The sequence below is a fragment of the Saimiri boliviensis genome, chromosome 15 (assembly GCF_048565385.1).
Source record: "Saimiri boliviensis isolate mSaiBol1 chromosome 15, mSaiBol1.pri, whole genome shotgun sequence".
Classification (NCBI taxonomy): Eukaryota; Metazoa; Chordata; class Mammalia; order Primates; family Cebidae; genus Saimiri; species Saimiri boliviensis.
In genome coordinates, this window is record NC_133463.1 from 31,114,312 (window position 1) to 31,258,490 (window position 144,179).

Here is a 144,179-nt window from a genome sequence, read left to right on the forward strand (position 1 = left end):
TTTGGGGTACATGTGATGAACATGCAAGATTGTTGCATAGGTACATTACTGGGTATATATCCAAAGGATTATAAATCATTCTACTACAAGGACACGTGCACACGAATGTTCATTGCAGCACAGTTTACAATAGCAAAGACCTGGAACCAACCCAAATGCCCAACGATGATAGACTGGATAGGGAAAATGTGGTACATATAAATCATGGAATATTACGCAGCCATCAAAAACGATGAGTTCACGTCCTTTGTAGGGACATGGATGAACCTGGAATAATTTCTAATATTTAATTAGGACCTACATCCTGATTCAGATTCCACGTTTGTAGCATCAATGGTGACTCTCTGCTTGGATTTTCAGAAACAGAAAAATCACAATGCATTTTAACAGCCCCTGCAGAATCTAAACGTTTTCCAGAATTTGACACAGAGTAGGAATATCAGTTACTGGATTCATGTACTTTTCAACAAAGCTGTTGGTGGAAGTTGGATTGCTTTTAGGTACCGGGGGCTCTTAAATAGTGCTACTTTTTCAAAGTAAATCCTTGTTCATTCTTTGAACTTGTGATTCCAATCCAACAAAGACTATAATTTGCTTCTGGAATTGATGAAAATTCTGTTTTCATCAATACTTTTTTAATCCTTCAAAATTTTTATTGCATGATGATTGCCTTCTTCAAAAGATATCCATCCAGTTTGAACACAGACAGCTGTACTTCTGAAATCATCAGTGACGATCTGCACTTTGTTTTTCTCTTGAAATTTTGAATTCAGTGTATTTCAATGTTTTGTCACAACTAAGCATCATCATGTGAACAAAAAGCACTGCAACAATGTGGGATTCTCAGTCCTTCATCCCCAAAGTTCCTGATCTGAGGGGGCAGCTCACTGAATCTCATCAGGTTTCCCCATCTGAGGGCTTAAAAATAAACAGCATCTGCCTACACTGATTTAACTGCTTCAAAATATCTAATAAACTGATGATGGGTGTGAGGACTGGCTTGAAGAACAGTCACAGTTGGAATTATTTGCTGCATTGCATCACACGTGGACCTGCTTTCAGAGATCACAGTCCCAACTTTTGCAGGATGAGGCAATGGAAGCCTGAATGCAACCTGTGCTACTGACTGCAGTCACCTGTCAAAGCCACCTTGTCCTCTCTCAAACCAAGGTGACCCACTGGCAAGTGAAGTTATCTTTTCCATGTTTAGACCGAACTTCTCAAATTCCTTATTGGCATGAGTTAGGACTTCCCAGCTCATGTATGCTGGGTAATTTCACATGTATATGTAAAGAATTGTGTAAGAATCTATGACTATGCTCTTGAAAAGCATCTATTGCTCCCTATATACAGTGCAGTCCAGAAGACTGTCCTACAACCTAAACTTCTAGGCTCTATCTTTTCATTAATTCAACAAATATTTGATAAAAACATACTATACCCAAATGCCTAAATTTACATCTTACTTGTTGAGCTTTTAATGGTCAATTCTGGTCTTTTTCCAGAAATAGTACAAAAAAGACAGAGGGGTTTATTTTCAAATGTTGTTGGCAGAAACTGATGTAGCAATTCACCTCTCTAGAAGAATCCCCTGCTATTTCATCAGCTTACTAACTTCTGTGCACTGGAATTGAGAGAGCTGCCAAGTGCAGCATTCTTTTTGGGAAAAAAAAAATAGTAAATCCTAGTTTAAAATCCTAGAGGATAGGATTAATATCATATTCTGCTTCACTTGGCAAAACTCTTAACTCCTTTGATTGAGACATCATCTGTGCTTTTTTTTCAACTCTCAAATAGTAAATCTTGTACATTTCTAAATCCTTCCTGAAATATTATATTTACTATATATGTTCTACCATGGGTAGTATTTTCATAATCCTTTATCAAAAGGCTTTGCAACCTGCCTGCATTTAGCTATCTGCAAACTATCTTTTAGACCACATCTGCTTACTGCTAAATAGCTTGCCTTTGCTGTAACTCTGTGTTAAACATGACAAGTTATTATTGCATTTGCTATTTGCTGCCATTTGCAATTGTCATCTTTTAAGACATGCTGTCTCCCTAGACCACTTTTGATCATTTGCATGACATGAAAAGAAATGACTGCAAATAAAAATTGCTCAAATGCTTGCCTGGTTGTGGTTTTAAGTGAAACATCTGGGCTCATTCAAATCACCCTTCCTTCTGATGTGACCTTCTTTGCCATGACTCACAAAGGCAGGTGGCTTTTCCCAGGGGTTACTGGGAAAACAGCGAATTCTTCCTTCAGAGAGTATGTTTCTGGGCTCTTCAAAGCTTTCAGGAAGAAACAGGGGCACTTCTTGTTATTCTCTTCAACCTCTTCTGGGCTACTGATAGCTTTGACAACCAAACTCTCCCTAACTTCTTTTGACAAGGGAGTCCAGAGGATGGTCACCCAGCGGCTGAGGTAGTGTAGACAGAAATGTGGAAGCCTGGGAAAGACCTGGCTGCCATCTTTGAAACTGTGCAAGGGAAACAGGCTTGGTCTGGCCGGCTGCAGAGTGTGGAATAGAGGGTATCAGAACGAAGGAGGAGAATTCACTGCAGCAAAGTTTATGAACTGTCCCTAATTCAGGTCTCAGCTCAAAGGCCACTTCCTTGGAGAGACTTTCTCTACTGCCCAAACTAAAGTAGATCTCCTTCCCTTGATTTGCTTAATCATGTTACTCTGCTTATTTCCTCAAAACAGTTCTGAGACAATGAGGTTTCTTGTTTATTTATCTTTGTTGTTTTCCCCAGTGGAAAGTAAGCTCCATGGTGACAGAGATTCTGTCTGCTTTGTTCACCTGCTCATCTCTAGGTCAGGGCTGGCTACACAATTTGTGGGGCCCAATGCAAAATTAAAATGTAGGATGCCCTGTTCAAAAAAAAGAAAAGGGAAAAGTGCTGCTAAAGGCACTAGGTGTGATATTTTCCTTTCTTGAATGGTCTCTCTCTCTCTCAACTTGCCATTGTGTTTATTTGCCATTTAATGATATTTTTAGTTAAAAAATGTAAATTTAAAATTATTAGCATGATTTACTGTTAATCTTTATAATGTATAATGTCAGTTTTAAATGCAAATATAGCAGCGTTTAACTCTTACATAAAAATCATTAAAATTTATCTGCCACTTCACCAACATCTGTTGCTTTTTGACTTTTTAATAGTAGCTATTCTCACTGGTGTGTGATGGTATCTTATTGTGGTTTTGATTTACATTTCTCTAATGATTAGTGATGGTGAGCATTTTTTCATGTATTTCTTGGCCACATGTATGTCTTCTTTTGAGAAGTTTCTGTTTATGTCCTTTGCCCATTTTTAAAATTGGCTTCTGGAGAAGAGGGAACACTTACACATTGCTCGTGGGAATCTAAATTACTTCAGCCACTGTGGAAGGCAGTGTGGAGATTCCTTGAAGAACTTAAAAAACTACCATTTGACTCAGCAATCCAACTACTGGGTATATACCCAAAGGAAAATAAATTGTTCTACCAAAATCACACATGAACTCATATGCTCATTGCAACAATACTCACAATAGCAAAGAATCAACCTAGATGCCCATCAATGGTGGACTGGATAAAGAAAATATGGTTCACATACACCATGGAATGCTACACAGCCATAAAAAGGCATGAAATTATGTCCTTTGCAGCAACATAGATGCATCAGGAGGCCATTATCCTCAGAGAACTAATGTAGAAACAGAAAACCAAGCACAGTATGTTCTCTTGTAAGTGGGAGCTGAACATTATCTATCAGGTCCTGTGCTGTCTGCCTGGGTAATGGGATCATTCATACACCAAACCTCAGCGACATTCAATTTATCCACATAACAAACCTGCACATGTACTCCCTGAATCTAAAAAATGTTGAAAGAAAAAAAATAAAACAAAACAAAAAAATTACCAAAATTACAGAATCCATATATGTAGCTCATAAATGCATATATATTTCACTCTTATCAGAACAGTGGAAATACTACATGAAACTCAATGGTTTTTAATCACATCCTGAGACCTTCCACCAACACTCTTTACCTTCACCTTACTGAAAGGTAAGGAAGGATTGAAAGGGAGAGAAACTATTGTCCTAACATTCTCTCTCCTTCTAGCATTTCAGTGTTAAAGTGGTTGGCTAATACAGAGAAATAATGTGAATAAGAAAAGAAAAAATGCAATAAGGTCCCTTGGTTTTTGTTCTGGTTCAAACAAAAAAGCATGGCCTCTAGGATGTCAGCACCTGCCTCCTCCCCACCTTTCTCAGGAGTAGCCCTAACACAATTGCCTTGTACTTGCTTTTAGTCTCACTGAATGATTGAATATTGTGGGCCACCAAATTCTGTGCTCATGGGGTATCATCACAAACGCTATATGTGAATGGGAAGGCACTGCAACATTTCCTTTGCTCATGTGCATGCTCCCTCATCCCATTAGACTTCCTTTTATAAAACACAAGTTCCATGAAATTATTCATAATTGCAAGATAGTGATAGCAGGGCAATAAACCAAACGTGGGACCATTTGACTGTGGAAGTCTGTTCCCATGAAGCCAGCCCTAATCCATCTTCCACCACAACGTAGTTAATAAAGAGCACACCCAGCACAGAGGATGGGCACATCCATTCTTGTTGGATAGGTGAGTGACTGAGCAATTCAGAACTATCAGCCAATGAACTGAGATGCAGTGATAAATGACCTCATGGCCCAGAAAGGAAGAAAAAGACAAAGGTAGAGAGGCTGGCTCCAGCCTCAGTTTCCAACACTATTCCTGTTCCTCAGCCTACTTGTATCTCTTAGCCTTGAGTTCAATGAAATATTATTATTCCCTATAACAAATCTCCCCTGATTTATCTGTGTAGGTTTTTATAGCTTCTTGACAAAGAAATTCATTTTGTGCTGTGGCTCACCCATGACCCTCTCCAGACATACCCAGCTATACAATCTTATGAATGTGTCATGATTTTCACACTGCCATGCCTTTGACCAACAGAGTCATTGTTCTTTCAATGACCATGCGCTCTCTCTTCTCTATTCTCTTCTCTCCTCTCTTCTCCTCACCCCTTCCCTTCCCTCCCCTCCCTCTCCTCTCCTCCCCTCTCCTCCCCTCCCCTCCCCTCCCCTCTCCTCCCCTCTCTTTCCCTTCTCTTCTCTTCTTTCCTTTCCTTTTCTTTCTTTCTTTTTTTTTTTTTTTTTGACGTGGAGTTTCACTTTTGTCACCCAGGCTGGGGCGCAATGGTGCGATTTCAGCTCACTGCAACCTCCACCCCACAGTAGCTGGGATTACAGTCACCTGTGACCAGGCTCTTTTCTAATAGGCTAACTCCTCTTCTTTCTTCAAGATCAGCTCTCCTGTGATAACTTCTTCAGTTTTCACTTGAGACAGTCACTCAGATGTCATTGCACTGAAGTAGACTGACATTTCTGTTGCTAAAATTTCCTTGGGAGTGGGGTAAAGCAGTGTTCTCTTTTGTATTTCTATTGCCCAGAACCTTATCTAGTGCTTGATATTTAGATTATCACTGTTGCATGAGAGTTCATTGTTGATTTACCACATTACCATATATGGCTAGGCCTGGTGGACATTATTAGGACTAATTTCAGAATACCTCAGTTTTAAGTTGGTTACCACTTCCCAGTTCTTATTTCTCATGTTCAAAGATGATTTTTCACTGAAAACTCTTCTAGCTGATTATAAGGATTATTTAAGTTAGTGGTAGTAGAAAGAAATGTGGATAATAAAAAGAGGCATATTGAAACGGGCTTGGATATAAGCCATCTAAGGGACTATGTGTGCTCAGCTGTGTCTAGGGTACTTTTGGAACTATCTATTTATGAAATGACAGACCACAGATCACTGACAATGACACCCACATTCATTCTTGAAAAATATGACTCAGTTGTACGTTGCACACATACACGGGAGCAGGAATAGATCACAGATCACTCACTGTGACACCCACATTCATTCTTGAAAAGTATGACTCAGCTGTAAGTCGTGCACATACACAGGAGCAGGAATCTGAGGGGAAGAAATATCTATCCAGTGCAGATGCCATTCACAGAGATCCCCAGATAGTCTCCTAAGCAGCCTGAATTGTTCCTCTCGTCTGGTCTGCATCCCACTGGGAAACAGTCCAAGGTGTTAAATATTTTCACTGAACAGGGTGGTCTACCTCCTTTGGCATGATGTTTTAGAGAGGTCTCTTCCAGTGGGACATTGTTTATCATTTATTTCTCCTCTCAACTGAAAATTACAGAATGAATCCTGCTTTCATTCAGGTTACAGATTTGTTAAAATTATATATGAAATATAACAGATAATGTCATGATTTTGCCAAAACAAAACAAAAACAAAAAAAGTCTTACAAGATAGAAATGCTTAATGAATACATACCACATTTATCAGAACTTGTTTTCTCATTGTTATCAAGAGTTGGCCATGAGGAATAGGATATTAGGTCATATTAGACTAGGAAGCAGAAAAGGCAAAAGATAAAAACTCCACAGAAGATAGAGCAAGACCTGACACATCTATCTTCTTTGCTTGCCTCACCATTGTACACAGGAAGTGATCCCCTGCTGAGTGGAAAGACAGGCAGGTGAGACTGGCTTTCATTCAAATGATGGGTGGAAATGCCCCTGCCATGTTTGAAGGTTTAAAAAGTTCTAATGTTCAGAAGAAGAAGGAAGACAAAATAATATTCTCCTCCCCTCATATGCAATGCAGTGGGGAAATCGGTCCTACTCTTTTATTTGTGTGGTCAAAATGTAAGTATAAAAATGATTATCCAGATTGTGAGTCAATCTAATCGCTGAATCATCTTTCTTTAGCTCTGGACATTTAGCTAGCTCTCTGTGATACAACTGTGTCTCTCTGACCAAATAAGTCTGTGTCAAATAATGGTTAAAATTTCCACTGATCCCCAAAAGTCTGAGCACCAGCTGGATGTAGATGTTTGCCAACACCAGCAGTCATGTGGAACTCACTAATTGGGTATATGCGTCCTGGGTGTACAGAGATGCAATGCCAAAGGGGTGGCCGTACATCACGATGCCTTCAGAACATGCAATAATTTAATTGCTTTACAAAAAAAATGGAAAATAAAAGACTTGGCTGAAAGCAAGATTGCTTTTCGGAAGGGAAACTCTTTTCCCAGGGTGCACTGTGCAGACAAAACTTACTGCATCCCTTCTGAAAATGTGTCTGGAGAAGTCTTCCAAGATGATTAATAGAGCAAGTATTTCTCACAAGGGTCTGACCTTTGAAAGCACAGACAGACAAAAAGCTTAAATGATCAGAGAGGAATGGAGAGCATCAGGCTCACGAGACACCCATGCCCACAGACTCACCTCTCATCAGGGCCTGGAACACACTGTGCTGTCCCTTGGGGAAAGCCCTTTAGGACCATGATACCTTTGGAATCTTTTTGTTTCATTGTAAATGTCTTCTTTACCTTGAAGATTTTCTTTCAAATAATAGAACTTCCAGTTGGTATATTGTAGGTGGAGAGACTGCAAAGACAAAACAAATGTTTATGTTCGCATGTGGCAGACAGATGAACTAGAAAACTTGGTAAGGTCATACAAGTAGAAAGTAGTGGCAATATGGGGATTCAGGTCCAGTTAGGCCTAATTCTAAATCTCATTCTTGTTTTACTATCCCAAGCTATCTACAGCTTGCAGCGGGAGGGTTAAGTCATCTGCCTAAAAATAAAGCACGTTTCTGAGTTCTCCAGCATGGCATGCTGAGGGCCCTTGCTAAGTTGGTAAGTTTAAGCAATGATGAATTTTATTGTACCAAATGTGGAAATGCTTTTTAAATATCCTACTTCTGTTTTTACCCTTGGTTTTGCAGTAATTTTCATTCATTTATACTTGACTGACTTGTTGACTTAAAAATGTTATTGAATCACTACTCTACGCCAGGTGCTGCGCTAGGCAGTTGGTGTGCAGTGTTGTCTTAGCCTGAGTTTCCCCTAAAACTGAGCCTAAGGCTAAGGTTTGCATGCAGATGGTTTATTTGGGAAGTAAACTTGGAGGAAAGAAGTGAGGGGCCAGGGAGAGTGAAAGAGGAAGGGAGAAAGCAATACAAGGATACATTATAGAGGTGGCCACCAGTGTGGTTGGCTGGTGCTCAGTCCTGTTGGTACCTTTCAAAAGGTACATAAAAGGGACTGGAAGAAGAAGCATTTATTCACTGGCTCCTGACCTGATTTTATTAGAAGTTACCCTACATAGCATTAACATTTGGACACTTCCAGGTTGCACATGTATGAATGTCAAGCAGGCGCCTGCAGGTGCTCCCCCCACCAGGGGAGTCGGAGAAGTCTCTGGGCAGAAAGCAAAAGTATGTGGTGCAAGCTTCAGGTGTTCTCTTTCCATGCAGAGCAGTTTGAAGCTTCTTGGAAGTCCCTCCCAGGACCACAAGCTGAGGCTGAGAAGATATGAGGTAGTGCACAAGATGTCCAATGTAGTGAGCTAAATGGATACAGTCCTTATTCTCAAGGAAAAGCCTAAGTTTAGTCAGAGAGATGCTTATTAAATATATTAACTACATAATTACAAACCTCAAAAGGCATCGTGAAGGAAAATGACAGGTACCAGGAGAGACATTCACAGGCAATTCTACCTTAAATTGGGATGATGAGGGTGCCTTCTCTGGGGGAGTGACATTTAGAATGAGACCTGCAGAATGAGCAAGAGATGGTCTGGAGAAGGTGGTAGGGAAGGATATCACAGAGGGAACAGCCTGTGCAAAAACTGGAGGCAGAGTAGGTCTTGGTGAGCTATAGAAACAGAAAGACACCGACATGACTCAGCAGAGAGAGGAAGCTGGGGAGGGAGGAGTGAGACATCCCTAGAGAAGTAGGTGGTTGGGTTCTGGATTTTAAAGCCAGTAGAGGTATTTTAATATTTTTGAAAACCCTCTATGGTTTTTACAAACAATAACAAACAAATTGTGTTGTGCAGTAGGGAGAGCAGAGAAGCTTTTCCGAAATAGTTGCAGTTGTCTAGGGAAGGAATGTTGGTGGCTTGGACTAGTGACTGGTGTGAGGATAAAGAAAATTGGGCAGATTAAAAAGCTATTTTTTCCTCAAGAAAATGTGGCAGCAGGTCAGATATAAGGACAAGGACAATGGGGGGATCACATCTTGAGTGTTTACTCACCCACTCAACAAATATGTATGAAGTGCTTACTATGAGGAAGACGGTCTGCTACCCGGAAGAATCCCAAGATTGATAAGACTCCAGCTTGGCCTTTGAGTGACTCACAGTCTAGAAAGGAAGATGGAGATGTAGACAGATAATTCCAGGAGAGTTGCTATGATGGCTGCACATTCCAGATCCATTAAAAGCTAGCACAATCAAGGTTACTTCCACCAACACAGATAATCAAAAATGGATTCTACTTGGTGGCTCTAAAAGACCACTTACCAGTTGCTCAGAATAGTTCAGGAAATTGATTCAGAATGGTATCAATTGCCCGTGGCAACAATTAGCCTCTCTCCACCATCTGAACTATGATGTTTCAGCCATCCGGACTATGAAGTTTAGTCCAGAGCATTCACTCCTGGGAATGGGAATGCTAAATGGATCATAGTTAGCCAGGAATATAAAGCAGAGTTAGTCCCCATGAAGAGGTGTCCCTGGCATAATATCTTTGTAGTTTCTCTTCTGTCTTCTTTAAAGCTCCAGAAGCCATGATATACCACTAACAATGCCATCCTGCCATCTGGTATTCTTATAGTTATTGGCCAATCTTTCCAGATTGCATTATGAAGAAAAGGGCTTCCCTTCAAACCCTGCTGGGTTTGAGTCTTTATGTCATAACTATTTCCTGGAAGATACCTCAACCTGCTGCAGAATTTGCATTTTAGCTTGATAAGATATCATCTAGCACCTTCAAAACCATTGCCTGCATGCCTTTTGTCAGCCACTATGGGCTAAAATACAGAAATAATTTCCCCCAGATGAATAATGAACAGATTTTTCACTACCATTAAGAATGAGGAAAGGCTGGGCATGGTGGCTCACACCTGTAATCTCAGCACATTGGGAGGCTGAGGCAGGCAGGTCACTTGAGGTCAGGAATTTAAGACCAGCATGTCCAACATGGTGAAATTCCATGTCTACTAAAAATACAAAAATTAGCTGGGTGTGGTGGCACGTGCCTGTAAGCCCAGCTACTTGGTATGCTAAGCTAGGGGAATCCCTTGAACCTGGGAGACAGAGGTTTCAATGAGGCAAGATCACTCCACTGCACTCCAACCTAAAAAAAAAAAAAAAGAAGAAGAAGAAGAGAAAGAATGGGCACTGCATGGTGCTCCAATAGCTGAGAGCCCAAGACTGTGCATTGTCTCTCATTCTGGCTGGTAAGCCAGGGGGAAAAACTGTGTATTAATTGCTCTTTCTGAGAAGAATAACACTTTAGTGAATCAGGGATGATGGTGGCAACACTAAGTAAACTGTGCCTGTAATTCTAAGTGTTGACTCTCCTTCAAAGTTATTGTTATTAACTTCCATTCAATATCCTAAAATTAAGCTATACTTACTTAATACCTATCAGATTGAATGATAGTTGAATCTTAATGACAGTCTGACAGTTTCAAAATGCAAGATAAATGATTTTCTCATGATTTCTAGAATTAATTTTTCTTCTGTGTTCCAACAAAAAAAAATTGGTGATTTTTAGTCCACTGTTCACAAATGTATTTAGTACATTTATCTAAAGATATCACATGAGAGGTAAGACTTGACTCACACTGTTCAACTGGTGCTGATGCTTAGTAAGGACAAATTTTAAGAAAAAGAAAGAAAAACAGTAGAGAGAGGATGAAGATGTAGGCTTTCCCCCTATTGACCTTGCCTGGGGCCAATCCCATGCAATTGACTCCTGTATATAATGCTGATGTGGTCCAAGCATGACCAATCAGAGCACCCCATCATCCAGGGGCAGAATTTGGTTGAGAAATGAGCATGTGACCCTTGTAAGGACAATTAAATATTATCTCCATAGGTCTTGCTGGGGCCATTAAGAAAAGTGCTTTCTCTGTTTCTGTGTTAGTTTGTTAAGGATAATGGTCTTCAGGTTTGTCCATGTTCCTGCAAAGAACATGAACTCATCCTTTTTTATGTCTGCATAGTATTCCATGGTGTATATTACCACATTTTGTTTATCCAGTCTATCCTTGATGGGCATTTAGGTTGATTCCATGTCTTTATTATTGTGAATAGTGCTGCAATGAACATACATATGCATGTGTCTATCTTGATAATAAAATGATTTATATTTCTTTGGTTATACATGAGGTAATGGGATTACTGGGCCGAATGGTATTTCTGTATTCAAATCCTTGAGGAATTGCATACTTGCGCTTACAAGTGCAAGCTAAATGATAAGAACACATGGACAAATAGAGGGAAACAACACACACTAGGGTCTTTTGGAGGGTGAAGGGTCAGAGGAGGGAGAGGACCATGAAAAATAACTGATGTGTACTATGTACTAGGCTTAATATCTGGGTGATTAAATAATCTGTACAACAAATCTCCGTGACACAAGTTTACCTGTGTAACAAACCTGCACTTGTACCCCTGAACTTAAAATAAAAGTTAAATAAAAAATAGAGTGGAAAAAAAAGTAAAAGCATTTTCTCAATGTGGTACATACACACCATGGAATATTACGCAGCCATCAAAAATGATGAGTTCGTGTCCTTTATAGGGACATGGATGAACCTGGAAATCATCACTCTCAGCAAACTGACACAAGAGCAGAAAATCAAACACCGCATGTTCTCACTCATAGGCAGGTGTTGAACAATGAGAACACATGGACACAGGGAGGGGAGCACTACACACTGGGGTCCGTTGGGGGGAAATGGGGGAGGGATGAGGGGTGCGGAGGTGGGAAGAGATAGCATGGGGAGAAATGACAGATACAGGTGAGGGGAAGGAAGGCAGCAAACCACACTGCCATGTGTGTGTGTACCTATGCAACAATCTTGCATGTTCTTCACATGTACCCCAAAACCTAAAATGCAATAATAAAAAATAAAAAAATAAAAAAAGAAGAAGAAATAAGGGGGGGAAAAAGCATTTTCTCTCTTTCTCTTTGATCTCAATCTGTGAGGAAGGTAGGCTTAGATATGTCAGTACTCTTTTGATGAGAGGGAGGAGAGAAGAGATTTTGAGACCTGAAGCCAATAGCTGAAACTCTGGAAACAGAGTAGATATCTACTGAGGAGTCCTGACAACAATATGGTGTTCTTTGTTGCATTTCAGCAAGAATGCACTTTTAGTTCAAATGGTTAATGAAGATAGTAACTTCCGCATGGAGCAAGAGTCACACTTATTTGTGTTGGTGTCTTTTGCAACTGAGGAGTTCTAGCAACTATATGGTGTTCTTTGTTCACTGCATTTCAGCAAGAATGCAGGCTACTCTTGATGCCATGGGAAATAAACCTTTGCAACCACAAAAAATATCATGTTTTTGGCATATGCTTAACAACATATGAAAACGCTCATGATGAAACAGTTAACTGTTTATAGCGCAAGATCTAGTTTTCATATAATTCAACAAATGTAGACTGGAAAGAAATATACCAGAATTTTGGAAGTTGTTATCTATGTAGGTAGGATTAAAAATTTTACTTTTAATTTTCTTCTTTATACTTTTGTTTCCCAGATTTTCTATATGACACATAAACTGTATGTATAATCTTGAATAAACAGTATATTATTAAAGTCTGAAAATTCATAATTATGAGTTAATTCAAGATATCTTCCTTTGGCCCACAATGCACCTCCAAACATATCAAAGGTTATGTTTCAAAACACCTGAACAATTGAGTATTTAACTTCCGAATGCAATCCTTCTGGTGTTTATGTATTTCATTACAATGGATCCTTACCTACTGGATCTAGCCCTGTTGCACATTTAGTTCAAACTGGTAATGAAAACAGTATCTTCCACATGGAGCAAGAGTCCAGTTATTACTACAGATATTAAGATAAGGGGCAAGTTCATGAACCCTGTATTGATAGGGCAGTTGTGTCATCTGGAGGACATTTCTTCTCAATTTCATCTGACAAAAAGGCTGGATGTCAAATTCTTAAATAAACAATACGAAGTTCCTGTGGGGGAAGAACAAGTCAAATAGGAGATACTTGTTCTTGGCATAAAAGTCTATATTTAAGAATTAACTTATCACATTTCACAGCTCACTGTAAACTAAGAGGGGTAGGGAAGACAGGGTCAAAGGCTGCTCTAATTACTCTCATTTTAGCAAGCAGAATGAAATGAGGTTTCCTGGGGTAATTAATCAAGTCGTGATGAAAAGCGAACACACACTGGATACTTTTTGGGTCAGGGATTTGCTGGAAATTGCCACTGCCTCATGAAGGACACTGTCATTGGTCTGGCAGAAGGTTCTCACTTAGGAAAGAATGTATAGTAAAGCAAGGTCCAGTATTCAAAATAAAGGCTTAAGGAAAACAGCAGCAATTATCTGGCATTGCTCTTGCTGAGTTTTGGCTTCAGTTCTTGCTGGTAACAGGAGGCTTGCGAGTTTCTACGGGGTGTTGGGTGGAAACAGTCTATGCCTGGTGATTTTCACAAACAGATGAATATACTCCTATTTCCAAGCATGCAATTCAGCCACTTGGACTCCAGCAATAACTACCACTCGTTTCAAAGGAACTGGTGTAATGCAGTCCTTACTATCTGAGCTCATATCTATTACGAAAATCAAGCTGCATGTTTTTCCAGGTGCTACCATCTTGGAAATAAGGCACAAGGGGACCAAAAAATGTGTGTCAGACCCTAATGTGAAAGCCTCCAATTAGGCTTTTAAAAAAATCTAGTTATTGCAAGCTGTTTTGGCTAAAACCCGAATGTACTTAAATGTCTTCCAACTGTGGATATTTGCTGCTGTTATGACTGATATGTTATTTAAAAATATCCAAAAAATGCCATCAAATTAAATGTATATTTTATATTGTAATCTACTTTGGTCTTTTTTATTCATTTGAGTGTCAAATTAGGCAATGCCTGTTGATTGTCAGTAAAATGAGTACAGTAGAATGACTAAATAGCAAATAGTCCAACTGTCAGGATTTCTGAAACCATACCAGGAAAAACAGCAACGTGGAAATTAAATGCCATTTAGGGTCTTTGATTCTCTATCTGTCTCATTACAATGTTTCATGTTTCAGGCCAATCCTATTCTGTCCCTTTCCTAAGCCCCCCAAATAACATGGAAAGCAAAAAACAAATGTCCTACTGAACACCGTTATTCTAAATTTTATTTTTAAATGTTTTGCTCAGTTAGTCATATGTCTGAAAATGCATAGACTATCCTCTTAAGCAAGAGCGTGACTCAACTCTCACTACATACTTGCGAAAGGACTTTGGCATGCCCCATCTCTGAGGAGGCTGGTGGAGTTGAGGCTGAACCGAATAGTGGCAGAATGCCTTCGTGAACATGGAGGTCACTCCTGAGATCAAGGCTGGGTGGATCTGAAGGGTGGGGCAGCCCACTGGGCACCACATAAAGTCGGAGGGGCTGGAATGTTGGGGAAAAATTGAACAGACACTGAAGGAGTCAATCTATGGTTGCTGCCAAGTGTCTCCTCCTCTTCTACCATAAAGTTGGAATCTGCCTTTATCTCTTTCACCACCCCCATCCCAGTCTTTACCAGAGTCTCTATTTGTTCTCTGTTTGCAATCACATTTCATTCCATCTCCCAGACTTTAAGCCAGTGTCTTTATCATAAATTTGGCAACTTCGATCACACTATAAACCTTCCAGCATGTACAGTACCCCTTATAATCCTACGGTAATTTCCAATCACCTTCTCAAATGTTTCATGAAGCTTCCCTGTAAGGTTTTCTCTTGTATTTTCAAACTTGGATACCTTACCTAGTCTTTCCACAATACTCATCAAAATTATCAATCCCAAATAAACAGACCATCCGTAGGTTTGCTGTGATTAAATAACAGGATTAGATCCTTTAAAAAAGACTAAAAATTATTATAAGATGCAAAAGCAGTGGAGCTGATAGCACTGGGGGAAAAAACCAATGTAATAGCTGTCACTATAGAATGATTGAAAGTTAACTAATAGATTCGTCTCAGTGGCTGTTCAAAATGGTACTTTTAAAATTTTACTTTTGATGTTTAATGGTTTATAGGAAATATATGATCACTGTAGAGAAGTTAGAAGACATAAATAAAAAAGAATAAGAAATTATCTACGACTCCATCATGAGACTATTGATGTTTCTGATGTATATCCTTCAAGACAATAGTCTCGCTCTTCCCAAATACCTGTTTGTTCCACATGATCTACATGGAGCCTGGAGGAGTCTTATGGGAAAGGAATTCAAAACATGTTCAAATTTGAGGTTCAGGCATATGTAGTTATGTCTGGAAAACTTGGTGTGTGTGTTTGGAGTGATGTTCACTCCATAGAAGCCAATACCAAAGAGGACCTATGAAGTTCCTAAGAAAGAATTCATCCTAAAAGTCAAGATAATTGGGGCAAACTCAGAAAGATGGACTGAAAGACAAAGTCATGATTCTGGATTCAGGGTGTAGCTATAACGTCAGCCCCTATGCACCGCACTCCCAATGCCCCAGCTTTTTAGGTTAGTGCACTCTGGAGATAAAGACACAGTGGGCAAAAGTGAGAGCTAAAATCTAGGATTCCAAACAACCTTGCAGTAGTTCCCCTTTACCTCAGCATAAAAAGAGAGTTAAGAACCTGCTAAAACTCAGGCACCAATGATAGTTATCCTTAATGGGAACTTCATAGACTGTTCACTTGCTCTACCTAACGTACACATACAAATGCTATGTCACACTATATAACCTGCTTTTAAAATCAAATATATTATGATCTTCTGTTGACACCAGTAAATATATTTCTGTAACAGCATTTAAAGTTGTTTTAGCATATAAATTTTCTCACAATGTATTTATAAACAGTGGGTCAGTGAAGATCCTTATAGCTAAATCTTTGGATAAATGCTAAATCATTTAATTCAGATGAATTCTTAGAAGTGGGATTGTGGGTCACATGGTATGCATATGTTTAAGACCTCTGACATATACCAAACACACATATGTTATGTATCCTTTAGGGATACTGAACCAACTTACTCCTATCAGCCCTGAATGAAAGTGACAGATATAACATTATCCTTTTAATTCCTTTAATCTCTAGCTAACAGATAGAACATCCCTTCCCTTTCTAAAGCCACCACCCACTGTAGATAATATGGAGGTATTAAACCAAATGGATTTGTCCACAGTTTGCAGAACCCAGTCCCATCTTAGGCCAATATGGCAGGCATGGCCCATGCTCAAATCCTTAATCTTGGCTTATCTCAGTTCTCTTCACTCTGCAAGTGTGTAACTAATCTGGCCACTCCCCAGTATATTTTGTTGAATACTGCATTTTTCTCCTACTTAATATCATGTTGTTGGAATAATTTTCTTCCCTGATGTATTATTTTACATTTTCCAAGATCTTCTCTTACTTGGTATTCCTATACTGCTTTACCGATCTCCCTGAGCATGGTGACTTACAGTGTGAATTCACTCACATCATAGCCACTTTAAATTAATGTGCCAGACAAAAACCCATGAGGCATCACTATTATCAACTGTGCCTCGATATACTGCATCTGTTCCTCCTTGCTCTCTGTTTCTTTTTGAGAGCTCATTTCCAGTGTCATCAATAGTCCTGTGGTCTCTTTTCTATTCAACATTAGATACACATTTTTAAGCTACCCAATTGTTTAAAGGGGAACTACAAAAACATAAAATCGGCCGAAGAATATACTGTAAATGCAAACTTTTTTATTACTTGGCAAAGGTTGTAAAAAATGGTGGTTATATGAAAATAAAAAAAATAGCACTCATACACTGGTGGGTATAAACTGGTATAGTGTTTCTGGAAGGTAATTTGGGAATATATATCAAAAGCCTTAAAAAGTATTTAATCCATGCAATTCTATCTCTATGCATTTATATGGAGAAAATAACTGAACAAGTATAAAAAGATTAATTTAAAAGTGTGTTTCATGCAGCATTCTTTATAAGTAGAAATGCAAACAAACAGAAAGTTACATAATAGAGAATTCTTTAAATAAAAAAGAGTTCTATGTGCATATGGAAATATATGCAGCTATTAAAAATGATGACGAGTTTGTATTTACAGTAATGGAAGAAGCTCGATGATATAATGATAAATAAAAACAGCAGGTTGCAGAGTAATTGGTATGGTATGATCCCATCTCAGTAATAAAGGCATTTGCATTTATGTAACCAGAGTAGAAAAGCTGGATCCCATTTCTATTGGCATGCATGCTAAGCATGGGAGAAAGGACACCAGAGTGAAGTGTTAGAGACACTTGTGCCCAGGGGAAGAAAAGAAGAAAGCAGGAGGGAAGGTCATGGCCAGTATAAGTAGAGGCTTGATCCCTACACAGATGGGGGCGTTCTCTCCAGTTTCAACCCAAAGTAACACATGGCTCTGGAACCCTGAGAATGCTGAGTGGAGGTGCTATGTTCAACTTAGGAGAGATCACTCTGGGAGCACCAAGATAGAGCATCTTTGACAGAAACCTGGCTTCCAAGAGCAGTGGCAGCACATTGCAGAAACATAAAAGGCCTCTTAAGAAATTGGCATATAAGCACTTCTTCCTAAAGCAAGTCACATGGCCATTGCAACCTCAGGAGGAGAGGAAATACACTCTACCTCTTTAGCAGCAGTGGGACATGCAGTTATATGGCAAAAGGCATGGATTTAGGAAAGGGTAGAGAATTGAGATCAGTATTGCAATCTATCCTACTTGCATTTTCTCATATTTTGGACAATAATCCCATAACATTTATGTATTTATGTCCATTAAAATAGGTGATAAGTTAGATCATTACACTAATGGCTCCCAAAGAACCATGTCACCCAGTGTTGGGGCCTGCATTGGTTTCCTAGGGCTGCTGTAACTAAACACCACAAACTAGGTGGCTTCAAACAAAAATGTATTCTCTCACAGTTCTGGAGCCCAGAAGTCTGAAATCAAGGTGTTGGTAGGGCCATGCTCCCTTTGAAGCCTCTAGGGGAGGATTCTTCCTTGCCTCTTCCAGCTGTTGGTAATTCCATGAGTTTCTCGGCTTGTGGCAGTATAACTCCTATCTCTGCCACCTTCACTTGGCTATCTTCCTTCTGTGTCTGTGAGTCTTTCCCTGTTCTTATAAGGACACCTGTCATTTTGATTTAGGGACCCAATTTACTCCAGTACAATGTCATCTTAACTTTATTATATCTGCAAATACCCTAGTTCTACCTTATAGGGTCACATTCTGAGGGACTGGGGGTTAGAACTTCAACTTCTGATTTTGAAGGATGCAATTTGGCTCATCACATTGGCCTGTGTCATTCCCTCCCTCATTGATTCTGGGTCATATGACTTGCTTTTGTCAACAAGACAGCAATAAATTTGACATAGAAAGACTGCGCTGGGTTGGGCATGGTGGTTCATGCCTGTAATCTCAGCACTTTGGGAGGCCAAGGTGGGCGGATGGCTTGAGTTCAGGAGTTTGAGACCAGAATAGGCAGCATAGCAAAAGCCTGTCTCTAGCAAAAATACAAAAAAAAAAAAAAAAAAAAAAAAGAGTTGAGCATGGTGGCTCACACGTGTGGTCCCAGCTACTCAGGAGGTTAAGGTGGGAAGATGAAGATCGCTTGAGCCTGGGAGGTGGAGGTTGCAGTGAGCCAAAATTATACCACTGCACTCCAGCCTGGGTAACAGAGTGGGACCCCCTTAAAAAAAGAAAGAAAAGGAAGGAAGAAAGAGAGGAAGGAAGGAAGGAAGGAAGGAAGGAAGGAAGGAAGGGAGGGAGGGAGGGAGGGAGGGGAAGGAGAGAGGGAGGGAAGGAGGGAGGGAGGGGAAGGAAGGAAGAAACAAAGGAGGGGAGGAAGGAAGGAAGGGAGAGGGAGGGAGGGAGGGATGGAAGGAGGGAAGGAAGGAGGAAAAAGAAAAAAGGAAGGAAGGGTTGATGGGCACTTGAGCACTGAGGCTTGCCCTCTTGGAGTGCTGCCCCACTACATGAGGAAGCCTGGTGTCACCTCTTTGAGGATGAAAGGACCACAGGCCAGCAAGGCCCTGCTATCTCACATGTCCTAGATAAGCTCATTGCCCAGTCCAACTTCAGCTTGAGGATGGGCTGGGCATTGAGGTGAAGCCCTAGAATTGGCCAAGCAAGTCACAAAATTGTAAGAATTCATAAATTATCATTTCATAGAAGTCACTGAGTCTTGGGGTGGCAGTAATAGAAAACTGAAACAAATACTTGTTGGTTTTCCTAAACTCTAAGCCCCCAAGAAGATTTGATGTTCCCCAGCCCACCAATTCTAAAACCATTGGTTTTATTGGAATTGAAAAGAACTTTAGAGATAATCTGGTCCGACTTCCTCATCTCACAGATAAGATAATTGAGACTCAGGAGCTACAAGCATGCCCCTCTCAAGACAGGAATCAGTCTGCTGACTTTTGGTTCTGTGCTTCTTCGACATTACCAAGCGGTCACATGCTCTAACATGAAACTACTACTCTGAGGGTGGGATTGGCTCATGGTCACATGGCTATTTAGTGTCAATATCAGGTCCAGAAATCAGATTTTCTAAGTCCTCATCTAGAATTCTCTTCCTTTTGGGGGAGAATGAGGAGTATACAGAGTATCTTTTGCTCATACATTTAGCTGAGTATTATCCTGCCAAGTGTTATCTTTGTCCCAGAGTGGGGTTCAAGGGGAAAGGGATACCATTGCTTATCTTTCCTACCTCAGAAATGTCTTTCTCTTCCTTTTTAATTCTCCCTTCCTAAATCCCCCAGTCCTGGAAATATGAGTAAGAATTCCTACCCCTCCCCATCAGCCACCACTTCATGCAGGATGGATTAATGAGGTTATGTCTCCAAAGAACTTTGAGTTCCTTGGAAGAAAGGCATCAACATGCAAAGTGGCGGTTGTTATTGCGATTACTTCACTGAGTAGGGTTTCACAGCTGTCCTGATGGAAAAGGGGCCAACAAAACAGAATGCCAGTTTCCCCCAGCAGAGGAGCAGCTGGAATGGATTATAAATGAGACCTGTGTGCCCGGTTCTCTTTTTCGTCAAAGTCCATCAGCCTCTCTCAATGCCCAGCTCTCCCCTTGACAGCCCAGCAGGGTCTCTGAGCCAGACAGGTGTGGGCAAAGGCACCATCTAAGCCCCACGTGCATAAGCCTGCTTGGCAGGGGCAGCAAAACCCTATATTCTGAACCGGGGCCAACCCATTACCAGTGTTCAGTAATGCAATGGATTTCTCTAGTGGTGATTCGGGGTAAGTAAAATATTCTCATTGCTCAAACTTCCCTCCACTTTATAGGGCAGGAGGGATAGGGGAGGGAGAGAAAAGGCTGTGCAGACTCAGACAAATGTCCCATTGCCAGGACCAGAGCACCTCTACCCACCCTTCCTGCCTTCTCTCTCTTTTTCTCTCTTCCTCCCTTTCTCTCTTTCTCCCTCCCTCCCTCCCTTCCTTCCTTCTTTCCTTCCTTTCTTCCTTCCTTCCCTCCTTCCTTCCTTCCTTCATTCATTCCTTCCTTCCTTCCAAGAAACATATATGTATTTAATATTATGTCAGGCATCATGTTAGGTCCTGAAGAAATAACAAAAACACAAGATGCAGCCCTTCCTTGTCCTTTGGAGGCAGGAATGGTGGTAGTGAGTGAGGCAGAAACAGACAAATGAATAGAAAATCCATAACATCATCCATAACACATTCCAAAAGCCACATTGCTACAGCAAAACTACATATACGGTACCCCAGAGACACACAGAAGAGCCACTTACCCTGGCTTTGAAGGGATCTTGGAAGAACCATTGGGAATAGTCAGGTCAAGTGGATGGCAAAGGGAAGGGGTATTCCAAGCAGACACAGTTCCACTGGTTCTGGAATAATATAAAAGTTGTCAGTGTTTTGTATATATGGAAAAAAGATTATGAACATTATAATAGTATTACTTAGGTTATAATCACAATATTATTCCTTCATTTATTGAATATTTTCTATCTGCCAAGCACTATTAAAAACTTTAAATACAATGCCTTATTTAATCCTCATGGCAATTTTATAAAGCAGATTCCATTACTATGCTTACTTTGCTGAAGATGAAACTGAGGCCCAGAGAGATTAAGTGAATTGCTCAGTCACAGAATAAGTGAGTAGAAGCATCACACTCTCTCTCACACAGTCTCACTGCACAGGCAGGCAGTGTCTGGACCAGACACAACAGCCCCTTCATATAGAGACCTACCACTTTCACATGTGAATTAGCTCTGTCCCTATTGGACTTAAAACAAAACAAAACAAAAAACAGGTCTGTAATATTAAGGTGCAATACACATAGTGGATTCTCAATACCTATTTGCTAAATAAAATAAAATAATTCCTTAAGTACAGGGCATAGAAGTTTTCTGGTGCTTTGAGAAGAATGGGTATGAAAAATTCTGATCCAATAATTCATGCATGAAATAACTTTTTGGGTTTTTTTCAGAATAAAATCTTCCTGTATCTAGTTGTTCCCAGCTTTATTGAGGTATCATTGACAAATAAAATTGTATATATTTAAAGGGTTCAATGTGATGTTTTGATATAGATATTACAAAATGATTACTACAATCAAGCTAATTGACATAGCCATGACCTCACATAGTCACCTTACACGTGTGGTGAATGAAATAGCTTTTTTTGTTTTTGTTTTTGTTTTTGTTTTTTGAGAGGAAGTTTCACTCTTATTGCCCACGCTGGAGTGCAATGGTGTGATCTCAGCTCACTGCAACCTCCGCCTCCCGGGTTTAAGTGATTCTCCTGCCACACCTGGCTAATTTGTTTTTTTTTTTTTTTTGTATTATTAGTAGAGAAAAGGTTTCTCCATGTTGGTCAGGCTGGTCTGGAACTCCTGACCTCAGGTGATCCACCCACCTTGGCCTCCCAAAGGCGTGATTACAGGCGTGAGCCACCATGCCCGGCCTGAAATAGCATTTTTAATCAACACAAAATTATATGCAAAAACATGTTCCTAGGGACAACTTGGCCCCTTTTAGGTACAACTTGTCTTTAAGTTGTCAGTCCTTTCCTAACCCTTTTGTCTTATCTCTCTAGCCAGACCCTAAGTCCCTAGAGATCAGAGATTTGTCTGTCATCTTTTCCCATCCTCGTCAGTACCCAATTCTACCCCTCCATTATGCTCCGAGGGTGATCTTGCTGGGTCTTCATTAAACAGTTTATCACAGCATTCCTCACAGTTGAGTTAGTTGTGTGCAAGTTCAATGAATTCTTTAAGGCATTTATTGGGGCACATAACACATTTCCAGTAAGTACTTTTGATCTGAAAACAGAAGACACTTGCTCAGGGCTGGTAGATAAACCAAACCCAGCCAAAAACTTTCAACCAGCTCATGGACTTTCTTCAACATCCTGTGCTTTTCAATCCTTTCAGTTCGCAATATCTTTTTCTTTACTCCCCCTCTCTGTGCAGCATTCCTCAGCTATATATCAGAACCAAGTTTTTACTTTCTTGATATCACGCTCAGTTATATATTTTGACTGGGAAATCACCCAATTTGAGGATTTTTTTTTTCTTAATATGACCATTTCAAATACCAATGAAAATGTTTCATTTTTTAGATTTTGTGTATGTCTGTGTGTATGTTTATTAATGCCAAATGTTCTATTTAATGCATTCTATTAATCTGGCTTGTGGTGCTTCCTACTTAAACAACAGTTCTTTGCTGATACAGAGAAAAAATGATGACATTTAATCAAAAAAAGTAAATAATTACTAATTTCTTATTTCTAGAATCCCACTGGGCTTCGTATTTTTAATGCATTGTCTTATTTGAATTTGACAACACCCTTCACAGATGGACATTATCATGATGTCCATACTACAGATGAAGAACCAGTGGGTTCAAGGTTATAAGCAATTTGCCAATGAAACACTGGAATTCAAATGGATCTGATTCCCTGGTGTTCCTAAAGACTCAACTCTAATGCCTCCCCTTATTTACCTAGAATCAAGAATTTCTCAAAGCACCCCAGGGTTGATCACATTTGCCTCCCACATAAAGAAGGAAACTGAGGGGCACATGTAGGTGATATAGCTGAGATCCCAGAGGCTGCTACTCATTAACTGTAGTTTGTGGGTGACACTCCACTATTTCTGCCTGTTTTGTATAATGAGACCTAAGAGGGTAGGTATCAAATTGTTCCTGCTCGCTTTGTGCAGACAAAACGGTTACGTTTGAGTGACAGAAGTAAACAGATATGTAAGTGTGTCTGGGCTCTGTAAAAATTAGCTGCAAAAACAGCTTCTGCCTTTCTCAGCTCACCAGGACAGCCATAGTGAGAGCGAGGCAGGGCGAGAGTCACAGAGCTCCACATCGTTCTGTGGTTACTTTACATTGTCCCCCAGGCATATGTAACCAAATTGTCAATTCCCAAACCTTTCTTCCATGTGTGGCATTTCCTCTGAAGCAAGTTGAGCTAGAAGAGGACAGGGACCTGGCAGGCTGCCTGCAGGCTAATCAACCCCACAAAAATAAAGAAACACAGAGCTAGGACCTGGCATCTGGTTGGATCCCATCCATCATAAACTAAAATTATTGCAGAAGGAATCTTCCTTTTTCATTTGTTGTCCCCATTGTTTACCTAAAATCTGATAGGGGCTCTGTGGGATAATTTGGCATCTCTCTGCACTCCACACTGTGTGCAGGTAGCATGCAGTGGTGGAAATGGGGCAGGCTATAGAGTGACACTTGGGAAGGATGCTCAAACCACCACTCCCAGGTACCCTCTTGGCAGCAACCTCACTATTTCATGCAGACCCAGGCTGTAGGGAGTATTCAGTGTGGCAAACACTCTAAAGCAATGGCCCCCAGCCTTTTTGACACCAGGGACCGTTTCATGGAAGACAGTTTTTCCATGGATGGGGTGTGGCGGGGGTGGAAGGGGATGGTTTCCGGATGAAACTTTTCCACCTCAGATCATCAGGCATTAGTCAGATTCTTATAAGGAGCACTTAACCTAGATCCCTGGCATGCACAATTCACAGTAGGGCTCTCACTCCTATGGGAATCTACTGCTCCCACTGATCTTACTGGAGGTAGAGCTCAGGCTATAATGCTCTCTGGCTGACCACTTACCTCCTGCTGTGTGGCTCGGTTCCTAACAGGCCACTGATCAGTACCAGTCCATGGCCTGGAGGTTGGGGACCCCTGGTCTAAAGCATCTAGCATAGGCCTCAGTTCATGGAAGTCACTTAACAAATGTTAACTTTAATTCCCTCTTTGTTCATAATATTTTTGATGACTTGGATAAATTATTTTGTCCCGGATTCAATATAGATGATAGAAAGAGAAAGAGAAAGAGAGAGAGAGAGAGAGAGAGAGAGAGAGAGAGAGAGAGAGAGATATTGATTGAGACATAGGATTTTTCTTCCTCATGACAACCCAGCTCTGTGGTCATGGACATATCCCTAGCCTAAGTGGCTCACGGTAATGTGGACGCTGGAGCAGCCTGCCTACATTTGAATGCCTGCCTTGTCATTACCTAGCTGTGTGAATTTGAAAGAGTCACTTAAAGTTTCTGTGACTCAGTTTCTTCATCTGTAAAATGGGTATAATAACAATAATACCCATCTCACAAAATTATCTTGAGAATTTGAAGAGTTAATCTACATAACTGCTAAGAACATTGCCTGGTACATAGAAGTGATTAATAATCATTAGCTTTTTCTCTTCTGTAACTAGTCCTTCCTTGCCCTCTGCCTTCACATGTTATATCTGTTAAAACAGGAAAATTGATAGTTGCTGCATTTATTTTGTTTAGTCGTTGTGAAGGAAATAAGCAGTGCAGAGGACCTACTATGTGCAGGCACTAGCAGTTTATGAGGATCAAAAGTGAAAGAAATGTAAAATGAAGAGCAAAATTGGGTAAATTTTTAAAAAGTCATATGATTTACATTGATATTTTAAATGATTGGGGAAATTTCCATAGCACTAGAAACTGTTGCCTGTCACTCCAGGAAGATGGTTTTGTTGAAATTTCTGATACTGGAGATACGGAATTGGTGATATAACAAAAGGAACAGGTTCCACTGGCAGATTTTTCCAAATTATGAATACCAGATCGTCCACAAGAAGAGTACCAGTTCTCCCTCCTCTCCAGCCCTTTGTATGTAGCCTTCCTTTGAAGTGCTTATTAGTGATTGACTTTATGAGCTGATGGGTTTTATGGGATTGTATTAGTTCATTTTTATACTGCTGATAAAGACATACTCAAAACTGGGAATAAAAAGAGGTTTAATTAGACTTCAGTTCCACATGCCTGGGGAGGCCTCAGAATCATGGCAGGAGGCAAAAGGCACTTCTCATATGGTGGTGGCAAGAGAAAAATGAACAAGAAACAAAAGTGGAAACTGCTGATAAACCCATCAGATCTCATGAGACTTATTCACTATCACGAGGCTGGCACAGGAAAGGCTGGCCCCCATGATTCAGTTACCTCCCCCTGGGTCCCTCCCACAACATGTGGGAAATCTGGGAGCTACAATTCAAGTTGAGATTTGGGTGGGGACACAGTCACACCATATCATTCCACCCCTGATCCCTCCAAATCTCATGTCTTCACATTTCAAAACCAACCATGGCTTCCCAACAGTACCCCAAAGTCTTAACTCATTTCAATATTAACCCAAAAGCCCACAGTCCAAAGTCTCATCTGAGACAAGGCAAGTCCCTTCTATCTATGAGCTTGTAAAATCAAAAGCAAGCTAGTTACTTCCTAGATACAATGGGGTTACAGGTATTGGGAAAATACAGCCATTACAAATAGGAGAAATTGGCCAAAACAAGGGGGTTACAGGGCCCATGCAAACTCAAAATCCAGCAGGACAGTCAAACCTAAAGCTACAAAATGACCTTCTTTGACTCCAGGTCTCACATCCAGGTCATGCTGATGCAAAAGGTGGGTTCCCATGGTCTTGGGAATCTCCACCCCTGTGGCTATGCAGGTTACAGCCTGCTTCCTGGCTGCTTTCATGGGCTGGCATTGAGTGTCTGTAGCTTTTCCAGATGCACAGAGAATGCTATTGGTGGACCTACATTCTGGAGTCTGAAGGATGGTAGCCTTCTTCTCACAGCTCCTCTTGGCAGTGTCCCAGCAAGGATTCTGTGTGGGGGCTCCAACCCCATACTTCCCTTCTGCACTGCTCTAGCAGAGGTTCTCCATGAGGGCCCCACCCCTGCAGCAAATATTTGCCCAGGTATCCAGGCATTTCTATACATCTTCTGAAATCTAGGCAGACGGTTCTGAACCTCAATTCTTGACTTCTGTGCATCTGCAGGCTCAACACCATGTAAAAGTTGCCAAGGCTTGGGGCTTCTACCTTCATAGCCTGAGCTGTACGTTGGCCCCTTTCAGTCAGGCTGGAGCAGCTGGGACACAGGGCACCAAGTCCCTAGACTACACACTGGGTTTCTGACATGGCCTGGGGACACTTTTCCATGGTCTTAGGAATTAACATTAAGCTCCTTGCTACTTACGCAAATTTCTGCAGCCAGCTTGAATTTCTCCTCCAAAAATGGACTTTTCTTTTCTACTGTATTGTCAGGCTACAAAGTTTCTAAACGTTTATGCTCTGTGTCCCTTTTAAAATGGAATGCTTTTAACAGCACCCAAGTCACCTTTTGAATACTTTGCTGCTTAGAAATTTATTCCACTAGATACTCTAAATCATCTCTCTCAAGTTCAAAGTTCCATAAATCTCTGGGGCAAAAGAAAATGCCACCTGTCTCTTCGCTAAAAACATAACAAGAGTTAACTTTTACTCCAGTTCCCAACAAATTCCTTATCTCCATCTGAGACCATGTCATCCTGGATTTCATAGTCCACATCATTATCAGCATTTTAGTCAAAGCCATTCAAGAAGTCTTTAGGAGGTTCAAAACTTTCCCACATTTTCCTCTTTTTCTGAGCCCTCCAAACTGTTTCAACCTCTCCCTGCTATCCACTTCCAAAGTTGCTTCCACGTTTTCATGCATGTTTTCAACAATGGCCCAGTCTACTGATACCAATTTACTGTATTAGTTCATTTTTACACTGCTGATAAAGACATACTCGAGACTGGGACAAAAAGGGGTTTAATTGAAGTTACAGTTCTACAGCACTAAGGAGGCCTCAGAATAATGGAAGGAGGAACAAGGCACTTTTTTTTTTAGACAGAATTTTCCTCTTGTTGCCTTGGCTGGAGTGCAGTGGTGTGATCTTGCTCACCACAACCCTCCCAGGTGATTCTCCTGCCTCAGCCTCCTGAGTAGCTGGGATTACAGGCGTGAACCACCACGCCTGGCTAATTTTTGTATTTTTTAGCAGAGACAGGGTTTCTCCATGTTGGTCAGGGTGGTGTGGAACTCCCGACTTCAGGTGCTCCGCCCACCTCAGCCTCCCAAAGTGCTGGGATTATAGGCATGAGCCACTGCGCTCACTAAAAGGCACTTCTTAAATGGTGATGACAAGAGAAAAATGAAGCAGCAGCAAAAGCAGAAACCCCTGATAAACCCACTAGATCTTGTAAGACTTATTCACTACCACGAGACTAGCATGGGAAAGACCAGCCTCCATGATTCAATTACCTCCCCAGGTCCCTCCCACAGCATGTGGGAATTCTGGGAGCTACAATTCAAGTTGAGATTTGGGTGGGGGCACTGCCAAACAATATCAGGGGTATGATGTGAAAAGAACTGGAAAAGTTTCCACCCAGAAATGGCCCCTGTTCCCATTGTCTGGCACGTGCATCAGGAACTGGTCTCCACCTCTTTCTGGCCCCTGGTTTCTTCTATACTCATTCCATCTGCTTATAGCTTCCTGGACAGCTTATGCACTGATCATCTTCAGGCTTTTGCTCTTGCTCTTCGCTCTGCATAGAAATCTTTCCTTGCTTATACAAGAACAAATAGAAAAAGAATACACAGTGAATATTGGAAGTCTCAATTAAGTGATCCTCTTTTTCATTTAGCCTTCCCAAGTACCTTCTCCTTCAACCAAAAGTGATTGGCCATGCCTTTCCTGGTGCTCATTGTAGGTGGTTTAATGAACCTATGCATGGTGCACAAACAAAGGGTAAAGGGAACAGCTGTAACACTGCATTACTCTTGCCAGTGAAATGTCCATATTCCTTATGAACTAGAACTTTTTGAGTAAGAACATATATCTTAATCATCTCAGCTTCCCCAAAACCTAGCAAAGTGCCTAACATATAATGAATAATCAATAAGCATTCCTTGAAAGGATTGATGAATAAATGAATAAATGAAGAGGCTTAAATAACTCTTGGCATTCAGAAAGCCAGGGAGAGGCAACTGAAATCAACTACTTTCACCACTTCGAGCTGCTTTGGATAAATGGTACCAGAAGAGAGGCTCAAATCCTTAGCTAAAAATAATTTCTGGCAGATTTATTTTATCTCATATTCTTCATTTCAGTGCACTTTGATCAGTGTATATGACCTAGTAGGTGTTTGAGTAATGTTTGATGAATGGATAGAATATCAAAATTATTGCATTTCAGTCACAGGACCTTGGCAGCATCCTATAAGAAGGTGGCCCCCATAGTCTAGAGGGTGGAGAAACAGTGACAGACACTTTCTAGGAGATGAAATAGGAGCTGCTACCCTGAAAACCCCAGCACCAGTCAGATGCATTAGCCATTGTGAGGCATAACCCACTGAGGGCGGAGCCCAGGGAGGACATCTCTTCCTTTCTGCTATCCCCCTACTGGTGGTTCAATTTCTTTTTCAGAACACATATGTTAACATACTATTTTGAATATTTTGAATGATGTTAATGTTATTTCTCTTTTCTTTTTAATATTATTTCTCTTTTCTTCTCCCATGATCAACTTCCTAATCAATACAAAATAATGTTGTTGAAAAGTAATGAAAAAATAAAGAAAAATTATTATTGGAATTTCAACATTCAAAGTACAATTTTACAGCAAGATAATAATCTCAAAGGCAAATATTATTGAGTGATAATATTCTAAATTACTCTAGTGCCTTTTAATGTAACAATACGAGTCCTGGTGGAATGCTTTATACTGTTTATGTAAGGGTGAAAAGAAGGGAACATAAAAGAAAAGTTTGCCTCTTCTAGATCTAAGGGATTGTGGAGAGGAAAAGATGGGGTGAAGAGCCCAGAGAGGAGGGAAAGAATGCAGTCAGCTGAATATCTCCTCTCTGGGTTTTCAAACCCCACAGGGTGAGGAGGGCAGTGGATTCTTGACCCACCCCTTGTTTGAATGGAAACAGCTATGACGGGAGCCACCTGTAGTTCAGAATGTGGACTGAGACATGCAGATTGAGAAAGGGACAAATCTGTGCACCTGAGTTTCCCCTTGTTCTCCCACAGTATGAATGCCAATCTGAGAAGCCACAGATCTGCCACAGACTGCTGGGATGGTGGCTGAGGTGACCTGTAGCCTCAGTTTCAGGGTTGTCAGCTGGCTTCATAAGTTGCAGATATGGCAGAGACTCAAAAGGGTCTTCACCAGCAAGAGTGGGGTGGGGAATGAGGCAAGTCTTCATGGAGGAGCCCCCATACTCTAAGCAAACAAAGCAGAAATAGACCACAAGTCCATCGGCCACAGATGTCAGCTGTGGGCGCCAGCTGGAGACACCAGCCATAGGTTGGTGCCAGTCATTCCTCAGCAGACACCAGGCACCTCACACCCAAGCACAAGTGCAAATCCACAGTCTCCCATCCCCCAGAGCCATGACCCATGGGACCCAGAGAGAAGCATGCAAGAAAGAAGACAGCTGTGAAGAACTGAGCAGAAAAACTAGTTAATACAGAGTTTCTGCAAAAATAATTGGGCCAAACTAACTTTAAATTGGACTAAATATAGTTTTTTTTTCCCTTGCTACCCAAATAGGTAGAAGGCTCGTTAAAAATTATATTAAGTATAAAGAAATAAAGTAGCCAATTTCCTTTGCATACCTGAATGTTGTATGAGTAATCTGGGGACTCTGCTGCTCAGAGGCAATCTTGATCCCTGTCATGGGCTCAGGAAGGATATGATTTGCAAGGCAAAGCCAGGAGCAATTCTATTCAATATCATACCAGGAGGAGTTCCAGAGTGTGGGATACTCTGATTGCCTGTCCTATCCCCATGTCTTCCCTTCTCACCTCTGAGCCTTCTCCTTTCCTCTATCCTCACCTCTTTCATCTCTTGATCCTTTCTCTTCAGAGAAGATGCACACAGGTGGGCAAGCTGTCTCAGAATGGTTCCTTTGTGAGCTGTTCAGACATTCAGAAGTCAAGCTAAACTACGTAAGCCCTGAGATAGCATCTCTCTGCCAAAGTTACAGGTATCCCCAAAGAACATGACAGTGCTATTATTAATCAAGCATATATTTTCACCTCAGAGACAAGGGAGGAATATGAAAAGGAAGGATAAAACTCTGTAGAGGATTTCACATTTAGCTGATGAATATGTTAGTGAATTGAAGAAATCCTCAAAAACCTTAGCAAGTGGAACATTCCTGATGTAGTGCGTTAACTGGAGTAACCTAATATAATAACCATAAGGAAAAAACAAGTCATGTTCCCCAGAGACTATCTATAGTCATAGAAAGAAGATGTGGAACTTTAAGTAAATAACTAATTGGTGTGATCCAAAGTGTTGTTTTGACTACTAATGGGGTCTCTATTTGGAAATACGAACTGTTCTTGCTTTGAGGTTTTTCACACACAAAATAATCCTACTCCAGTGAAATTTCTGAGTGTTTAGTAAATGACAAAGTCTTGGAAATTGGGATTAGAACCAAGCAATTTCAAGGCCCATCTGCAGGACAAAGACAAGCAGGTAATAAAACGCCCTGCTCTGTTTCCTCTTTGGCCTCTTTTAGTTTGTGTGAACTTTTCACCCAAGAACATTAAGTTCAAAATCAAATTCAATTTGAAGCAATTTTGAGCCACACAACTGGGTGAGGATGAATGGCTCTATATTAAAATGTGCTCTTCCGTTAGAAATGACTTCTTGGATATGTTTTGGTCTCCATTGGCGATGACAGGAAAGTAGCATCAGTTGAGTTCCAACTATTGTCAGTCATACCACTGGTTACTCTATATGGCTTGTTTTGTTTAATCCTCACCCTAGTCCTAGGATTTGAAATGTTATCCTCATTTCACAGATAAAGGATCATTTGGTCCAGCCCCTTGGGTGAATTCCTGAACTACCAGGGTATATGTTTGTCCTTTCTTCTCCCCAGGCCTCCAGAAAGAGAAGCCCCTCAACCTCTCAATATGGCCCCTTTCTGAAGATTTCAAACATAAATTGTCATTTGAAATCCAAGTCTTCCTTAGCTGTTGATTTCCTTAGAGATTAGACCACTTCACAACAATGCATGGGTAGATAAGACAGCATCCCAAAAAGGAAGGTCAATAGACAGGAAAGAAAATGAGTAAACTTCAAGGCACTGAACTTTGCTCTGTAACTATGAAATACAAGTTATGCTCTTATATTACAAAAGAACTATCTTTTATTTTTAAAAGTAAAATGTTGTGCAGTATTTGATAAAGAGAGTGAAATTCCTCTGAAATTCCACCCTTGGCATGTTACCATTAGCTGTTGGTCTTTAATAAAGAACTGTCTCAGGAGGGAGTGTGGCTAGGTTCTTGGTCTTTGCTGCTGCAAGTCAAAAACAGGTTCTTTCGTCAGTTAAAAAACAGTGAAAAGTGCACACTGGTTTTGAAGCCAGGCAGACCTGGACTTGAATCTCAGCTCTGACCTTGGGCAAGTTACTTAAATTCTCTGAATCTGTTTCCTAGATGTCAAATGTCATGACAGCACTAGTTCATAAGGCGATGGAGAGGCAGAAAGGTTAGGCATGCAAAGGTCTTGGCATGGTGTGTGGCACAAAGTAGGCATTTGATAATTGTGTCCAATTGAATATCACAGATGTTCCAGATCCTTTTGCCTGCAATGTAAAATTACCAGCTGCTAAGACAATTCCCCAACCTCCCCGTTATTTTTTCACCGAGTTAATGGCTGGACTTCAGACACATAATATACAGAACAAGCTCTTGGTTAAAGTTTGTTGATTTTTAACACAATGTGTCCATAGGAGTTTTCTTCCGTTTATGTTTTCTTTATTGAATACTTGAAGCTAGTCATAAAGTAAATACCCAAATTAGCAATGATTTTATGATATCATTTTCAGACTCTCAAAATAAATTTTACTTCTGTAATAAAAGTCGATCAAGCCAACTTTTGATCAACCGAAACCTTGGGGCTGCCTTCTACGATCTTTGGGTGGGGGCTGAGGGTGTTGATGTCATAAGGGAGTCTTAAAATGGGTAAGGCTGTTTCTTCCTAATGAATGCCCAGCCATCCCACTTGGTTTGGTTGAAAAGCAAGAAGCAAAGTCTCAGGCTCTGTCAGTGCCAAGACCCTGTCACTCCTAATGTGCTCCTTTCCAGCTGTGGCCCATGATGCCTCTTCAAACAAATTATTCAGCAACGATTGATCGTGTTGCACTCCCTTTAGATGGCCCATAACCAGATTTGAGAGTTTAGACAGAAATACTGCCTGACAGATGATCCACGTTTGAGCCAGAAGGCTTAAAGTACATCTCCTAACCAACTTGCCAGTGTGGGACGTGCCCAGGGCCCACACCTAACAACTGTGTCGGTGGTAACAAGGCCTGTATGCTGAAACACTGAGCTGCTTCCTGTCTGCATGGCCTCAGGGCTTGAGAGCAAGGGCCCATCTGGACTTTTCATCCTAAGATCCCAAGAACCTCCATCAAACAAGCAAATAATTTTGTTAATAATCAGTCTTCATCCAGCTGGATGATTATCTCCATAAGAGTAAGAAATTTTTGTCTGTTTTGTTTATTGTAGTATGCCTTGTTCCTAGATACATGCCTGGCATATAATAGGTGCTCAAATTGTATTTGTTATATGAGTGAATAAGAGGAGATTCTAAGAGTAATGTCTTTCCTCAGTTTTTCTCAAGAGAAGAGAAGTTTCAACAGAAATAAGCAGGTAGGGAATATACTGATTATGGGAATTTTCTTTATTAAAACTGAGACATTTCAAGATACCTGTTCATCATTATAATAGGTGTTTAATTCTGAGGTTCAGTTGCAATGCAGTCAGTGATATTCCTTCTAGATTACCAGATAACATTACAGATGTGCTCATTTTAATTTACTTTTACTATTACTAATAAGTAAAGAATTTGAAGTGGCCACACGTATCATTTTAATAAGAATTGGATTTTAGTAATTAACCTGTCAAAAAAAAAAAAAAACCATGATTTAGCCCATCAAATTCTGTGTGAGTTTATTCTTTATATTTGAAGCATGGGAGTAATTTAAAGGAAGTTCTAGAAATATTTCATCCTCTGATGAAGCCTGAGAACCAAAACAGTTTAATAATTCTTTCTTCATTTATTTAAAAGGATTTATTTCTTGTAATATCTAGCTATGGCTGACTCTGACCGCGCCAAAAATCTGTCATTTTCCCTTATGGCACTATCCTCACCTGACATATGTTCCAACTGTGGCCATTTAAGATGAGTTGACTTGTTTACTTGTTTAACATTCATCTCCCTTGGCTAGATTATAAGCAGGGATTTTTGTCAGTTTTGTTTGTGTTGCTTCCCTGGTGTCTAGAATAGTGTATCAGGAATGTGCTAAGTGCTTAAAAAACATTTGCCACATAAGTAAATTAGTTAGAATTTATGTTACAGATCCCCATATCTGTGTAAAAGTACCTCAGAGAAGTGATGGCAGTAACAGGAATTGGCTTCCAGGACATTCATTGTAGAAGAAGGTCTGGACTTGGACAAGTAAGTGATCAAGGCAGCTTCACTCTTTTCTAGATATGTTGCCATCAAAGCATTTAATCTCCCCAAGGCTCAGTTTAGACATTTTCAAAATGGGAATAACAATAGCTATTGAATAAGTTATGAAGATGATGTAAGATTAAGGATAGAAATGTACATTGCACAAACTGCTAAGACTTACAGAAGCATCAGACTTCTTCATGCATTGGATAGACATGTGTGTTGATGGAATGTGAGTCTGAATTGCACTAACCAATTACTTAGTTCAATCTGTCTGCTGAAGAGTCTATACTAATGGATGCTCAGTTGTCACAGCAGGTACATAAAGGAAGATGCCTTCTCCGTGAAATAGTAGGGATGAAGGAATCATCAGAATCTTCTACGATGCTCTTAAAATTATATATTCTTAAGTGTCATAGCTGTATTACTTGTTCACAGTCATTTGTGTTCCTGGCTACACCCAGGGTTGTTGCCATATGTGCCATGCTTTCCTTTAGGTAATTTATTCCTCACCTCAAAAACTTTGGCATGGCCACAGATTTGCCTTAGTCAATGAATTATAAGTGGACATGATGCATGCCACACCAGTGTAGAAACACTAGATGTGTTGGCATTCCTTTGAGCTTCTTCCCTCAGTTATGAGAATGGCATGCCCTTGTTAGTGGATACTCCTTTAGCCTGGCTTCTGGAGTGAGAATACACATGCTTCTAGGTCAAGCCCAGGCAAGCCCAAGAAAGCTGCAGCAGACTCACAGCTCTCATGAAACATAAGCACACGTTTGTGTGAGCCACTGAGATGTTCAGGTGGTGTATTACCTTAGCAAAAACTAATCTCCACACTCACTGAAGTACATGCTCTGAGGTTCAGGAATCTGTGTTTTAAAAAGTTCTTTATCTGATTCTGGTAATAAGTCAAGTTTAGGAACCATTCTCCTGGACTATCTACACCCCCGTTTCTCTTTCCTGCCACCTGCCCATGTGAGCAGGGCTTGACGAATGCTTCCACCATTCCTATAACTCAGCAAGTAGCATTCCTGATTGTCAGGCCAGTAGGAAAAGAAAGAAATGCTCCTCTGCTTTGGAGATGGTGATAAAATGTGGAGCTGCAGAGACTGAATTAAATCAGAGGCTTTAGGGTCACCTGACCTTTCCTCTCCAGCACTTTATTGGGAATGTGATAGAATAATTTATTACTGAAAAAGCAAGATAAAACCTATGGAAGGATATACTTTGTTATAGGCCAGATGGTTTGGATTTGTGTGTGGTAATTATTCTAGTTTCTGACAATCCCTAATAAGTTTGCCTGCGTTAGCTACTAAATTATTTTTGGCGAATCAATGCCCAGCAGTTCTGTCTGTTGACAAGGTCTTGAGGCACCCACAAGGGGCAAGAGAACACTGTCAATGGTCACTGGTGGAGACCAAGCCTGTGGTTCTAAGGAAGACTTTTCATTTTACTGACTAGCATCTCAGCTATAAAACCAGAGACTGCATGTTTGAATTCTGAAGAGTAATGACCTTTTTGTTCACTGGCCTCCTGTATTTAGGCCATAAGAAAGGTCATGGACAAGGATAAAAATCACTGTATGTTGCATGAGTAAAAAACACTCTTTCAAATTTATTGGATAATCTTTCATAATCATGGATTTTTCTTAATAAGGTATAGACAAGACTCCTTGAAGGATCAGATCTGTAACAAATAATCCTACTTATTTCAGTGTTAGTGACATTCCAGTAAGGAGGCTACCTGGTTTAATTGTTGTTGTTGTTTGAAGGGGGAACAAAAAGATAAAGAAATATTTTTATTAACTTTTATGAAATAACAGAACCTGAGTTTTGTTCTTATTTTGGCTTGAGGACTGAATATATAAATTGTATCTAATTGTTCTCTTCATGTTGTAAAAGTAAAATTCCTGCAGCCTTGGGATTATAGTCAATAGGATAGAAAAGGCTATTTTATGTACTTAGCTACGGCCAAAAAGACTTTTTGAAAACAGTGTTATTACAGAGCATGGGACTAATCTAGAATCCCCTCAGCCTTTCTTTCACTACACAGGTATCTTAGTAGATGCAGAGGGTACAATCACTCATGACAAGCAATGAATATACAACAGGCTTCTAGTACATTCATTTAATCAGCATAAGGAACTTGGGAATATCTATATTCAAATATATTGAAATGGGGATATTTAGAGCCAAAAGCTATGTAAATCCCCATTACCCCTTGAAAATGGTCATCTACATTCCTGTGAATGTAGCTTTCCTCAGCTCCTATTCCCCATGACTCTCAGAAGTATGAAATTGATAAATATCCAATTACACCTTGTAGAGGAGACAGCAATGAGCATTCATACTGGCCTCACTTATTTATTTTGTTTTTTTTTTTTAAGTGTGACTATCTTAAGTGTTACTTGGATAACAAAATCTCAACCTGAAACACCTGGAGCCAGGGGTGGGTCCAGGATGCTCCAGCTGATGATCATATGTACTTACTTACACTCCCTGCTGTGATGCTGGCACACGAGGTGAAAAAGCAGAGGCAGGTGTGCTATTTTTTTGAATAAAACTTTAGTATGAGTTTGGTCACTTGGTGTTTGCCATTTCTTCCAAAAATGAAGACCAAACATTTTTTGTAATTAAAGTTTCTGCATATTTAGATTCTCTTTTACAAGGTATGTAATTCGTGGTTTTTTTGTTGTTGTTGTTGTTTTGTTTTTAAGTTAAGAAGACATTTGAAAATCTATTGCAAGCAATAGGCCTATCCTCACCAGAAATCCAAGTTTCAGTGGGTTATAAAGCCCTGGTTAAGAGCTCACAAGATAATGAAAACAGCATGGTACAAAAACCTACAGCTAACATTATAGTTAATGGCAAGAAATCCAAAGTTTTCCCACTAAAATCAGTAACAAGGCATGGATGTTTTCTCTCAATATTCCTTTTCAACATTGTACTATAGTTTATAGCTAATGCAATAATATAAGAAAAGGAAATGAAAGGTATACAGATGGGGAAGAAAAAATAAAACTGTCTTTATTCACGATGGTTTGATTGTCTATGTAGAAAACCCAAAAGGACTGACAAAAAACTATTGTAATTAAAGTCAGACATGGTGGTATATGTCTGTAGTCTCAGCTACTCAAGAGGGTGAGGTAGAAAGATCACTTGAGGCCAGGAGTTTGAGGCTACAGTGTAGTATGATTGCACCTGGAAAAAGCCACCGCACACCGGCCTGGGCAACAATGTGAAATCCCACATCTTAAAAAAGAAAAAAAAAAATCTCCTGGAACTAATCAAGCAATTATTGCAGGGCTGGAGAATACAAGGTTAACATACATACAAAAGCCAATTCCTTTCTTATATACCAGCAATAAACAAGTGGAATTTGGAATGAAAAACACAGTGCAATTGACATTAGCATCCAAAACACAGCACCCTCCAAAATGAAATACTTAGGTATAAATCTAACAAAATACATATAAGATATATATGAGAAAATCTACATAACTCTGATGAGCAAAATTAAGAAGAACTAAGCAAAGGAAAAGATATTCCATGTTCATAGACAGGAAGACTCAATATTGTCAAAATGTCAGGCCTTCCCAATTTGATCTGCAGATTCAAAGCAATTCCAATCAAAATCCAAGCAAGTTATTTTATGAATATTTACAAACTGATTCTAAAGTTTATATGAAGAGGTACAAGACCTAGAATAAACAACACAATATTGAAAGGGAAGAACAAAGTTTAGAAAACCAACACTATCTGAAGTTAAGACTTACCATAAAGCTACACTAATTAAGACAGGATGGTATTGGCAAAAGAATAGACAGATAAATCAATGAAATAGAATAGAGATCTCAAAAATAGACTCACATAATATAAGCAACTGGTCTTTGACAAAGGAGCAAAAGCAATACAATGAAGCAGAGTCTTTTCACAAATGACATTGGAACAACTGGACATCCACGTGCAAAACAATGAATCTAGACACAGATCTTATACCTTTCACATAAAGTAACTCATGGATCATAGCCCTATGTGTAAAGTGCAAACCCATAAAACTAGAAATTAACAAGGAGAAAACTTATATTATCTTGGATATGGCGAAGGCTTTCTAGATACAAAACCAAAGGCACAATCTATGAAAGAATTGAATAACTTAAAAACTTCTAAAAGATAATGTCAAGAGAAAGAGAAGCCACGGATATACAAATGGCACATAAGCATATAAAAAGATGCTACACATTATATGTCATTAGAGAAATATGAATTAAAGCAAGATATCATCACCCACCTATTAGAATGGCAAAAATCTGGAACACTGATACCAAATGCTAATGAAGATGAAGAAGAGCAGGAATTCTCACTTATTGCTGGTGGGAATGCAATATAATACAGCCACTTTGGATGGCAGTTTAACAGTTTTTTATTTTTAAATATTTAATTGACATATAAAAATTATACATATTCAAGTTGTATAATATGGTGACTTGATATGCATATATATCATGTGTGATTACCAGAATCAATACTGCCCCCATTACCACTCACAGTTACTGTGTGCATGTGTGTGGTGAGGACACTTAAAACTGCTCTCTTATCAAATTTCAAGTAAACAATACAGTTACTAACCATAGTCACAATGCTGTACATTCAATCCTCAGAACTAATTCCTCTTATAAACAAAATCTCCCCGTTTTTCCCACCTCCAGCTTCTGGCAACCACCAGCCAACCCTCTGTTCCTACAAGTTCAACTTTTTTAGATTTCACATATAAATGAGATCATACAGTATTTATCTTTCTGTGTCTGACCTATTTCACTTAGCATAATGTCCTCCAGGGTCATCTGTGTTGTCACAAATAGCAGAATTTCCTTCTTTTCAGAATTTAAGCAGAATTTCCTTCCTTCTTCTTTAAGTCTTATAAAAGAGCTTAAGTGAGTTTCTTATCTACTTGGACATTTACCCCTTATTAGTTTTATGGTTTGCAAATATTTTATTCCAATAGTAGGTTGATTTTAATTTTGTTGATTGCTTCCTTTGGTGTGCAGAAGCTTTTTAGTTTGATATAGTCCCCCTTGTTTATGTTTGCTTTTTTTTTTTTTTTTTTTTTTTTTTTTTTGCCTGTGCTTTTGGTGTCATATCCAAAATTTACTACTGAGACCAATGTCAAAAAGTTTTTACCTTTGTTTTCCTCTAGAAATTTAATGGGCTCATTTCTTACATTTAAGTCTCTAATCCATTTTGTGTTAATTTTTGTATGGTGTAAGAAACGAACCCAGTTTTGTTCTTGTGCCTGTGGATATGGATATCCAATTTTCCTAGTACTATTTATTGAAGAAACTGTCCTTTATCTATAGTGTATTCTTGGTGTACTTGAAAAGGTTAGTTAACCACATATGTCTGAACTTATTTCTGAGCTCTCTATTCTGTTCTATTGGTTTAATGTGTCTGTTTTAATGCCAGTACCATAGAGTTTTGATTACTATAATTTTGTAATCTAGTATAAAATGAGGGAGTGTGAGGCCTCTAGTTTTTTCTTTCTTGTCAGGGTGTGTGTGTGTGTGTGTGTGTGTGTGTGTGTGTGGTTGCATATGCATTTTAGGACCATTTTATCTATTCCTGTGAAAAATGTCATTGAAATTTTGATATGTATTCAATAAATCTGTAGATTGCTTTACATAATGTAAACATTTTAATTCTTCCAATCCCTGAACACAGAATATATTTCCATTTATTTTGTATCGCCTTCAGTTTCTTTAATCAATGTCTTATAAGTTTTAGTATATAAATCTTTTACCTCCTTAAATTTATTTCTAAGTATTTGATTTTTTATGCTATTGTAAATGGGATTATTTTCTTAATTTATTTTGGAGATAGTTTACTGTTAGTGTATAGAAATGCAGCTGATTTTTGTGTATTAATATTGTATCTTACAATTTTGCTGAACTTGATTATTACTTCTGACAATTTTGGTGGAATCTTTAGGATTTTCTGCATGCAAGGTCATATCATCTACAAACAGAAACAATTTAACTTCTTCTTTTTCAATTTAGATGCCTTTTATTTCTTTATCTGAACCGATTGATCTAGGTGGGACATCCAGTACTACATTGAATAGTAGTAGCAAGAATGGGCATACTTATCTTATTTCTGATCTTAGTGGAAGTCCTTTTAGCTTCTCACTGTTGAGTATGATATTAGCTATGGCTTATATCATATATGGTCCTTATTATGTTGAGGTACATTTCATCTATACCTAATTTGTGGAAGATTTTTATCATAAAAGGATACCAAATATTGTCAGATGTTTTTCTGTATATGTTGAGATGATCGTATGGTTTTTATCCTTCATTCTGTTAATGTGGTATGTCACATTTATTGATTTGCATCTGTTGAACCAGCCTTGCATCCCAGGGATAAATCCCACTTGGTCATGGTGTATAATCTTTCTGATGTGCTGTTGAATTTGCTTTGCTAGTACTTTGTTGAGGATTTTTGCATCTATGTCCATCAAGGATATCAGCCTATAATTTTCTTTTCTTATAGTGTCCTTATCTGTCTTTCTTATAAGTTTAATGCTGGCCTTGTAAAATTAGCTTGAAAGTGTTTCCTCCTTTTCAGTTTTTTGGAAGAGTTTGAGAAAGATTGGCATTAATTCTTCATTGAATTCTTGATAGACTTCATCTGTGAAATCATTAATTTAGGGATTTTTTTGTTGGCAGGTTTTTGATCACTGCTGACAATCTGATTCAATCTTCCTACATGTTATCTGTCTGCTTAAATGTTAGATGTTTTTATTTTATTTCTTTATGACTAGGTCTTGCTAGGTGGTGTACTCCTAGGAGTTTATCTATTTCTTCAGAGCTATCCAAATTGTTGGCATACAATTGTTCATAGTACTCTCTTATGATCATTTGTATTTTTATAAGATTGGCATATAATTTAGCAATTGTACTCTGTGCTACTTACTCAAAGGAGGTAAGCACATATGTCTACATAAAAACCTTCACACAGGTATTTATAGCAGCTTTATTTAAAACTGTCAAAACTTAGAAATAACTAAGATGTTCTTCAGTAGGTGAATGAATAAATAAACTGTGAAATATCCAGAAAAATGGAATGTTATTTAGTGATAAAAAGAAATGAGCTATATGTTTGTAAGCCAGAAAAAGATATGGAGAAACCTCAAATGCATAATACTACATGAAAGAAGCCAGCCTGAAAAGTTACATACTGTATGACATTCTAGCTATGTGCCATTCTGGAAACAACAAAACAATGGATACAGTAAAAAGATTAGTAATGGTCAGGGTTTAGGATTCTGGGGAGAGAGCCATGAATAAGCAGAGCACAGAGGATTTTAAGGTAGTGAAAATACTCTGGATGATACTATAATGGCAGATACACGTTACCATATATTTGCCCATAGCCAAAGAATGTATAACACCAATAGTGATTCCTAATGTAAGCTAAGGATTTTGGTTGATTATGATGTGTCATGTGTTTGCCAGTCAAAACAAATGCACCACTCAGGGGAATGTTGAAAATAACAGGGGGTGCTTATGCATGTGTGGAGACAAGAGGTATGTATCCTCACCAACGCTTGCTACTTTATGTGCTTTTAAAAAATTCATTATTGCCATCTTAGTGGGTGTGAAGTGGTATCTCATTGTGGTTTTGCTTTGCATTTCTGTAATGACTAATGCTTCTTGGCCATTTGTATCTCTTCTTTCAAAAATGTTTATTCAAATCTTTTGCCCATTTTTAAATTGGGTTTGTTTTTTGTTTTTGTTGAGTTGTAAGAGTTTTCATATATTCTAGAGACTAGATCATTATCATATGTATGACCTGCAAATATTTCATCCCATTCTTTAGCTTGTCTTTTCATTTTCTTCATAATATCCTTTGATGCACATTTTTTTAAAAAATTTTTATGAAGGCCAATTTATCTATTTTTTTTCTTTTGCCATTTGGACTTTTGGTATCCTATCTAAAAATTCATTGCCAAGTCCAAGACCATGAAGATTAACTCTGAGGTTTTATTCTGAAATGTTTATGATTTTAGTTCTTATATTTATGTTGTTGATCCCATTTGAGTAAACTTTTATGTATGGTATGAGACAGGGGTCCAATTTCACTCTTTTGCACATGGAAATCACAGTTAACTATTCCTTCCCCACTGCGTGTAATTGGCACTTATGAAAAACTAATTGGCATAGATATGTGGGTTTATTTCTAGACTCTTAATTCTATTTCATTTGTCTATATGCCAGTACCACACTGTTTTGATTACTATAGCTTTGTAATAAGTTTTGAAATTGAGAAGTGTGAGTCTTCCAACTTTGTTCTTCATTTTAAAAGATCGTTTTGGCTAGTCAGGGCTCCCTGGGATTTTATATAAATTTGAGAACCAGCTTTTCCATTGCTGCAAACAAAAGTAACTAATGAAACAAACAAAAAATTCCTGGAATTTTGGCAGAGATTGTATTAAATCTGTAGAGCACATGGTAGTGTTTTCATCTTAATGATATTAAATCTTCTAATCCATGAATGTAAATGTATGTACACATATTTAAGTCTTTGCTTTCTTTCATCAATGTTTCATCATTTTCAGCATGCAAGTCCTTCTCCTCCTTGGTTAAATTATCTGAGATATTTGATTCTTGACACTATTATAAATCGAATTATTTTCTTAATGATATTTTTAGATGGTTCATTGTTGGTATACAGAAACAACTTTTTAAATATATGTTGGCATTGTATTCTGCAGCTTTGTTGAATTTATTAGCTTCAGTAGCTTTTTATAGATCCTTTGGACTTTTCTGTATATAGGATTGTCTCATCTGCAAATAAAGCTAATTTAACTTCTTTCCTTTTCCTTTTTTTTTTTTCCTTGTTGCTTTGACTAGAACTTTCAGTACAATATTGAATAATACTGGTTAAAAGGGGCATCCTGATCTTAGAAGCGAGGTTTTTCAGTCTGTCACCATTGAATATGATGTTGGCTCTGCGTTTTAAAAAACAAACATGTTTTATTATGTTTCAGAAGTTGTCTTATATTCCTAGTTTTCTGAGAGATTTTAATCATGTAAGGTTATTGGATTTTGTTAAATATTTTCTGCAAAAATTGAGATGTTCTTCCCTTTTTTTGTAATGTGTTACCTTGATTATTTTGCATATGTGAGCCACTCTTGGATTTCTGGGATAAGTCCCACATGAGCATCACACATAATCCCTTAAATATGCTATTGGTTTGATTTTCCAGTATTTTGTTGAAGAGAGAGTTTTTAAATTTAATCTATTTTAAAATTTTAGAACTGTGAATAAGGAATTCTGGACTTTTAGTTTCGTATAGTGACTAATCATCATAGCAAAACAAGCTGATCAGTGGAGCCACATAAATAAGAAGGAAGTCTTTGGCAGTATGTTCCTGTGTCCTGGTGTTCTGACTGGTTCTCTTTAACCATTTACCAATGACTTGAAGACAAAGAAGGCCTGCTTCTCACACTTGCAGCTGACAGAACTGAGAAGGACAACTAATATTTGATGGAGCAAAATAAATATTCCAAAAGATTCTGACAGCCTGGAATAATCAGGCCAAATTAACATGATACTTTTAAAACCTGGAATCAATATTTTAGGTTCAAGGAAAAGATTAACGAAAAGGAGGGATTGCTGGATTAGCAGCCATTCCCATGAAGAGAGCTGGGATTTAGCCGACTGCAAACCCAGCCTGAGTTGAGCATTCCAAGGCTCCAGAGGAAGATTGCAGGCTGGAGTGGTGCTGACACAATGTTGTGTCCACAATGTACATATGCACATGTGTGATGTGTGGGGCTTGCTTAGTCCTGCTCTTGGCTCTGCAGGCCAATCCACATCTGGAATATTTATTGCCTTCAGTCTGAGTGCCAATTTTTAAGTGACAAACTGGAGCCCATCCAGACAAGAATGACCAGGACAAAGAAAAGGCTCAAAATCATGTTAGGCCAGGAAGTGTTGAAGGAACCAGGGTTGTTTAGCCTAGGGGAGAGAAGATTAAATGGGGATTTCATAGTTGTTTTCAAATCAAGTGAAAAGAGAAACAGACAGGGTCTGCATGTTTCCAGAGTGGAGTAGAAACCTAGAGGTGGAGATTGACAAAGGGAGAGATTGGTCTTCTACAGGAAAGATATTTTCAAAGACATTTTCAGTGAGATCTGAAAATTCAGTGGGTTGGACACATGATGGGTGCCAGAACATTTATCTCCTCCATCCCAACTTCTGGGGAATAACTTCCCACACCCTCATGGCTATTACAGGAATACACTGCAAAATGCACCTGATCCAAGTCAGGCCAAAGAGCTCTGTTCCTGGGATTATGGGATATGGGAATGAAGAATAGTTGGGTTGCCTGTGGCTGAAGTTCTAAGAGACAAAACCAGAGAAGAGTTTTTCACCAAAAGGAGAAAGTGAGAAGAGAAGAGAGATGGAAAACAAAGAGCATTGAGTTCTGAATTCCAGATATTCCTGAGTCTCACAATCCTCTTATTCTCCCGCAACTCTAACACTCAGCTTGCTCTTGAAGAGTATGAAATATCTTAATGTCATTCCAAAGACGTGGTCTCTCTTAATTAAACTAGAGTTGGGGTGGGTTTTATCTGTCATTTTCAGTTCAAAGAACTATAACTAATACCAGCTGTCTCAGGAGGTAGTAAGGTCTCCAATGTTGGAAGTATTTAAGAGAAACAGGTTTACTATCACCTGCCAATAATTCTATGAAGTGAGTGCGAATAAAAATAAAATAGGATTGGTCATGTGTTGATAATTGTTGGAGCTAGGTGATGAGTTTATTTCCATATTCTCTCTGTTTTTTTGTATGTTTGACATTTTTGTAAGAAAAAACATGATACAGAGAGGACACAGGCACTGAGAAAAGTTGAACTAATTCAATGGTTCTCAAACATATCAGAATCCTCTGGATAGACTCAAACAAAAAAAATCTGTGGCCTTACCCCTGGAAATTTGGTTTCAGTTGATCTGGGATGAAGCTCTCCAGATTATTCTGTCATCTAGGTAAAATCACTGTTGGATTAAACAATATTTAAGGGCATCTCAAAATGTAAGCTCCACAAGCTCAAGGGTATTAATGGGCTGGAAATAACCAACACCTTCAATTTTAAAATGTGAAAACTAGGCTGGGCACAGTGACTCACATCTATAATTCTAGCACTTTGGGAGGCCAAGGTGGGTAGATTACTTGAGGTCAGGAGTTCAAGACTAGCCTGGCCAACATGGTGAAAGCCTGTCTCTACTAAAAACACAAAAACATTAGCTGGACAGGTGTGGTGGAATGTGCCTGTAATCTCAGCTACTCGGGAGGCTGAGACAGGAGAATTACTTGAACCCGGGAGGCAAAGGTTGTGGTGAGCCAAGATAGTGCCACTGTACTCTAGCCTGGGTGACTACATCTGAAAAAATAAAATATAGTGCTTGCTTAGGCAGCACATATACTAAAATTGGAACTATACAGAGAAGATTGCATGGCCCCTGCACAAAAATGACACACAAATTCATGAAGCATTCCATAATTTTTCAGATTCACCAGGGTTGAAATTAAGGAAAAAATGCTAAGGGCAGCCAGAGAGAAAGGTTAGGTTACCCTCAAAGGGAAGCCCATCAGACTCACAGCAGATCTCTCAGCAGAAACCCTATAAGCCAGAAGAGAGTGGGGACCAATATTCAACATCCTTAAAGAAAATAACTTTCAACCTAGAATTTCACATCCAGGCAAACTAAGCTTCATAAGCAAAGCAGAAATAAAATCCTTTATGAACAAGCAATTGCTCAGAGATTTCATTACCACCAGGCCTGCCTTACAAGAGCTCCTGAAAGAAGCACTAAACATAGAAAGGAACAATCAGTACCGGCCACTTCAAAAACATACCAAATGGTAAAGAGCATTGATACAATGAGGAAACTGCATCAACTAATGGGCAAAACAACCAGCTAGCATCAAAATGGCAGGATCAAATTCACACATAACAATATTAACCTTAAATGTAAATGGGCTAAATGCCCCAATCAAAAGACACAGACTGGCAAATTGGATAAAAAGTCAAAACCCATCAATGTGCTGTATCTAGGAAACCCATCTCACATGCAGGGATACACAAAGGTTCAAAATAAAGCGATGGAGGAAGATTTATCAAGCAAATGGAGAGCAAAGAAAAGCAGGAGTTACAATTCTCGTCTCTGATAAAATAGACTTTAAACCAACAAAGAAGGGCATTACATAATGGTAAAAGGATCAATGCAACAAGAAGAGCTAACAATCCTAAATATATACGCACCCAATAAAGGAGCACCCAGATACATAAGGCAAGTTCTTAAAGACCTACAAAGAGACTTAGACTCCCACACAATAATAGTGGGAGACTTTAACACTCCACTGTCAATATCTGACAGATCAACGAGACAGAAAATTAACAAGGATAGCCAGGACTTGAACTCAAATCTGGAGTTAATAGACATTTACAGAACTCTCCACCCCAAATCCACAAAATATACATTCTTCTAAGCACCACATCACACCTACTCTAAAACTGACCACATAATTGGAAGTAAATCACTCCTCAGCAAATGCAAAAGAACGGAAATCATAACAAACAGTCTCTCAGACCACAGTGCAATCAAATTAGAACTCAGAATTCAGAAACTAACTCAGAACTGCACAGCTTCATGGAAACTAACCAACTGGCTCTTGAATGTTGACTGCATAAACAATGAAATGAAGGCAGAAATAAAGATGTTCTTAGAAACCAACGAGAACGAAGACACAACATGCCTTTGACAAAATTCAACAGCACTTTATGCTGAAAACTCTCAATAAAGTAGGTATTGATGGAATGTATCTCAAAATAATAAAAGCTATTTATAACAGACCCACAGCCAATATCATACTGAATGGGCAAAATCTGGAAGCATTCCCTTTGAAATCTGGCACTAGGCAAGATACCCCTCTCAACACCCTATTCAATATAGTAATGGAAGTTCTAGCCAGAGAAATTAGGCAAGAAAAAAAAAAAATAAAGGGTATTGAATTACGAAAGGAGGAAGTCAAATTGTCTCTATTTGCAGATGACATGATTGTATATTTAGAAGACCCCATCATCTCAGCCCAAAATCTCCTGAAACTGATAAGCAACTTCAGCAAAGTCTCAGGATACAAAATCAATGTGCAAAAGTCACAAGCATTTCTATACACCAATAACAGACTTAAAAAGAGCCAAATCAAGAACAAACTGCTATTCACAATTGCTACAAAGAGAAAATACCTAGGAATACAACTAACAAAGGATGTAAAGGAACTCTTCAAGGAGAGCTACAAATCACTGCTCAAGGAAATAAGACAGGACACAAACAGATGGAAAAACATTCCATGCTCGTGGTTAGGAAGAATCAATATTGTGAAAATGGCCATACTGCTCAAAGTAATTTATAGATTTAGCACTATTACCATCAAGCTACCAATGACCTTCTTCACATAACTGGAAAAACCACCTAAACTTCATATGGAACCAAAAGAGAGCTTGCATAGCCAAGTCAATTCTAGGCAAAAATAACAAAGCTGGAGGAATCATGCTACCAGACTTCAAACTATATTCCAAGGCTACAGTAATCAAAACAGCATGGTACTGGTACCAAAACAGAGATATAGGCCAATGGAACAGAACAGAGGCCTTTGAAGCAATGCCACACATTTACAACCATCTGATCTTTGACAACCCTGAAAAAAACAAGCAATGGGGAAAGGATTCCCTGTTTAATAAATGGTATTGGGAACACTGGCTAGCCATGTGCAGAAAGCAGAAAGTGGATCCCTTCCTGACACTTTACACTAAAATTAACTCCAGATGGATTAAAGACTTAAACATAAGGCCTAACACTATAAAATGCCCAGAAGAAAACCTAAGCAAAACCATTTAGGATATAGGCATAGGCAAAGACTTCATGACTAAAACACCAAAAGCATTGGCAACAAAAGCCAAATTAGACAAATGGGATCTAATTAAACTCCAGAGCTTCTGCACAGCAAAAGAAACAATCATTAGAGTGAATTGGCAACCAACAGAATGGGAAAAAATTTTTGCAATCTACCCATCTGACAAAGGACTTATATCCAGAATCTACAAATAACTAAAACAGATTTACAAGAAAAAAAAAAACAAATAAACTCACTCAAAAGTGGGCAAAGGATATGAACAGACACTTTTCAAAAGAAGGCACATATGAGGCCAACAAAATGCTCATCATCGCTGGTCATTAGAGAAATACATATCAAAACCACATTGAGATACCATCTCATGCCAGTTAGAATGGCGATCATTAAAAAATCTGGAGACAGCAGATGCTGGAGAGGATGTGGAGAAATAGAAACACTTTTACACTGCTGGTGGGAGTGTAAATTAGTTCAACCATTGTAGAAGACAGTGTGGCAATCCTGAAGGACCTAGAAATAGAAATTCCATTTGACTCAGCAATCCCATCACTGGGTATATATCTAAAGGATTATAAATTGTTCTATTATAAGAACACATGCACACGAATGTTCATTGCAGCACTGTTTACAATAGCAAAGACCTGGAACCAACCCAAATGCCCATCAGTGATAGTCTGGACAGGGAAAATGTGGCACATATACACCATGGAATACTACGCAGCCAAAAAACAAATGAGTCAGGTCCTTTGTAGGGACATGGATGAACCTGGAAACCATCATTCTCAGCAAACTGACCCAAGAAAAGAAAATCAGACACTGTATGTTCTCACTCATAGGTGGGGGTTGAACAATGAAAACACATGGACACAAGGAGGGGAGCATCACACACTGAGATCTGTGGGGGTGGACTAGGGGAGGGACAGTGCAGGGTGGGGAGTTGAGGAGGGAAAACCTGGGGAGAAATGCCAGATAAAGGTGATGGGGATGAAAGCAGCAAACTATATTGCCATGTATGTACCTACGCAACAATCCTGCATGTTCTTCACATGTACCCCAGAACGTCAAATGCAATAATATATATATGAAAAAGAAAAAAGTATTCCTACACATAAGTAAGTAAATAATAAAATATAAAATAAAGAAAATGTGGAAACTGAGATCCAAAGAGATCAAGTGATTAAGGTTAACAGAGTTAGTAAGTGATAGTGGAGAAGTCTAAAACCCAACCAATCCCCTGTTCTCTGTCCTGTACACTTTGATTTTATAAAATTTTGAAAATCTTGATGGATAAGGTTATATGAAGAAAGCTGACTTTGGATCTAGACTGCTTGGCCAAATCCGGTTTTGTCTACTTACTTTTTGTGTCTCCATTTCCCCATCTGTACCCACTTTATATGGGATTATTACATATCTTAAAACAATGATTAGCATATGACAAATAATGGTTTGCTATTGTTATATTTATTACTTGAATCATACTAGAGTGGAACTGTCAATGAAGATCTTCAAGACTTTGTATGGCTATTAAGTATTGAAAGTTGGGAGCAGGGTTGAGCATTGCAGCCTACATCAGTATCCGGCTTATTGCTTCATGTCATCCTTTTCAGTATAAGAAGCTATTGATCACGCCACAAAGCTTGAGTAGTAACAGCCCCCGTGGTGGGCCACTCTGGCTACAGTGTGAGAAAAGCAAGAGCCAGAATGCTAAGAGCAGCTTGACAACTGGAAATCAAAATAGTTAACCCATATATTCTAGAAGGGTTCTTACTTTATGATGATGATGATGATTACCTCTATACTCAATCACCAAACAAACAAAATAACACCTGACTTTAATTAAAACAAACACCAAAAAAAAAAAAAAAAAAAAAAAACAGCTAAGAGGAATATGATGGCTTTGAAGACAGCTGTTAGATATTGTGAAATAGATATGCCTGTGTTTCTAAAGAATAAAGAAGGAAACTAAGAGTGGTAGCACTGAGCAGGCAGGGTTTCTGTCCACTTTGTTTCATGTTGTACTCCTGGCAACCAGCACAGTGTCTGGCACATGTTGGGTATTCAATAAATATGTGTTCAATAGATGATCTTTCAAGGAATGGCTCAAGCATTTAACAGAGATTTGAGACAACTTATGGTTCAAAGTGTAAAGCTACAACTTTAGTTATTCCTTTAAAAAATATAAAACAAAAATTTTGTGAAGAAATATTTTAAAAGAAACTTCGAAATTAAACCTAGAAAAAGATGTAGCTATTTCCTAAGATCTACAAGTCTATTTCTAAATAGAGAATAGTTTTCAGGGGCAATCACAGGGAAAAGCAACAGTGTGAGAAAAGCTTTTCCATCCTCAGGTGGGTCCGACTTTCTCCTTTCTCTTTTCATGTTTTGTCCTCTTTATTCTCTTCTCTTGATCTTCTACCATGCCTTGTTTTTAAAACACTGTTGTCTTTCTTTTCCTTTTTCTTCTCTTTCCTTTGTCCTATTTCTTCTCTAACCCTGTCGTCTTTCTTTCTCCCTTCCTCCTCACCCTCCCTCCCTCTCTCTCTTTCCTTTTTCTTTCTTTGAGTCTCACTCTATACCCTGGCCAGAGGGCAGTGGCGTGATCTCAGCTCACTGTAACCTCCACCTCCGGGGTTCAAGTGATTCTCCTGCCTCAGCCTCCCTAGCAGTTGGGACTACAGGCATCTGCCACCACGCCTGGCTGATTTTTTATTATTTTTAGTAGAAATGAGGCTTTAAGATATTGGTCAGGCTGGTCTCAAACTCCTGACCTTGTGGTCCACATACCTCAGACTCCCAAAGTGATGGGATTATAGGCGTGAGCCACTGCACCTGGCACCATGGGTCACTTTTCTTTTCATGATAATACGGGGCAGAAATATTAGTTAATTAATTAATTTAATTAACATTTAGAAAGTTTAAACTATATGCCAGGCATGTTTTTACAGTAGACCCCCCTTATCTGCAGGAAATACATTTCAAGATACCCAGTGGATGCCTGAAACCTTGGGTGGTACCAAACCCTGTAAGATTTGTACTATACATATATACCTGTGGTAAAGCTTAATTTATAAATTAGGCACAGTAAGAGATTAACAACAACTAATAATAAAATAGAACAACTGTAACAACATACTGTAATAAAAGTTATAATGTGATGTCTCTCCCTCTCTCTTGCTCTCTTTCTCTCTCTTCCTCTTTCTCTCAAAATATCTTATTGTACTGTATTCACCTTTCTTCTTCTTGTGATCTGCCTATCTGTTAACTGAGATGGCTACTAAGTGACTAAGGATGGCTGGTGCCCACAGTGTGGATACACTGGACAAAGGGATGATTCACATCCCAGGCAGGACAGACAGAGCAGGAGGGTACACAGTTTTATCACAATACTCGGAAAGGTGTACTGTACAATTTAAAAGTTATGAATTGTTCATTTCTGGAATTTTTCATTTAATATTTTCAAACCAGAGTTGACCTTGTGTAACTGAAACTATAGAAAGCAAAACTGTGGGTAAGCAGGAACTACTGTATTCATTTTATTTTTTGTTGTTAAAGCATAATTTATGTACATCAGTGTGCACAGATCTTACGTTTACAGCTTGAGGAATTTTAACATATGCACATACCTGTGCAATGAACACCAGGTCAAGGCAGAAGACATTTTCATTCTCCTCGCGGGCTCTCTCATGTCCACCCCCTAGTCAATAGCCCCTTTAATCACTATTCTGACCTCTATCACCAGAGATTAGTTTTGAACCTGATATGATTAGAATTTTGTATATATTCTTTATATCTCTTTCAGTTCATCATTCTCTTTGTGGGAATTATTTATGCTGCTACCTGGAACAGGTGCTAATTTTTCCAATGAAGTTTTATGTCCTCCTAAGGAAATTTTTTTCTTTCTAAAATTATCAACCAAATTTAGTTGCCTTGTATATAAGGTTTATGACGAATATGTTTTCCTTCCCATCTATCCTATCCCCAACTCCTACTCATTAGTCCCATATGGGTCAGTCCTACTAATTAGAAAAAAAAAAAGTTTCTCATGCTAGGATTATACCTCCAGTTTCTCAGTGAAGCCAGGATCATAATATCTGAGGTCCCTGAGACTGCGATTCTTATAGGTTCTTCATTGTTGTGTGTCACTGGCTTCCCAGATTAGCTGCCTCTGCAACTGGGCCACACAGGACCCATGGACCACAGGAAACCTCCCTTAGTTAGGAATTCAGATACTACCCCATTGTTCTTCTTGCTAATTCTTTCCCGCCACTAGAGGTCAGGGTTCAGTTATTACTATAGAGGGCTGAACACGTGTAAAGGGCCAATTGGCAATCAAAAGGACCCCAGGTGGGCTGCCCGGGGGATACGGTTCCTTGTGGGTTCAGGTTGCCACCAGCGATGAAAAGGCTGAGCTACCCAGGCAAACAGACCGTCTTATCATCACGTAGAAAGTTGACCTCAAACATCCAAAATTCTATTTTTATTTATGTACTTATTTATTTTTAACTGGCAGGGGGCATTTTGTCTAATACATAATTGACATTTCACTTTATTTCCTTTAGGTAGAAGAATGCATCAAGCTTCAGACAATTTTAAGCATTCTCACTTGGAAGCACCTTAAATGCTTGGGGTTCAGATTTGACATCTATAAAAATGTTCACTAAGGAGGTTTGTCGGGGGGATTCCTTGAGCAGCACAAGATTATTTTTTGCCCAACAACTAAAAATATTTAGTTGGCAAGCATCACTATTTTATGGACCAAATTTCTTTGAGGATTCTAAAGTCTTATGCCTGAAGTCCAGGTCTCTAATGCTTCCTGATTCTCTACTCCATCACCCTAATTCACTCTGACCTTAACAGGGTCTATACCAATGAGGTGTAATATGGACTATAATTTTTGTTTTTATTTTTTTGAGAGGGAGTCTCACTCTGTTGCCAGGCTGGAGTTTTGTGGTACAATCTTGGCTCACTGCAGCCTCAGCCTCCCGGGTCCAAGCAATTCTCGTGCCTCAGCCTCCTGAAGAGCTTGGATTAAAGGTACATGCCACAACACATGGTTGATCTTTTGTATTTTTAGTAAAGATGAGGTTTTACCGTGTTAGCCAGGATGGTCTCCGTCTCCTGACCTCATAATCCATCTGCCTCAGCTTCCCAAAGTGCTGGGATTACAGGCACCATGCCTGGCCCAGGGACTATAATTTTAATCAGTCTCTTGAAAACTTAGAGCAAGAATGACAAAATTTAGAGCCAGTGGTTTCCAAAGAAGTGGTTAAGCTCCCCGCAAAGCATTTAATTTTATTAAATCTTACTTAGAAACTTCATGTATAAAACAGATAAAAAGTATATTTCCTCTGTAAGGTAGGAATGTGAAGCCATAACATCTGCTCACTCAGCTCCCCAGATCCCTCTACCCCATACTCTGTAGCCACTGAGGATATGCTTGTGAAATCCTATAACTCTAGAGACATTGTTTGAAAACCACCCATCCAGTCTCAGACCCTCATATTATGAATGAGGAAACCAAGATCCAGTGCTTGCCTAGTTGGAATCATACGTTAACAAAGATATCTAGAAAGAAATACGGCTGGAGACTATGTATTAAAATTCTAGGGTGTTTTTGAAAACATAATGTTCACTTCTTATGCAGGCCTACACATACACATGGTATATAATGTGCATATAAAACTAAACTACATAAGTTTGCTCATTTTGCCAGACGTTGGATTGGTGAAACAACAACCCTGCCATGCTCAGATTTAGTGGGTTAAAATCAAGTTCTGATAAATTTGAAATTGCACTAAGAAACAGGATTTGATCCCTTTGAAAAAGAAAACAGTCTCATATCTTGGTTGTGAAGTAGAAGTTGTTGCTATGGAGACCACCTGCTAATACAGAACGCTGGAGAGCAAGGGGGCGTTTCCACAGCACGTACGGAGGAGCCACTTCTGCCTGGAATGAAAGTAACCAGGTCATTCGTGCTGTTTGTGGGAGAAGGTATTGTAAAACTGGTCTAAAAGAGAAAGTAGGAAAGAGATAAACTTGGAGGATTCAGGGAGAATAGTAAGGCCTCCAATTGCCTTTTTCAGTCATGTAAGTGACTTATCATGTTCTAGTTAGGGAAAGTAAGCAATGAAAATTGGAAAGCAGCTTTCAGCTAAGGCTTTTAATAGCAAATTGCTCTCTACTCTTTCGGACCTATCTATATGGCCCAGTAATCATTTACTCTAATGTTAGAGGGTCTAATTGAGATGAACAATGTCACACTCCAGTTTAGGAGAAACTAGGATGATTAACATCAGACAAGGACTAATGAGTAAGGAACTTGCTTATCCCTAGGTGTTGGAATTTCTTTATTTTTAATTTAACTTTTAAGTTCAGGAGTATATACGTAAGTTTGTAATATAGATAAATTTGTATCATGTTGTACAGATTATTTCATTGCCTAGCTATTAAGACTAGTACCCGTTAGTTACTTTTCATGATCCTCTCTGTCCTTCACCCTTCACCATCTGAAGGGCCCCAGTATCTGTTTTTCCCCTTCCTGTCCATGTGTTCTCATCATTTAGCTCCCACTTATAAGTGACACATGTGGTATTTGGTTTTCTGTTCTTGTGTTAGTGTGCTAAAAATAATGGCCTCCAGCTCCATTTATGCTCCTGCAAAAAACATGATCTCCTTCTTGTTTACGGCTGCATAGTATTCCATTGTGTATATGTACTACAATTTCACTGATGGGCATTTAGATTGATTCCAAGAATTTCTTTAGGTATTGTTCTAAACTGTACTTCATCTTTAACTTAAAAATCATTAGTAATCATGTTTTGTTCTTTTAATAAATAGTTGTGTTTTGAATTTTAAAAAATTCTTGTAGTCCTGTGATACTCAAAGCAGGAAAATTTCCTATCATTTTCCTCTGATTTTATTAAATCTGATGATCATCTACTTCTTCAGAATATGCAGGCAACACTAGAGCACTCTATGGCTATTGGGCCAGGAAAGGAATAAATATATTCTTGCAAACATAAATAGTGAACCAGGTCTAGTTTTTCCATTTGCACCTAAAATCATATCCCTTCCGTTCTGTGAGAGGAGAATTGGGAAAAGACTTCAGAATTTGGATCCTCCTTAAGGTAACATGTTACTTGCATAAGTATGGGTTTAGAGTTGTTCAGTTATCTGCAGTGTGGTGTGTTGATATGTGTGCACGGGATAAGGGATGGAGATGTTTGCTATGCAATGGAGGTATTAGCAACAAGTGTGTACCTCCCAATATTTTATTGGGGGTGGAAGGCAGAAAGAGTCAGAGGGAAGATACATTGTCCAATGTGCTCACTAAGCAAAGGATGTGAGGTTTGGCTACCAGCAGTTTGGCTACCAGCTGTTTGACAAACTTGGAAGCAAGAAGAGGGCTGGTCAACTAAAAGCCCCCAAAACTGAGGAATGTGGTCCAAAGTGCTGCTTTGAGCAGTCCAGATTTCTGGTACTCTGATCATTACTATTAGGGTGAGATCCTTTCCTCAACAGATCAAAACTAAGGATCCTTCATCACCAGGCAGTCAGAATAGAGAACCAAAGGTCAACACAAACTAAGGACGAGTCATCAATTAAAATCTCATCCCTCTGTCTAGGGCTTGTGATAAATACATCAATTTCTTGCTATCTCCTTTGGAATCCAAGTCCTTGAAATGGCTTATGGTTGGTAGGTGCATGAGTGTTCAATACATTTGTGATGCTGAGACATTTATCTTCATTGCCTTAATAATTGAGCATGTAAGTCAAACTTCTGGTTTGACTTCTGACCCCTGTGTTTGTTGATATTCCCATTCACTTAGTTTGTTCTCCTGATTAGGGAAAAAAGAAAGTACAACCTCCAATACTTTTGTGAATATCTTGTGAGTTCTTCAGAGATGTTGCTGCCACCAACTTCCCTTCTCCTGATATAAACAGAAAGGGATATATGGGACTGGGACCAGGATCAAACAGACATGAACCACATTCTAGGTTTATAGACTAATTAAGGGTCTTAGAAGGGCTGGGACTACATGCATAATTAAGATGCTGTAGGGAGGCCTAGAATATGACTTTATGCTTTGGGACTCTCAGTGAACTCAACTAGTAAACTTCGATCTTCAGCTGACCCATCTAGAATAGCACACCAAACTGATGCATGGATGAGAAGTAGCAACTTACAGAGCCAAAACCAAGAATTCCTGCCTCTCCTCCAGGAGTGAAGAATAAGAGCAGCTTAAGAAGCGTGTCAGCTCCTGAGTGAGTCAGTATGATATCCACCTCCCGGAGAAGGTAGGGGTGGCAGCTGCAGAGCCGAGACTGGAAGAAGAGACTCTGTGGTGATCAGTAGCACTTGCCAACCTGTTTATAAAATGGCAAAGGCTTGGCTGGGTGCAGTAGCTCACTCCTGTAATTCCAGCACTTTGGGAGACTGAGGCAAGTGGATCATTTGAGGTCAGGAGTTCAAGACCAGTGTGGCCAACATGGTGAAATGCCATCTCTACCAAACATACAAAAATTAGCCAGGCATGGTAACATGCACCTGTAATCCCAGCTAACTGGGAGGCTGAGGCAGGAGAATCGCTTGAACCCAGGAGGTGGAGGTTGTAGTGAACCAAATTTGTGCTACTGCATTCCAGCCTGGGTGACAGAGTGAGACTCTATCCCAAAAACAAAACAAAACAAAAAAAGGCTTGAATTAATACAGCTAAGTTTACCCCACATTCAAATCTGCAGGCAGAGTTTCCTCTGTAAGGAATGGGGATTTTATTCTAGAGATCAGTTATTCAGATACACAGCTTGTGTTCTGGGGGGTATTCTGTCATTCAAAAAATATTTCTTGAACACCTACTATGTGCTAAGTCTATTCTAGACGTAAGCAACACAATGAGGAGCAAAACAGACAGATTATCCGCTCTTACGGAGTTTTAAATCTATTGCAATAAACCAGTATTAATCAAGTTATATCAACATATAATTAATTACATCAACATATAATTAAAAACTGTGCATGAGTCTTCATGAGCAGAAATTCTTTCAATTTGTATTCTTGCAGAAGGGCCCTCTCTGATCAGACATTCATTGTGTCTTTGTTGCCTGCCCACACTAACTTCTTGGAACAGCCAGAAGGCTTGTCTTTGTCTTCTCAGGAGTTATTTTTGTTGTTGTTGCTGGTACTTACTTGGAGGGTGTTTTTTTTTGTTGTTTTTTTTTTTTTTAATCAGAAGTGGCAGGAACCCTCCCCCTAAATCAGTCAAACAAAGTCATCGTTTGCCTCAGATGAACATGGGCCAGGAGTTCTCCATTCAGGAGTTCTCCATTTCCTTTTTAGCCAGAGTACACGAGGGCATTTACTTATGAAGACACTAAAAAATTGCTCTGCCCTCATGGCAGGATACAAATGGGGAGACTGAGATGGAGAGGCATCATAAGGCTTACTGTATGATAGCCTCAGAGTTAGTCATTGGTACCAAATTCCAGAAAACTTGGACTGGAGCTTTAACTCAGCTAGGCCACAAGAAGAGTTGGCAACAGATTTCAAGCTTCTCCAGGGAAACAAAGATACATGGATTTGCTTTAGAGATGGGCTTGTCTCCCAAACAGTAATCGGATTCCTCTCGTGCATCCCACAATCTCACAGGTGTAAACCACATGAACAAATATGTGCTTGGGGTGAGGGTAGGGGTGGTGGGGGAGGTGATGACAGTTTCGACTTCATAATGCATCATCTCAGGTGGCAGCTGTGCATCTGTTACATATTTTGAAACCTCCCTCTCATACCAGTAGAGCTATTTCAGAAGATAGTATCTCGAATTGACTAAAGAAAAGTCATATGTTACCCAATGTTCTGAAATGGCTCAAGAAGATGGATAAGGGGAAGGTGTTGGGGTTGAAACTTGTATTTTACCTCCTGACTCTTAAAATCATTTGGATGGCAGCTTTGATTCAGTCTTGGAAACTGGACTTAATTAGTGGGAACCAGCCCTCGACGGGGGAGCTCTCGGACAGGCACTTTGGGTCCCTGCTTCCCCAAGCTCCCTCTCAAAGATAGGGATTTGAACAGTTGCAGTCCTTGGGGCTCCTACAAAGTACTTCCAGCACATATGTGGCTAAAAGCGATAATCCCAACACGTTTTGCAGGAAGAAAAATTGTGCTGGGAACAGCAAGTCAAGCATTTGCTGAGTTTTAGTAGGAGGTGTGAAAAATATGTAACTCTACTCAGGGTCATTCCCCTTGGCCTCACTGCTAGCCACAGTGTGTGTGAGGGGAGGCAGAGGCAGCGCCAAGCTCCCATCCATCTTTCTGTGGCCCCATTAATCTTTCCTCTTTCTGAAAACCAACTTATCTTGCAGTTGGTTTAAAAACCTCCCAGGGCTGCACATAGGGCCTGCTGAAAGCGCTGAGGGGCCTCTGTGCTAATTAGAAAAAGATGGTCCCTTTGGGAGGGAGACCTGCAGAAAGAGCCCCCTCTGGGCAAGCCAATTAGTGAAGAGGCGCCTTCTTCCAGAAGACTCAGGCCTATGCTGGGGCTCATGGCTCAGGAATCAGAGTACATTCTGGACCCCAAGATTTCCCTCAGCTGGGCCCACTGTGTCCAGTGGCTGTGGCAACAAAGCATCCTTTGTAGCTCACAAAATTGACACTAACTAGTCTCCATAGTTGGAATGCAGCTTTTCCTAACCAAGTTCTCTTGCTTATGCCTATATTCTTAATACTCAGCATTTAACAAATACGGTATACTCAGAGTTCCCTCAAAGATATTGTTGAACATCACAGGGGAACAGATGAACTGATGGTAACAGGCAACAACATTGGTTTCATTGTACTGTCCTGTTCAAGGAAGTAATTACCAGCTCTTTGGACACCAATACTGCCTAGGTACTCTTTCTTTCTTACTTTCTTTCCTCCTTCTTTTTTTTTTTTTTTTTTTTTTGAGAGAGAGTCTCACTCTGTTGTCCAAGCTAAGTGGAGTGACACAATCACTGCTCACTACAGCCTCAACCTCCCGGGCTTAAGTCATTTTCCTGCCTTGGCCTCCCAAGTAGCTAGGACTACAGGCATGCACCACCACACCAGCTAAGTTTTTTTTTTTTTTATATAGCCGTGAGGTCTCACTATGCTGCCCAGGCTGGTCTTGAACTCCTGAGCGATCCTCCTATGTTGGCCGGGATGATGGGCATGAGCCACCACACTTGGCCTGCCTGGGTCCTCTTTCCTCCATGACCTTTTCCCCAACATTTCCTTTCCCTCTGATGAGTAGGCCGCAGGTTTAGTTTTACATTTTCCCTGATATTGGGAACAATTTTGTCTTGTTTCTCTTTGTCATTAGTTCAAGGTTGTTTCTGATTTTTCATGAGCCATTTCATCACATTTTGTTTGTCCTCTACCCATGCATACTGCCCTATGACATCCCCCATCAATGACAGTAGTTACAATAACAGAAATAGAAAGAATTGGTGGAGAAGTCCCCATATGCCATGTGCTATTCTATGTGCTTTCTATGAATTAACTCATTTTACTTGCCACAGAAGCTTTATGAGGAAAGTAGTATTATTATTCCTGTTTTAAGATGTGGTAACTGAGTCAAAAAATTAAAAAGTTAACTAATTTGCCAAGGGAGCAGTAGAGCCAGGATTTGAACCCAGGAAGTCCAGCTCTAGAGCTCATGTGCTCCATCACTGTGCTATAGAGATTCTGTCTATCCATTCAAGAGTGCTATGTCCATCTCTCTACATATCCTCCTAGCTATTGCTTCATCTATTCATTTGTCCTATAAACATGTAAGCCATACTCCAAGCTCATTGCTCAGTACTAAGGATGAGACCATAAGCAAAATATAAACTCTAAAATAATTACATTTTTACAATAGTGAGGTGGACAAGTATTCAGGTAACTTGATTGCATACAGTTTCCCAGTAGATTGTTTTAAATGTCTACCTTGTCAGTGGCATTCTGCTCTGGAAACTTTCCCTATTGCTCCTGTTAAATGGACAAGCCTCAATGCCATATCATAGCACATTGCTACCCACTGGCCACAGATGATTGGAACAGAGTGGACACATGACCTATGACCTACCAATGCAATGAATATAAAATCACAAATTAACTCTTTCAGGGAATTTGAACTAAGAGACACAGTGGAAGTAGGTTCTTGAACAAGAAGGATGGGGTTGGAATTTTGACAGCAGACTCACAAGTTGAGGAAACTCTGATGCAGCAAAGGCTCTGATATGGGACAAACCATGGTAGCCTCTTTAAGGACTTGCCTTGATGCCAGGGAGAGAGCCTCTGGGCTGAGGGTGATATAAGATGGTTAGATGTAGCTCAGAATTCTAAAAATAATTCCCATGAGTCACAAAAGAGTATCAATCTTATTACTGTGTGCCATAACTAATGACTGTGGAAAAAGGTTCTGAGAAATGGCCTTCAGGACAAATGAAGGTGCCTGCAAATGACAAAGGAGGCTGGTGGCCTTCAGACAATTTTTTTTTTCAAACTAAATCTCACTGAGTCCCCTACTATAAGGCAGACAAAATAATAGAAGTTCTGTTATAAGCAAGGGCCAAGGCCATGGGGCACCTTTTCCTTTCCATACAAGGTGAAGTGTGTCCACAGGAGTTGCGTTACTCGAAGGATTTGTTGGGAGTTCTTCATCAGAAGAGCATAGGTTAAGAGGAAGGTCTGCACCACAGACTGGCAGTGCCAGAGCTCCTAGGGGCCCAAACTGGGGCAGCACAACCTCCAGGAATCCTACAGTGGCCCCAAGGTGAGGGGCTGAGGGCAGAGTGAAGGGCAGGAAAAGGGCAAAGATAACTGTTATTTTGAAGAAATGGCTGTGTCTAAGTTTTTTTATCTGCATTCAGTTACTCTCAGAGGTTCATGTGATCTTCACCCAGTTAGATGGTCTTCTTAGCATACTGGATGGTACAGTTGGTTCTAATCTTGATTTAGCATGACTTGAGCTTTGCAGTGTCAAATAATGAATTCTAAGGCAGTTCTTAGCCTCCATTTAATTCTGAGTTTCTATACTGGAACGAGATGTCCAATGTTTATTAAAATATTGAACTAATTTGAAGTAATTATAATGAAGTAATTGGTTACATCAGTATTGTCATAGAATTGAGATCAAAATGTTGCTAGCTAGTGAGAGGAGCTCCATTCCTCTGCTGCAGGAAATTTTAGGCACAATATTTATTTAAGTGATGGAATGAATAAAAAATTATATATTTCTTCCACCTCATATCAACATAAATAGACCAAGACCTTTGGAGTTAGACTGACACAGGTTCCATGAATTCTGGAATTCTGGCTTACAGTGACTGATAACTGCCGGCATGCTATTTAAATCCCCTCAATATAAGTTTCTAAAATAAAGAGAATAAAACCCAGTTCCTAGGATGGTTATATAGATCCAAGGAAGTAACATGGGCAAGCAGTGAGTTAATTGCCTGGCATACAATGAGGACAGATGAATGTTCAATTAAATACCTAAATGCAAGTTAGTTCACTTCTTATCTCAGTTTTCTAATTTGAATAATATATAACAATTACACAGCTTTGACAGGTTTTTGATGTATCAAATGAAATAATGCATGTAGGAACTCAGCCCTCATGATAGTGACATGAAATAGAACCAATGTTTTGGAATGAATAACCCAAAATGCAACAAAAGGGGCAAAACTGAAATCTGAAAAGTTGTTAAAAGGAGCATTTTCTTCCTCTGCAAATCTTAAAACAAAACAAAACCATGAAATCATTTTATGAAACAGTCAATTTGTAGGGGAACTTGGGTAGTTAACAAGAAAACTGGGTGACTTTTTCAGGTTTGGGGCCACAGCTTTGTTCTCCTGGCAGACAAGCTTCCAGGGACACTGGAGCCCTGGCCCCAATCCATCCAGATGCTTGGGCAGCTACGTCAGTAGAAGTCATCCCCCCCACATGAAGCTGACTCTGAATTCTCTCTGTCTGTGTTGGTTTGTCTACTGGGACAATACAGACTTGATCTGTATAATTGGTTCTCCACAGTAAATATTATTTTAGTGCTGCCTACCAAAGCCAGTTCAAGAGGAATTGCTTCCAATATCCAATCTTCATGTTTCTCCTTTCCTTTAATGAGGCTGTTAATCATTTATTTGTAGGTTCATTGACTTATTTTTATTAGTGTGATGTAATTAGAATCTGACTTTAGGTATTTGAAGTAACCTATAATAAAATACACATACAGGAAGAGACCATTTAAATAAATGTTAAAAAAAAAAAAGGTTGATGAATTTAGGGATAGGTAGAGAATGCAGAGAATTTAGTGAATACTACTAAATAAAGTTTGGAAAAGTATCAAATCGTCAGTCACTATGCAAATACAGCTGTGTATCAATATCTGCAATTTTGCATTTTGGTTAGTGCATCATCACATAGTTTTTCATACATTTCCTAGTGCCCAAATTTTTATTTTACAGAATTTTTTTTTTTTGGCTCTAACACCACAGAGTTTACAGCTACTACAGCAGCTAGAAGAAACAAGGAAGATGAAAACATGGAAAGGAGAGGTAAAACAGTATGAGAGAATGAAAAACCAGAAAACAAGAGTAACTTATTGTTTATGACTGTCTGGTCTCAATTAAGTTATCGAAATAACATGTTGGTTGGGAAGAAATGGTCCATAAATGTATGGACCATGCAACAAATTTGTATTCAACAAATTCTAGACAACAGAATGAAGGTCTAGCAGTTTCAGGCTGGATGCCAGACACAGTGATAAAGGATATTCTCTTGTTTGGCCCCCAGAACTGCACTGGATAAGGTAGCCACTATTGATATGTGACCATTTAAATCAATTACCACTGAATAACACTAAAAATTTAGTTTTTCACATTAGCTAGATATGGCATCTACTGTAAACAGAGTACTGGGTGCTAGAAACAGAAATAGTTTTTGTTTTTAATTATGAGAGGCACTTTGGTAATGAAAAACCCACAGGCATATGTGAAAGATATCTGGATTTGAATCCTGACTCTGTGACTTACTAGCTATATGACCTTGACTTATTTAAGTTACACCCTCTGAGCCTCAGTTTCTTCATCTATAAAATGGGACTAACAATACCTACACTGTTAGTGATAATCTGCTATGATTATTATAAATTCCACACCAGCAGTTATCTAGTAGACTGGTGCAAGGTAGATGATGATGATGGTGATAGTGGTGGTGGTGATGGAAGAGGAGAGAGTTCAAATTCTATCCTCAGAATGCTTTTTGTATTACTATTACAGCATTTTAAGCATCTTCCAGGAAATAGATGTGTTTTCTTTAGTACAACCCTGGTAGGAAATGTTCCCTTTTAAATATCTTTCTACTGTTTCCATAGCAAATGTCATCCCTCCATGACGCAAATCACTTTGATGACTCCATATACTTAGGTTATTGTCCCTCTTCTCCTCATCTTTTAGGAAGAATCTGAAAACTTAGTAATTAACTTATAAGGTTTGAAGGCACCACAGCCCAAGAGTCAAAACCTGTACTTGGCATCAAATCTTGTATCAGTTTACCCATGACCGAGCATCCTTAAGTGAAAGACTGCAGTCTCTAGCTGGAACTTTGAGAACCAGTGAGTAGTTACGGGGAATGATTTTGGAGGCATGAATAAAGCTGCTCCTCCTGAGACTGTCTCTGATCATGTCTTTTCTCTTTTCCTGACTTCTTTCAAGCAAGACATTGCTTAAAATTCCCCTATCTGTGAGAAGCTAAAACAGTCACTCCTTTGGAGACCAACGCACCTGCAGTTCTGTTTTCTTCTGCCACACCAGCCATTGTGCAACATCTGGATAAGCAGCTACAACACAGCGTCTTTTCCTGTCTTGGGGCTCAACCTCCCTTGGACCAAAGGGTCAAGTGTTTTGCTTAATTCCATGGCCTCCTCTGCTGTCTCTTCCATCAGTGCTGTCATTTCCCCAGTTGGAGAGATGATGACTAGTCTGGACAATAGGTCTGCCATAAGAGAGTCTTTGCCTGGGGTATAGATTACTCATAAATCATATCTTTATAACAGTAATAACATTCCCTGTCGTCTAGCAGGTGCGTTGCCTGGTGGTTTGTGATCTGTCTGGACAATCAGGCTTCTGCCAAATGCATATTTGTGTAACTCTCGTCGTGTACATATGACTGCCAATATTTTTTTTCTTTCTTGCTCAAGCAGACATTTTTCCCAGCCAAAGCCAGCATTAGAGATGTGCACGTGACTACTGAACAATCCAACTGCTTGCCAAGAATCTCACTATAGATTCTCACTGGCCTTGTGCATTATTAGGCAGTGATTTCATTAGTGCCAAAGAACTTCAGAGGAGAAAGGAAACTCTCATTTGCTAGGCACCTATAACGTGCCAATCACTGTGCTAGTTCTCCCACCCGGATTTTATTTAATCATCTCAACAATCTCATGAATTAGATACTATCTTTTTTTTTCTTTTCTTTTCTTTTTCTTTCTTTTTTTTTTTTTTCTGAGACACTGTCTTGCTCTGTTGTCCAGACTGGAGTACAATGGTGCTAATATGCTCACTGCAGCCTCAATCTTCCAGGTTCAAGAAATCCTCCCACCTTAGCCTCTCGAGTAGCTGAGACTACAGGCATGCGCCACCCCACCCAGGGAATTTTTTATTTTTAGTAGTGATAGGGTATCACTGTGTTGCCCTGACTGGTCTTGAACAACAAAAGGACAACAAATCTGCTGTAAGTGAGTTGGCCTCGGCTCAAGCAGTCTTCCCTCCTTAGCCTCGTGAAGTGCTGGGATTACAGGAGTGAGCAGCCAGGCCTAGTCTTAGAGGCTATCACATCTTTAAGATCATCTCACAGATGGGGAAACTGAGGCTAAAGTTTAATGGAAACACTAGTAGTTTTTGAGCCCTGGCGCCAGGTACAGTGATTAAAGGACATTATCTCGCTTAGTTTCTCTCCTTTCTCTTTTTCTTTCCTTTCTTTCCTTTGGTTTCTTTCTTTCCTTCTTCCTTCCTTCCTTCCTTCTTTCCTTCTTTCTTTTTTTCAGAGTTTTGCTCTTGTGGCCCACGCTAGAGTGCAGTAGTGCAATGTCAGCTCACTGCAACCTCTGCCTCCTGGGTTCAGGTGATTCTCCTGCCTCAGCCTCCTGAGCAGCTGGGACTACAGACACCCGCCGCCATGCGGGTTAATTTTTATATTTTTAATAGAGGTGGGATTTTACCATGTTGGCCAGGCTGATCTTGAACTCCTGACCTCAGGTGATCTACCCACCTTGGCCTCCCAAAGTGCTGGGATTACAGGCATGAGCCACTGCGCCTGGCCTCGTTTAGTTTCTAGAGCTGTCCAATAAGATAGATAGTCACTAATCACATGTAGCTAAGTTTAAATGCATTACACAGATTCAAATGAAATGAAATTAGAAAACTGAGTTTGTGAATCACATTAATCATGTTGCAAGGACTCAATAGCTACACGTGTCTAGTGGCTACTGTTCTGGACTATGCAGGTGTAGGACATTACTGCTATTTCCAAAAGTTCTATGGATCAGTGCTGCCCCAGAGCAATGCTATAAGGTAGGTACAGGCATTACAATATCCATATTACGGATGAGAAGATGGAGGCTTTGGCTGGCTATGTAACTTGCTGAATGAAGGTAACAGAGCTAGTGAATTGGATTCAGGCCTGAACCCAGTTCTGAAGCCTTGCCCTTGGGCAAAAGTCTATTCTGTGTACTCAGTGACTTACCTAAGGTCACCCCACTGGTAGGGGATAGTGTGGGGCTTCTAGGCAGTAGCCTCCCTGAGAATTTGGGATAGCTGTTGTAGCCTTACTGTAGACCCTTTCCCACAAGCTTCTTTCTGTTGTTACGCATGCAGTCTACATTTCTGGCATTGCCTTGATCTGGTTTCACTACCGGAGTCAGCAGATGCTCCAGATTCCTTGCCTCCATGGTTATGTGCATGAGCTTTTCTGAGAGTCTCTTGCCCCTGCAGGAGCCCATCTCGCATTCACTATCATGGTGTTATTTCTGTCCACATGGGGCTGTGCTTTCCTTTCCCACCTGCCCTGGTCACCTGTCAGGGTTGGTGCACTTAGCCTGCAGTCTCCCCCAGGGTCTTTATTATTCTCTGAATGATCTTGGAGGTTTACTCAATCTCAAATAGTAGTCTGAGCCTGTGACTCTGACATGCTCTGGGGACCACAAAGGGTATAGAGAAAAACGGTCTTTCATTGGCTAGTGTGCAAAGTTCTTTTTCTGGCTCAGGACCCAAGACCTCCTCCATGGCTCAGAAGACGCTTGTGGCAGGTGGCCAGGTTTCCTCCTCTAATTCTGGCCATGGACCTCTCTTTTTCTAGTCAGGACCATTGAACTTATTCCAATCTCTGAATTTTTCTGAGATTTCTAAAAGTCACAACGGATGTACAGCAGGAGCAATGTTGTCTGTTGAGTGACCCTGACATATCAAGGTTCTTTACTAGACAGTTTGGGGAAAACAATAATGCTTCTTCAGCACTTACGGTGTGTCAGGGACTCTGACGAATACTTCCTGTTCATTTTTTCAATGACTTTTCACAAAATCCTCAAGTGACATATGCCTTATGATCTCCACTATACAACTAGAAAATCAAGGCACAGAAACTTAATTTGCTTAAGGTCACACAGCAAATTTGGGAGTTAATTGGGACTAATATTTTTTTTCTTTGAGACAAGAACTCACTCTGTTGCCCAGGCTGCAGTTTAGTGGTGCAATCTCAGCTCACTACAACCTCCACCTCCCAGGCTCAAGCTATCTTCCCACTTTAGCCTCCCAAGTAGCTGGGATTACAAGTGCATGCCACCACACCCAGATAACATTTTTATATTTTGGAGAAATGGAGTTTCACCATGTTGCCCAGGCTGGTCTTGAACTCCTGGCTTCAAGTGATCCACCCACCTCAGCTTATCAAAGTGCTAGGATAACAGGCATGAGCCGGGATTCATATTTATAATCAGCATGTTGCATCACTTTCTGTAATTTGCTCTAATTCTATATATGTAAGAAATCATTATCCATGATTGACTGATGACAAAAAACAGTCTCTTAGAAATTAAGAATTGTTGTCTAGGACATAAATAATAAATAGCTAAGCTAGAAATCACCATGGAAACATGAGTATCTATTTTAGCTATTTTTTTTTAGGAGATTGGATCTCCCTATCTGTCATCCAGGCTAAAGTACTGTGGTGTAATCATAGCTCACTGCAGTTAAAACTCCTGGGCTTAAGTGATCCTCCTGTATCAGCCTTTCAAGTCTGTAGGACTACAGGCATATGCCTCCACACTAAACTTTTTTTTTTTTTTTTTTTTTTTTTTTGAGAAATGGAGTCTCATTATGTTGCCCAGACTGTTCTCAAATTCCTGGCTTCAAGTGATCTCTTACCTTGGTTTCTCAAAGTCCTGGGATTACAAGCATGAGCCACTGCACTTAGCTATATTTTTTCTTTTTTTCTTTTCTTTTTTTTTTTTTTAAGACAGTCTTACTCTGTCATCCAGGCTGGAGTGCAATGACATGATCTCGGCTCACTGCAAACTCTGCCTCCTGGGTTCAAGCAATTCTCCTGTCTCAGCCTCCTGAGTAGCTGGGATGACAGGTGTGTGGCATCACACCTGGCTAATGTTTGTATTTTTAGTGGAGACAGGGTTTCACCATGTTGGGCAGGCTGGTCTTGAACTCTCAACCTTGTGATCTACCCACCTTGGCCTTCCAAAGTGCTGGGATTACAGGTGTGAACCACCATGCCTGGCCTATTTTAGCTATTTTAAAAAGTCTTATTTGAAATAATTCAGCTTGAAAGTAAAGACATATTTTAAGAATAAGGTAAGAAATGCTTTGTGAAATTTAAATCACTCTACAAATATAAGGTACCCTTTTTATGTAGCAAACTTGTAATTAACTTCTTGATCATATTCTTTAAGTTACTATTACCAATGGCTTTTGCTCTAATAAGTGTTGAAAACCTAATAAAAGAAAACAAATTAATCAGTAAGGATTAAGTTGAGATGCATTAATAGAACAATGTGGCTAAAACTCAATAGAAGATCACTTATCTCTTGTGTAACAGAAATTCAGAAGTGAGAAGTCCAGAGCTGGTGTGAGCATTTCCTTTGTGGCCCTCATTTTCATGGTCCAAGATGGCTGCTAGAATTAGGGCCATCATGTCCACGTTGAATGCAGCTGGATGACAAGAGAAGAAAAAAAGCTTGAACCCAGGAGGCAGAGGTCGCTATGAGCCAAGGTCATGCCACTGCCTTCCAGTCTGGGTCACAGAGTGAGACGCCATCTCAAAAAAAAAAAAAAAAAAAAATGAATGAAAAAAAAGAAAAAAAAAGTAAAGAAAGAAGAAAAAAAAGAATGGATACTTTTTCTGTAATTAACACTTTATTTCCTGTTAATAATACTACATTTTTATTTATACATAGTATACCATCGGGAGCCTAGGAAATTGATTCTTTTGGCCATGTGGGACTATATCCAGCTAAAAACCAGGGTTCTGCTTCTAAGGAGAAAAGCAAAAATAGAAGTGGGGTAGAAAACTACCCTTTCTGCCCTAAGAACTAATTTCTAGAATAGAGTAAAATTAATTATGTTAATCTACTAGTTAATTTAGGCTATCACCTCTTTTCAGATCACTTCCCAGTCTGGTTTTTCTCAATAAATCAGTAAAAAGTTCTTCAATGCTTCATGGAACAATCTCCTTTGATTATTTGGATTTCAGAAACCACAAAAATCACATGTAGTTTTTCCTTTTCCTTATTCAATATCCTATGCAGAGACTTTGCAGATCCATTTTCCTCTAAAAATGACCTTGGAAAATCATATAATCCTCTTTGTATTTTCTATTGGAAATACGTATTGGTATTTCCCAATTTTGACTTCAACAGTGTATTTGTTTAGAGGCAGACCTCGTCTCTCTCCCATTATTATGATTCTGGTGTCTGGATTGCCACCATTAAATTTGGGTTTGGCAGGATTGGAGTACCAGTGAGATGTCAACTCCAACTCCTGCACAGGTCTTGGTCTTCACTTCAGGCCATCATCATCTAATAATGTAGAGCAGCAGTATTGTTGAGCAGAGATCTTGAGAAAGCATTTGAATTACATTCAGTTAAAATCACAATTGTTGGAATGGCCTTCTCTGAGGCTTGGTGTCCTGACCTTTCATATAAGGGAGTTGGGTGTTCACTTAGATGATCCATGAAGTCCCTTTCATCTCTGAGTTCTATAGTCTCCTTGGCCCTGTATGAGTGGGACCCAGGAAAGCCAACAGCCGGAGTGTAGGGGCCAGAAGTAAAGGGCCTGTCATTAAAAGAGAGGTTGGAAGAGGCCAAACCTCTTTATGATTTCTGCCAATCTGGTCGAACATAATGGTAAGAGGATCAATGCGACAAGAAGAGCTAACGATCTTAAATATATACGCACCCAATATAGGAGTACCCAGATACATAAGGCAAGTTCTTAATGACTTACAAAGAGACTTAGACTCCCACACAATACTAGTGGGAGACTTTAACACCCCATGGTCAATATTAGACAGATCAACGAGACAGAAAATTAACAGTGATATCCAGGACTTGAACTCAGACCTGGATCAAGCAAACCTAATAGACATTTACAGAACTCTCCACCCTAAATCCACAGAATATACATTCTTCTAAGCACCACATCACACCTACTCTAAAACTGACCACATAATTGGAAGTAAATCACTCCTCAGCAAATGCAAAAGAACGGAAATCACAACAAACAGTCTCTCAGACCACAGTGCAATCAAGTTAGAACTCAGAATGCAGAAACTAACTCAGAACCACACAGCTTCATGGAAACTAAACAACTGGCTCTTGAATGTTGACTGGATAAACAATGAAATGAAGACAGAAGTAAAGATGTTCTTCGAAACCAATGAGAATGAAGACACAACATATCAGAATCTCTGGACCATATTTAAAGCAGTGTCTAGAGGAAAATATATAGCAATAAATGCCCACATGAGAAGAAAGGAAAGATCTAAAATTGACACCCTATCATCAAAATTGAAAGAGCCAGAGGAGCAAGATAAAAAAAACTCAAAACCAAGCAGAAGACAAGAAATAACTAAGATCAGAACAGAACTGAAGGAGATAGAGACACAAAAAACCCTTCAAAAAATCAGTAAATCCAGAAGCTGGTTTTTCAAAAAGATCAACAAAATAGACAGAACACTAGCCAGATTAATAAAAAAGAAAAGAGAGAATAACCAAATTGATGCAAAAAAAAACGATAAAGGGGATATCACCACAGATTCCACAGAAATGCAGACGATCATCAGAGATGATTACAAACAACTCTATGCACATAAGCTAGTAAACCTGGAAGAAATGGATAAATTCCTAGACACTTGCATCCTCCCAAGCATAAACCAGGAAGAAATAGAAACCCTGAATAGACCAATAACAAGGATGTTTTCTACTCTGGACTTTAATCAATCATGCTTGGGAGGTAGAAAAAAGGGGCAGACATCTCTTCCTTCCTCTAAGAAGAGGAAAGAGCTTGGAGGGCCAGCATGTGTGAGCATCCCTTTGGGTGAGTGAGATGAGGAACACGTCTCAGGGCTGCCCTTCTGGACCTCCCTTTATGTCTCTGCCTTGCTTCTTCTTAATCTACATTCCTGACACTTCTAGCTCCATCATTACATCTCAACGTTCCCCAGGGGTCTTTAATCCTCTTTTTGGTTTTCTCACTCAATACGCCCCCTCCTTGTCTACCTGAGCTGCACACATCTGTATCTCCAGCCCCATGTTTTCTGTAGAACTCCAGACTCATAAAGTAAGGTTCACAGATCTTACAAAATAATACATCGACCATGGACTCATTCCCTTCTCCACAAAACACACTTATTTCCCAATATTCCCTATTTCAAAAAAGTCTCCGCCACCCTACTCAGACGCCAAGTTCTGAAACCTGAGTCACTTGAGCTTCCGCCCTTTCCTTCCCTCCCACCCCTACTCCTCCCTTGGCCTGTCAGTTAGCAAGCTGTCTCACTTTTGTCCTCTCCTCCCCACCACCAAGGGTTCATCATTTTTATCCACATTAATATAATAATTTCACATCCTTCTCCTATAAAAGAAACTTCTATAAATGTCCATTAATAATAGTAGTAGTAACAGCAGAGATAATCACCATCACTTTTTCTGCATTGGGTACAAATGTTTTATACTTACTATCTTCAATATTCACAAAAACCTTGACATGTGTTTATTATTTTATCCATTATACAGATGTGGAAACTAAGGCTTAGAGAAGCTAAACAATATCACCAATGTCATCACACCAACCCCATTAGCTTCAAGTCATGTTCTGAAGGACTTCTTGTTCTATCATGTGTCCCTCTCCCATTGCCTTTCAGGAAAGAGTTTCAATATTCCTAGCATGACGTTCATAGGTCTTGATGACCCAGATGCTGCTGCTTCTCAACTTCGACTCCTGCCACATACCCTGCACCACATTCACTCAGAACCACCGTCAGCTTCCAGACTTCCCCTGCCCTTGTGTGTCTACCACTTTTGTGCATGCTCCCCTTTGCCTAGGAAGGCTTTCTCCATGGATCAAACTGCTCTAGAGCCACACATCCAATTCAAATATCCAAATGTCACCTCCTCATCAAAGCTTGGCTGGCCTGCACAGTCTGTTGCTCCCACTGACCCTTGAGTTAACCATGATCATAGCATTTATTATTCCAGCTTTTCATTGCCTTCCCCCTCTCCTCCTTATAGCAACGATTCTTTTTTACTAATCTTTCTCTTGAGCCTAGAACCATTGCGCCTAAAAGATTTTGTGCTCAATAAAAAATAATCATGATAATGATGATTTTCATGATGATGAAGACAAAATTGATGGCAATGTAGCCAGAATACCTGGGACTCTATCTCGTCTTTCATCAGCTTTTCCTAAGTCAACCTATCCAATCCTATGGCTCTTCATACTGATTTTATATTGATGGCTCCAAAATGTTTGTCTCCAGCTCTGACTTCTCCCTTGACTGTCAGATAACTATATCGACTGCTTCCTTAATGCCTTCATTTGTTGATCTGATCTGCATCTAAACCTTAACATAGTTAGAATAAAACTTGGGGCTATCTCCTTCCTAAACTGTTACTCTTCCAGTCTTCTCCATTGCATGTGATGGCCCCATCTTTTACTCACTTGCTTTGGCCAACAACTGCAAAGAACTACTCTGTCTCTTATATCCTATATCCAATGTATTAGTTAGTCCTGTTGGCTTTACTGCCTGCCAAAATAATAATGAACCCTGCATCCTCATTTCTCTCCTTATCACTGCTGCTATCCAAGTCTAAGCTGAAATTATCTTTTGATAACCTGGTCATCCTATTTTCATTTTTTTCCACCCACTCTACCATCCATTCTCCACACAGCAGCCAGAACAAACTTTCAATAACAGAATCAGTCTGGTCATGTTATCACCCTTGCTTCAGATCCCCCCATGAGCCCCCATTACATTTGAAACTAAAAGACACTTTTGTCCCTTCCATAATCTATAGGACATTGCTGCCTACTTCCCCAACCTAATTGTCACCACTCTTTCCTTCCACCAGGCTCTGGCTACACTGACTTTCTCTACCTTGACCAAGATCAGCCAGTTCCTGCCTTGGGCCTGAGCACTTGCTATTTATTTCCCAGAATGCTCTTGCCCCTGGATCATTGCATGGTCAGCTCCTTCTGCCTGTTCTCTGCTCAGATCTCACCTTGTCAGAGAGGCCTCCCTATGCACCCCATTCAAAATAGGCCCAATCCCACCATTGCTTTTTTACCCATAACCTTTATATTAGCTACTTAGCAATGATCATTATCTGAAGTGATTATTATTTATTAATTTACATACTCATTCACTTTTTATTGTGTATTCTCAATTAGAATATTAACTCCACAAGAATAGGGACCTTAATCTACCTTGTTTACTGGTGAGTCCACAGTCACTAGAACAATTATCCAGTAGATAAACAAATCAGTAGGAGCTCTAGCCTATGCTAGTTTTCCTCCTCCTCCTCCTCCTCCTCCTCCTCTTCCTCCTCCTCCTCCTTCTCCTCCTCCTTTTCTCTTCTTCTTCTTCCTCTTCCTCTTCTTCTTCCTCTTCCTCTTCTTCCTCTTCTTCTTCCTCTTCTTCCTCCTCCTCCTCTTCTTCTTCTTCCTTCTTCTTCTTCCTTCTTCTTCTTCCTTCCTTCTTCTTCTTCTTTCTTCTTCTTTCTTCTTCTTCTTCTTCTTCCTCTTCCTCTTCCTCTTCCTCTTCCTCTTCCTCTTCTTTTGAAACAGAGTCTCACTCTGTTGCCTAGGCTGGAGTGCAGTGGTATAATCTTGGCTCATGGCAATCTCCTCCTGCTAGGTTCAAGTGATTCTCTTGTCTCAGCATCCCAAGTAGCTGGGATTACAGGCATATACCACTATGCCTGACTAATTTTTCGTATTTTTAGAGGAGATCAGGTTTCACCATGTTGGTCAGGCTGGTCTCAAACTCCTGGCCTCAAGTGATCCACCTGCCTCAGCATCCCAAAGTGCTGGGATTACATGTGTGAGCCACTATGCCCAGTCAAGTTTTTCAATTCCTGTGAAACTCAGGGTAATAAGACAGTGGTAAAGAGTTTGCAACAGCTTGGCTTATAATAAATGTACCCAAGATAACTTCAAAATTTCATTCAGTATTTGCTTTTTAGACGGCTGGGCAGCTCAAGTTCTAATGTTTCATCTTGATTAGGTCTGAGAGAAACTTTTTTTTGCACACGTAGTCCTATAAAATCCACTGATATGTCCTGAATTTGACTTTAGTGGCAAATTACTTGTCTGTGGATGATATTTCATGAAAATGTGAATTTATTTTTGTATATACATATATATACAGGTGTACATGTAGATAAATCTATTTTTATATTTTATGCATTAGATTATGTAAATCCCCTGAACCTCTTTATGATATTACCACAGTAAGGTCAGCACAAAATACCGGAGTAGAAGAAGCAAAATCTCTTTTGCACCTTACTTTGGTGTGGTCTTAAAAGCCTCTCTTCAGGAAATCTACTGCACTTAACAATGATTCTCCAAAATAGTGTGATATCTGAAAAGATGATGGTATGATTCATGTAACAACAGGGATAAAACTCAAAAACATCATTCTGAGTGAAAGAAGCCAGTCAGGAAAGAGTATGTAGAATATGATTCCATTGACATAAAATTCAAAAACGAACAAAACTGACCTATGGTGACAGAAACTGTAAGAGTGGTTACTTTTGAGAGCTTTGACTGAGAGAGGACTAAGAGAAACTGTTCTTGTTCTAAGCAGTGGGAATATATACGTGAGGATTACATATATGTGTGTGTAAATATACATATATATATGTACACACATGTATATATACACACACACATTTGTCAATCCCTACACTTAAGATCTGTGAAATTTACCCTTTGCAAATTATACCTCAGTCAATGAATAAAGCTAATAGTAGTAGCCATTTAGCCACACTGACATCAGAAACTTAAAGGTTTTTGTTATAAAGGTTTTAGGCAAAATACAATTTTTAGGTTTCAGTGCAGGCTTTACTCTAGGCAAAAATCCCTTGAAAATATAAGATGATGGTTTCAGCACACCAAGTTGCACCCTTCCTGTTAAAAGGAAAACTCTACTTAAGCCTTTACATTTACTTGCTCCATGCCCTGTGGCTCTCAAGTACAATAGTGAATGTAAGCTACAATAAAAAGGTCATTTTCTTCTTTCAGCAACAGTAACACAAGTGGCTACATTTCCTGATTCTGGATTAAGCTCAAGATTTCAAATACAACTGGACTCGTTTCTCATTAGAAAGTTTGATATTTATCATAGACTTCCCTGTCTTCCATAATCAGTGTGAGAGAGATTGCAAAAAAGTAAACTGAAAGGGCCCATTCTTTTATTTAACAATTAACCCCATCTGGGTAAATAATACGGTGTGGTGCACTTGAGCCTTGCTGTTAGGCTCTGAGTTCAGAACACAACACGGCTTCAAAGCAACGTCCATGAACCGATGACAAGATGCTACAGAAATGGCTTTTTATGTGGACTATAATGCACATCTAGTGTTACATAGTACAGTAATGAGGAGAAGAGGGCTGTAAAGACAGAGAGGATAGAGTGTCTGGAAGTACTTACCTGAGGGAAACACAATCTTGGTTTAGTTCAGGCCCTTAGGCCTAGAAGCACAGTATATGGTCTAGAAACTTGAATATTTGAAAACAATTTCGCTAAGGTTGTAAGGTTTCCATCACAGGCAAATAAAAACAAATTCCCTGGCAGTCACCAAAGCAGTCAAGAGCTAAGATGCTTCAGAAAACCTGAGCTTCATTCCCTGTTTTATCAGATAATTTCATTATACAAAGGGGCATATGTCTTTTAAAAGTATCAAACAGCACATTAGAACCGTGAAAGCCCGTCAGTCAACAAATCCTTTTGATAAAGATCGATCGCTCCCTGAATAAGGGGAAAACACAGTCCAGGTCAATCTGTCAGCAAACGCATTCAAAAATCTATACTCTGAATTGAGACAAGAAACTCTAATAAACTGAGATTACTTCCCAAGAAAATATTTGGGTATCCCTACAAGCCCAGGCCTCACACCTGACTGCATTCGCCATCCCGGGAAGAATGGGCCAAGTGACACACAGAGGTGTGCAGGCATCTTTGGTTACTTCTGAGAAGCAGGCCTCACCTGATTTCCACCCACCTGTATCACTTTTAGTAAATGGCAAACGAATGGAAATTAGTGGAGGAATCAGCTCAAGACTTGTCAGCTCCAATTTCCCAAGTGGGTTTTCTATTGTAATACGGGTAGTCTGAAGACTGCATGAGAAACCCAGGGTCTGGGATTAACTTGAGAGTAAACTGTTTGCAAAGCCTCTCTGGAACAAAAAGGATTTGTGCATCTAATTTCTGTTGGTTACAGATGTCTCTAGAGAGATGCAGGAGGAAAATAAAACATGGAGAACACAGATATGATCATCTTTGTGACCTAGAAAAAAATGGCTGTTTTTGTCAATTTGTTGAGGCACTGTCTCTGCTAGGGAGCACCAAGGGGGTGCTCCGACTTACTGAACTCCTACTGTGTGTCCTTTGTAGTTTACAATGATTATCTTACTTAATCCTGGGACAAGTCTGAAAGGCAGTATGAGGCCCATGCTATAGGTGGTGTAGGAGGCCTCAGGAATTAGTGTCTCTTACTTAAGACATTAAACTAGCATCAACAGTGGCATTTGTTCCCATGTGTCCTGTGTATCAGGCCTGTCCACCAGAGTGACTGGCTTTCCCCTAAACTTCATGGTCCAGGGACACACACCTGACATTCCAACTGACCTCCTTCTCAGTGGTTGAGCTAATCTCTGGGGCAGGGGGAGTTGCCACACAGTAAAAAAGCCTGGCTCAAGATGTCAGCCAGGTAAAGAACTGGAGGAAGAAGCTGCACACTTAGAAATGGTTATGGTTAAGTCTATGGTTATAGACTGTGTTCAAGGTTGGGCTCAGGCAGATGCCATGTGGGATCCTTGCCCAAGACAAGTATCAGAGGACTTCTCTGTGTCCTGAAACCCAGATACACTGTTTAGAAGCAGAGGAACATAATATTCTCCACCAAGATAGCCAGAGCAGTCCACAGACTGGATGGGTGGTCCAAAGCCAGGGAAGAGGAGAGGGATTGGAGGCAGGGACTCTGTGATGGGGTCAGGTAGACTAACCACACCAGCTTGCCATCCAGCTTCCACCTATCTTTACTAAAGGAAAAAGAAGTGACTTAGATTTCGGGAGGATTGGTTTCAAATAAGAGCTCTCTGCCTTCAAATGCAACTGTGGGACTTGGGGCAAAGTAATTTACCCCACTAGGTGCCAGCTTCATTATTTGAGCATTCAGGATAATAGCATTACCTGATGGGGAAAAAGGTGAGGATTAAAAAGAGTAATACATAGGAAAACACCTAGCCAAGTGCCTTTTAACAATAAGCCCGCAGAAATCTTACGCTTTCCTGTTTCTCTTTCCATCCTCTTCAGAAAGAATCAATTTTACTGTGACATTGGCTCTAAGGCTTAGTATAGGGAAATAAGTGTCAATCAGCTGGGCTGAGGAATTCAGATACAAGGTGTGATGCAGCCCACAGTGGAGGTAGTTCTGAGCAGCAGCCACTTGAGGAGACCCATCTTCCCCAGTCCCTGCAGAGCATGGGACATTATTGCTTAAGTGGGAATATCATTGGGGCATTTTGCTTCCTTACCACCACTTTGTACAATAACACAGAGAAGTCCTCTGATATTCATCTTGGGCAAGGGTCCCACATGGCATCTGCCTGGGCCCAACCTTGAACCCAACAGTGGTACCCAATCACCTACTGTCATCTCACCCCTGAATGACAGCCACCATCCCTGCTCCTCACCCTCTAGTTCCTCATCCAAGTGCTCTGGGCCATCTTATCTTGGTTTCAGCCTGCATTCCCATCTGGCTTTTCAATGACATGGTCATGTTTAAGTGCCTGGCTTGAGCTCATGAGCCTAAGCATAAAGAGAGAAGGGGAGGACAGGGTGTGTACACATGGAAGTAGAGGAGAGAACCACATCTTATAAAGGAAAAATGAGATAATTTTACCCTTTTCTTCTCACCTTCCCTTAATAATTTTGTACAAAAGTAATTAAATTTGGAGTCTGGGATCTACCTTTCTTAAGTGACTTAAGGAAAGGACTTCCGGTAAATCAGAGACTTCAATTTTCTAGTAGGAAAACATGGAATTTCTTCTGTTCAAGCATTCCATGACTGTGTTATTCTGTTTCATCCATCTATCCATCCTTAAAGAGAATGAAGGAGGCAAAAATAAGGATTAGGAGGCTGCAAAAGATGTGGCACCAGACTTGGAGCCCTTGGTTCAAGACAAGGGTCTGCCTCTAACTGGATATTTCTCAAATGAGATACTTCATCTTTAGTCAGCCTCCCTTTCCCTACCTATAATGGGAGAACTGTTATCAGGTGACTATCAAAGATTCTCCAAACTCCAATATTCTATAATCGATTCAATAAACTCTCATTCTAGTGCATAACCCATATTTTAGACCCTTTGCCAGGGCAGATAAACCTTTGTGGGCAAAGTGTAAATTCTAGCAGGGATGAGTTTCCTGAAGCTTCTTAGTATTGCTGACAGACAACAGAGGGCACTGGTGGCATGTGTGCGCCTAAAGGGTCTCCAGAGACCCTCGGTGTGAACTGCCACTGCAGACAGATTTTTTTGGAGCTCCAGTTTTTATGGTACATTTCTGTAACGTTCTGTCCATCAGCTTGCCTCTTGCTTACTGAGCCATATTTAATCTCCATTTGTCCTTGGGTTCTCATTCATTAATTTACTAAACTCTGATATTTATCAGGCATTAATCTGGGGTACAATTCCCCTGTATTCAAATTCTCATGCAAATACCTATACAGAACCAATGTCCATCTCTCTTCTTCTCCCTCTGCCCTAAGCATATTCTCACTCCCTCTCCTACTTCTACCAGATTTTTTTTTTTACCAGATTCAGCACTGTTTTACCAATTAAAAGAGAAATTTTGCCAAATTCAGCACTGTTTTACAAATTAAAAGAGAAAATCAAAATTCACAAACATGGTAGAAAGTCCCACGGTTTGTTTTGTTGCAAATTTTCTTCCTCATGTGTTCCTTTAAAGAATAAAATGTGATAATATGTGTGAAAGAGCTTTCAGGAGAGACAAGTAAAGAAGCTTTACAGACTAAAGTCAAGCAGATTACTGCATGAATAGCACATAAATCATCATCACCAAGGCCATATTTTTAAGGAGAATTTTACTACAGGCACTTTCTTTCCTCTCAAAGGCCCAATTTCTTAACTATGAAGCCTTATGGAAATGACTCTAAGTTATTAAATGCATTCAGAAAGGAAAAATCAATCCATATGTATATCAGGCAGTTGGGAAAATTTTGGCAGTGACAAGATTCAGGAAAGGTGGTAAGTGAGCACATTTTGGGTTAGCAGGCACATCTCTTAAAACTGTGTTTGTCCTTGAGTGGCACTATCTGCTTAGTGACCGGCAGGGCCAGTTGCATCTGGTCTTAACTCAGTTTGCCTCAGGGGAGTCACTTAACCTCAGATTCCTCAGGTCTAAAATGATGGGCTCAACTAGGCATTATCTAGGCCCTCCTCTTTCTGGGTGTCTATGGATGCTAAGAATTGACTGGCTGTTTGGTTTAGGCAAAAGGGGTGTCTGAAGTGGGGCAGGGCTGAAGCAAATCCCTACTTTGCCACTAACAGGAGGCCTGGGAAATATTGCCTTCCTTTGCGAATCTCAGTTATCACATCTTTAGCATGGGGATAGACACACCTGCCTTTTGAGTTTTTTTCTGAGGATATAATGAGATAGCCAATGCAGGGACAAGCACACATAGAAAATGTTCAGTAGAGGCTTGTCTATTGTAAAGCACATCTAACCTTGGTTTTCACCCATTTGCATGTTCTAACAGAGCTTACCAGCTATCCTATATGGGATTCATCTGTATGTAGTCAAGGGCAAGGGTGTAAGTAAAGTAGGTAGGACTTTTAGTCTGAGGGTGCAAAACAGTGTCCTGGGTTTTCCCTACAGCAGAATCACATGAGGTCTTGGCAGTTTAATTCAGAAGTTTGTGCCTCTGGTGAGACAGCAGTGGAAGCAATCATTCTGCAAGCAGCCTTCAATATTTTGCTTGCCATTCAGCCAGAGCAACTACAGGCTATCAACCTGTTCCTATTTAGTCCCTGCTTGGAGTTATTTTGCTTTATGAATACCTTTGGACTTAAACAGGGATAGAAATTTGGAAGTGAAACCTGAAGGTGGATTCTAGCACAGTTGAGAGCATCCGAACTTGACATGCAAATAGCCTTTATTTAGGACATTTTTAAAATAATGTATTTAAATTGTGGGCATTAAAAGGCTGAAGAAAAAACTAAAAAGGTAAGTCTTTTTTGATTTGAGCAAATGGAATCAGCCTGACCTGCTAGGCCATTTGCTTTGAACTAGTGAAAAAGACAAGAATGTGTGGTGGAAAATAACCTACTACATTTTGAAATATTTGTCTCTGAAGCAGCAACCATGCCTCTTTTAAGTACAGATCATACAACCTAATATACAAACTGTATGACATTAGAGGGTGCCTGTAATTGCCCAGAAGATCTAACTTTCGAATGCATCGACCTTTAACTAGAACTAGAATCAATTGCCACTTACAGATTAGAATGTACCTGACACACAAAATATTATGTTGTTTTTGATACTTTCAGCTTTGATTCTACTACAGTGTTTCACTTTAAGAAAAAAGCATTTGGACAAATTCAGCACTCCTTTTAGCAAAATAGTGTGGCAGCTTCAATCAGGGTTACAAATGATGTTAAAATGCAGCAGCAATGAAAGGAAGTGTGGCCATAGGCCCCAACCAGGTGCCTTAATGTACCAGACAGAAATTCAGTGATCTTTTTTTTTTTTTGAGGTTGATATGTTCCCTGTATTTTTTTCTCTGTGATTCCAAGAGGAAATGCTTATAATTATTGACTCTCCATGTAATGATTATCACATTTTTTTATTTCAGAGCAAACACTCCTGGAAACACATTCCTTGTGGTAACCTGAAACCCTCCATGTGGGCAAGATCCTGATTGATTTCAGCAGAACAAAGAGACAATTTCATCTCATTTGAAACCCAGATGAAGTGCTCCATATTTCATTTTAAATTGGGAGTGATAATGGTTGGGTGGTCAGTACTTCAAGAGAAGAGGGGGGAAAGCCCAACAATATTGAGCAGTGCTAGTGTACAGTGGCTACTTTTCTGGGCTGGAACTGGTTAACTAAGAATTGAAAAGTCACCCTCTGGTAGCCTGAACAGGAACCTTTAGTCTGCAAACACTTATTCCCATCAACACTGCTCCAAGGAGGTGCCGAAACACTGGGTGACTCATTCTGATCTTGTGTCTGTCCTGGTATGAATTAACAGAGGGGAACAGGAAATGGATCGACACTGTTCATAAGTAAGGAGGCCAAGCAAGAGTGGGGGTCCTTCTGCTTTCAATCAAGAGAGAGGGTACAATCTGAGGCGTCATCAGTGCATCTCAACCATCGGTAAACCCAGGTTTCTGCAGGGAGCTGGGATTCTTTATGGATGGAATTACACACTTTGTGAGTGAGAATTATTTCTTGTATAGAATACCCATTCACTTACAGCAAAAATGTGGGTGGAGGGAAACAAATGGGACGGATAAATTTGGCATTGGCCCCAACAGAGAAATCATTATTATCATCATTCTCACTTTTATTAATATTATTTAATAGCAATTTTGTTTCCAATTGCCAATTTGGAAGACCCAGAGAAAGATACAAAATCATTGCCTTTCATGGAGATGTTTAGAATCCAGGAACTTAGAAGAAATTTATTCTCTGCCACTGGATTGTTTGTCTTGTAATAAGCGCTGCTAACCTTGCTTCTAATATTATTGACACTGATCCTTGCTTTGTTGACATCTTGGGTAGCTACTATTAAGGGTTAGGAAATAATTTGCTTAATTTCAATTTACTAATTCAATAAGCTTCCCTGTTTACTTTGCTTGCACAACATGTCTTTGAAAACCAGACGGTTAAGCCACTTCCTACTCCAGGAAAGATTTGTATGTGGGCATTTTGTCTGAATCAGAGAAGATAGACTTGTCCCAGGGTGGATGTGGTTAGATGCACTGCTGAATAGGAGCAGAAGTAGGAAACTAGAAAACTGCCAGCTTCCTCCGAGTCACATCCTCAAGTGTGGCAACAGGATTCCACTGGAAATGAGTTTCATTGGTGTCTCACCAAAAAACACCCATATATAAATGCGAGCACTAAAGCAGAAGATGTATTACTTTTTGTTATTTACCATTTTATTTAGTTATATCTCAGTTTCTCTCCTGTGTAAATCGGGGAAACTGCCTGTATTTTAAGGAGCATGTTGGAGATGAGGTATGTCTTAAAACCTTATCTTTACTGAGCAGTTTGATATTTTAGCATTAGAGCCACCAAGACACTAGCCACCTCATTGCTATAAATCAGATGTATTTGAAACTGATTACTATTTATTAAACTATGACATTTATGAAAAAGATGTAACTTCTTTCCTCTGAAAACACAGTCACTTATTTAGAAACACAATTTAAGTGCCCACCAAAAAATAAAAGGGGTCTGACTTCATCAAGGTAATTCTCCAAGGCCTACCATGATATCCATCTGATGCACACTACGAATTCAATAAATATTTGGCGAATGAATTATTTGTGTAGACTGCTACCACAACATTCAATTGGCTCTGAGTAAATACTTCATGTACTCAGAAAATATCTAACCCCAATAGGCGTGTCTATATAAAGCCAAAACTGCCCTTAAAAGAATTCACACCAATTCTTAGACTATTTTTAAGCAAAATTGATGGACTGTTTATTTCTCAACCAGCCCTCTGCCCCAATTTTCAGGGTTTGTGTTTGTGTCTATAAACATAGGCCTGGGGCAGCATTTCCCATTAGTCATTTACATTTTGTTTTCATTTTTTTTAAGGAGAATATTTTTCTCTTGTAGTCCATGAAGTTTGGTCATTTCCATTTCAAACTGATCATAACAGTATGATTAGAGAAGAATATCCAGGCAAATTTTATTTTACCAGCCAAAAGATCAGTCCAATGTAAAGAGGAATTTTCTTGATGCTGGGACCACAAAGATGTGGGGAACTCTTGGATGAAAGTCATAATCCAGTGGGTAAGGATGAAAGGAATTTAAAGGTGAATTTGGGGACTTTGGAAATTTAATATAGTGATTTGGTATCAGATTTAAATTCTTTCCAAAGCCACTGTGAAATCAAGGTGGGGGAGAGGCTGCTTAGAGAAAGTTGAATGTTATTAAAAGTATTACCAGTCCCTTTTGTTCCCTTAATCAATATGATTTTTAAAATTCTCCATATAAATTGCTATTGTCTTTTATTGAGCTACACATTCTAACAAATTAAAGGACAGTGGTTTCTGGTACAAAAGATAAAAGTACATGTAAGTGTGTAAATTGCAAGGTTAAAGAGAGATGTTGTACTACAATTTTGTAATTCTACAGATCTCACACAATTTGAGAAACTACCAATAAAACTGAGAATTGACTCTGTTATTTCATGGCAGAGAAAAGCCAGCTAGATATACGAGGAAATAAATTCCTAAATGAACAGCTGAATGGATGGCTTCAACATGCCTGTTCTTCTATGGCCTGGAAAGTTCTGCGCTTGGGGAGTTTTGAAGACATTATTTTGCACTCCCAACGGGAGAACCAAGAAACAGAGAAAATTAAGGAATATGGCTGCATAAAGTTACAGATGAAGAGTGCTTCATTTTCCAAGAGCTAAACCATATGGTAATATGGTTTTTCCCCAGGATGTCCAATTGGCAATGGTAATTTGTTCAGTGAGTGGTTGCTTTCCATGAAGAAAGCTCTGAGGATGAAATATGGCCTTAACTAACAATCATTCTGGGTTTCCTACAGCTTCTGCCACCTGGGGTCATCCTTCTTAGCTTGTAGCAACTCCAGTTGGAGAACTAATATATTAATTAGCTATTAATATATTGATTTTTATATAATTATAGCTATTAATCTCGAAGACTTCATACCTTTATCTTAAATTGAAGATTATAACAATTAACCCACTTGCTGTGAGAGACAAAAGAGAGAAGTGTGGACAGCTGTTAGTATAGAATTTGGTTTAAGTAAGCACTTAAACCAGTCCAGTATCATCATTTTAAATTCTCAGGAGTGATAAAAATTTGACCTTAATAGTGCATTTCATAATTCTCCAATCAAATGGTTATCCAGTTTATGATAAATTGTGGATGGGAAAGACAAAAATAAAACAAGCAAACAAAAATGTTTTATGTTTTCTATATTACTTTTGAAAAGTTTTATTTGACATTTGCTGTGAATTCTTTTTATAAAGATTGAATGATTGAGATTCACACACTTGCTCAAATACTTTAATAATTCCACCTTGACTGATTCATTTCATGAGATATTTGTGTATTGCTCAACCATTTAAAAATATAAAGAGGATCTTAACTTTGCCCTAATCAACAGTAAAATTAGTAATTTTTTTCAAAGTAATATCCTTTAACCAGGAATTTCAAATTATTTTCTTTCTTTTTCAACTTAAGAGCTTCCCAGTTGTGAATTTTTTTTAGCATGACTCTCTATAATTATTCCAGTTCCTTCTCTCAGAACAACTGTAAATCTGAGCACAACTCTCTATTTTCTGTCCTCCATATATAGCATGTTCTTTTGAATAATGTCAAACTTTATTCTTTTCTACTTCAGCAGGTTTCTCTCTACTGAATGACCAGTTCGCCTTTTCCTTTGGAATCTTTCATTCCTGCTTTTCCTCATTTATCCATTTTTCAAGTCTAGTTATCAATATATGTTTTCCTGAGTTGAATTAATTCCAGACTGGAACAGAACACAGATTCAGAAGTATTTTTTGTTAAAGGGATAAGTCTGTGCAAAAGAAATGAATAAATAAATGATTAAATAATTTAATAAAGCCTAAAAAGAGTTTAAGATAAGTAGACACTTTTGTTTTATCTTAAGGATTATTAAAACTGGAAACCTCGCCAGGTTAGCCATGTTTACAAGGAATGGCAAGATAGAATACGCATACCAACATTCCCCATGCTTACGCCCATCCATGCAATATATTTTTAATGGGTCACAGCATTCTTTGTCATGGATACAGTATGAAACCTCACGGGCCTTCATCGCAGCTCTCCCAGCAGCTACTATCAATCAGTTGCAATTGGCATATGTCAAGGAATCCATTTTCCATTGCAAACCTGTTAATGCATTTTTTGCTCAACAGTACAAAAATTTGTGATACACAACTTTTCTTAAGCTTCCAGTGGAACGTATGAGGACCTCTATTCTGAAGTGACGCCATTTGCCAAAGCCCAACTCGTACTTTTAACATCTGTTCGGCAGTTTTCCTGGGTTTTATTTCTGAGAGTAGGCAATAATCACAGGGTTCCCCCAAATTACTGTTCCTGATTATGTCCCTGTAATTGGGATCAATTTGTTTGTGGCTGCTAATTCCATGCCTATAGGGGTTTTCTAGTTTCGACTTGGGTCTTTTTCCCCTAAATAATTATTCTGTGAAGCAACATACAGGACAATTTGGACACACAGTTTATTGAGCAACTGACATTAAGTAAATATGTGGAAAGGCAAGAGACACAGTGGTATAGATAAACACTAGAAGAAAACACTGGGTATGTGAATTTGGCATTTGACAACTCACAATAGCCATTTATTGGGTTTATTGTTAATTATGCATCAAATGCTTAACCTATCCCATTTTATTTAATATATATGGCAACCTTATAAGTTAGATAAAATTTTACATATGGGGATATTGAGGCTCAAAACAGCAAATTGTCCAAGGTCACACAGCTGTTAGATATACGAGCCTACGTTCAACCTAGATCTGTCTGATTTCAGAATCAATTTTCTTAACCACTGTGCTTCCTGCCTAGAATGTTAATAAAAATGCTTTCTTAAAAAAATTTCTGAAGATATTCTTGTAAGGCATCAAGCAAACAATAATATCCTTTTATATAAAAGGTCAACTTCTGCATGAAAACAAAGCATCAGAAAGGTGTATATGGTAAGACTTTGAAAAAAACCCACAGGAAAGGAGGCCCTGCCACTCACTGAACAGAAACATAAAAGATAACAAAGAAAGCCTAGAGCAGGGAGGTTTCATATTTTACATTGAAAACAGACTACAGATATGTGTGTGGTCAGGTGACCTGTGTGGCTCCTACCCTTAAACTTTTTTTGTCTGTTCCACTGACCCAGGAGGGAATTTGGGGAATTTCCCCCCACCTCCACTAAATTCTCAGCCTCAGGAAGGTCAAGCCTATGTTTTTTCTAGGTGTTCTCAAGGCCTAGCACGATGACTGGTACACAACAGGCATTAAATCAATGTTTGCTGAAGGCGTGAATGCTTAAATGCAAAGGATGAAAGGGGTAAGGGAAAGAGTGAGAGAAGGATGGAGAAAGGGAAAGAAGAGAAGGAAGAAGGAAGTAAATAAATTAACTGACGTCCCTTAACATCCTGCCCTAGTCGTGTTCCATAATGGACCCCTTCTCCCTATTGCCCTATATCTCTGCTGCTGCAGATTCAACTGCTTGGACCTCCATCAATTATGGACACCACACTCCTCTGTGCTGACTACTCTGGGCTTTTCAACTTCATTCTTACCATCTTGTTTGCAGCTAAGACCTTCCAGTATTCACTGCCACTTTTCTGGGAGGGAGCAATGATGGATGCAGAGGCCTGGGGAAGATGGTAAGCAGCAGGGTGTCCAGGTTCTGGTGTTTACTAGATTGGCCTGTCTCACCCTTGATCAAGCTGCTGTTAGAACAGCATCTAGAAGCCTGGATACTAAGGACTCTAACCAGGGCCTCTCTCTATCCAGACCCAATAGCCATTAGGGTCTAATGGTCAATATTGGCTACCTTGGTCAAAGAAAGTTTTCTGCCTCATAGTGACACCATCGAGTGTGGCTTTCTCCCTATAGGGTACACCATTCCACCTCTGGCCCACATGAGTCATCCTTGACCCTCTATTCTCTATGATATAGCTTTGCTTTGAAAGCAGGCACTCTCTTTTTCAGATGGTCCCTGTAATTTATGCTTGAAACACAGTTTTGGACTTTCCCATCAGCCTCTGCAGCCCTCAAACTAGCTGCTCTTCAATGGTCTTTCTTTCTAAATGTTCTCTGTAATGGCATCTACCTGCTTAAGTATCATTCGTGACTATCATTCTTTCTCATGTCCCATGTTCAAACCATAATCAATCCTTTTACCTCTGCATTTGAAGTGCACTCCAAATCAGACCACCTTTTTCTACTCATAGTATCACTACCCTAGGCCACATCACCGTTACCCCTCACCTATTCCTCCAAAACGGACTCCTAACTAGTACCACAGCTTCCCCTCTTGACCCTCTTTAATCCACTCTCTACAGGGAACCAGCTGGTCCTTTTTTCAGAAAAAGGCAAACCATTACACTTCTCTGATCAAAACAGTCCACTGGTTCTTCCCATCATGCTCATAATGAAATCCCAAATGTTTAACTGTCGTGTAGGCCCTCCTCACAGAGGGCCCCAGTTATTTTCCCAACCTCACCTCCTACCACTGTCCTTCTCACTCGCTCTGTGCTACCCCGTGAGACCGCTTGCTGTCTGTGAACATTCCAGACACCTCCGCCTCAGGGCCTTGGTGCACGTTCTTTCCTCTGCCTAGACTGCTCTTCCCCAGGTATCTGCATGGTTCAGTCTTCCACCTAATCCAAGTTTCTACTCATTGTCACCTCATTAGAGTTGACAGACTTTCTCCTTCCCTTCTCCTGCTAAACTTCCTTCACAGCACTTACCATCTGATGTGTTGTATATTTATTCATTCATTCATTTATTGAACATGCATTGTCTCTTCACTGAGTAGATTCATGAGAGTGAAGAGTTGGTCCTAGAGCATCTCTGCACAGTGCCTCGAGCAGGGGAGATGTTTGACAAATATTTGTTGAGTGAGTGAAGGAATAACTGAATGCTTTCCAGAGGGCTTAGACAGAATGCAGGAGGGGTTTCAGAGCATCAGAGTTCAGAAGAAAGTGAGGCCAGTAACTTTTTTTTTTTTTTTAATGGAGTCTCATTCTGTCACCCAGGCTGGAGTGCAGTGGTGTGATCTCGACTCACTGAAGCCTCTGCCTCCTGGTTTCAAGTGATTCTCCTGTCTCAGCCTCCCAAGTAGCTGAGATTACAGGCACCTGCCACCATGCCCAGCTAATATTTGTATTTTTAGTAGGGACAGAGTTTCCCCGTGTTGGCCAGGCTGGTCTCAAACTCCCAACCTCAGGTGATCTACCCACCTTGGCCTCCCAAAGTGCTGGCATTACAGGCATGAGCCACTGCACCCAGCCACATAGCCACATTTTTTTTTAATAGCCAAATGTGCATCTCCACACTGCTGTTCTGCACCAGATCTCGGCACCTGCTAGTTACAATGAAGTTTTTGCTGCAGGACAAAACCAAAGTTTGGAGAGTGGCAAGATCTGGTCCCATCTACACCACTTCCCCTCACCCCATTGTGGGTCCATGATTCCTGCTTGATTACCTAACAGCTCTGAGTAACAGTGAATAAACGAGTCCAGTCTCCCAAACAATGAGGCAAGTAGATTCTTGTAAAGGTAAACTGAGGCATTGAGGCATAACGATGAGACACGGTCACACAGGCAGTTGGGTAAGAAATTAGGATTAAGATCTAGACTGCCTCCCTTTTTCTTTTGGGTGGTGGCTCTCAAAAACATTGTGGTTGGAACTGGTCCATATTTCATGACCGTTTCGTTCAAACACAAATGCAAGAGAGTCCCTAAAAAAGAAACTGGTTTGTTAGCTTTCCAAAGCTGTGGTCATTGTGTGTGATAGGACAGAGGAGTTTAAGTGATCAGAACATTAGCAAGCCTCCCTTTGGGTTTCACTGACTGCTTCCCTCTGTTTGCAGACATAATATTCAGTTTCTCCAAAACATCTCTGGTTACCGAAAGTAAATTTTGTGGGAAAATTGTGACGATGGTCAAAGAAAGAGTTAATGCAACCAAAACAAAAAATCGAGTTTGAAATATTTTTACAACGTTCTTTACACTAGAGAGCAGTGGAGAAAAAAACAGCATTTTAAGTGCCGCTCTTTTTCCCATTAGGTTGTCTGCTTTTACAGGTGGCAAGTTTCAGCAAGATCTAAAGGCGAAAGGCTCATGCAGAGATGGTCTGGAGCAGAAAGGCCTGACCTGCCTGACCTCCTGCTCATGCATACAACATAATCACTCACAAAATAGATACTAAAATAATGTTAGCAGCCGCCTGGCCTAAACTAATAAAACCAAGCATGTTGAGAGTTAAGGCAGAAAGCCTGTCCTTAACTCACCCCCTCGGGCCTCTGCATTACCTCTTCCCTGGCCTGAATTAACAGAGCTCAAACCAAATGGCTTTTTGCACGTCCTTCTTTTCCTTGTGTCATTCCGCCACAGCTGTTTTTTTTTTTTTTTTTTTTTTTTTTCTAATGGGTCCTGACTCAGTGAGTTTAAATGCCCTTCTCTTTCTCACTCACCACATGCAAACTTTAATTAAGTCTGTCTCTACATAACACCAACATAACTTGTTGAGAAGTGAAACATTTAGTCAAATAGCTGAGTTTGGGGCCATAAGAGGAGGGAGAAGGGAAGGTCACAGAGGGTCACACAGAACAGCAAAAAATAACTCAAGTATTTAGACAGGTTCCTTTTCTCTACATGCCCTTCTCCTTTGGGCTATAAGCACCAAGCCGCTTGTTTTCATTCTAGAGAACAGATATTTCTTCACTAAAGTAGATCTACATGTCATCAGAGCCAGCCTCTTCCCTTGGTCATACATAGACTTCCTATACTTTACTATCTTGGCTATCCATGTTGGCAGGGAATTAGTTGGTCTTATCCTCTTTCATAAAAGAGAAATCTAAGTTCAGAAGGCTAACACCAAGCTCAGAGTCTCAATAAAAGATTAATTTTAAAAATAATAAATTTAAAAATTAAATTTAAAAAATATAAAGATTAATGAAAGAAAGAAATAAAAGACCAAGCAGGAATCTCAACTTACAGCTCTCAACTTAAATTTTTCCAAGAAATGAGGGTATTGCTGGATATGCCATCAAGGTGCTAGTAACAAACCAGGTTGTGTACATGTTATAAAAGAACCCCAATACTCCAGTTTTTCTTCTAATTGTTTATGTCGCTTATAAATAGGGATCATGAAACAGGTAAACAGGTGGTGATTCCTTAGCTTTGCATACTTAAAGGATGTTTATTATAAGTTGGTACAAAAGTTGACCAGGCACGGTTCTCATGCCTGTAATCCCAGCCCTTTGGGAGGCCAAGGTGGGCAGATCACCTGAGGTCAGGAGTTCAAGACCAGCCTGATCAACATGGAGAAACCTCATCTTTACTAAAAATACAAAATTATCTGGGTGTGGTGGTGCATGCCTGTAGTCCCAGCTACTGGGGAGGTTGAGGCAGGCAAATCACTTGAACCCGGGAGGCGAAGGTTGCAGTGAACCAAGATCACACCATTGTACTCCAGCCTGGGTGACAAGAGTGAAACTCTGTCTCTAAAATAAAATAAAATAAAATAAAATAAAATAAAATAAAATAATAAGTTGATGCAAAAGTAATTACAGTTTTGCCATTAAAAAATGGCAAATATAACCAAATTTAGTTTGAAGATGGGGGAAATCTTATAAAGTTAACTGAAGTCATGTCATGTCTACCACAGAGAAATGCAGTGCATTGATCTCTTTTCAAATTGACATTACTTGGCTTATTGCTACAGGAGGCTAAATTAGAAGCTTCCTGAAGACAGGAATTCTGTGGATCCTTTTGTTCCTTTTTTTTATTTTTTGCCCCAGCACTAATTACAGAGAATAACGTATTGTGAGCAGTCAACTTATTTTTAAATAAATGTGTGCAGAATTGCAGTTTTTGTCATTAAAAGTAATTGCGTTTTTTGCCATTAAAGGCAATGCCATTATTGCCATTAAATGCCGTTAATTGCCATTTACCTTTAATGGCAAAAAATGCAATTACTTTTGCACCAACCTAATAGCTTTACATGGGAAGGTTCGCTGCCTCCATTATTGCTGTCCAATTATTCGTTTCAAGTTGGAGTTGCAAAATTCTCTTTAGATTGCAATAGGAAAGAGACAAAACCCAGGGGCAGTAATCAGAGAGGCATAAAACCTTACAGCTTTGAGAAGAGGAAGGTAAGTAACTTCCACTTAATCTATACTTGGACCAATCATTTTGCTGAATGTACGAGGGCAAGCCACCTCCTTCAGGAATATGGTTAATGAGCACTGGTTTAAAACCTGAGCTGCTGAAATAGTTCAAATGGGAAGATTGACAATAGGCAATATAACTAACCCAAACAGTTATAATCCAAATTTACTCATCTTTGCACAATGTCCAGTCCTTAAAATATAAGGAATACAATAAGAGCAACAGCTTTTGATTTTGCTGTAATAATGATAATAAAATGATATTTATTAAGTGTGTTTATTTTACATGTCTAATTCATACTAATTGTTACATTCCAAAGAAACATTTGTTACTTAAAACTCATTTAGAAATTTTGAGAATTGTTGCTTTGAGAAAGTTGTTAACAATATGAGCTCTCATAGACTTGTTTTGAGATGGATGTTTTTACAATTCTATGAAAATTATATATATCTCCTTGAATCAAAAATTCCTATTTTGGCTATTTTAGTGTATAAATAGTCATACAAGTATAATTAAATTACTGATTATTTACAAATGGGAAAACTGGAAGAATCCTAAGTGTTTATCAGTAAGCTTCTTTATAAGTGAATTATGAAATATTTATGGTGGAGAAGTAAAAACTACAGGCTTTGGAGTCAGAGACTCAGTTTGGATTTTAGCTCTCCCTAGCTGTGAGAACTTGATCAAGATCCTTCACTTGCATAAATCCATTTTTTTCACTGTAAAATAGAGAAAATAATATAACCTATTTATTGGTGGCTGTGAGTGACACTTTAGTTAATGTAAAGCACACAATCATTTAGCATAGCATCTATTGCAGTGAGCACTCAATAAGCATTATGATTCTTTTTAATATGATTATTATAACCACACTATGGACTACTATGCAGCTACTAAAAATGATAAAGTAGCTTAACTTGTGCTGACATAGAGATATGCCCATAACCATACAACACATCACCAACAGATGTTCTCTTTCTTATGAATGCTCATCCCCATGCCCAACCCTGCTTGAGGTCAAATTCTATGAGGGTGTATACACCCATCTTATCTTATTCTTCATGGTATCACTAGCACCTAGAAAAATACCAAACCTTATAAATTATTCTATTATAAAGACACATGCACATGTATGTTTATTGCAGCACTGTTCACAATAGCAAAGACTTGGAACCAACCCAAATGCCCATCGGTGATAGACTGGATAAAGAAAGTGTGGCACATATATACCATGGAATACTATGCAGCCAAAACTAAGGATGAGTTCATGTCCTTTCCCTGGACGTGGATGAAACTGGAAGCCATCATTCTCAGCAAACTGACACAAGAACAGAAAACCAAACACCACATGTTCTTACTCATAAGTGGCTGTTGAACAATGAGAACACATGGACACAGGGAGGGGATCATCACACACTGGAGCATGGGGGATGGAGGGCTAGGGGAGAAATAACAGGGAATGGGGGGATTGGGGAAGAATAGCATTAGGAGAAATACCTAATGACAGGGCAATGGATGCAGCAAACCACCACAATGGCACATGTATAGCATGTAACAAACCTGCATGATCTGCATATGTACCCCAGAACTTAAACTATGATAAATACATTTTTAAAAAGAAAAATATTAAATGATTACACCTTACTAGCCAAGTATCATATACTGTACTACAAGGTGCTATAAATCTCCCCTCAAAGGGTAGTTTCAGAAAAGACAGGTACTCAGCTCTTTAGGCAGAGGCCAGACAACCAATGTGTGAAGAATTCTGAATGGGTGCTTTGGAGGTAGGGGTTTGGGGAGGCAGATGAGTAGTTCAGAAAGGTCTAGATAAAGCTTGTCCAATCCACAGCCTATGGGCCACATGCAGCTCAGGATGGCTTTAAATGTGGCCCAACACAAATTCATAAACTTTCTTAAAACATTATGAGATGTTTCTGCATTTTTTTAGATCATTAGCTATCATTAGAGTAGTGTACTTTATGTGTGGCCCAAGATAATTCTTCTTACATGTGGCCTAGGGAAGCCAAAAGATTGGACATTCTTGGTGTAGATCTTTAAGGTCCTTCCCGTTCCTGGGATCCTTTAGAAAAGCCAAAATCCACCCTGCCCCCCAAAAATACCAAGCCAGTCCATAAAATTTTATTGAATGAATAGATGTTTAAATGGGCAAAAATCAAAGCAGAGTATTAATTGTTTATCTGTATATTAAAAGGTCAGAAGCAATTACAACCACCACTGACAGCGCTTTCCTCTGAGGAGTTAAATTAGGAAAGTAGCTTTTCATCCACTTTTATCTTGCTCTATTGTTTGGAATTCTTACAATAAGTAACGACAAAAGACATTCTCATGTCCAGATGATGAAAACCTAACTGAAGCTATAAGCACAACCATGTAAAAACATGTATGCCTACAAACAGGAACTAGGAAGAAATGGAAGATATAAAAATGAATGATGTTTTTGATTAGCATTACTGCATTTTCTTTCTTCTATGCCTTTTTTACTCTAATGATATGATTTTAAAATATTTTAAGATTATATTCAAATGTTATAAGAAATAAACCCTCAGAGAGATGAATTCATTTTATATCATTTTACTGGAAGAAAATCACTACTGGTTTTATAATCAGAAATAACTTCATTATAAAAGTTATATATGTTTCTTATAAAAATTTTGGAAAATATAGAAAATTAATTTTTAAAATGTAGAAAATATATTAAACTTAGAAAATATGTTCCCACTTAAAGATAATCTCTCAGAGAAAATGCCAATATAATGTTATCTTGTCAAAGTCAACACTGAAATGCAGAGAGAATGTAATCACAGAATTTAGTTCAAAGACTGGAGAAATCTTATGAAGTTAACTAAAATCATATCAGATCTACACAGAGAAATACAGTGCATTGATATATTTTCAGACTGATATTAATGGGCTCATTGCTACAGGGGCTAAATTAAAATCTTCCTGAAGACAGGAATTCTGTATATTCTTTTGCTCCATTTTTTTTTTTAAACTCCATCAACAATTACAGAGACTGGCACATTGTGAGCACTCAACTTAATTTTAAATAAATGATTCACCTTTCGAAATGTAAGAAATACATTTAAAAGGAGGAAAAGAAAAAGATTGGAGCAAAAAGAAGGAAGAGGGAGGGAGGGAGAGAGGGAAGGAGAAGGGAGAGGGAAGAAGGGGGGGGCAGGGGAGGGGAAGGAAGAGGAGAGAAGGGAGAAAAGAAGGGAAAAAAGGAAGAAAGGAAATGTTAGAGTCTGAAAGAAAAATAAGAGATGGGATGAATTGCCCCTTTTATCTTTCTATTTCTCCCTTCTGTGCTTACAGCAGTCACACAAGTCATGCACAACAGGTCTTTTTTCAGAGGCTGGCTTCAGTAGCTGCTATAGCAACACTTTCAAAATTTATTAGCTTCTGGAAAAAAAGGATGAGACTTGAAGAGAGAGCCTATAACAACATTTATTCTGGACCTCAGTCTAATCTGAAGCTACACATCTGGGAAGGTAGGAAGTCAAAAGGCCCAATTCAGCCTCTCAGTTGTGGCAAAGGGCAGATGGCTTCTTTACAAATAACATGAGCGGAAAAGACAATAGCTACTTCAGCTTGACACCCTATTTCTTAGCAGTTAAGTAAAACAGAGATAAATCATCCCCAGAGTGAAGAATAATAAGCAGCAGGTTACTTGGCATAAACCTAATTATGCATTCTAAAAAGAGTCTTGCTTTTTGTTGTTTGGAAGATGGGAGCAGGGAGGTAAAAGAGAACAGGAAAATAGTGAGCTATATTTCTTTGGGGCTTTTAGTTCTTTGCTCATTTTGATCTCTCTTGAAGATGCTTGGGAAATTCATTTTGGAAGGGCAACAGCAAAATTATGAATCATTTTTAAAGGAAGATTGGTTCTTAAATCCAGCAGTGATAGAAGAATATACTTTCTTGTCAAGCTATTCACTCACTTTTGAGAAGAGAGGCCTAAAAAAACAATAGATGTGTGTGTGTGTGTGTGTGTGTGTGTGTGTGTGTGTGTGTGTGTCTATATGTATGTTTGAGACATGAAGAGTAGGTGGCGTTGCTCAAAGGATTGTAATGAAATCAGGCTGTAGGTTAGAGATTATCATAATCCTTCAGAATAAATTCAAATTCCTTCATAGTCTGTCTCTTGCTTGCTCATCCACCATTTTCCATCTCTATACATTTATACTGACCTTCTCACTTCCCTCCTGAGAAACCATGTTCATTCCTGCTTTATATTTTTAAACATGCTGTTCCTTCTGTGTGACATGTTCTTCCAATTTCTGTGTATATCTCTAAGCTCCATTTATAAAACACTTTTGTTATCATCACCTTCCTCCAAACTCCCAAGTATGGTGAATTACCAACTTGGTTGCTTCCTCCTCTATGATCTCACAGATCTTTGTCCAGGTATCTACAGTATCTACCACAGAGTTTTGTCATCTGTCTCTCTCTATATATGTAGACTTGTTTACCAGTAGACCCTGAAATTCTCAAGGCCAGAAGTGATGATCTTATTTTATCCCCAATATTTAGGTAAGGTCTGGCATAAAGGATGTGCTTACTAGAGATATGTTACATAAACCACACTGAAGACCTTCAGATTTTGACCATTCCAAGGAAAATGGCTTCATGCAACTTCAGCTCCTGAGATAAAGGAGTGACCCTGGGAGAAACACTCTGGCATGTCCAACATCTGGCAGAATGACCATGCAAACATTGAGGAAGAAATAAAAAATCAAAGAGATGGTAGGCCATGGCATGGACTATTTGCACTATCTACAGACTACAACTGGGGGCAGAGCTTAACAAGACTTGAGGGCAGAAGAGTCCAACAAATAAGGGAGAGCATAGACCATGGGTTCAGCTTGGCCCATTGATCTCATGTGAAATAACATGCTTGGGTGGAATCACACCTGACTGTGATTTTGGGGAAATAACTAAAATCTCTGTGCTCACTTTCTCAACTATAAAATGTGTTTATTGTGAGGATGAAATACAGTAATAGGTGTAAATACTTAATGATAGCTCCTGGCATGGAAATAGACAATTTCATAACTCACTGTACCAGTGAAACTCTAAAATCCAAGGTGGCCAAGGTAGGAAGCAGAATCCAGCTAAGGCACAAAGTTCAACAACTCACTCTCACCTAGATCTCCTCTGCTTATTTTCTTTGAGATGATAGGGCCCTAAGCTGTGTGAAAATTCAATTTTAAAAGGTGAATCTATGTTTGGGCCCTAAAGAAAAAAAAAAAAGTTATGTAGAAAATGAAACAAGTAACATGACCTGCCAGTGCTTTGTGGAACTTGCTGAGTGCTGTAAGTGTAGAATAAACTGTAAGCATGTGTTACATGCCTAAGAGGTTTCCATGCTCTAGATGATACTGTTGAGGAAAATGAGGATGGATACTTCCCATTCAATGGGAAAATTGTTCTTGTTTCCCCTGCTACACAAACTGAACTCGAGGCAGCCAAGGCTGACATGTGAAATGAAATTCTTTACTACTTCAAAACAGGTTTGTGTTTACACTTCATTGTGTGATTTTTAATGGCTTAAAATGATTCAGGGGATGTTACATAATGTTTATGGAGACACGTGGTGGAAAATAAACCAGGAACCACAATGGTAGTGTTAGAGGTAGCTCCTGTATATGCATTCTCATTTATTTACAAAGTGTGTTTTAAATAACAAGCAGGTCATTAGAAGAGTTCTAGTTCTGTTAATGGCAGAGTAGCTTGTATTGGACTAGCCCTCTTGCCAATAATACCTATAAATTCTCAACTTGAAGCCTTGGAAGGTACTGGAGAGAGCCTAAAATCAGGAGTACACTGGAGAAGATTTGACCTGTGAAAGACAATATACAAATTAGCTGAAATTCACATGTATTCAACTTTTTCCCTAAGGGATGCCCTAAGTTGCATGGAAGGAAGGGACAGAGCTTAGACCAAAAGCATCAATCTGACTGCACTGGGGAGTCAGAGGTTGGATCTTGAGCTGCAAGCACAGCTAGAAATTAAATGATGGTGGGGGAGGTATTCTGAAAAGGAACTAGTCATGTATGAAGGAGCACATATCTGCATAAAAATTCCTCTCAGATATCTGGCTGACTCTCAAACTATGAATGCTAGGGTAAGCCTCCAAGGAGAAGTCAATCAAATGCACAGCTGGAAGCAAAGAATTGAGCAGAGATGTCAGTAGGTGAAGTGCTGGGGAGACAGAGTTTGGAGTTCAAATCCTACCAGGTTAGAGAGAATTAGTAAACAGCTAAGGTTTTCCATTAAAACTTCTGAAGGGTCATGCCTTAGAAGTAAGGACCATATCCCAGTATTAAGAGATATGTCTTTACTGAACCAAAATAAATCTTCCCTAATAAAGCCCTAAAACCAAATCTTCTCAGAAATGAGATACTGTCAGTAATTTAGCATTTACTGAAACAAAAAAATCACACTTTAGAGAAATAAAAGCCAAAATCTCTGTATCTTCTACAAGAAAACACACTGTTCAACTTAAAACAAAAAGTTATTAGACAAAAAAAGCAGAAAAAAAGACCTATATTTCAAGAGAAAATATAGTCTATAGGAGGAGACCCACAGATGTTGGAATTAACAAATAAGAACTTTAAAATAATTGTGATAAATATGTTAAGGAATTTAAACAAAAAGATGGATTGCCAATGACTTAAGAGATGGGTAATTTCAGGAGAGATATGGAAACCCTGAAAAGAACCAACTGGAAATCTTAGCACTGAAAAATAAAATATTGAAAACGAAATGTTATTAATAAGATTAGAAGCAGATCAGAAACTCTACCAGAAAGCAGGAGTAAATTTGAAGTCAAGTAAATAGATACTGTTAAAAGTAAAGCACAGAAAGAGGAAAAAGATTGAAAAAGGAAGGAAGAAAGCCTCAATGACTTGTAAGGCAATCAAACAAACTTCTGTGTAAGTGAGATCTCAGATGCAGGGCAGAGAGAAAGAAAAGGGAACAGAAGTTAAATTCAGTGATCCAGGAGGTTAATTGAACTCCATGCAGGAAAAATACACAGGAAGCCACAACTAGGCATATCATGATAAAATGGTTGGAAATCTAAGATATAGAAAAATATCTTAAAAGCAGTCAAAAAAAAAAAAAAGACAAATTATAAAGCAACAATAAGAACAATGCCTGATTTCCCATTGAAAATCATAGAGGCCAGAAGCGATGGCCTTTAAAATGACATTTAAAATGCTGAAAGGAAAAAGAAACTGTCATCTTAAAAATTTATAACCAGTAAAAATATCTTTCAGCAAAATTAAGTAATGACAGTTTTAGATTAAAAGCAGCTGAGAAAATTCATTTCCAGTGCTGTAGATAAAAGAGAATAATACCTGAAGGAAATTTTGGATCTACAGGAGGAAATAAAAAGCACTAAAAATAACATGTATACAGATATAGAAGAATATATTTCTCATGTGGTATTTTTAGAAAGGTGATTAGTTAAGGCAAAAGTAATGACAGTGTACTGTCAAGGTTATAGAACAGTAATAGCACAAAGGATGGAAGGGGTGTTAAATTATGGTTTTTAAAGGATCTTACATTATAAACTCAGTGGCTCAATATTAATTTAATGTAGACTTTAAGGATTCATGTTTTTATCTCTATCTAGAGCAATCATACACACACAAATACTCAGAGTTATTCTTAAAAAGATAGTAAAGAAAGTTAAATGATACTAAAATATATTTGATTAATTGAAAAGAAGGCAAGAAAAAAAGAACCAAGAACAAATGAGACAAATAAGCAAGTAACAATGTCATGGAATTAAACCCAATCATATTAATAATTAATTTAAAAATATACAATAATGACAAAAGGGTCTGTTCAATAAATGGACACAATAATCATGAGTGTGTAATACCTTAAACAAAGTTTTGATAGCAAAAACAGAACTCAGTAGACAAATCCATGATTATCATTGGAAGTTTTAACATTTCTTACTCAGTGATTGATAAAACAAGTAGAAAAAATTTAGTGATGATATAAAAGATTTGTATTACACTGTCAAGCAACTTTCTCTATTTGATGCTTATAGAATATTTCATCCAACAATAATATAATACATATACTTCTCAAGTAAATCTGGATGTTTGTTAAAAACTTGTACATTGGGCCACAAAATAATAGTATTTTCTCTCACCACAATGGAATTTAATTAGAAATTGATAACAGTAAGATATTCAGGAATTCCCCAACTATTTGGGAATTAAGGAACACAAGTAAATGATCCATGTGTAAAAGAAGAAATCACAAAATAAATGTGAAAATGTTTTAAACAGAAAGATAATAAAAACACAATAAATCACAATTTGTTTAACGTAAAGTTAAAACAATGCTTGGAGAAAATTTGTAGCTTTAAAAGCATATATTAGAAAAATAATAAAAACCCATATTTCATTAAGCCAGGGCAGGGGAGGAAAAAATTAAATTCAGACTCCATATAAAAAAGGAAATAATAGAGATAAGATTGGCAATCAATGAATTAGAAAATAGCTCATCCCTCAAACTGAGAAAGTATACAAGCTAAAGTTACTTCCAGGATAAGATTAATAAACTTGATAAAATCTACCAAGAATAATCTAGATACAGAGAGTGAGAGAAAACACAAACTAGCAATATGAAGAATCAAAGTAGGGTTCATCACTATTGATACTATTGATAACTATATAAATTATAATAAAATAATAGGGGTATATTATGAACAACTTTGTCAATAAATTTGACAATAAGATGAAATGAACAAATTCCTATAAAAACATAACTAACAAAAGATATAGAAAATCTAAATAGCCCTGTACTATTAAAAATATATTTTATAATTTAAAAATTTCCACAATAGATAACTCCAGATCCTGATGGCTTCACTGGGGAATTATACTAAAAAATTAAAGAAGAAATAAAACCAATTCAGCATCAAAAATAGAAGAGGAGAGAATACTATCTAACTTATCTGAGTCCAGCATAACTCTGATACAAAAACCAAAGAAGCCCAATACAGAGAACAAAACTACAAACCATTATTTCTTATAAGCACACAAGCAAAAATCCTTAATAAAACATTAGCAAATCAGACACTGCAATATATGAATATATACACAAACATATAAAATAATATTAGTAATATCAAATCCAGTAACATTGCAGAAGAATAACAATCCATTGATCTTAGAATGCAAGTTGGATTAACGTTTGAAATCAGACAACTTGCCATATTAACAAAATAAATGAGAAAAGTATAAAATAAACTTGTTTGAGGCAGAAAATGCATTTGAAAAAATTCAACACACATTCATGGAATAGAAGGAAACTTTCTCAATCTCACAAAGAACATCTATTAAAATCTATAAATATCATCATATTTAATGGTGAAATATTAACTGTCACCTTTAAGCTAGGAGAAGAATAGGAATACTTCTCATCTTTACTACTTCGACTTGTCATTGTCCTGAAAACTCTGACCTGGCAATAAAGAATAAAACAGTGAAAAAAGAGAAGGAAGAAAGAACACTGTTGTTATTCACAGATAAGATGTCGCAAATAATCTACAAAAAAGTGAATAGAAATAATATAGCAAAATTATAGGATACTGGATTGACTTACAAAATTGCTCTGTGATAGAAACAAACAGGTAGAAAATAAAATTTCTAAAATACCACTGGCGGCTGAGCATGTAGGCTTACACCTGTAATCCCAACACTTTAGAAGGCTGAACTGGGCGGCTCACCTGAGGTCAGGAGTTCAAGACCAGACTTGCCAACATGGCAAAACCCTGTCTCTTCTAAAAATACAAAAATTAGCTGAGCATGGCAGTGGATGCCTGTAATCCCAGCTACTCAGAAAACTGAGACAAGAGAATCGCCTGAACCTGGGGTAGAGGTTGCAGTGAGCCAAGATCGTGCCATTGCACTCCAGCCTGGGTGACAAAAGTGAAACTCCATCTCAAAAAAAAAAAAAAATGCCGTTTATAACTGTATTGAAAATAAAAAATTAGAAATAAATTTAAGGAAACTTTTGTAAAATTCTATGCTAAAAATTAAAAGACACAACTGAGAATTTTCCAAAATCACACACTAAATACATGGAGAGAGAGAAAGTGTACTGATAAAAAAAATCAGCATTACTGAGATGTTCATTTTCTCCAAGGTCGAATCTATAGATTCAACCCAATTGTAATCATAATCCAAGCAGGCATTTGGTAGACATTTACAAGCTGGTTTTGAAACCTATATACAAATGCTAAGGGCTTAGGATTACCAAAACAATCCTGAAAAAGAACAAAGTTGGAAGACTACTGATTTCAAGAAACACTATAAATCTTCAGTAAACAATATGAATAAACACATAGATAGATGGAACAGAACAGACTATCCAGAAATAGCTCCCTCTATTTAATTTTAACAAAGGCACTAAGATAATTAAATAGAGAAGAAATGTATTTTCGACAAATGGTGGTGAAAAAACTGGATATCTGTATGGGAAATAATCAATCTCAATCTTTTCTTCACATCATACACAAAAATTAATTTGAGTTGAAGGATAGATCTAAACATAATAAACTAATAAGGTTTCTATGTGAAAATATAGGAGAGTACATCTTTGTGACTTTAGACTAGGCAACTATTTCTTAGAGAGGACAAAACATATTAACAATAAAAGAAAAACTGATAGATTGGACTTACTTAAAATTAAAAACTCTTATTTACAGGAGACTTGTTAATAAAATGAAAAGGCAGGTACAAAGACTGGGAGAAAGTATTTGTAATGCATGTAATTGACAATGTATGTCAATCTGGAAAATGTAAAGAATGTTTGTAACTTCTAAAAAACATGAAGGAATTTGGGGTGCATATTACCAAGTGAAAGAATCCAGTCTGAAATGACTACAAACTCCATGATTTCAACTGCCTGACATCCTAGCAAAGGCAAAACTAGACAGACAGCGAAAAGGTCAATGGTCGCCAGGCATTTAGGGGAAAGGGGAAAGGGATGAACTGGCAAAGCACAAGGCATTTTTAGGGTGGTGTGAAACTATTCTTCCTGACACTGGAATGGTGGCTACATGACATGGTATGTTTGTTAAAATCCATAGTACTGTACAACACAGAGAGTGAACCCTAAGGTAAAGTATGCACCTTAATGAATAATAATGAATCAATATTGGTTCATGAGTTATAACAAATGCACCACAATAATGCAAGATGTTAATAATAGAAGAAACTGTGTACAGGGGAAGAGACAGTCGATGGAAGCTCTTTGTGCTTTCAATGATACTTCTACACCTAAAACTGCTGCAAAAGAAAAGTCTATTTTTTAAAAATAGAGAGATCTGTCTTTTGAACAAATCGTATTTAGGAGATGCTAGGTTACACAAAATTAAACTAGTTTTTTACTGAAGATCTTTCCAGAGCCTTTTACTATGCTGATCTGTGCTGGATTCACTATGAGGAAGACTGAGAGTACAGCGTTCCCCATAGTTGCTTGACTGAAAAACTTGTCTTTTTAAAGTAGTAAGGGGACTGCTATTCTTCAGAACACATTTTTGGGAGTAATGTAACATAGCAATGAATTAATATTTTTAAATGCATTTTGTATGTATACCTGAATAGAAAATGATGCCACACATAAACCAATCTCTTCTTTTTCCAATAACAAAGTCTAAAAATATATTATTTTGACCAACTTTAAAACATCAAGTTTTAGAGAATATAATTGAAATAATCAACTCTCAATTTATAATATTTAATTTCTTAATTTACTTACAAGTATTTATATGTGAAAATTGATAAATATACACTTTATTTCACTCATATTTAATAAAACAATTTTATTCAAATTTTTTGCATGTATCTTCAACATTAACCTCTCTGACAATGGATATAAATAGGCCAGGTGACCCTAGATATAACATGTTAAAGGTGGCAGACCTTCCATCAATCTCAGCCTCAGAATAATGCTAGGAGAAGAATCATCAACACACAAACACCCCTTAGGGTTCTTACAAAAGCAAGTCTCATCTCAGATTCCAAAACCTATATCAGGTCTATATGCAGTAGAGTCTCCTTAGATCTACTTCATCAGGTACAGTTCCTCTCAATATAACTATCTGTGAATTGAAAGTTTTCTGCTCCCTAGCCACCAGGAAAAAAAAGGTGCAAATGCAATAATCAACACAGTCACCTTGGAAGTAGCATAACAGTTTTCTACAACGGAACTGTCATTCTCACTTTCACCTAAGTTGTTCAAGATAGAGGACTAGCACTTTTTGGGATTTATATATAATATTGTCACTGGAAATTTTATCCTTAGCCATATTCTTCCAACCCGTTGATATTATATAATAGATACCTATTCTATTTATTCTGCAAGTGAATGCTTTATCTCTGTAACGTAACCACTTAATGTATTGATTTTTTAAAACACCTTAAAATCAAATTAAAAAAATAAAATTTAACTTACGCAATTGTGAAATTATATACTAAGAAATAATTGTGAAATAATTTGTTTCCTTTTATTATGATTTTTTAAATCAGTTTTGTTAGGTGTCCTCCACACATCCCAAACTAGCACTGATTATAGTCATTTCAAGCTAGTGTTTTTTCCTCCAAACTATATCACAGTATCTAATATAAAATGCTTGTTTGAATGTTTTGTAATGTTTGAAGGATTCGACTGTAAGGTATGCTCTTCCTTTCTGAGTACTAATATTGAAGAAAACAGCTTGCTTTTATTAAGATGTTGTATTAGTTTGCTAGAATTGCCATAACAAATAGCACAGACTGGGTTGCTTAAAATACAGAAATTTATTTTCTCACACTCCTAGAGGATGGAAGTCCAAGATAAAAGTGTTGGCAGGTTTGGTTCCTTCTGAGGCCTTTCTCCTTGGCTTGTAGATGGCTTGGAATCTCAGAATGTGACCATATTTGAGAAGAAAAGATCTTTGTAAATGTGATTAAGAATTTTGAAATGAGTTCATCCTGAATTAGAATGGACCGTAAATCTAATGACAAGTGTTCATATAAGGGAAAAGAATGGAAGAAGACACACAAAGTGTGAGGACAGAAGCAGAGATTACAGCGACGAATCTACAAGACAAGGAGCACCAAGAATTGCCAGCAACCACCAAAGCTGGATCAGAAGCATGCAACAGATTCTCCCCCGGGTCCTCAGAAAGAGCCAATCATGTCATCGCAGACTACAGTCATGTCATCATAGATTGCGCTTAAAGAGTACTCCAAGATAGTGTTCTAACCACAAAAAATAAGTAGGTAATAACTTAATTAGCTTGCTTTAATTATTCCACAATGTGTACATGTATCAAAACATCACATTGTTCCACACAAATATATCCAATTATCATTTGCCAATTAAAAATAAATTTTTAAATACTGAACATAAAAGAGCACTCCAAGATAAAGGCTTAATTGGGTTTGTTGCATTTTTTGTACCATAACTAGGGAAGACCCTGCCAGCACCTTGACTTTGAACTTCTGAACTCCAGAACTGTGAGAGAATGCAATTCTCTTGTTTTAAGTCTCCCCATTTGAGGTAACCTATTGCAGTTGCCACAAGAAACTAATATACCTGAACATCATATTCTGAAGTCACCACACTTGATTCCCTTTCTCTTACTTTCCATTAAAATTTGATGTTCACAATGTTCACATCAAGTCCTTATATGGTTCTAAATCATTCCAAAGAGATGCCACTAAATTCTGTCTTCTGAAGCAAAAAATTGAGTCAATTCATTTCATCTTATGTTATTTCAATTGTAAATGAAAGCCATTAGCAATGTAGTAAGGTAGGGATGTGGAGGATCAGAATTCAATCTCTTTTAAGGCCACTACTTACCACAATAGGTTACGTGCATATTCCCTTCTAGTCATAAACACACAGATGCATATATAATGCATATATGCACTCAGAGCTGCAATCATGTCATCATAGATTGCTTTTAAAGAGTACTCAAGATAGTGTTCTTACCACAAAAAAAATAGTAAGTAGGTGATAACTTAGCTTGATTTAACTATTCTGCAACATGTACCTGTATCAAAACATCACGTTGTTCCATGCAAATATATACAATTATTGTCAATTAAAAATAAATCTTTAAGTACTGAACATAAAACAGTACTCCAGGCTTAACTGGGTTTGTTGCATCTTTTGTATTGTAAGTAGTGAAGATAAATAATTTCACACATTTGACATAGAAATAACAGAGTTTGGTCTAGTCCTTTGAGAACATTAGATGTCGGTTATGTGAGTACAGTATGTATTTATGGGATGGTTGAACCTTATAAAACAGTTATTAATAAATAGCACATGTCTAAGTTGTCAGGTCTTTTTGTAAAAAGACCCAATTCAAAACAAAATTAGCAGGAAGAGTTGATAGCTAGGGCATAACTATATAAAAATATGAGTTTTTCTCAACTTAGGAAATACTCAATATTTTACTTTTGTTGTCATCAGCTAATTGTAATATATATAAAGAATGTCATAAATTTTCCTATTGGGTAACTGTGAAAGACATCATACATGAAATTACATTTTATGGTTCCTCTAACAATACCAGAACCAGAGATTCATGGACTACCAATTCGCTGCAAGCCTTGCTGTCTGTTGACTGTATTTACTTTTTTGATACCTGGAAGTAGATCAAAAAATCCTCATATATGCCTTTCAATCTGCACATTGAAAGAAGTCAGCTGCCTGGCAGGCATGCACAATCCATGTGGTCTGATGTGATTATTCTGTGACTCATCCTAGAACTCTCACATCTGCTGCCATCACTATGGTCCCAACCTTCCTGCAGTAGTCATTACCCATAGCAATGAATCAAAGAATCAACATAAACTGTTTTGTAAGCCAGACTCACAGCGTTTGGTGTTAGGCAGTTCTTGGCTTTAACAGGCCTCTCTCCTACTTTATAGCTGGGAAGTCTGTGTCTGGGTTCTTCTGGCTCTCCTGTGAAGCTTGAAAATATTGACACTGGTTCCTGAGAAGACTTGTCAACACTCTCTGAAAAATCAGGTTGCACCCTGTGAAATGAATGAAACAAAAGGTGACCCCTTCCTCTAGTCACTCATTCCATAGTACAATAACTGATATTTTGGAATAATGTTGAATGCTAGGAAACATGCTAAAGTTTTCATGGTCATGATCTCATTTAATCCTCATAACGACCCTGAGGATTGTCTCCATTTTACAGAAGATGAAAACGGAGTTTAGAGAAGTTGAGAAATATGCAGACTTAACAAGAAGTGGAGAAAGGCTTCTGACTTATTTTTGCTGCAAAGCTTGTGTTCTAGCCACCACCCTCATGTTGCTTTCCCAATGAGCCAACTAAAAGAGCACCTGAGTATCCACTTATACTTTTCCAATGTCATCAACTAATTGTACTAATGGTCATTCATATCTTGCTCTGGGAATGAATAGGAGATTAGAGGACTTGTCATTATATATCTTTGGTCTGAGAGGACTTAACAAGTATCTCTACTTTTAGATATTGGCAGACATCAAGAAATAAATGTTTCCATGCAGCTTCGTAATTACTATCTACATATTCTTAAATGATTCTTCATGTTCTATTTGGGCAGGTGATGCATTTTTCTTCAAACTTCTTGGCCTCGCTTTGTTTATTTATTTAGGACATTTTCTCTTTCTTATGAAAATCCTTTATTTGGCCCATGCTGAATAATTATAGGTTGGCATTTGACACCATGTAAGAATCTGGCAACAAGCTAACAATTTCTGGATTTTCCCATGTACAAGTGTATCTTAATCCAAAGTGTTAGTCTTTCTTTGCACGTTTGTGAGAGCTGTCTGATAGTGAAAGCAAAAATGAAGCCTTCACTTCCTCTATAAATATTTGTACAGTGACCTCTGACTGTTGGCCAGCCTGCCTGCCAACACCCCATTAGAAGTCATCCCTTTTACAATCAACTACTATCATTTGATAACCTCTTGGGGTTAAGAGTACAGATGTGAGATCTTGGAGATTCCTGATGGGAATACTTCATATCCCAAGTATGTTTTCCCTTGAAAATGACATCACCACAGGGATACATTTTTCACATAATTTGGCCACCATGTTATGAAAGCTTCCCTAGAAATATAAAGAAAGAAGTATTCTGCGGCTCAGACAAATTTTTTGCAGAATCCAGGAATAAAAGAAAAAAACTTACCATATAATTAGGCTTAAATGTTTTTGGTATGGCGAAGTGATAAGGACAGGCCAAAAATAGTGTCATTACAAAGACTGTATTGCATAACCTTTTGCATCAAATTCTAATGTTATAGAAACTCAGAGTAAATAGTTTTTGCTTAGAAGACATTTTTAATACTTCCGGATCGGAGTGTAGTATTGATTTGAGTTATGTGAAAACTTGCACCTTAACAGAGCAGTCAAATGGTTCCTGTGGGTTCAGATTTTCATCTCCAAGTTTCTTTATTGCTTTATGGATAAAAGTCACTGAAGTAGCTCTATAGCTACCTGTTTAAAGTACTGAATTCCTCCTAAAATGTTGCAGCAGGAAGATTAAGGACTGAGAGACTTGGCTATAAGGACAACCTTCCCCTTTGAGGACCAAAAACAGATTGCTATGATAGAAGTAATATATATGAAAGGTAAATTTCTCACCTTCTAGTCCCCAGAGCTGTGTGTGTGTGTGCATGTGTGTGTGTGCGTGTGTGTGTCTGTGTGTGTATATTCTAACACAGTTTTCTTGCAAAGTATAAAGTTGGAAAACATGCATTAAATATTTATTAAGACCGCCTATGTACTATCTTCTTGGTAACACACTCCCAATGCAGATATGATAGTAGTTACAATAGTAGTAATAGATCATATTTACTAAGGAATTACTATGCTCAAAGCAGTTTACAGGTGATTCTTCACTTGGTTCTTTTGCTACAACCCTATGGGGTTGTAGCAGAAGAAACTGAGGCTCAAAGCCATAAACAAACCAAAGATACACAGCTCACAGAATATGGAGCCAGAATTCAAATCCAGGCCACCTGACTCTCTAGAATTTACATTCTTAACCACTATGTTACACAGCCATGTTCATGCTTCTCAGGAGCTCAAAGCCTGGTGAGAGAAGAGGTGAAGCCAGAAATTATTTTAGAGATCTCCAGAAAAAAAGAGAATGCACACAAAAAAGTGAATGCTGTCTCTCTTCCAAGTGCAGAGGCCCAGAGGACTTACGGGATTGAGGTTAAAGCTGAGGCACGGAGGGGAGAAGAATTCTCAAGTGGGCAAGCTGAGGAAGGGAAATTGAGAATACAGATGTGGATGTGTAAGACAGAGCAGAGTGGAGAATCAGTGACTATTAGAATGTGGGGCATGTACAAATGTGTGGCTGATCTGAGATGAGCTGAATGGATGGGTAAGAGCCAAAGAGGAAAGGGCCTCATATGCTACGTGACAGAATGAGGAGTTTCCTAACCTCTAGGAGTCTATGAAGAACTTGAAGCAGGACATTTATATGATCTATGAAGAACTTGAAACTGGACATTTATATGATCTGATTTTTATTTTTAAAAAGTAACCTTCTTGTGTCAGTTTGCTGAGAATGATGGTTTCCAGGTTCATCCATGTCCCTACAAAGGACGCGAACTCATCGTTTTTGATGGCTGCATAATATTCCGTGGTGTATATGTACCACATTTTCCCTATCCAGTCTATCATCGATGGGCATTTGGGTTGGTTCCAGGTCTTTGTTATTTTAAACTGTGCTGCAATGAACATTCGTGTGCATGTGTCCTTATAGTAGAATGATTTATAATCCTTTGGATATATACCCAGTAATGGGATTGCTGGGTCAAATGGGATTTCTATTTTTAGGTCATTGAGGAATTGCTACACTGTCTTCCACAATGGTTGAATTAATTTACACTCCCACCAACACTGTAAAAGTGTTCCTATTTCTCCACATCCTCTCCAGCATCTGTTGTCTCCAGATTTTTTAACGATTGCCATTCTAACTGGTGTGAGATGGTATCTCAATGTGGTTTTGATTTGCATTTCTCTAATGACCAGTGATGATGAGCATTTTTTCATATGTTTGTTGGCCTCATGTATGTCTTCTTTTGTAAAGTGTCTGTTCATATCCTTCACCAATTTTTGAATGGGCTTGTTTTTTTCTTGTAGATCTGTTTTAGTTCTTTGTAAATTCTGGATATCAGCCCCTTGTCATAGGCAGGTGTTGAACATTGAGAACACATGGACACAGGGAGGGGAGCACTACACACTGGGGTCCGTTGGGGGGAAATGGAGGAGGGATAGGGGGTGCGGAGGTGGGAAGAGATAGCATGGGGAGAAATGACAGATACAGGTGAGGGGAAGGAAGGCAGCAAACCACACTGCCATGTGTGTATCTATGCAACAATCTTGCATGTTCTTCACATGTACCCCAAAACCTAAAATGCAATAAAAAATAAATAAAATAAAAATTAAAAATAAAAAAGAATTAAGTTGAATTATATTAAAAAAAAAAAAAAAGAAGTTACCCTAAGGTTCGTGTGAGCTCAGATTTGAGGGGACCAAGGCTGGAGGCAGGAGAACAATTAGGATGTTACAGAACTATTCAGGTACGGGATACAGGGATCTAAACTCAACAATGGTAACAGGAATGAAAACATATCTTTAAGAAATGTTTTGTGCTAGAATCCATAGAAATGAGAGGCTGCTGGGTTTAGATGTGAGGGTGTAGGAGAGGGTGAGGTCATGGTAGTCTCTCAGGCTACCAGCTTGAGTAACCGAGTGGACAGCAAGGTTGTTCCTTTCTATACAATGTATGGAATGGAGAGCAGGTTTAGAGATGAGAAGACCCTTGAGTTCTGCTTTTGAACTCATCTCTTCGCTTCCTTCTTTTTACCAATCACTCTCTCTTCTGAGCTCCAACATCACCTCATGATGTGATTATGTGAATCTTTACCTTCTTATATAATCGTTTAGACCTGTCTTCCATACTTGAATATGACCTCCTTGGCAGCAGAGACTATAATGTGTTCACCATGCAATAAATTTCTGTTCAAGTAGTAAATGAATAACAACCTTTTTTTCATAAATGAGAATTGAGCATTCAAGGGAAACTCTAACATGTAATGGTCAACCATTTATCCCTATTCTGACATCAAAATACTTAGAATATAATGGATCATTCTTTTACAAAATATGTCATGGGTTTGAAAGCATTGATTTTACCACCTCTCTGACTCTAATCTGTTATGTTTCGGTTGGAAAATCCCCATTGGCTAAAAATGTTTCTCACGCAATATAATTCCCATATACTTTATCTTGCTATTTGCCCTCCTCTGGGCATGTTCCAATTTCTCTATGCTCTTCTTAAATTGTGATATTCTGCTAATCTGACCCATACATAATACAATATGGCCATTACTTCTAAAAGGGAGTGAACATAAATTATTTTAATCACTAATCCAGAATTATTTTTAAGAAAGAAACTGCATTTATAAAGTTAAATCAGTAAGTGTCTTGTGGTATAAAGTGAGATTTTCAAGGTGTGGGTTAGTGGGAGTCAAGTAACCAAAAGATGTAACTAAATTGTTTTATCTTGGAAACTCATAGAAATTGTGGATGGAGGAAAAGTTAGGATGGTTAGTTTAAGGGATTATTTTTTTGAAAAATTTAACTGAAATATAACATACCCTAAAGTACACAAATCCAAATTGTATGGTCAATGAATTGTTACAAAATGAACACACCCAGACTATGAAACAGAAAGATTAGCAACACATAGCCCCTGCTTTGTCTCATTCTAGTCATTTACCCCCACCAAGGGAAGTACTGTTAGAGGACTTGTTTCTCTGTCCTCTAATAAAGAACCTAAGCCTTCATTAAGGTCCTAGCATGGATTCTCCACTCATGATGTCTCTGATAAGCAAGTTGCCCTTGAGTAAAAGAGTTGTAGCTCACTAATGCTAACTGATTATTAATCTAGGCCTTCGGATTCTCACCAGATGTTAGCAGGTTCCTCCCTCTGTGGGGCTTTGTCTCCCATGCAATAGGAAGTTTTGCTTTGCAAGGCTTTAGCTTAGTCTTTAGCTGCAACCACTTTTGCTGCACCCACTTTTGGAATTCAGGGAAGAATGCTCCTCAGCTTGCCAGTATTATTGCTTCTGTCCCATGTGACCTCCAAAATCTCTGCTTATTTATCCAGAATTCTCTACCCAAGCCAATCCTAGATCCGCACACTCCAGCCTTCACTAAGAATCAGCATATGCCCCCAGGGACAGCTGTGTTTCCTTAACTTCTCTCCGAATATTTCTTCTTTCTCTGAAATTATCTTCCTTTTAGTCTTCAACACTTCTGATACTCTCTGGCTCCTTTAAATATCTGCAATCAGCAAACTTTCCTGTCAAGCCCAGATAGTAAACTTTTTTGGCTTTGAAGGCCGTAACAGCCTTTGTCACAATGGCTCAATGGTGCACAAAACACAAAACAGCCATCAGACACACAAAAATAGGCATGGCTGAAATAAGCCTGTAGGACATAGTTTGCTATCCCTTCACATATATAATTATTTTACCTACTAGTTGTAATTCTTCTCAATGAGATTACTGCCCCCCATGATCTATTCTACCCTAGCTGGGAGCAGAACTCTGTCAAAGGACGTTTAAGAAGAAGCATGTCTAACCTGCAATTTGAAGTCCACATGTGGCTATAATGTAAAACCTTCTTTTCATTCCCCTATATTTTCAGCAAACTTTTTTGTACACGAAAATACTTCTGTGAGTAGGATTTGTGCGTGTGCTTGTGTGTGTGTGTTTGGGGGCAGATGGGCATTTGAAAGTAAAGGGGCTGAATTTAATTTGAGACTGATAAATTTTGGTGTTTTAGGAAATCAATAAATAATACTTTCTTTCTACCTGGTGTCAGAAATAATTGAGACATAGACAGAGGAGACATGAAAATGAAGCTCAAAATGTCACTTTTATTAGTAATAGGCCAGTTGTACGAGGTTTTTGGGGTTTTGTTGTTTTGCTCACGTGTTTTTTTTTTTTTTTTGTCTTCTTTTGGATGAATTGAGTGCTCTTTGTGATTCCTACTACTTTATGATCTCTGTTATTGGCTTATTAACTGTGTGTATATGTTGTGTATGTGTGTGCTGTTTTTATAAGTACACTTTTATTGGAATACCACTACACCCATTTAGTTATTTATTGTTGATAGACTTGAGTGGTGTGACAGTGACCATATTGCCTGCAAAAGCAAAAATATTTGCTATCCGGCTCTTGATAGAAAAAATTTGCTAATACCTAATATAATGTTTACAATATATACCTTAATTTATCACAGTCTCCCCACCACTATGGATGTTTCCAAGAATCCTGTCATTTCTGTCATTTTTTATGTATGCTGAAACTACACAATTGGGTACACACAGATTTAAAAGTGTAAGTACCTCATATTATAATGATTTCCTTATCATTATGAAATGTCCCTGTTTATCCCCAATGAAACTTTTCCCTTTTAAGTCCAAATTTTCTGATGTAAGTATAGTTACCCAAAATTTTATTGTTAGTTCTTACATGATATATCTGTTTTCATCCTTTTACTCTTGTTTTTTGAGCTTTGTTTTTAAAGTACATCTCTTATTAACAGCATATTGTGAAGTTTTACTTTTTATCCAGTCTAATAATCGTATTGTTTTGCTTAGATTATTTAGTCCACTTATATTTAATGTAATTACAAATATTGCAGGGCTTGTATCTACCATCTTGCTAACTTTTTTTCCCCTATCTTGTATCTACCATCTTGCTAACTTTTTTTCCCCTATCTTGGCCATTTGCTTTATTTACTTTAGTTTTTGTGTTTTTTTTGTCTCCTTATAGGTTAAATATTTAGTATTCTATATTCTATTCCCCCTTCTCTAATTTGTTATACACATTCTTTTGTTTTAATAGTTACCCTATAATTTATGATGTGACTTATTAGAATCTAATACAGATTACTAACTTTTCCATTTCCTAAATACTTTTAGACCTTTTAAACTCAGTTTACACCTTTCTCTTTTATTCATTATATACATATATATGTATATATGTATGTATATGTATATATATGTATGTATATGTATATATACATACATATATATATATATAATGAATAAAAGAGAAAGGTGTAAACTGAGTGTGTGTGTATATATATATATATATATATATATATATATATATATATATCTTAGTTGTACACATTATTTGAAACTTCAGATGACATTACCATAACTGTTTTCTACATCCCATATATACTTGTATACCCACATATATATTTATGTATAATATTTCTTATTTATTCACATATAAATCTTTTCTGGTATTCTCTTTTTTTCCCTCTTGCCTTTTGATTTATCCTTCTGGGGTCATTTTCTTTTGCCCAAAGAAGTCCCTTTGGTATTTTCTATAGTAAAGACCTACTGGTGATTAATATTTTTGGTTGCTGCTTTTCTGAGAATATTTTTATTTTGTCTTCATCTTTGAAGAATATTTTCACTTCCCCCTCTCCCTCTACTATTTGGGACTTCAGAGAGATTACTCCATTTTCTTCTGGCTTCTATAATTTCCTTTGACAAATCAGAGGTAAGTCATTTCTGTTTCTTTGAAGTTGTTTTTCTTTTCTTTTTTCCTAATGCTTCTAAATTCTTCTGTAAGCATTTAATTTACAAGTTTAATAACTATGTGCCTATATGTGGTTATCTATGTGTTTATAATGCTTGGGGCATACTAAGCTTCTTCAATTTGTGAACTAATGTCTTTCTTCACTTTTGGAAAATGCTTAGTTATTATCTCTAACATTCTCTCTCCCCTTTTTGTAGAAACCATTTATACATATATTTAAGTATTTCTCACTTGTCTCTTATGCAATTTTTAAATTTTCTTGTTCTCCCTGTGCTTCAGCTTGAATGTCTTTTTAATGACATAACTTCCAGGCTACTAATTCCTTTCATCTGCTGTGTCCAATCTGTTGCTAAACCCATCCAACAAGTTTTTAAATAATAAAATGACTTGTAATTAGTCCTCCACTCTCTAGAATTTTAGTTTATCTATTCTTCACAGTTTTCACAGCTCTGTGATGTCTTTAAAACACAATTCTTATCAGTTACCTGGGTTTTTCCATGTTACAATAGAAAAATCAACCTGCCACAATCTATTTTATTATACTAGAAGTTGGAAATTTCTTCAAAGACTATTCTTTATTAGTGAGCAAAACGGTTGCAATATGTTTAATCCAGTGCTCAATAAATATTTACTGAGTACCTTCGTATCTGTAAGGAATCTATTTGGCTGTGGGTAATAGAAAATCTGACTATAGAGGCTTAAAGAAATAGGGATTTCTCCTGCTCACCTAATAAGAACTCTGGATTTAGGTAGTTACTGATACTGTTTCAGCAGCTCAGTGATGTCAGCGATCATGTCTTTGAGATTATCCTGCCCTTTTCTTAATGCATTTCATCTCAAGGTTACCAGATGGCTGCAGCTCTAAATAATATTTCCACGTTCTAGTCAATAAATAGGTAGAAGGAAGGGACATGATGGTCAACTGTGTTTGTTTTTTTCTTTTCAGAAACACCACAGCTATCCAAAAACCTCTCAGCTAAATTTGGATTTTATTTTACTGATCAGGCTATATTATGTAGCCACCATCAGTAGTAAGGAAGGGTGAAAATTTTGGTACCCACCTAGGTAGAAGTTGACCAAGTAAAGAATAAGTGGAATAGGTAAAGAATAAATAAGTGCAAAGGACAACAGGTGAGAGAATACATTAGGCTTTCAGATACGAGAAACAGAAAACCAATTAAGTATGCTTCAAATAATAAGGTCACTTATTACCTCACATTGCAACAGGCCTGGAGGAAGGGTAGATTAATAGTTCCACAAAAACATCAAGAATCCATATTATTTTATTTTTCCATTCTGCCATTCTCAACAGTGATCAGTTCCACTCATGATCATAAGTTGGCCCTAGCAGCTCCAGGCAGCATATCTTTACTCATCAAATTCCAGAGGTAATGACAGGAATCATTCCTGTCTTGGATCCCAAAAACCTTCAACAAATTTTCTCAACGTCAGTAGTGACACAAATTGTCAGAATAAAAATTTGTCAAATTAGTGCCATATAATTAATGTCACTGGTGTGCTTAAATCAACTATTTTGAAAAGGTAATACGTTGACTATAATTAAGATTTATTCCCAATAGCTAGAAAGAGGCCCAGCCTTCTCAAAAGATACATCTGCTGCAGAACCAGTAAATACATTTAGGATTCTTCAGCAAGGATGAACAGGGAAATTACTATTACACTCTGCAGTGTTCGCTACAGAGGACATGAGGCATTCAGGAAATTTAAATAATTCACTATGTTTGAAATATAAAGAACAAGACTGGAAATGAAATCAATAAAAAAATCAAGGACAAGCCAGTTCATCATGGGCCTTTAAAGTCACCAGCCTGAGTTTAGACTTCCTTCTGAAGGCAATAGGGAGCCATTGTACCATTTTAAGCAGGAAAATGACACAATCAGACTGGAAATAAAAGTCTGGATTTATTATGAAGAATGAATGGATGGGATAAGATTAAAGACAAGATGGCATAAAGAAGCATAAGGCATGGCTATAAAGTAATGAGATGTTTTCTACATGACTTGCAAATAATATTGTGCTAGCTGACATTTACTTGAGTTAGGTTATGCAACCTTCACAATTACCTGGTGAGGAAACTGAGACACAGAGGTTAAGTAACCTGCCCAAAGTTAAAAACTCAGGAAGTCTGTCTCCAGAGCCTATAAGTTTAACCACCATGCTGTAACCCTTACCATGTTAGCTTAGAAGCAAATCTCTAAGAAGTCTTGCATAGTCCCTGATTTTAGGACAGTGACTAATTCTCCTAAGAAAAGGAGATAAACTTAAGGAGGAAGCATGGCTGCATAGGGTGCTGGATTCAAATCTTGGTTCTGATGCTCACAAACTGCAGCCTTAGATGAGCTTCCTGAGTCTTCCGAGGCTCAGTTTCCTCACCTATCTAGTAAAGGAGGCCATTTCTACTTTGAACATTTGTGCAGATTGAATTACATGAGAAAATGTTTGAAAGCTTTCAGCACATAGAAGACTCTCAAAATTGTTCAACCCCTTCTTGTCTTTTTCAAATAGCAATAGCATGGTGAAGGAGACATTCCAGAATACTTGATATTCTAGAAGGCAAGAAGTGATGTGTGATTGTTAATGAGGAATACAGAAGACTATCACTAAAGCAGGAGTTTAAACTTGGACATCCATGAGCTTGAGGGAAAAAAAAAAGTCACATCTTGTTTTTTACCAATGTCTAACTGAAATGTAGTATTTCCTTCATTCTTAACTATAGGCAACACATCTGAGTGGCATTAGGAACACCTGTGCCACACACCAACAGAAATCAGATAAAGTGCCTTCAAATCACATTTCAGTTATTACAGATGTCTTAAAACCTTTTTGACACTCATCAATACTTTGAAATTATATCACTTATTAGATTTGCCATTAAATCTTGTAATTTAACAAACTGATAAGGTATATACACATGTTTCTATTGCTCATAAATGAAAAAATATTTTTGATAACTCATTTTCAATGAAATCGATTTCCATTATAATCCTGTGTATTTTATGTATCTAAAAAGATTATTTTGAGAAGCTCATAGGCTTCACCAAGGGCAAAAGAGAGTCCATGGCACAAAATGAACTTCAGCACTTGAGGACCTCAGCCAGTGGTGCAGGTGGACTGCAGAGGGAGGGGGGTAGAGTGAATCCTGTCAGTCGCGTGCACGAGAAGTTTGAGGGAGGAAAAAAAGTCCAACACTCTCCCACCTGTGACCCTCGGTAGAGTTGGGGCAGGATGCAGATGACCCGGGGCTGGCAGCTTCTCAGATCTTTTTCCTGAGCATTCTTGTAAAACAGCAACCACATTGCCACATGTGCATGGAATTTGATTTCCAGGCCAAGTGTCAACTTTTCCATGCTGAGACTCCTTCAGGTTTTGGCCCAGGTCCTTCCGCTGTCAAGGCCCAGCCCTTTCAATACCTTGACCACCAGCCAGAGAGAAAAGATTCACGGAATTTTGGCCACCACTTCTGAGTCACGTCCTCAGCCACAGGATTCCACCTGCGGCCCCTGGAGGCCTAGACTGCAAGGTGCCTAAGGATACAACTGGCGCTGACCCGGCCCCAGTCAGGGCAGCGTGTCCTTCTCCAATGGGTCCGGAGCCTTTACAAATCGGGCCAATTTCCTCCTGTCTGCTCCAAAGAGGCATTTTCTTCTCAGAGAGCATGTCTGAGTTGTTTTAATCTTATCTAGAAATCACTTTCTCTCAAGTTATTCTTTTTTCTAGAATCCAACAACAAATTTACCACAGGAAATGGTAGGGAGAAAGTCTTACGCAATGGGAGGATATTGTTATAAATAGGAGTCCTTGCTGTGACTTCCTTAAATAAACAGGTTGCTAATGTTTTCAGGCAGTGGTAGAGGTACTGTTCAGACTGGTGAGAATGTACTCCTTGTAAAACAAAATCACTCTCCTTCCAAACTTCTGCTTCTCTAAAAAGTGATGTGAACCCCAATACAAGCTTGGCTCCAGGAAATGGTCCTGCTTCACCTGACTAGATGAGGAAAGTAGGCCAACCTTTTAGGGATAATGATGTAAGAGGTGTGTGTTGCACAAGTGAGAAAAAGACCCCCTGCATCAAATTCCCTTCCCTCAGCCTTGCAACTGGAACCTGAAATTTTATAGATACATTACTATGACATACATTTACCTGTTAAAACTTCTAATGTTTCCAAGGAATGCATTAGATTGTTCAATTTGTAATCCCTTTTTACTATTTATCTGAACTTTTTAAGTTAAGAACCAACTGACTGATAGCAAGAGAGGGCAATTTCATTAGATCCATTAACGGGTCTTACAGAGTCAACAGCCAAGAGAAAAAGAGAGACCAAATCACGCCCCTGGAAGAAATCAACCATTTTTAAAGGGGTGGATCAAGGAGTCCATAGAGATGAAAAAGAACCATCCAGGTCCTGGCAATTAGTAAGCAGTCAATAAATATTAATTGAACCAATAAAAAATGGAAGACTAAAATCATTGCTCCATCTTGTCATTCTTATGTCAATAACTCCCTACAACCTCCAATTGAGGAGGAGCCAGGTCTTAGCTAAAACTTGGTAGAATCTCTAGAATTGATTCAAAGCTTTTCTGATCTTTGGGTGGCTAAGGCAATATCAATTAACAGGTAACTGATTCAGCAAGTGGTCTACTTTAATAACTTCCAGGACCAAAAGAGTACATTTCAAAAGTAAAAAGGGGTGAGAATTAAATTTAAAACTAGAAAAAGGAGAGAATGAAGGAAATGAAATCATATTGCTTTCCATAACATGAAGTATTATTAGGTTGGTGCCAAAGTAATTGTGGCTTTTGCCACTGAAAGTAATAATTCCATTGCAGATAAACAGACTTGTAAATTATAAGGCAGTTAGAAAACTCTCTTTCTATTTGTTTAGTCTATTGTTGCCTCTAAAAATTAAAATCTGTCTATTAGAGGTTTACTTGTACAAGGGTTTCAACATGACAAGTGAAGATCTTTCCAATTATGTTGGATAGCTAGATGAATGGAGAGGGTTAGATGGATGAATGAAGGAAAATATGAAAGACAGCATAAGTTAATTGAATGTCTACCAGGAACACTGTACAATATTATAATTGATGAGTTTTTATTCATCTCAGATTAAATGCAGGATATAATTATGAGAAATTACATTTGTATTTTAGTATTAGTAGACATAAGTTTCAGTTCTTCCTTTATAGACTAATCTTATCTTTGGCTTTTACTATACCAATATGTTATGGTGGAAGATATGATTTAATACAATATCAAGTGGATTCAAACAAACCTGACTTTATATTTTAGATATGCATACCAAATCTTTAAATCTTCATAATGTAAACACATAGAAACAGTTTTTTTCTAGAGTGTCTGTGTTTAATCCCATAAAGAATGCCAAAAATATTTTGACATAACTTATCACATTTTAATGAATCCCATATTCTCACCTATATGGGTTTATCAACATGATGTCCTCAAATTTTAAAAAGGAAGTACAGTTTTAGCTAATACGTGTTAATAAATCTAGATCCTCAAACCATACAATCACTTTGGGAAATGAATGACTTATCCAGTCAGCCTAAATTGATTGAGGTAACCTCATAATTTCTAAATCTAAATTTCTTTCAGCCCATTAGAATAATTTCTAATGCAGATTTAAATAAACAATGAAAAACTCCAAAAGTCTAAAATATGCAATAGAAATGTCACTTCATCAGAAACACTTGGATACTTTTAATTGAGAGCTAGGCAGAAATAGTCCCTGTCAAATTTTTGAGTTGCTAACAATTAGGAATTAGAGTTCTCATTTTCCATGCCCTGATAGTTCTACAAACTGCAAATATAATTTCTCTTTCCATGGGTAAATTCTAACCACTGTTTTTGAAGAGAAAAAAAAATGCAATAAAAGTCGAGAACAAGGGCTTTCTGACTGTGGTGCTCAATGTCCTGCCAATTATATTGCACATCATTCTTCAAAATGCGTTTCACAGTGTCTAATGCTAACTTAATGATTTCATTTGGTGTTTTACTTACTCCTATGATTTTCAAAGATTTATAGATATTCTAATGTATTCTTATTAGACAATTTAACTTAACAGATTTAAAGGGGTAACTGTTTTTTGTAAATTCTTGTAGATCATTAATACTATTCACAACATTTATCCCCAAACTATTTGAAACTTTGGGAACATGAGATTGTATGTGGGGAAATTTCCTAATTTAGCTTCTAATATTTTATCTACTGTACAAAAGTGAAAATATGTGATTCAATTCAGGGGCAGTTTCATCATGGAATTTATATAGCTTTAATAAAATTAGATTTAATGAATTAAAAAGTGGCTCACACCTCAATATGTTACAATATTTAGCTTGTTATTTTAATATGGACTAAGATGTTCAGAGCTGTGAATTTGTCATTAATTGCCCCAACATCCAAGTGAGGAAAAGTCAGATCATATCCATCTTATTGAAGGGGAAATTGGGTTATACAATGCTAACATGTTTTGCTAAGTGTCCTACAACTGTTTAGTATCAAATTTAGAAATAGATTTCTCCACCAACTGGAAGTGAACTCATTGAAAAATGACATTTTTATTATACGTTCTGAGTGTTCCAATGAGAAAATGTTTGCAATTTAATCTAAAAGTATTTGGCTACAGTATGTGCACAAGGTCAGGGCTGACTTGTGAATCTCAACTATTTGATGGTTGCTCCTCATCTTTTCTGGTGATAGCTCAGATGTAAGTTGTTGTTATAGGTTCCAGAGAAGAGGGAAAGAAGAAATTAGTAGTTTCATTCCACAGATACATCTATTTTCCTCATTCAATTCTTTAGAATTTGAACAGCCCTAGCAAAAACTAAAATTCTACTCTTTTATTTTGGCATGAGAATAATCAAGAGAAATTCCAATAATTACCAGCAACTTAAAGAAAATCTGCTTGCACATATCACTGGTATCTTTAATTCAGAGGTTTTAGGAAAAACAAGAATAATTTTTTCATCGACTAGGCATCTGGCTCAGTTATTCAAGGTGGCTTTTTGAGTATATGTGGAATGTTGTGGAAAATTCTACAGGGTTAAATACATGTCATAGCTTTACTATATGCAGATGCAGGAGAACAGAAATAGAAGCTACAACCTGGATCCCAAATCACCATCTACCTATATGAACCTTGAATAAGTTATTTCAATTTTGGGGGAATTGATAGCTTCATTTGTAAAATGAAGGCATTATGTTAAAATAACTTTAAGTATCACCATCTCGAAAACACTATTATTGTTAATCTAGTTCTGTTTGTTTGTGTCCTTGATGTGTTTGGTAAGCATTAATGACAAAAAGAAATTTCTGTGACAGTGTGAACATCTTTACAGTAATTCTTATGTATTATTTCCACAGTGTGAAGCACTCTGTAAGATGGGATGAATTACAAACTTCAGGTCAGAATGAGAACTTTCTGAAAGCTCAAATCAGGCCTTCACCATACTTATTTGAGAAAAGGAAAATGTAAAAATACAATAATATTTCTATTATTGGAACACTAGTAACAAAAACCCCGTGAAGTTATAAAAAGTCTTTATCAGACAATATTTTTAAAAGCCACACTTTGGGTAATTACTCTATGAAAATGTCTCTTTGGACATACATGAATGGTTCTTTTTGGTAATTTTTACATTTTTTTCATTTTTTTCTTGTCTTTTTATCTCTCTTCTCCTATAACCTTTTTTTCCCCTTAAATGGAAACCAGCAAATTACTGTTATTATTATCAGGTTGGTGCAAAAGCAATTGCAGATTTTGCCATTACTTCAGTTGCAAAAATTGCTACTACTTTTGCACCAACCTAATATTTATAGTACTTTTGATAGGCATGTGTTTCTGAATCATACTTTTAAAAGTAGACTAGCCGAAATTTTCTGTTTAAAAAGTCCTGAAATCACATCACTCTTTACATGTATAGTCCTTGATTGCCTGTCGCTGTCGTCCACCCTGGCATTTGACAGTTCTGATTGAGCTCCTCTGCATGGCTCCATTTCCTGAAACACACCACAATACACCATGGAAACAAAAGAGTAGAAATGATGGCTGTTTTTCAGCTCCAAAATTTCTCCAAACAACCAGGCCATGGCATCTTGTCTTCCTCAGAATTAAAAAAAAATAAAAATGATTGAAACAGCTATTACTGTTACACTAAGTATGCTGTAGCTTTAAGCATGTTGTGATTCTGTAATGCCTGACAAAAGGCTAATACCTGACTCATTCCACTGGAAAATTCAGTATTTTAGCAAAACAGATTCATCTAAACGTGGCCTGAAACTACAAAGGAACCGAAAAACCAAGAAACAGCCCCTTTCCATTGCGAAGTGCAGATGCCTTTGTTTTTTCATTGGCAAGGGCAATCGTTTTTGCCATTAGACATTTTATTTTCAAGAAACAGCTGTCCAGTTTGGACTTGTCAGTTCTGTGACTATGATTAGTTAGAGATGTTAGAAACAGCAAAGTGACTCAAAGAAGTGGAGCCTACCAAGGCAGGGAGTCCATAACCGGACTGTAAGTATTTTGGGTGCCGGGGCATGGGGAGGTGGGAGGGTTGGAAATTACTTAATGGAAACTAAGATAATTTTCCTTCCATGAGGGATTGTCTTGATATTTTCCTTTTCTGAATAAAAGCCTATTATAATTAGTAACTATTTTTAGACATATCATTAATTGCCATACAAGGGGTGGGCTAGCATTTTGTTAACTCCTTGTTGGCTCAGAAATTTAGAACAAATGTAAAACAAGCAATGGTCATTGTGGCTTATAGATGATAATGATAATTCCTTCATATTTGTTTTACTTTGCATGTTATGGAATCATTCTATGCCTTGTATAATGTTTTACTGGTAGATAATGACAGTATCTTTATTAACTTCATAGATTATTGCTGGCCCAGAAGCAGGGAAAGTCCCACATCCTCAGCTATCCAACATTTATAGACAATGTTTTACTGAGACAAATATAAATATATCTTGTCCAAGCCACTATTATTTTGGGTTTCATGTTACCTGCAGCTGTACCTAAACCTAATGGAATCACTAAAATTAGATTAGAAAGAGCATTAAAAACAAAAGTATGTGTGAACTTTCTATTTCAGTTTAGACATAAAAAGAGCTTGGACATTGTCACTCCACTCTTACAATAACAAAATGTTGGGAGATAAAGAGCAGGAGGAAGAAAGCTCTATTCCTATAAAAGAGTCAGAAACACCTATGAAGGACACAACCCTAAGACACAGGCTCGATGTGTACTCCAAAGACTGAGGCTTCAACAAAAGATTAGAGAGTGTGCTGCCCCCAATACACACACACCCTACCATTATGCTAATAATCCTCCAGTGACAATAGCATTAGTTTACAGCTAAAAGAGCTGCAAGAGAAATACTGCCTCTCAGGAACAGCACGAAGTGGAAGCCCACAAAGCTGACTCAAAACAAAATAGTTATTAGAAGAATTTGAACCCTCTGGTATCCATAGCTAAAACAAACAAACTTAGCCCAAATCCAGGTCAGATTGACATAAATCCTCACATTAAAAGTCTCTTTACCTTATTATCTATTTTCCTTATACAATATGTCCAACTATCACCAAGAATTTAGAACATATTCCAAAAATACAGTCTGAAGAGACAAAGCAATCATCAAAACCAAACTCAGATATGACACAGATGTTGGAATTAACAGACAGAATTTAAAAATAACTATGAATTAAAAAATTAAAGGCTCTAATAGAGAAGGTAGACAACATGTGCAAGGGAAATGGCTGCATCTTAGTCAGGAGTAGGTTGAAGCAGACTTCTGATGCAGCATGACTCGGCGGGTTTGGAGCACAGGTGCACAACCCTGCACAGTATGTAACCATGCCATGTGAGGCACATTAGATGATCACTCACATGAGCTCATGCTTGGCTCGGAGCCACTATAGTCCGTAAAAGGTATAACTATCCTGCTGATGCTGTACATATGGCTTGGTTCATGCTCAGAGAGAGACTAAAGCCATGTTGAAACTGCCTACAATTTCTCGAGTCTTTTTCAGGCTACCTGCCACCCATGCATCAACTCCCCTCAGACCTCAGTTTGGGCTCAAACCTGACAATTGGTGCTGTGAGCAGAATCCCAAGGTGAGTGAGCCTTCAGTACCTGCTGATTCTGGGTTAGCTATGTGGCTGCATCATGGGTCATGGTACTTGGTGGCAGCTGAACTGCTTGGACGGGCTCTGGTGGAAACTTGGGTAGCAGTAGATGGGTCCCCCGCTAGCAAGGAGAAGGTGCTGAAGCAGCCAGAAGCACAGAACACTGAGAAGGAACGAGCCTTTTCCAGCAGAGTTGGATGGCTACTTCTGACTGTGCTACAAATATATACCCAGTCCCTGAGGGATGCAGCACAGGTAAGGGCCCTCCAGGCACAGGCATGTGAAATTAGCAATCCACTGGTCCCCCACCAACATACAGCAGGTGCTGGTGCTGGCAGGTGCTGCTGCTGGCAGATACTGGTGCAGACTGTGGCTTTATTTATGGGAACCCGGATAAGTTTCTGGACAAAGCTGCATACATTGATGGTTATGGAGGCCAGTCAGTGAAAGTGAAACCTGTATCTCTACACCTTGGCATCAGCCACTTAGCTCCCCGTTTATATACTGTGTATGTCTCTCCCATGTGGGAATACATTCTAGGGGTGGACATTTTATATGGCCTAGCATTACAAACCACGGCCAGGGAATTCAGACTTTGACTGTGTGTGATGAAGCTGGCACTCCAAGGACATACACATCACCAGGTTCAGATCCTTCAACAACGCCAACAGGTTACTTCCACCCATCAATACCATTTGCTGGATGGGCATATGGAGATAACTGAGACAATTAAAAAGCTGGAGGAGGATGTGTGTGGCACCCTCAGCCCCTATAATTCTCAAGTGTGGCCAGTTAGAAAGCCTGATGGAACTTGGTGGATAACAGTGGACTATCAGGAACTGAATAAAGCAACACCCCCTTTGTTTTTTGTTTGTTTGTTTGTTTGTTTTTGTTTTTTTGTATTTTTTTTTTCAGGCTTGGTGCTCTCTTTATTCCTTTGTGTTTTTTTTTTTTATTGTATTTTAGGTTTTGGGGTACATGTGATGAACACGCAAGATTGTTGCATAGGTACACACATAGCAGTGTGGTTTGCTGCCTTCCGTCCCCTCACCTGTATCTGTCATTTCTCCCCATGCTATCTCTTCCCACCTCCCCACCCCCCCGCCCTTCCCCTATTTCCCCCCAATGGACCCCAGTGTGTAGTGCTCCCCTCCCTGTGTCCATATGTTCTCATTGTTCAACACCCGCCTATGAGTGAGAATATACAGTGTTTGATTTTCTACTCTTGTGTCAGTTTGCTGAGAATGATGGTTTCCAGGTTCATCCATGTCCCTACAAACGACGTGAACTCATCGTTTTTGATGGCAGCGTAATATTCCATGGTGTATATGTACTACATTTTCCCTATCCAGTCTATCATCGTTGGGCATTTGGGTTGGTTCCAGGTCTTTGCTATTGTAAACAGTGCTGCAATGAACATTCGTGTGCACGTGTCCTTGTAGTAGAATGATTTATAATCCTTTGGATATATACCCAGTAATGGGATTGCTGGGTCAAATGGGATTTCTATTTTTAGGTCCTTGAGGAATCGCCACACTGTCTTCCACAATGGTTGAATTAATTTACATTCCCACCAACAGTGTAAGAGTGTTCCTATTTCTCCACATCCTCTCCAGCATCTGTTGTTTCCCGATTTTTTAATGATCGCCATTCTAACTGGTGTGAGATGGTATCTCAGTGTGGTTTTGATTTGCATTTCTCTGATGACCAGCGATGATGAGCATTTTTTCATATGTTTGTTGGCCTCCTGTATGTCTTCTTTTGTAAAGTATCTGTTCATATCCTTCGCCCATTTTTGAATGGGCTTGTTTGTTTTTTTCTTGTAGATCTGCTTTAGTTCTTTGTAAATTCTGGATATCAGCCCCTTGTCAGATGGGTAGGCTGCAAAAATTTTTTCCCATTCTGTTGGTTGCTGATTCACTCTACTGACTGTTTCTTTTGCCGTGCAGAAGCTCTGGAGTTTGATTAGGTCCCATTTGTCTATTTTGGCTTTTGTTGCCATTGCTTTTGGCGTTTTGGTCATGAAGTCCTTGCCTACACCTATGTCCTGAATGGTTTTTCCTAGATTTTCTTCTAAGGTTTTTATGGTATTAGGTCTGATGTTTAAGTCTTTAATCCATCTGGAGTTAATTTTGATGTAAGGTGTCAGGAAGGGGTCCTGTTTCTGCTTTCTGCACATGGCTAGCCAGTTTTCCCAACACGATTTATTAAACAGGGAGTCCTTTCCCCATTGCTTGTCTTTGTCAGGTTTGTCGAAGATCAGATGGTTGTAGGTATGTTGTATTTCCTCTGAGGCCTCTGTTCTGTTCCATTGGTCTATATTTCTGCTTTGGTACCAGTACCATCCTGTTTTGATTACTGTAGCCTTGTAGTATAGTTTGAAGTCCGGTAGTGTGATGCCTCCTGCTTTGTTCTTTTTGCTTAGAATTGACTTGGCTATGCGGGCTCTCTTTTGGTTCCATATGAAGTTTAAGGTGTTTTTTTCCAGTTCTGTGAAGAAGGTCATTGGTAGCTTGATGGGAATAGCGTTGAATCTGTAAATTACTTTGGGCAGTATGGCCATTTTCATGATGTTGATTCTTCCTAACCATGAACATGGAATGTTTCTCCATCTGTTTGTATCCTCTCTTATTTCGTTGAGCAATGGCTTGTAGTTCTCCTTGAAGAGGTCCTTTACCTTCCTTGTTAGTTCTATTCCTAGGTACTTTATTCTCTTTGTAGCAATTGTGAATGGCAGTTCGTTCTTGATTTGGCTCTCTTGAAGTCTATTACTGGTGTATAGGAATGCTTGTGATTTTTGCACGTTGATTTTGTATCCTGAGACTTTGCTGTAGTTGTTTATCAGTTTCAGGAGATTTTGGGCTGAGATGATGGGGTCTTCCAGATATACAATCATGTCATCTGCAAATAGAGACAATTTGATTTCCTCCTTTCCAATTTGGATACCCTTTATTTCTTTTTCTTGCCTGATTGCTCTGGCTAGAACTTCCAGTACTATATTGAATAGGAGTGGTGAGAGAGGGCATCCTTGTCTAGTGCCAGATTTCAAAGGGAATGCTTCCAGTTTTTGCCCATTCAGTATGATATTGGCTGTTGGTTTGTTGTAAATAGCTTTTATTGTTTTGAGATACGTTCCATCAATACCTAGTTTATTGAGGGTTTTTAGCATAAAGGTTGTTGAATTTTGTCAAAAGCCTTCTCTGCATCAATCGAGATAATCATGTGATTTTTGTCTTTTGTTCTGTTTATGTGGTGAATTACGCTTATGGACTTGCGTATGTTGAACCAGCCTTGCATCCCCGGGATGAATCCTACTTGATCATGGTGGATGAGCTTTTTGATATGCTGTTGCAATCGGTTTGCCAGTATTTTATTGAAGATTTTTGCATCTATGTTCATCATGGATATTGGCCTGAAATTTTCTTTTCTTGTTGAGTCTCTGCCGGGTTTTGGTATCAGGATGATGTTTGTCTCGTAAAATGATTTGGGAAGAATTCCCTCTTTTTGGATTGTCTGGAATAGTTTCAGAAGGAATGGTATCAGCTCCTCTTTGTATGTCTGGTAGAATTCAGCTGTGAACCCATCTGGACCTGGGCTTTTTTTGGGTGGTAGGCTCTTTATTGCTGCCTCGACTTCAGACCATGTTATTGGTCTATTCAGGGTTTCGGCTTCTTCCAGGTTTAGGCTTGGGAGGATGCAGGTGTCCAGGAATTTATCCATTTCTTCCAGGTTTACTAGTTTATGTGCATAGAGTTGTTTGTAATAATCTCTGATGATGGTTTGGATTTCTGTGGAATCTGTGGTGATATCCCCTTTATCGTTTTTTATTGCAGCAATTTGGTTATTCTCTCTTTTCTTTTTTATTAATCTGGCTAGTGTTCTATTTTGTTGATCTTTTCAAAAAACCAGCTCCTGGATTTATTGATTTTTTGAAGAGTTTTTTGTGTCTCTATTTCCTTCAGTTCTGCTCTGATCTTAGTTATTTCCTGTCTTCTGCTAGGTTTTGAGTTTTTTTGATCTTGCTCCTCTAGCTCTTTCAATTTTGATGATAGGGTGTCAATTTTCGATCTCTCCTTTCTTCTCATGTGGGCACTCATTGCTATATATTTTCCTCTAGAGACTGCTTTAAATGTGTCCCAGAGATTCTGGTATGTTGTGTCTTCGTTCTCATTGGTTTCGAAGAACATCTTTATTTCTGCCTTCATTTCATTGTTTATCCAGTCAACATTCAAGAGCAAGTTGTTCAGTTTCCATGAAGCTGTGCGGTTCTGAGTTAGTTTCTGCATTCTGAGTTCTAACTCGATTGAACTGTGGTCTGAGAGACTGTTTGTTATGATTTCTGTTCTTTTGCATTTGCTGAGGAGTGATTTATTGCCAATTATGTGGTCAATTTTAGAGTAGGTGTGATGTGGTGCTGAGAAGAATGTATATTCTGTGGATTTGGGGTGGAGAGTTCTGTAAATGTCTATTAGGTTTGCTTGTTCCAGGTCTGTATTCAGGTCCTGGATATCCTTGTTGATTTTCTGCCTGGTTGATCTGCCTATTGACAATGGGGTGTTAAAGTCTCCCACTATTATTGTGTGGGAGTCTAAGTCTCTTTGTAAGTCATTAAGAACTTGCCTTATGTATCTGGGTGCTCCTGTATTGGGTGCGTATATATTTAGGATCGTTAGCTCTTCTTGTTGCAGTGATCCTTTTACCATTATGTAATGCCCTTCTTTGTCTCTTTTGATCTTTGTTGCTTTAAAGTCTATTTTATCAGAGATGAGAATTGCAACTCCTGCCTTTTTTTGCTCTCCATTTGCTTGGTAGATCTTCCTCCATCCCTTTATTTTGAGCCTTTGTGTATCCTTGCATGTACGATGGGTTTCCTGGATACAGCACACTGATGGGTTTTGGCTTTTTATCCAATTTGCCAGTCTGTGTCTTTTGATTGGGGCATTTAGTCCATTGACATTTAGGGATAGTATTGTTATGTGTGAATTTGATACTGTCATTTTGATGCTACCTGGCTGTTTTGTTGGTTAGTTGATGCAGATTCTTGATTGTGTTGATGCTCTTTTACCATTTGGTGTGTTTTTGGAGTGGCTGGTACTGGTTGTTCCTTTATATGTGTAGAGCCTCTTTCAGGAGTTCTTGTAGAGCAGGTTTGGTGGTGATGAAATCTCTGAGTGCTTGCTTGTTCACAAAGGATTTTATTTTTCCTTCACTTATGAAGCTTAGTTTGGCTGGATAGGAGATTCTGGGTTGAAAGTTCTTTTCTTTAAGGATGTTGAATATTGGCCCCCAATCTCTTCTGGCTTGTAGGGTTTCTGCTGAGAGATCTGCTGTGAGTCTAATGGGCTTCCCTTTGTGGGTAACCCGACCTTTCTCTCTGGCTGCCCTTAGCATTTTCTCTTTCATTTCAACCCTGGTGAATCTGACGATTATGTGCCTTGGGGTTGCTCTTCTTGAGGAATATCTTTGTGGGGTTCTCTGTATTTCCTGGATTTGAATATTGGTCTGCCTTGCTAGGTTGGGGAAGTTTTCCTGGATAATATCCTGAAGAGTATTTTCCAGCTTGGATTCATTCTCTTCATCACATTCAGGTACACGTATCAGACGTAGATTAGGTCTTTTCACATAGTCCCACATTTCTTGAAGATTTTGTTCATTCCTTTTTGCGCTTTTTTCTCTGTTCTTGCCTTCTCTTTTTATTTCATTGAGTTGATCTTCGACCTCTGATATCCTTTCTTCTGCTGGGTCAATTCGGCTGTTGAAGCTTGTGCATGCTTCACGAAGTTCTCGTGTTGCGTTTTTCAGCTCCATCAATTCACTTATACTCCTCTCTATGCTGTCCATTCTCGTCAGCAGTTCGTCCAATCTTTTTTCAAGGTTCCTATTTTCTTTGCGTTGGGTTAGAACATGTTCTTTTAGCTCATTGTAGTTTCTTACTACCCACCTTCTGAAGTCTGATTCTGTCATTTCATCACCCTCCTTCTCCATCCAGTCTGGTTCCCTTGCTGGTGAGGAGTTGTGATCCCTTTTTGGAGGAGAGGTGTTCTGGTTTCGGGAGTTTTCATCCTTTTTGCGCTGGTTTCTTCCCATTTTTGTGGGTTTATCCACCTGTTGTCTGTCTCTGTCCCAGGGAGTTGGAGCTTTATGAGTTTCTGTTGCATTACTGCCTTTTTTGATTTTTCTTTCAGGTCTGACCCGCCCAGCTAGCAGCATGCCTTGCCACTGCCTGCCAACAGGGGCTTTGCTGAGCTGCTGTGGGCTCTGCCCAGCTGCCCTGTAGTCCTTTTTATATGGGTGTAGTTAGAACTGTCTCGGCAATGGTGGCCCCGCCTCTGTTATCGCAGACTCTCTCTGTTGTGGCAGGTTGCCCTGGCAACGGCGGGTTGCCTCCGTAGCGGTGGAGAGTCTCAGTAATGGCGGAAGCCCCTCCCCCACCGAGCCGGACCGTCTGGGTTCAGCTGTGCTTGGTTTGAAGGGCTCAACCCAGAGGGTTTCCAATTACTGTTTTTGTTTTCGTTGTTGTTGGGGGTGGAGGGGTGGGACCAACCGAGCCTGATCACCTGGCTCCCTGACTCAGAGTCTTTTCTTTTAAGTTGATGGACCCCGCGTTCCAGTCGCTTGTTGAAAAGGCGCCGGGATCTCCCGTGCTGCGACTCACGGAGTCGGCTCGAACTGCGGAGCCGGCTCCTGGCGGATTTTTTGCCTAGGAATCTCCTGGCCTGACTGGCTATTTCAGATGAGTGGGGAACTCTGCCGTCTCAGGGCTCTGCTCGCCAGCTAAGAGGGCTCCCAGACCAGTGGCTTTTGTATGGAGAGCCGCAGCAACAGGGAGTGGTCACAGCAGCCGCGCGGGCGGAATCAGCCCCGCGGGGGCCAAAACAGCCGCACCAGCTGGGACTGCGACGCTGGCGACCCCTCTGCCTGGGTATCTCCTGGTCTGTGGGCAATAAGAGTTCGTCTGGAAATACGGCGTCCACTCACCCTCTGCACTTTCACTGGGAGCTGAAGTCCTGCGCTGTTCTTAGGCGGCCATCTTCCCAGCATTCCCCTATTCCTTTTCAACACCCCCTTTGCATGCAGCTATACCGTCAATCATGAATTTGAAGGACCATTTGACACCAAGTCTGGGACTGTACCACTATGTAGTGGACTTGACCAAAGCATTTTTCTCCATTAACATCACTCCAGAGAGCCAGGAACAGTTCACCTTCACTTAGGAAGGGTGGTAATGGACTTGTACAGTGTTGCCGCAGGGCTGTTTGCATAGCCCCACCACATATCATGGTCTCGTTGTCACAGATTTACCTGCCTGGCTAGGTCCAGAAAGGGTCCAACTATTCCATTATATTGATGATATTATGTTAATCTCTGATTCTCTTGCAGATTTAGAAGTGGCGGCACCCCTCTTATGGCAACATTTGGCTGCATGCAGTTTGGCTGTCAATGAATCCAAGGTCCAAGAGCCTGGATTATCTACCAGATTCTTGGGAGTTATTTGTTTGGATAAGACAAAGGCCATACCAGAGGCCATCACTGACAAAATTCACGCATGTCCGTGGCCCACCACAGTGAGGCAGCTGCAAACTTTTGTGGACCTCCTTGGATAGTTTTGGGCATTCGTGCCCCACTTAGCTTAAATGATAAAAATCATTGTATCAGTTAACAAAAAAGGAAGCTACCAGGGATTGGGATGATGTGGATGAGACCACCTTCCTGGCAGCCAAGTGGGGTATTCAGCAGGCACAAGCCCTGTGGGCAGTTGGCCAAGGGCACCTGTTTAAGCTGGATGTGCATGTGACCACAGATGGTTTTGTCTGAGGCCTATGGCAGCCCACAGAGCACTTGAGAACACCAGTAGGTTTTTGGTCTCAACTATGGTAGGGAGCTGAGCTCCTATATTCCTTGATAGAGAAACAGCTAGCAGTTGTATATACCACCCTTCAGGGTTGTAAGAGTGTGACAGGATGGGCTACAGTCATCATGGATGACTTACCCAATAGTGGCATGGGTGCGTTCATGGGTAACGAACCTCCAGACCATGGTGCAAACATCCACTTTGGCAAAGTGGGGCACCTACTTGGAGCAGCGGAGTATGCTGAGTACAAGCTCCTTAGAAGCAGAGTTACAAGAGGTCTTGGGACCTGCAGTCCTAACGCAAGAGAAGGCCATGGGGCTGAGGCACCGTTAGACCCTAAGCCATCACCATTTAAGGAAGGGCATCTCCCCATTCCCAATGGGCCATGGTACCCAGATGGGTCTAGCCGAGGTGCTACTGCTGCCTGAACTGCTGTTGTAGTCCAACCTAGTTCTGACATCATACGGTTGGAAACCAGGTGTGGGCAAAGTAGCCAATGAGCTGAACTTAGAGCAGTATGGATGGTGATCATCAAGAAGGAGACACCTATGGTAATCTCTACCAATAACTGGGTAGTATATCAAGGTTTGACCTTGTGGTTAACTACTTGGATAATAGAAAATTGGCTAGCCAGCCACCAACCCAGTTGGGGACAAGCCTTGTGACAAGACATCTGGGAAATGGGTCATCAGAAAAATGTAACTATTTATCATGTGTCAGGCCATATGCCATTGGTCACCCCTGGCAATGATGAGGCAGATGCCTTGGCCAAGGTCTGATGGTTAGAGTTGGCACCTACATGAGATGAGGCCTTGTGGCTACACCAGAAACTGGAATATTCAGGGGGTGGGCATGTAAACTGATGCAACAAGTCAATAAGCAGTGGGGTCTGTCCCTCCCACATAAGATATTTGGCAATCTTGTCAGAAATGCCAGCCTATGTTCAATAATAGCCTAAACAGAGGCAGCCATCATAGCTTCCTGGAGGGAGGGCCTACAGTATGATTTGCATGTCACTCGTTGGATGTATAATACATGGCCCTCGAAGTTAACTGTTCATAGAGGAATGTCCAGGGAAGGAACCCTCCTCCGGGGGACATATGTACTTTCTGTGTGGTGTATTATGAGCTCCCCATGACTTTGGCATGGATACGGGACCCAAAGGAACCATGGGGAGCTGAGAAGGTGTGGTACCATTGCCCAGGGCAGAAGCCTTTGGCAGCTGCATTGTTATCTAGGGATAAAAGGTTAGCCTGTATTTTGCCTGAGGGATGTGATTTACCTCTGTTAGTGCCTGTGCCTGCGCTGTCATTCTGACAATAGGTTAACATGCTCCAACTGCATTGTGGACAGGATCCACATCTACACTGAGGTGACCAATGTTTCCAGCTATTGGATCTGCACCACCCTTCCAGCAGCTGTGGACAGCTTGCCTTGGCACATACATTCAGCGTCTGCAGGGAACTGGACATGACTGGAGACTTGGGGTCCCATGGCCAATGCCTGGAACACAATGTGGCAAGTTTTGGACAAAAGATATCACAAGACCCATGGTACACCTGCCCTCTGGCTGGCCTCTATCATTTATGATGGGTGGAGTTGGCTAGCAGAAGAATGTGTAGTACCCCTGGCCCAGGCACCACAGTGCATAGAGCAACATTGGGGTAACACCACGGTAGGATGGGCACTCATCACAGCCTGTGGAAACATAACACATGTCACCACACCAAAGGTATGATGGAACAAGTGGTCCCACCAAGGTCGGGCCCCAGTGGACTTTGTGTCCCTTGGAAGTTTATGGATCTGTGGGGACATAGTGGCCTTACTTACCAGTGAACTGAACTGGACATTGTACATGGGAGTGGCCTTATGTAACTGCCACTGTTCTCTCCACATTGTCCAGAAACCCACATAACTAGGAGGCATCATGCTTTCGGTTTTTGCAAGTATGATGAGCCCCCTGGTGGTTATACCCCCTGGCAGTGACCATCCCTGGAGCAGGTGTCGTAACTGTAGAAGCACAAGTTACTGCTCTTGTAGAGCACACTGCTCAGGCTCTAAGTTACACCCACGTGGCCATCCTCTTCTTAACAGATGAAGTGGATCCGATCAGAAAGGTGGTGTTGCAAAACCGAATGGCCTTAGACATAGTAACTGCTGCCCAAGGAGGCACCTTTGCTCTTTCAGGAACACAGTGTTGTACCTTTGTCCCTGACAATAGACAAAACGTAACAACAGTCCAGCAAGTGGTCTCATGGCAATTAAGGCAGTAAAGAGCCTTACTAACAACCGCCTGCAGAGATGTTGGGCATCCCTGGGATCTGGCCTATGCTGGGCCCTAACAGTCATAAGGAGCACAGCTGGGATCCTAGTAGTGAGCTGTTGCTCTGTATTGTTGTGAGTTATGGATTCAGGGCTCCATCTTATGGGCAGATATTCCTACCTGGGAATCGCTCTCAGACTAGAGGGTGGATATAAGGGAAATGGCTGCACTTTAGCCAGTAGTAGGCCAAGGCAGCCTACCAGTGCAGCATGACTCAGCGGGTTTGGAGCACAAGTGTACAACCCCACACATTATGTAACCATGACGTACGAGGGTCATTAGATGACTACTCACATGAGCTTGTGCTTGGCTTAGAGCCACTGTAGTCTGTAAAAGGTATAACTACCCTGCTGATGCTGTACAGATCACTTGGCTCATGACCAGAGAGAGAATAAAGCATGTCAAGACTGCCTATGATTCCACGAGTGTTTTTTCCACCTACCCACCACCCGCCCATCAACTCCCCTCAGACCTCACTTTGGGCTAGAACCTGACAACATGCAAGACCACATGGGTAATGTCAGTAGAGGTAGGGAAACTATAAGAATCAGAGGACATGTGAGAAACCTGAAGGTAAGAAACAGAAATAAAGAATGCCTTTGACAGGCTCATCAGTACACTCAATACAGATGAGAGAAGAATCAGTGATCCTGAAGATGAATCAATAGAAATCACCCAAACTGAAATATAAAGAGAAAACAAACATAGAATAGACTATCCAAAAGCTGTGGGGCAATATGAAATGGTATAGCATATGTAAGATTGAGGTACCAGAAGATTAAGGAAGAACAGAAACTAATGATGGCAGAAAATTTTCCAAAATTCATGAGAAATAACGAACAATAAAAATAACTTGGAGAACACCAAGCAGGACAAATACCAAACACAGCCACACACACACACACACACACACACACACACACACAGAGTCATATAATATTCAAACTGCAGAAAATCAAAGACAGAAACTCATGAGGGCAACTAACTAGAGGGTTATGGAAAACTTCTTATCCACGGAGGAACAAGGTTAAGAATAATGAAAATAAAAATGTGATCTAAGATGAAAGCTGGTGGTTAGTTTGTCCCTAAATATTTGAAGTGCTAAATAATAACTTAGTCACTCTTGTAACTCTTACAAAGCAAGAGCAGGAAACACCTTATTACGTGGTTGATATATTTAATTGAGCAGCAGGTCTTAGACACTGAATTATAAGGGTAGGGTAAAGATATATCACTCTAAAAGGTTAAAGTGTTTATTTTTAGTGATTCAGCTGATCCTCATCTGTTATAGAATTTTATGATTTCTTTTTCTTTTTTATTTTTATTTTTGAGATTGAGTCTCACTCTGTCACCCAGGCTGGAGTGCAGTGGCATGATCTCTGCTCACTGCAATCTCTGCCTCCTGGATTCAAGTGATTATACTGCCTCAGCCTCCCAAGTAGCTGGGACTGCAGGTGCCTGCCACCACACCCGGCTAATTTTTGTATTTTTAGTATTTGTAATTTTTGTATTTTGTATTTGTTAGCCAGGCTGGTATTGAACTCCTGACCTCAGGTGGTCCACCCGCCTCAGCCCCCCAAAGTGCTAGGATTAGAGGCATGTATTTTTCAACTGCAGTATTGTTCCTGAATCATGGGAGTTGTCACACAGTTTCTAAGTAAAGGTCTAAATGGAACTTATATTGTAGTACAAAGTTCTTTATATACCTATTACATGACTTCAGGAAGTCTTCAGAAATTTATGAATCATAGAATATACCCTCTCCTCTGAAATTAAATGGAATTGTGATAGAATATGTTTATCACCAAAGTGGATAGAACTCAATTTTAATTGCTTATGTATCCCACTCCAGATAAACCAGTTAGCTCAGTGTAGCAGGAACTTGGCAACAGTTTATGGAAGTATATTCATGGGTTTTCTTGAGCTCAGACCTTGCATACAGCTACTGCATCTCTACTTTGTGACTGGAACATCTTCCCTTTTTGAGAGTTTTGTAAGTTATCTACAGAATGAATGAGAGCAATGAAGCTTGTACCTAAGCAATATCTGTCCCATGGAAAAGGTGCCATCCATGAACGCATCGTCAGCCATTTCAGATGGCAATGAGCAAAGTGAAAGTTAAATCTTCAGGTCTTATACTTGAAAAGTCTTTCATTAATTTCAAGAAATGAAAACAAAAAAACTTCTTGGAATATATAATGGAAAAAGCAATTTCTGAACAACAATTTATGCACTAGTGTTCACATGACACATAAGACATATTAAGCAGTAAAGAAATTCTTCCAGTAGATTGATTTTCATCCAAGAAATGAATGCTGTGCTTTGTCCCAGCCTGAATTTATTCACAGGGAACATTCTATGCTCTAGTTTATACAAGTTAGCTCACTTGACAGGCTCCAGAGAGACTTGGGACAAAGAGAGAAATCTTAGCATAATAGCACAGAAAGCAAGAAATGTTTCAATACATAACATAGACATTTACCTTCACATAAGTGAGCACTCTTCTTTTCCAAAGAAATCAGAGGAGAAGGAATTTAATAAACTTGATTCCACAAAATCTAGGTTTACACAACTGAAAGACCCTATAGCCAACATTCAATGTGCCTACTGTGTTGCAAACTATGTGTTTCCATTTGCTCACTCTCCCAACTTTGTCACAGGCTATATGTCATGTAATAGACATACAAATAAATCTGTACTACAGCACCGTTTTTTTTTTTAGTCTGGTGGACAGAGCCTCATCTGAAAGATAATGGGTTTCAACTAGATCTGGGAGGACAAACAGATATTCTGCATTCCAAGGCTGATCAATTCATAGGGGCCGCCTGAAAAGCTGCGATGGCAAAGATCATAAAGCCATGTCCAGACCCAGAGACAAATAAGTAAGACAAGTAATGTCATTCAAGGCCCCAGGAATAACAACAAACATGACGTATATTTCCAGACCCCAAATCAGATGATCTCTAAGGTCAGGTGTTATTCAAAGTTTGTAACAAATAGTACAACACAGGACTAGCTAATTAGAACAAACAATTGACCAATCAGATGGACACCAACCATTTTAAAAAATGGCATGACTAAAAATAGTGTGGCTGTATTGGTGCATTCAGGTGAAACAAAACCTGACTCTACACTAATATTCAACAGCAACATTCTACAGTTGATATTAATTCTCAGTGGCTTATTAAAATGTTTAAGAAGGATAGTTGGGATGGTCAAATCCATTTGTAAGAGGTTTGCAATTTCTAAAATTATGAGTCATTATTTTCTTTCTAAACAGGAGACGGGAATTTGCCTCTAGGCAAACTTAGGGCTCCCTTAGGGCTGGTAGTGGCTCCTTGGCTGAAGTTGTTTTCTCTATGCAGAGATAAAGCAAGGATTTTATGCTGAGATGGAAAGACTGCAGAGATTATATGGCTATAATATCTGTGTTATATGTTTATATATTTTCATCATTATGGACAGAATTACATCTCTGAAGCTCATAGTCTTTTTATAAGAAAATTGGAGTTTTGATTTCTCCAAGAATCTCAGAGCTGTGATCACTTAGCTACCAGAGGACAACTGCTACAGGGTACTTTCAGAGAAAAGGAAGGTAGGATGACACCTGGAGCATGACTACTGGCTAAGGCTAATGAATGAAAAGGGGCACTTCTAGGGAAGAACTTAGCCTGTGTGTTTAGGGAGCAGTAGTATCTGGTTTTGGTGTCCATGTTTTATTACATTGTCACTGATGTTGTTTCCTGCATTATAACTCCATTTGTTATCTGCCAGTTTTCAATAACCTTCTCTGAATACGGTTTGCTTATAGCTGTTTTCCTCTGGGAAATTAAGGATCTGTTTGCATGCATACTTTGGGCAAAGGTAAAGGGAAGGGAACAGCAGCGGCATGAGGAAAGCTGGTTTCTGGGTAACAAAGAAGACATTCAGTGAAATGAAGTTGTGATCAGAAGCCAAGGCTGAGGGGATGAGACAACCAAGGTGGGCTATGAACCTTAGGCAACTGGAAAAAACTGGGCTTCCTGTCATAAAATCGATGGGAAATTACACAATTAATTGGGTCTTAAAAGATAGTGTGATTCCTTAAAACTAGAAATGTTAAAGAAGGTATTCATCTTATACCCTCAGAATACTCTGTGTACAGGAACTGGACTATAGCAGACACTGAATGAAAGCATGAGAATGGTTGAGTGAACACAGAAATGAATGCTGTTTCCTCCACTGTTTCGTTTCTCCCCCTAACTCCTGCTTATTCTTCAAAACTTGGTTCAAATGACATGTCTTTGATTCCAAGCACTTCCTGACATCCCCAGACTGAATGAGTCACATCCTCCCCTGTGGTCCACAACAGGCTGCCTATGCTTCCATTTGATTACATGGTACTGTGTTCATGTTTATGTGTCTGTTTAGTGCCTAGACTGTGAGCTTCTCAGGCTGGTTTCTGTACACTTTCCATCTGTGCATTTTCAGGGCCTAGCAGAAAGCAGTTGCTCAATAAATTTTAAAGGAAGGAAGAATGGAAGAAAGGAAAGCTATCCTGCTGCTGTCTTCTAACAGGATTGTTAATCAACAGCAATATTCCTATCTTCTTCTCACTCACTTTCTGAGAAAATTATGTCTCAAGGAATATACTCCAGTTCCCAATTCTTATTTCTGCTCACTGATGTTTCAAACAAGAACAAGCTTGATTCTCAGTGTCTACCTTTTCAAGAGCTGAAAGGCTGTCCCCAGCTCTTGCCAATCTTATAAATGCAAAACCTCCACATTTTTCCTTCCTCATATTTATACCACTCACTGTTGTCACACAGACAAGCAGAAGTACTGATCAATAGGAGGCACAGCATTACCTGGAATGAACCTATCTGGGTTCAAACCCAACCTGCATAATTTCTCACCCTGTGATATCAGACACATTTCCTCATCTCTCCATACCCATTTCCTCGACTCTTCAATGAGGACAATCCTAGCGTCTACCTTCAGAGTGTTTTGTGAGCTTCCAAAAAAAGTCCCAATGCATGGTGTGTAGCCTAATTTCTGGAAATTAGTACATGTTCAATAAATATTAACTATGATCACACATGTATGATTATAGTAAATATGATAGATACATGTGTATATATATGTAATTGTGTGTGTGTAGAGATAAACATACATGTGTGTGTGTGTGTATATATATAAATATAAACTTGAGGTCTCCTAATAAAAAATTCCCACGGCCGCGCGCGGTGGCTCAAGCCTGTAATCCCAGCACTTTGGGAGGCCGAGGCGGGTTGATCACGAGGTCAAGAGATCGAGACCATCCTGGTCAACATGGCGAAACCCCGTCTCTACTAAAAACACAAAAAATTAGCTGGGCATGGTGGTGCGTGCTTGTAATCTCAGCTACTCAGGAGGCTGAGGCAGGAGAATTGCCTGAACCCAGGAGGCGGAGGTTGCGGTGAGCCGAGATCGCGCCATTGCACTCCAGCCTGGGTAACAAGAGCGAAACTCCGTCTCAAAAAAAAAAAAAAAAAATTCCCACTTGAGTTTTTACCATCCATAATTGTAATAACCGTAATCAACATAACCATTCCATTTACAATTTTTTTTAGAATTGCAAAGATAAAAGTAGAACTTGCTATACTTTTCACTTCAGTATTTATTAAGACGTCACCTATTGAGCATGTACTACACTCAAAGAATGAGTGTAGAAACACAACAATGTAAAAGACAGATAAGGTCAGTACCCTCACGGAATTTATAGCCTACACACAGTATTTTCATTCTCACATTGAACCAGGGGACAAGTCACTGCTAAAAATAGCACAGACTGGTCTTACTTAACATTTCCTGCAAAAAAAGTTAATTCAAAATGACATTTTGAATTAACGTTTTAAAACATGGGAAGTGAAAGGGCAAAAAGAAAAAGCACATTGTGATCTTTTTTTGTTGTTTTGTTTTGGGGGTAGAAAGGTTAGGTCCCTTGTTTGGTGATTCCTTTGCTTTTCATATGACCTATAACTCTGTACTTAATAAATGTTATTAACAACAGTGATTAAAAATCAGCAATGGACACAGAGCATTTTGCTCCATGAGAGTCATGGAAAGATTGATGCTGACATGCAGAGGAAACGAATATAAATAACCCACATAATTCAAGCTCTGAGAACCCAGATGGTCCTACATGCAGCAGTCAGGACAGGTTTAAAGAGGGCTGAGGAGGAGATGTTCCCTGCACCTTCCCTTATGGCACAGAACTGCCACTGTTAGCTCAGAACAACCTCAAGGCCAAACTTAGGAGTAACAGCAATAACAGCTCTGATTATTGAGCAAATGTACACATATTATTAACTCACTTAAATCTTGTAACAACCGTAGGTGATAGCTACGTTTATTGTATCCATTTCGCAGATAAGAAAACTGAGGCAGAAACAAATTAATAACTTGCCAAGATTGCACAGCAAGAAGGGATGGAATAGGGATAAGAAATAGGCTGGCACGGCCAGGCGCAGTGGCTCACACCTGTTATCCCGGCACTTTGGGAGGCCTAAGTGGGCAGATCACCTGAGGTCAGGAGTTCAAGACCAGCCTGGCCGACATGATGAAACGCCCATCTCTACCAAAAATACAAAAATTAGCTAGGTGTCGTGGTGCATGCCTGTAATCCCAGCTCCTCGGGAGGCTGAGGCAGGAGAAGTGCTTGAACCCAGGAAGCGGAGGTTGTGGTGAGCCAAGATCATGCCACTGTACTCCAGCCTGAGTGACAGAGTGAGACTGTGCCAAAAATAAGATAAAATAATAATAAAAAAAAATAGGCTAGCACAAGAATGTGTGTGATTAACCATTGGAGCAAGTTTGTCCAACCTGTGGCTCATGGGCCACTTGTGGCCCAGGACAGCTTTGAATTTGGCACAACACATATTCAAAAACTTTCTTAAAACATTATGGGATTTTTTTGGAATTTTTTAAAAATCATCAGCTATTGTTAGTGTTAGTGTATTTTATATGTGGCCCAAGACAATTCTTCTAATGTAGCCCAGGAAAGCCAAAATATTGGACACCCCTTCGCTAGAAGCACTGCCTCTCTTTCCTCACTCCAACCATTACCCTCCCAGTGAAGTAACTTCCCTCAGCACCCTACCAGTGGTATCCTGGCCCAGTACAGAAGTTTCCATATTCTAATATCTCTGTCCCCACCTTCAGCCCAAATGGTCTGCAGTGGCCATGAACTAGGAACCACTTTCTGTTTAAGTTGTAACAATTTTTTTAAAAATATAAGACTCTCTAATTGTAAAATAATGTTTATTCATGAAAAAAAATCAAAAGAGAAAAACGTTTTATGGTTTTGATGGCAGTAGCAACCTGTCTGGAGCAGCCGCTGCCATAACACCAGTTGCAGTGGGGGAGGTTACGGCTGGGCAGTGTGCTTCGTGGAGCTGGCAGGAGCCAGGAACAGGCAGAAGCCCTGCCCTACCTCTGAGTTGGCAGAGCAAGAACCTCACACGTCCTGGGCACAGCTGTGGCTGCCCAGCCATGGTTGTGGACCTGGGCATCCTTATACTCTTCATGGCCAGGAGCAGGCAGGAGCCTCACCCTCCCAGGCACAGCTCCAACCACTCAAGCCACAGCTGCAGGCCTGAGCATCTTTGCACTCTTGGGAGCCCAGGAAGTCCCCCTTTCTCTGCAGACTCAAAGGTACCTGCTCCCATTGCCTACCTCTCCCTGCTCCTGGCACTCACTCCAATCTTAGAATGGAGTTGATGCTGAGCCTGGCTGCTGTTGCAACCTGGCTGGCTGTGCAAATACTTGAGGCAGTGCTGATATACCAGCCCCATGCCACCTCAGCCCCCTCTAGACTTCGGGTGCTGATGAGTATGGAAGTGAGGCTGAGTGGGGTGGTGGTGAGGGCAACTTGGTGTGGGTCTGCTGGTGCCCCTCAGCAGGAATAGCCTGGGTGCCATGAATAGCAGCAGGAGGTAGATGGGCTCCTGGGCAGAAAGAAGCAGGTTCCAGGTAAATCCCCACCTTCAAGTCAGGGACAGCCTGAAACCTGAGGCCAGGGGATGTATTGATTTGCCCAAGAAAAAAAATGGCATCTGGAACACCAGGTGTAATCACAGTCACTACCTGATTATGTTTACAGCAGTTCACTTGTCTTAGTTTGGGCTGCTCTAGCAAAGTACCACAGACTAGATGACTTATAAACAGCATAAGTTTATTTCTCATAGTTCTAGAAGTTGGGTGTCTGATACAGAGTGCCAATATGGTCAGGTTTTGGTGGGTGTCTTCTTCTGGGTGGCAGATGGCTGTACTCTCTCAGGGTGGAAAGAAAGCTAGAGCACTCTCTGGGGTCCCTTTTATAAGAGCACAAATCCCATTCATAAGGGCTCCATTTTCATGGCATAATTATCTTCCAAAGGCTCCACCTCCTAATACCATCAACTTGGGGATTAGGATTTCAACATATGAAATCCTAACAACTTTCAGTCTATAACAGCCACAATCATTCTCCAAGATCTATCTGTCTTCTATTATATCAATTATATGAAATATCAATTATATGAAATTATCATTCAATTATAATATCAATTAAATATCAATTATATGAAATCCACAAAGATAAAGTGGGAATCACTACTTCTGAAATTATTCAAGGGATTCAGCACTGACTTTGATTGACTATTTTTATGGATAGAAGCAGTTCTAATGGCTTCCACTTGGCCTTTCCCACCATAATAGTCCCCACTGCACTGGTCAGCCGTGGGTATCTACCAATTGCTGACTGTGTCTATTCCAATTATTCAAAACTAAGAAAATAATCACAGGGTTGTTTCAGGACCCAATGGTCCTGCACTGAGATGTACCTAACCAATATTCCATTGATCACCTCATCTCCATAAATCCCTACTCTGATCAGTGGACCACATTTATTGTTGGAAGTAGGGCAGTTTTATTCCTCAAGGGGACTCAGTTTCCTCTTTATTTCAGGTGCTTCTGGGTCTACAAAGTAGCTGAAATATAATAACAAACTGAAGGGTTGTTTAGTGAAAATGAACTTCCTTGATAAGCTGTAGAGGAAGTATGCAAAGCCTGTGTGAAATTAGAATGTTACCATGGATTTTTCACGAAATATCTGCTCATCCACCCTCACTGTATCTTTGGGAGAGTTCAGAGGATGCTTCCTTTAACAAGGTCTGAATCAAGGCCCAGCAGAGTAAAGCAGCTAGTACATATGCTATGGCTATTAAATCACATGAAAAGCTATGAACTCAGCTAGCTTGCAAAGATACAAAGCCAGAGAGCAAAGCTGGGGAATCGTCAAGAGCCAGAGATGTGAACATTCTCACAGCCTTCCTGTTATATGTCTGGAGACTGAATTTTTATACATTATCAGGGTGAGGTAAACACTCCAAGGAGATTTTATTAATAGACAGATCTAATAAAAATTAGACCTAGGGTACTGAAATATCTCTACTCTGTTCAATAATTGATTTTAGTGCACTAGATATCAGGCAAAAGGGAGAACACATGGATCTACCTGGTAATAAAGTTTTCATAAAACCCTTCTTTTGAGCCTTTATAATTAGGAGATGCATATAGTTTTTGCCCATTCACAGATAACTTCTCTACCAGAAAAAATGTGTGTTAATATTGGTAGGTCTAGCCGTGGTAGGCAAGAAGTAACCCTTTATAACACAATGATGAAGAAAGAGGTAAGCAGAGGAGAACATAACTACAGTCATTAGAAGACTGCTGAAGATAACAGCTGGCGACACAAAAGGTTTGGCGATCAAAACTGATACTCCAAAATGCTGTGTAGGTTTGACCTATTCTGTATTTTTTTTTTCCTGTGACATCTTTGGATTGTTTCCATGATCCCTGTATATCTGTGTCTCTGTCTCTCTCTCTCGCTCTTGCCCTCTCTTTCTTTCTTCTCACACCACCATTTAGTCCTCTTTCACAGTAATCTTTCTCACATGGTTTCTCAATTTAATACTATTTCCTGATATCTTCTTTGAATTTTCAAGTCTGTTTCTGATACCTGTTAATCTTACTATCTATATCAGATGAAATATTACTGGGTTTACATTTTTCCCATGAAAGGAATTCATCATCTGAAGTTGACCTTTCTCACTATCACCACTTCCCTATTCAAAATAACCTGATATTCACCAAAAATAATGTAGGCCCATAGTCACCCAGATTGAGTCTGGACTGCAGTGGACTTCAGTTCCTTGCATGATATTA

General features: G+C 39.1%; 1 long non-coding RNA gene and 1 other non-coding gene across 2 annotated transcripts; one reads left to right on the plus strand and one right to left on the minus strand.

Annotated features, from left to right (window-relative positions):
* Window positions 1–5,170: 5,170 nt before the first annotated feature.
* Window positions 5,171–105,997, minus strand: LOC141581446 (uncharacterized). Its single transcript, XR_012514066.1, has 4 exons — window positions 105,838–105,997; window positions 20,911–21,009; window positions 9,204–9,281; window positions 5,171–7,517 (listed from the first exon to the last, which is right to left on the minus strand). It is a non-coding gene; the product is annotated as an uncharacterized LOC141581446 (long non-coding RNA).
* On the plus strand, window positions 45,438–45,543 carry LOC120362390 (U6 spliceosomal RNA). Its single transcript, XR_005578306.1, has one exon. It is a non-coding gene; the product is annotated as a U6 spliceosomal RNA (small nuclear RNA).
* Window positions 105,998–144,179: the final 38,182 nt, after the last annotated feature.